This window comes from Eschrichtius robustus, chromosome 1 (genome assembly GCF_028021215.1).
Source record: "Eschrichtius robustus isolate mEscRob2 chromosome 1, mEscRob2.pri, whole genome shotgun sequence".
In the NCBI taxonomy this organism is placed as follows: domain Eukaryota; kingdom Metazoa; phylum Chordata; class Mammalia; order Artiodactyla; family Eschrichtiidae; genus Eschrichtius; species Eschrichtius robustus.
The window spans coordinates 27,703,900-27,807,146 of record NC_090824.1 but is presented as its reverse complement, the minus strand read 5'-3'; the positions used below and the strand labels follow the sequence as shown (position 1 = coordinate 27,807,146).

Below are 103,247 nucleotides of genomic sequence, written 5' to 3'. Positions count from 1 at the left end.
GGGAAGGAAGAAATAAAGCTGTTCGCAGAAGATGTGTTTGTCTGTGTAGAAAATCTGAAAGAATCAACAGACTCCTGGAACTAAGGAGCAATTATAGCAAGGTTGCAGGATACACAAGATTAATTGATAAAAGTCAGTTGCTTTCCTATGTGCCAGCAATAAACAAGTGGAATTTGAAATTTAAAACTACCATTCACGTTATCAGCCCCCAAAATCAAGTACTTAGGTATAAATCTAACAAGACATGTACAAGATCTAGGTGAGGAAAAAGTACAAAACTCTGATGCAAGAAATTAAATACAGATATTCCATGTTCATGGATAGGAAGACTCAATATTGTCAAGATGTCAATTCTTCCCAAATTGATCTATAGATTCACTGTAATCCCAGTCAAAATTCAGCAAAATTTTTTGTGGGTGTCAACAAACTGATTCTAAAGTTTATATGGAGAGGCGAAAGACCTGGAATAGCTAACACAATATTGAAGAACAGAATTGAAGGACTGGTACTACTTACTTGAAGTTGGACTTCAAGACTTACTATACAAGTATAGTAATCAAGACAGTGTGGTATTTGTGAAAGAACAGACAAAAATAATTAAATGGAATAGAATTGAGAGCCCGAAACAGACGCACATGAATATAATCAACTGATCTTTGACAAAGGAGCAAAGGCGATATAATGGAGCAAAGATAGTATTTTCAACAGATGGTGCTGGAACAACTGGACACTGACATGCAAATAAGTGAATCTAGATGCAGACTTACACCCTTCACAAAAATTAACTCAAAGTGGATCACAGACCTAAATGTAAAACACAAGACTATAAAACTCCTAGAAGAGGACATAGGAGAAAATCTAGATGATCTTGGCATAACCCAGGAAAGCAAGAATTGATAAGTTGGACTTAATTCAAATTAAAATTTATGCTCTGCTAAAGACACATTCAAGAGAATAAAAATACAGGCCACAGGCTGGGAGAAAATATTTGCAAACCACATATCTGATAAAGGACTATTATCCAAAATCAAAAAGAAGTCTTAAAACTCAACAATAAGAAAACAACCCAATTTAAAAATGGGCCAGGGCTTCCCTGGTGGCGCAGTGGTTGAGAATCTGCCTGCTAATACAGGGGACACGGCTTCGAGCCCTGGTCTGGGAAGATCCCACATGCCATGGAGCAACTGGGCCCGAGAGCCACAACTACTGAGCCTGCGTGTCTGGAGCCTGTGCTCCACAACAAGAGAGGCCGCGATAATGAGAGGCCCGCGCACCGCGATGAAGAGTGGCCCCCACTTGCCGCAACTAGAGAAAGCCCTCACACAGAAATGAAGACCCAACACAGCCATAAATAAATAAATAAATAAACAAACAAACAAACCCAAAGTTTAAAAAAAAGGCCAAAGACCTTGACACCTCACCAAAGAAGGTATACAGATGATAAGCATATGAAAAGATGCTTCACATCATATGTCTTTAGGGAAATGCAAATTAAAACTGAGGTACAACTACACACCTGTTATAATGGCCAAAATCGAGAACACGGACAGTGTCAAATGTTGGTGAGGATGTGGAGCAACAGGAACTCTCATTCATTGCTGGTAGGAATGCAAAATGGTACAGCCACTTTGGAAGACAGTTTGGCAGTTTCTTACAAAAGTAGACATGTTCTTATCATACAATCTAGCAATCACACTCCTTGGTGTATACCCAAAGGAGCTGAAAACTGTGGGCACACAATAACCTGCACATGGATGTTTACAGCAGCTCTATTCTATAATTGTCAAAATTTGGAAGCAACCAAGATATCCTTCAGTAGGTGAGGGGATAAACTGTGGTACATCCAGACAATGGAATATTATTCAGCGCTAAAAAGAATTGAACTATCAAGCCATCAAAAGACATGGAGGGGCTTCCCTCGTGGCGCAGTGGTTGAGAATCTGCCTGCTAATGCAGGGGACACGGGTTCGAGCCCTGGTCTGGCAAGATCCCACATGCCGTAGAACAGCTGGGCCCGTGAGCTACAATTACTGAGCCTGCACGTCTGGAGCCTGTGCTCCGCAACAAGAGAGGCTGCGATAATGAGAGGCCCGTGCACCACGATGAAGAGTGGCCCCCACTTGCCACAACTAGAGAAAGCCCTCGCACAGAAACGAAGACCCAACACAGCCATAAGTAAATAAATAAATAAATAAAAATTTTTAAAAAAAGACATGGAGGAAACTTAAATGCATATTACTAAATGAAAGAAGCCAGTCTAAAATGCTACATGAGTCCAACTATATGACATTCTGGAAAAGGCAGAACTATGGAGACAGTAAAGATTAGTGTGATTGCTAGGGGTTAATGGAAAAGGAGGGATTTTTAGGGCAGTGAAACTATTTTGTATGATACAGTAATGGTGGATACATGTCATTATACACTTGTTCAAACCCATAGGATGTACAACACCGAGAGAGCTCTAATGAAGACTGTGGACTTTGCGTGATGCCGATATATCAATGTAGATTCATCATTTGTAATGTACCACTCTGGTGAGGATGTTGATAATGGAGAAGCCTGTGCTTAAATGGAGGCAGGGAGTATATATGGGAAATCTCTGTACCTTCTGCTCCATTTTGCTGTGAACCCAAAATGGCTCTAAAAAATAAAGTCTGTTTTTAAAAAATATGTATAGAAAGAGAGAGGGAGGGAGAGAGAGAGAGAGGAAAAGAGAGGATTTCCTGTTTTTCATACGAGCCTTCCGCTTTCATTAGATATGAACCTGAGCGTGTCAGTAGGGCCTCTACAAGGCATTCCCAAAGTTTTATGGTCAGGGAAGGGTATTGACAGTGGAGGCCCTAATCCAAGAATTGATATGTTTCAAGTTGAATAATTGCTTATATTTCATGAGCACTCAAGCATATGATTACTCTTTTCTTTATGCATGTTTGGAAGAGTGATGAAATATGAAAAGTGTTCCATGTGAAGAGTTGTATGCTAAAGCAGTAGTTATCAAACTTTGCATATAAGAATTATCTAGGGATCTGTTAAAACTCCCAAAGTTCAGGCTACACCTCATAGCAATTAAATCAGAATCTAGAGGTGGGACTCAGACACTGGTAATTTTTAAAGTCCACTGGGTAGTTCCAGTGTGTAGCCAAGTTTGAGAACTGGTAGGCTAAAGGAGATTTTAAATTTTATTTTATCTCCGTCTGAAGGTAGGTTCATTGATCACAATTTCCAAAGGCCCTGGTCTGTCAGTAACTTTGCAAGTGTGGAAGAAATTGGAGGTGTAGGAAGGCTATTTGTTAATAGGAAACTCCTAAAGTGAAAAATAAAATCCACCTAGCCTGAAAGAGTTAGTGTAGTTTCCAAAGGTACTTGATAGCCAAGGAACAGCTTAGGCACAGGAAGAATCTGGCTTATTGGGAGCAAATAAAGCCAAGATTTAAAATGTCTTTTAATCTAAAACACATATGTGCCCCTGGTCCTGAAAACAAGCCAAGACGTTCACAGTTGTGGTGAAGATTCCTAACAATACAAAGAAATGAATTGCTGTACAATGTTACTTAAACTTGGAAGTTTAGAGGGGAAATGTGATTTGTGGGGAGGTTGTAGATAGATGAGGAGTGTGGTGAGCACGCAGGACAGGTTGTTTTTCCACGACTTCTTTCTGATCCCAAAGAGAGCAGAACTAGCTGATAGTTCGATTATCTGTGTACTCAGAACAGAACAAAACCAAACAGACCCTAACAAAATGAAAATTGTGTCCTTATAGAAGCACTCCAGTCTATGCTGGTGTGGGCTTTTATATGCTTCCTTAGAGTACATCGCTCCTTCAACAGAACCCTTTCTTAAAGATTCTGATTCTATGTGGGTTATGTTTTTTCTTTAACTTTTTATTTTGAAATAATTATAGATTCATGGTAAGTTTAAAAAAAATGTACAGGGAAGTCCTCATGCATCCTTCTCCCAGCCTCCCCTATGTTAGCATCTTACATAAGTAGAGTTTCTGTATCAGAACCAAGAAATTAGCATTGGTATACTCCACAGAGCTTGTTGAGATTTTACCAGTTTTACAAGCACTCAAGTGTGTATGTGTGTGTAATTCTATGCTGTTTTATCATGTGGCTTTGTGTAACCACTACCATAATCATGATACAGTACTTCACATGGGATTTTGAAGAACTGTTAAAAGATAAGGAATGAGTCACTTTGCTCGTAGTCCCATCCCCAACTTGAGTTCAGGACTTTGTATTGCTGGGAGGTGCCACATAGCTTTTGCAGCCTCAAGTGGCTTTTGGTCTTTTTTTTCATGGGATCATCAATACAAGTGTGTTTCTCAGTAACTATGCTTTGAAGAGGTAAATTGTGGTCACTTTATTTAAAGAAAGTGAACTGATAATATATACCCCAAAGCCGAAAAATCTGTTATTGATCTTCATTTGGGGGGCAAATTCACCAATTCTGGCACAACAGCAATGGACTGAATGCTTGGGAGTTCTTTTTCTGCCAAGTTTTAGAACATTTGAGATTTGCTCAATAAATAGTGCATCTGTCTAGTTCCTGAAACAGTGAGAAGACTGTCCATCTGCCAGAGAAATGCCCTGATACGTTTGAAGTTGAATAGGCATGATTCTATAGTAAAGAAGTGAAAACTGTCACTTAATAGCATATTCTCAGCATTGTCAACATATTAAACTCTGCCTCACTCAAGAGCCAAAGGATACATTATCATAACTACCATTCACATGGTATGAGGATTTTAATTATCTTTGCATCTAGTATAGCAAAACTAAGGTGTTTAGGAATTTAAGTCCAGTGTTTTTAAGCTTCCTGTTCCCAGGATTTGCTGACAAATCTACAGTCTAGCAAAAACTGTTTATATGTGTGTTCCGTTCTAATACCTGCACCCCATTCTCTTTTCTAGAAACTCTTATTTCTGACACTATTTTTGGCAAGAGTTCCATAGGAGAGGAGTTCTGGAGTTTGTTCTGGTTGGTCCAGAGTCAGTAAGTTGAGCCCTGATGAAGTAAGGGGGTATATGATGAGGAATGAAGTACCTAAACACCAAGATAGTAATCTTGAATAAAAGCAGCTTTGGGGTATTTATAAAGAATATATTCTACCAAATGTAATTGTGGTTTTTTTGTTAGGGATTCAATAGAGTGAGAATTCAGCAAAGCATCAAATTGATAATCCTGTTGTCTCATAAAGCTTGATTTGAAAAAGTCAGTTTATTTAGAAACAGTAGCCAAAAAAACATTTAGAGTCTTAAAGATTCTGAAAAAGGTAATCACCTACCCATATTCATGAAGGAGCAGAGGAAGAAAATAATCAACTTTAATGACTATCAAATGAAAAAGAACCAGAAAAGAGGTCAGGTTATTTTCAATAAGAAAGCAAGCTTATCTTTGTGGAAATGTAAATAGATTTTAAATGTTAAGAGAGGAAAATCAGGGTTGTGTCAGTACATGCTCCCCCTACCCACCCACCCACCCAATCAAGAAAACAATGAAACAGCCTCTTTAACAAGTGGAACAACTACAAAGATGTTTTGAATAAATGTGCAGAAGTTAATTCAGAAAATACTCAAGCCGAAAACAATCTATTCAATGGATACTGATACAGCCTCAAAAAGCAGTTGCTGAAGACAGCAAGTTGAATAATTTTAGAAATACTACATCAGTCACAAAGCTTATAATTAAAAGGGTGTCAAATATGCAATGTATTGGCCTACAGAAAAGAAAAGCAGGTTGATGTCTTAGCAACCAACTAGCAAATAGCAATAATAGCTATGTCATGTGTCAAGTAAACAGCACATCAACGTAGGATTGTTATAAAGACTAAATGAGGGAAGCATATAGAGTTTATGGCACATGGCTTTTTTTTTAGGTTGTGTTTTGTTTACCTCTCAGAAAAAGTTAACATACCACTTTAAAGCTAAGTTTTTTGCTATCTTTACAGATATCAGTGCATGTTACTACATGGTTATAGTAAAAATGAAATTCAGAATATGTTTTATATCAGTAATGTCACACATCAGTGCTGTTCTTAAGAAATAATTCTTCTTCACTGTTAGGAGTACAAGTTCATGATTTTGCTAACAGTTTATGACTGCTGAGTAATAATGTAGCTAATATTTACTGAGCACCTACTGTACGCTAGGAGTGTGCTGAGGATTTCATGTATGACTTTACCTAAAACTTAGATCAGTACTATGAGGTAGGTACTATTTTATTATCTCTGTTTTACAAATGGAAAAGCTGAGGCCAAGGGAATAAGTAACTTGGCAGAGATCAGAGCTGGTAGGTACTTGAGCCAGAATGACAAGACACTCCAGAACTCATGCACCTAACCACAGAACTCTACTTAGGAAAGGTATTGGTTGAGGGGGAAGGTGAAGGTGGGGGTGGGCAGCAGATCAGATAGCTGAGGATAAAGTGGGGGAAAGGGAAGGGGAGAGACGACATTCTTGCCTGAGGTACTCAGTGCTTGCTTACTTTTCAGACTTAGTTAAGGAGAAGCAGTTGTCAAGGAGATAGGAGTCTGAGCCACAGAAATCAGTAAATATGGGGAGAAAAGGGGTTTTCTAAGGGAAGACTCTAGGACCTGACGTTTGTTTGAGGGGTGATGCTGGAGAATTCGGAAATGGCAAAACAAGAGTTTGTCAGTGTGAAGGGTAAGATTGTAAGAAACAAATAACCCCGAAAGACTCTTGGTGAAAGAAGGCAGACTGCTCAGTGTGAGTAGATGGACGTGTGAAACTGGTGGGGTTTGGAGTGGGTGTTCCTATACTGTTTTCGTTGTCTGTACCTGCCCTCAACGTTTCATCAGACATTCCCTTCTTCCTCTGGGGCCTAGCATCTGGTTTTCTAAAAGAATATGATTGAGCATTCAACTCCTGGACACTTGGTTATACTCTTTAGGTTTATATAGTCTGAAAGAACTTCTTCTGGTCTATAGGAATTGTCTACCCCTGAAAAATACCCTTTTCATGAATTATCTTTTTCCGTGGGTGAGCACTTAGTACACATTTTTAAGTGTAGGTACCATGATCTACCTCAGAGATAGAGCATGCATTATTAATGCTCTCAAATATGTAACCAGAGCTCAGTCTTTACAGTGTGTGTTGTATATACTTAAATCTGACCAAGAATATGTTTAGACTTTCATGAGAAGTATTGTATTTGCCATATTGTCACAAGCATCAGCCTGACAGAACTATAACTTTAGCTCTCTCCCTCATCACTTTATCTCATTATCTTTTCTGATTTTCTCATTCCTGAGAAAATGATCTTACATTGTGTGAAATACAAATACACATGTATTATGTGAAATACAAATTACCTAATAGAGTTTGTGTAAAAAAATCAATGGATTTTTAAAATTTCTGTTTTGTTTTGAATGCATGCATCATCAAACTATGTTTGATCTGCTTTACAGAGCAAAGATTCAAAACTATAAAAGAAAAAAGATAGAATCAAAGATTATGAACATTTACACTTTGCTGTACACCAGAAACTAACAACAACATCAACTATACTTCACTTAAAAAAAAAAAAAAGATTATGAACATTTAGAATATATACTTCATCCAGGAAACTGGTTACCAAAATTTCAGCAAATTTTATAAAGATTTTAAAAGAAATATTTTCTTAAAGGCACATGTAAAATTATGTTATGGAAGCCTTATTTAAAATTATTTTTTCTGAGGATTCTATATTACATCATTGAAAACAAAGACAATTTTTTAAAGTGGACCTGTGTACCTCCCTGAGTCTGGGTTGCAGAACTTTATTAAAGAGTGCTGTGCTATCGCTGCCAGGTATGCCCTTTCTCTGATGGAAAGAAAAGGGCTCAGGTACCCCTTATATACCTAGGAGATGCCTTTTGCCTCTTCACCGTATGAATCCAGTCTGGAGCTGTGTATACTATATACAACCATGTTTGAAATAAAGGGTCCTAATGAACATTTTTTCTGCATGGAATGCCAATTAACTGCCTGCTGTCAACTGATCATTGGACATTAAGTCCTCAGTAGTGCCATCATCTTAAACCACAGTCCAGCCCCTACTGTCCAACAAAGAAGGATTGGACAATTATGCAGTATTTGACCAGACACTGAGCATGTCTAATTTGGGAGAGAATAGTATCCACATACACCTTGATGGAAAGAATAAGCAGGCCTTTGGCAATATTATGACTGCTAAAAGAACACAATAACCATCTCAGCTTCTGCTCGAATGTGTTCCCACCATACTTGGTAGAAACAGAAAAATATAATAAACTAGAATTCTTCTGTTGGCAGAGCATATATATTTATGCATTCTTGTGTGTTTAGCTCAGTGGTTAGAGAACACTTCCTGGAAAGACTGCAGTACCCAAATGTTTTCAATTTGAGCTTGTATATTTCATCTAATTGGTCCCTGGGACAAGGTTCACTGCCCTGGAGGTGGCTTGGCTCAGTGTTTAAAACACTAATGAATTTCAGGTTTGGGACAGAAAGTGGCTGTTCATATTGGACAATCATGTGAACTTGGAATTGTTTCCCATGAATGTCTTAAATAACTATGTAATGTCACTCTGTACAGCTGGTTCTTCTGTCCCCAAACACAGATGCCCGATTGCCCTTGCTGAGGATACTCAGTGCTTGCTTGCTTTTAAAACTGAGGTTTGGCAGAGTCCTTCATTTTTGTAAAGAGAACATTGTGGGAGAAAATAGGGCAAAGATCATCTGAGTGCAGTTGGATGTGATGAAGGACATTTACAAATAACCTTAAAGCAACCCAAAAAGACTGGTTTGGGCTGAGTATGTTTGTTTTGTTTTTCCTCTTAGCTGTTTGGAGTAAGAGAAAATTCAAAAGAAAGTCGTCTTTCCTACCTTTTTATGTTGATACATCTAGCAATAATTTAGGGATTTCATCTTATCTGATCCAGCTGACCTGAAAAGTCAAGGAAGTGGAGTAGTTAAATGTGGAAACTTGTTTTGCACAGAGGGAAAAGAAGTAAACTAATGAATTCACAGACACCCCTTAATCAGAACACAGAGCTCAAGCTCTGTGTGACGCCTATCCTGGCCTGCGCACCTTTGGCATGCTTTCAAAGACTTGATTCTGACTAGCTGGGAAGCTAGATACAGTTACTCAGCTTTGCAGATGTCTTGCCTATATGCTCAGAGCAAGTCACAATTTGTGTTGGAGCAGTAGGTGAAAGAAATGTTGATTTCATGAATTCCTTTATCTGTGAAAGGTTGACCATGGGCTGTAATGTCCTTATGGAGCAGGAGAATTTCCATTTCTGTGTGATGCTGTATTTGTCCCGTTTAAGCCATCCATAGTCTGTGCAAAGCCTCCCATCTGGGCTTCAGTTTCCTCCTTCCTCTTTTAAGTAGGGTAGGCCAGATGAGCCCCTAAGGCCCTTCTAGCTTTCATGGTCTGAAGTTCAGTTTCTTCTGCACATAGGAAGTTGGGGCATTAATTGCATTGGTCACCTAGAGACTGTTTGGGTTATTGAGCCGATAAACTCTTCCAGCAGATAAATGTGAATGTACAGCAACACTCAGGTCCTGCAGGAAGTTTGTGTCGGCTTTGCTGGAACAATCAGTGGACATCCGGCTGATGAAGCACTCCTAAGTGCCAGGCAGGGGTTGTCAGAAGATAGTGCCGCATCAGTGCTGGATGCTCACCGGGGATGGTGGCCTGTGTGAGAGCATGGGCGGCAGCATGAGGTGGTCCACATGCAGCCTGGCATCAGAAGGCCATGGGTTCCTCCACACTCCTGACTGCCCCTACCAACCCAAATGCCCTAGCCTCATAGCCTTTGGCGACTTATCTTACAGTTCTAAAACTTCTGTTTGGTTGTTTTAAAAATGTTTCAGGGTAAAAAGCTTAAAGGTAATGTATTTGAAAGTGTCTTGCAAATAAGTGGAGCTTGATAAATAGGTAACTCAAAACAGCAATGTATAAAAACCCCAAATAAGATAGCCTTATCTGAAAGATGAAGGAGAAAAAAAAATAACATTTGTGTAGTGAGAAACATTTCACAGAGCACTTTAGGACATGTCTTTTTATCCTTACAACCTCATTTTACAGATTCAGAGACACCTGCAAGTTCCCAGGGTCATGATACCTGGAAACAGTGGAGTGGAGATTCTTCTGGTTCCAAACTGTTGTGTTCCTTTTACAATATTTTATAGTTAATGTTAAACCTCTGGTAATTCTGGAAAAGGAAATAAATGATCAAAAATGGTAATGGTACCTATTTGAGGGGTTTCTCCTTATGCTCTTTTTATATGACTACAGCTGTACTGACTGCCATTTAAGATAAACCCAGGAAACCCAGGCCAGTCGCTCCTCACTTTGTGGGACCTTAATTCCGAAACAGCTCCTGGGGATAGCTGGAAGATTTGAATATCTCTGGGATGTCACTGTCCAGTTTCGAAATAATTTTGTAAATGGGTTTCTTCCAGGAAGGATCTGAGTCTTTGCCTGCGGAGACAGCCCTGAAGAACTCCTGTAATGTCAAGCTGGCGATTTCCAAGAAGCAATCTGGGACCTGCACTCCCAAAGAGACCCACAAGGAAGAAAAGACGTGAGGCTGTGAAGCACTGGCACCATACAGACCTCACTGCCTGATGCTGCCTGTTCCTAGGGTTGTGGGCTGATCAGAGCATCCCTGCTCTACCGGCCCCTGACTTTTGTGGAATCTCTTCCTCCCTCATCAAATACATACCTTAAAATGATGGTACTGATGAGACAGCCCTGGGAGAAAGCGTATTAGGGACACTCCCTTTGTAGGAGTAGCTGATTCCACTAATGAGTGACGTTTTTAGTAAGTGGGAAACTCTGACTCTGATTGACATTAAATCTGTGGTTCGGAAGAGGTTTTTAGTATTCTTTTCCTTAGTGCCTCGTGTGGAAAGAACTGCCCCCAAGCTTACGACTGTCGTACCTCATTCTGCCATCTTTTGGGACTGGGTTCGAAGGACTTGGAGTCATTCCTGCTCCCAAAGCCAACCAGGAGGCTTGTGGGGGTGGGGGTGGGGGGGGCTCAAGAATATGTTCCAGGACCTCACCCAGACTGGCACCATTAATGATGGGACATCCTACAGGGCCTCCAGATCCAGCCTGGCCTGGGGCTTGCCGCCACTGCATGCCAGATGACACCCGCACGTGGAAAGACGTGGCAGCACTGCCTCCCATCCACATGCCTTGACCCCCACGAGCCTCACAAAGGAGGCATGGTCCATTTTCCCCGCAGGTAGGCTTAGGTTTCCAAACATATTCTGATGGAGCATCTAACCCGTGGATGCCAGCAGTTCTTCCCTTTTTTGGAGGTGTCAATACACTGCTCTTTGTGATCACAGTCAAGTGAGAAATGCGAGAAGAGGGAGGTGTAGTCAGTGACCAGACACACCCAGCACCTGCAGAACAAGATGCCAGCCTAACAGAGCTGTCAGCCACACACAAGGAAGATAACGAGTTCTCACCAGCGACACTTAGGCCACTTGCTCACCCTTTACTGATGCTTTACCTCTAAGGTGCCACCAGCGTGCCTTCACAGAGATCCCCAAGGGACTGAGAAGCTTGAGTATTGTTTATTATTTCCAGAAAGGATTTGAGGTGACTTGCCATGGATGACCCACAGATAAAACTGTTCAAGGGGGAATAAAGATAAGAACCAAATGATGGAAAGAACAGAGACTGTTGTAAAGAAAACCTAGGCCAAGACTAGGTGCTGCAACTAAGCCCTGCATTCAGTCCTGGGCCTCCTGGCGCTAAGGTGAGAAGGTCGACAGGCTGTGTAACTCGGTCATTGCAGAGTATTGTCTAAACAGCTGACCTCTGGCCAAGTTGATGAATAAAGACTGGCTGTACATTCAGTTTGCAGCATCTGTCAGTTGCCTAAGAGAAGATGTGCAGGCTGTAATCTTTGTGGATGGTACAGAGATTGGCCCCAGGCTGCCCTGCTCTCAGTGATGTAAGGATAGACACGGAAGGGGATCTTTTATAAAACTCCATTCACAAAGGGAAGGCACTCATCAGACCTCCTGGGACCCAAACACATGATCTTACCTCAAAGTCGTTTCCCTTATTATAGTGCATATTGAGAGCTCGAAAAAGCTCCGAGTTGCGGAGAACCACCAGCATTTTGGGATTTGTGACACCATCTGAAATTGCTTGCCGGGCAAATTTCTCCATTTGGATATAATAAAACTCACGAAAGTTGCTGAACCACTTGATCATCTGGGAGGTAATGCAGCGGTTGAACTGTACAAACAACAGGGTCCATGAAGTCAGACGTTTGCCATGAGGTGCTCGGAGTCAGAACTGTCAGCTTCCAGTTCAACACAGGGGTTAACAAGAATGGCTTCGACCAACACTAAAAAGGGCTTTCTTTAAAAAAGAAGCCACAGCTATTTTCTAAACCTATACAGTTATACACAGAAAAATCTGAATTAGCCATAATGCCCATTAGAAAATAATTGTATTTTATAGCCTAGATTTATAAAGGTTTTTCACTCTTGAAGTGTGACTTTGGGAGGGTCCAGGGTCAAGACTAGTGTGGTCCCAGCTTCTGCTGCACCCAGGTAGATTGCATGGCAGCTCCAGAGCCCTCTGCCAGGTAAAGAGCCAAGGAAAGGGGTAAAGGTGTAGATCAGAGAGCCATTTACTGGCAACTCAGAGTTGCAGAATGAATCGAAATGAGAGCTTGGTGCAGGGATCAACCAAGCAATTGGATATGAGGGAAAGAGCTCAAGAAAAGCAAAGGATACAAAGATACAAAAGATACATAGATACAAAGTATTAACAGCCCTTAACCCAACACCCAGGGTAAAGGAGGCCCTCAGAAACTTTATAGAAACAGGCAAGGCCTGGTTCCAACCATCAGACCTTGATTTTTCTTATTGTCACATTGATTTGTATGCACCTTCAGTCGGTTTTGAAACACAGCAGTTTGAATGTAAAGTTGACAGGGACAGTGTCCAACTCTTGATACACTCTTTCTTTATCATAGTGTCCCCAACAAAGACAGAACACTAGGCCAAAGATGCCATTTCCTAGTGGTTCTTTCTAACCCTGCCTCTCTCCCCATGTGTTTCTGGGTATACCTACAGTTCAAAAGCTTAAATTCAGACACCCAACTTTCCTACCCCCAAAGTTACCCCTGATTATTCAGACAGTTTCTCAGCCCAGACCAAAAATGCCACCAATTCCATCCACAACATGAAGGGGAGCTAAAGTGCACATATGATGACCTAGGACTTGCCTCACATGGGAAAAACCTGCTGCTACTTGGGAGTTTTGCAGAGGCTGAAACTCAGTTGAAGGACTTTACCTGAACATCAGGAAAATAAGCCTTCAGGAGGTTGGAACTGGGATAGCGTGTGAAGAAAAACATTAGTTTGGCCTTCTTCAAGTGACCAGGGTTGAGGCCCTCCTGGATTTATCCCAGGGTCAAGGAAAACTAATACCAGTTTATCAAATAATTTTGTCAAATTATCCAAATAGTAAACTGCCCTGTTCCTTATGGTTTCTATTTTATTGTTTTCTGGTTGAATGATGTATTTGCTCTGTTTTTCTGCCTCTAGCAAGTATGATCAGATAAGCTTTTTCTTTCCAGATGCTGAATACCATATATGTACAGTAAAGTTGCAGAATTTAAAAAACATTTTGATGTGTAAAAGTTCTATGGCATATGTGATATCAAATACAGTTTGTTGTACTGTGTGTGTGCTTTCACAATACAATGGGAAGAGACGGCAACTCTCTCCCAGATAAACCATTTCAAAACCTCAAGTAGAGATTTACTTCTCTCTGCCTCAGTTTCCTCATCTGCAAAATGAGAGGGGTCGACTAGATGGTCCCCATTCTGGCTCTCATCATTGCCTTTGCAGTGTTGACGCCAACGAGCATCTAACCAGACTGAGTACCAGATCACAGTTAACTTTGGCTCAAGAAGCTTGAATTGCTGGGCTGCAACTGCTCTCCATTTGCCTGGCAGAATTTTCCCTCATCCTTCCCGTCTCAAATCAGATGCTCCCTCTGCTGTGAAACCTTTTCTTGCCAAATTAGGCCTTCCTTACCCTGGGCTACCAACACTCTTTGTATAAACCTTTTTTTGTAACAATGACATTACTGGAATTTTATTGCATGTTTGTCTCCCCATTTAGACTGTTAGCTCCTTGAGAGCAAAGACCTTATCCTTTCATCTTTGTATTCCACCTGCCTAGCCCGGTGCTAGGAACATAGTAGGTGCTGAATAAATGTTTGTTGGATGAAGGAATGAGTGAGTGATTAAATGGTCAACTTTAATCCATACACAAATATGGCAATTCTATTCCAACTCATTCCTCACTCTGGGAACAGATTCCTTCCCCTTTAATAAGAGTAGGGGGCTGTGGTGTGAAACCTAGCACCAGGGTGGGAGGGAAATAAAAGATTCTTACACAAGAACACTTAGCATTCCCAGGAAAAATCCTAGGGCTGAGTGACAAACATACAGAGTTACCCTGGAGCTCAGGCCTGAGAGCTGTAGCTTTAGGACAATAAAGACTTCTCAGTAGGATATGTCAGTTTACCCGAAGGAAACCAAGCAACTGATTATAATTATAGCTGGCCAGGCACCAAGGCTGCTGTCCAGGAGGCCCCTGCCCCCTGCCTCATTGGCCCTACTTCTTATCCTTCATAAATGCTATGGACAGAATCCTGGATTGAGTCCAAAGACCCAGTTTCAGATACAGATTTTGCCACCAAGACCCTGTGTGACCTTGGGCAAGCCACTTAACGTTCTCTGGACCTCATTTCTAAACTGTGGAGTGTAGTGGTTGGAGCTTGTGCTAGGCAGTCAGATGCTGGGTTTGAATCCTGTCTCTGCATGTGTCTGTCTTTGACTTTGGGCAAGTTATTTTGCTTCTCTGTCCCTGCCTCCCTGATACTGATCTAGAGTGGATGCTTGAGGAAGGTAAGATAACACAGGCCCACAATCCGTTATCTGAAACGCTGGGCCAAATGGAGGCCAGACTTCAGAATCCCTGTTATTTTATAAAGGTAATATGGTGTATGTGTTAGTTAACATCTGTGTGTGTTAGTTAACTAACGATGTGTTAGTTAACACCCGCAGCAGGGTCTGTGGCAGGAGTCTAATCCGCTTAATATTCCCACAGCAAAATCAATGACTAATTATGCTAAGTGAGATAGTCTATAAATAGCCTCCTATCAGTGCAGGTCAGGTTTTGCAACCAAGTGAGTTCCCATCAACCTTAGGGGAAAGAAATCAGAGAGATTTTCAGAGCATTTCGTGTCTCAGAGCTGTGGCTAAGTGGTGGTGAGCAGGGCAACTGCCAGTCGCAGTGCCCGCCGCAGAGAAGGTGTGCAGTAAATCATCATTGTCTCATCATCATACCTGCTCTGCCTGTGTCACAGGGGTGTCATGTGAATGTGAAGGTCCTTGAGAGCAAGAACCTTGTCCTTTCATCTTTGTATTCCACGTGCCACATGAAGAACTTGCTCATAGGTGGCTTTCATGGCCCAGAGGAATAAATCTCTAATGCTGGAATGAGGGAATAATTGGGGCCAGGATGCTGCCTGGGGGCCCCCAATCATTCCAAAGGTAGCCAAGTACCTGACCCGGGCAGCCGGGCTCCGTGGGTGGCCCCCGAAACCTCCTGAAGCTCTTGGAGCCCAATCCTCGTTTCACGAGGCAGGGCCAGGCACACCCCTGTGTGTGTATTTCTCAGGGCCAGGTGCCTGAGAGATAGCGGCACACCCCTCACAGGGGAAGGACAGCAGAGAATCTTTGGGGACTGAGTTCTTGAGGTTCTTCCACCACCTGACTTTGACAGAGAGTCTTAAGCAGTAGCCTCTTATCAAAGGCCCGACAGATAGCTTTCCTCACAGAGGGCTAGCACCTGATGAGAAATTCTGTCTGTGTTGATATCTCTGTGCCTACTGGTGGCTGGTGTGGTGCCCTCAGCGTTGGCTTTGTAGCTGCTCACTGCCTGCCAGGAAAGCAACCCGCGGTGCCAGAGCTTCAGGAGTGTTTCCAACACCTGTGACCAGCAGGGGGTGCTCATAGCATTTAGGACACAAGAGCGGGCCTGGTGTGGTAGTGAGCTGGTTCCACCCCATCCTGCGCCCTCACCACAGCTTGCCAGGTAGAGGGCACGACTGTTCACACCTGCTTGTGCGACTCCACAGACACAAGGAGATTCGATTTAAGGCTGTCCCTGAGAAGCAGCAGCGTGAGCTTGGCTCCCTAAAAAAGCAACATCCAAAATATGTTCTCAGGAACTTGAGTCCTACAGATGCCTGTTGGAAAAGGGTCCTTTGGTCATATGAGTTTGGGGCTGCATACATTCTCCTCATAGAGCTTTTCATTGGACTTAAGCATGGCTCTGAGAAGTCTCGCAGTGATGGAACTAACCCAGTGTTTACCCAAGCTGCTTTTTCTCCTACTTCAACACTGTTAACATCCTGAGGGAGGGTTACTCTGAAGAAAAAACTGTTTAAGAGCGGGGTCTGCCTAAGGGTTGCAAAGATGATGCAATAAGATTCAGACCATTGGGACTTCCCTGGTGGTGCAGTGGTTGAGAATCCGCCTGCCAATGCAGGGGACACGGGTTCGATCCCTGGTCTGGGAAGATCCCACATGCCGTGGAGCAACTAAGCCCGTGCACCACAACTACTTAGCCTGCGCTCTAGAGCCTGCAAGCCACAACTACCGAAACCCACGCGCCTAGAGCCCGTGCACCGCAACGAGAGAAGCCACCGCACTGAGAAGCCTGTGCACTGCAACAAAGAGTAGCTCCCGATCGCTGCAACTAGAGAAAGCCCGCGGGCAGCAACAAAGACCCAACACAGCCAAAAATACATAAATAAATAAAAATTTAAAAAAAAAATTATTCGGACCCTCTCAGACCAGCCTGGGCCCTGCAGCCTTCCCCATGGGGGCCTCCTCTTCCTCCACATGTGTGCAGCCCTAGGCTCTCTCTTCAGCTGCAGCTTAGAAGTTAGTCCTTAAACTGAAATCTTCTTACCCCTTTCAGCTTACCCCTCAGATCTAGTCCCTGCAGAAAACTTCCCCTTCCCCATCTGCTCCAGAAGTTTCTGGTCCCTCATCTCTTCCCCGTGGATTATCTGCTCAGAGCAAGCCTTTCGCCTGTAGAACCAAGAGGTTCCAGGAGCCATGCCTCAGGTGAGGCCATTCCTTTGACCCGCTCTGCCAAGGTATATGGGCAGCTGACAACCAAATGATGGGGTTCTTCCTTCCACAGGGTATTTTGGGAGCCAATTTGGGTTTAAAAACAGACAAAACCCTTTCAGACCCAAAGGACTAAGTCAGTAGTGGTAGAATCTGATGTGTCACAGAAGACGGTGATGGACCCCTCCAAGCATCCTTAAATCCCAGGATGTGGTCACCACTTTCTCAGCAACCTAACAAATACAAGCCACAGGGTAGGGAGGCCCAGAAGCAACGTTAAGAAGACCACTGGGAAAGAAGAGAGCTGTTCCCTATGCTGGGTAGTTATTTGTCCCCCCCTCCCCTCATCGTCCAGACTTCCTGTCTCTCTGGGCTGTGACAACGAGAACTTCGATTACTAGTAAAGGATATGTAAAGGGCTGAAGAGAAAGGAAGTGCATCCGTGACAGCCTGCAGGCCACCTTGCTCCATTTTCACTGAGGGAACGCGGGGCAGTCTTTCCAAGCAGGTGGACGTGAAGAGCCAGGGGCACTGTTGCTGGCTCAAAGCCAGTGGTCGCAGTTTGGCAGCTCCCCAAGGTCGCAGGGCCACCTCTGAGGAGGGGTGACTCTGGCGAGATGAGTCCTGCGGAAGATTGCCCCTCCAGTGGCCACTGGGTCCATGGCCCAGTAGCTGGCTGAGAATCTGATCTTCCTGGATGTGGGCAGGCACAGTCAGGGGACAGTTTGCTGGGGGACCCTGATAGGGTTTAGGGATCATTCTCGGAGAGACAGGGTACCTGGGAGAATCTAGAGGCTTGGCCAGAGGTAAGTTTCCCAGTGGAGCCCCTGTCTGCGGCTGGGCCCTCCCGGGCAAGGCAGCCAGAGGAAGTGGATCTTTACAGGCACCTCCCTCAGGAGGCGAGGGCTCGCTTCTACCGTCTGGCACCAGCCCCGGGAAGCTTCTGCCCAGGTGAGTCAGGTGGCCTGATGGATCCAATAGCACCTTCTGTAATACTGAGTCCACAGCCTGGGATATGGCCCCTGTCAGTTCTTTCTTCAGAATCTCCAGCAAAGCCCATGCTCCAGAAGGAAGGAACCTGGGTTCCTCAGACTGGTGTTTGACCTCAGACACTCTGTGTTTCTCCACCCTGGAGAGGTCCCCGCTGGAACCGTGGTGGGCACTGTCCACAGCCCAGGCCCTAGACCCAGAGCCATTCCTCTGCTTCACACTCAGAGGGCCCTTCCCTGTCTCTGAGCCTCCCGGGCCCTGAGCTGCGGCCTTGGGCTCGGCAGCCTGCAGGATGTGCTCCTGCAGGTGTTTTAGCTGTTGCTTCAGCAGGTGAAGCTGTTCTCTCACCCGAGGGCCCCCCTTCCTGCTTCCCCGGTCCCCGGCAGGGCCTGGCTTCGGGGGGCCTTGCTGCACGGGAACATTCTGCTTCCTCTTCCGCTCTGGGCAGCACGGGCTGTCCCTGGCTGGGGCATTGCCTGGCACCGGAGGGTTAGGGGAGAGGCACGTGCCTCGGACGATGGTCTCTACTCTGGCCCTCTTTGCCTGGATGTGCTCATCCCAAAACCAGTCAGGGTCAGCGAGGCTGGAGCTGGGGACCTGGCTCCAGGGAAATGGGGAGTCTCTGCCCTGTTCTCTGGGGGACGGGCTTCTTCCATCTTTGGTACAAGGTTCTGCCAGGTATGAGCAGGCCCGGGATGGTTGAGAAAGCAAGGTGAAGTTTGGATCCATCCCTTGGCTCCACAGAGGCTGTTAGTCAGGGTTCCGTGAGAGAATTCCTCCTCCTCGGGTCCTCAGCTGGAGGTGCACCTACAGTGAGCTGGGGGCTTCTCTTCACTAAGAGGAAGGATTCAGACTCTGTGATGCCGGGGCTTACCCACCTCCTGGTCAGACTCTGAAATTAGAGACAGGAGAAAACAGTACATGTGACTTTGAGCGGTGCTTTTCAAACTTGTACGTGCAAACAGATCAACTTGGAATCTCGTTAAAATGCAGATTCTGAGTCTGCAGGTCTGGAGTGGGGCAGAGATTCCGCATCCCTAACCAGCTCCCAGGTGATGCCATTGGTCCAGACCACACTTTGAGGAGATTCTGAAGAGCAATCCTCCAAGGAGATGGTTCTTCTCCTGCCAGGGCATAACAATAAAATGATCTGTAATACTAATGATAATGGCAGCTAACTGCATAAATGGCATTGGGCCAAGAACTTTACATCCATTACCTAATTTATTTCTCATAACAGCTCCGTGGGAATGTTGTCAGTCCTATTTTACAGATAAGGAAACAGGCTCAGAGGAGTTAAGAAGTTACCTCCCCAAGGTCATACAGCTAGTAAGTGTCAGGCTGGAGTCAGAACAATATTTGTCTTGATTCAGAGTGACTATCTGCAACAGAATCACCCTGGGCGCTTGTTAAAACAAGCAAATTCAGTAGGCCCACCAGTCCTAATTAATCAGAATCTCTCGATGCTGGGGCAGGGCACCTGCCTTTGAAACAAGCAAACTAAATTTTGAGAACCCGCTGTTTGACCACTATGCTATCTTGCTCCTGGAAGTGTCAGATTAGGCATTTACCTTTCAACGTTTCACAGCTACTTTTTAAGCATCTACTATGCATCAGGCCTTCTGGGCACTTGGAGAGTCGGTGGTGAACAAGACAGCAGAGTCTTGCTCTCACAGAGCTGGGCGTGTATCAGGGGAAGAGAGAATAAATAAGTACACTTTCAGGTCGTGCTAACTGCTATGAAGAAAAAGCACAATAAGGGACTGGAAATTGGGATGAAGGTATGGGGAGAAGGAGGGAGCTATGTTAGAAAAGACTGAGTAAAGCTGTTTTATTCCCATGAATGTCAAAGTACACTGCACTTGAACCAGGAGGCTTCCGGTAGCAGGTATAAGGCACTTTGAGTTTATGAAACATTCGTTCGTGTAAAGTCATTGCATCTCACACCAACCTTGAGAGTCAGTGTAATTCTCCCATTTTATAGATGAGGAAACTGAGGCTCAGTGAGGCTGAGTGGCTGTCAGTTACAAGATTCCAAGTCTTCTGATGCAGCCACACTTCAGCTCCCTCCCTGAAGATGAAAAGACCTGCATAAGAGACTGACTTCTCTGCCTGTTAAAAAGTTTCATCCTTTCCTAGAAAAGGTAAGTGAATTTCTTTTTTCTCTACAAATTTTCATTCTCGATTGCTGCTCTAGTCCAAATGATGGCGGGAGAGAGCTTGCTTTCTTCTTCCCACTTTCATCCTGAAGCTTACCTGGAATTCTCTGCTCCAGGAAATCTCAGCTCTTCTGCATCCAGTGGGTTCTAGTCAGTAGACTTGACCACAGCCTCCACCTGGAGGCGGCAGGTGACTGGCAGCCGCACAACACAAGCTCTCTACGAGCAACGTCATGCCAAGTGCCAGGGCGGAGGGTGGGAGCTGGTGGCATCTGCCGTGCCGTCATGGGCGAAATGCCACTGAAAGAAGGCTAGGTTCTCAGGTCAGAGTAATTAGAAGATTCTGGCTTTGAGTAAGTAATACATTTGTAAATTACTAAAAAAAAAAATAAGTGACTTGCCAAATTAATATAAATTAAAGAATTTGTTATCGCCAAGTTTTACCAACAGTTTGGATGGTTTACCACCTCTTGGAGAGAGAAACATTTAACTTCCTGGGGTCATTTGGCAATGAATATATATTATTTGTATCATACGAAAAAATTATTTTAAAATCATATCATCTAATAAGCATAACTGGATCATTGAGCATGCCTTAGCTGCTTTCTAACTAATAATGATTACTACACTGGAAGAATTGATATTTTAACCAAGAGGAACTATACAACAATAGTATAAACCATGTATATTTTCAGTTAAGTAGCTTCCAAAAAGAAGAGGGGTTTGGTTATAGTTATTCTAACTACTTAGTGAATATTTCCTAAACTCAACATTTTCAAACCCAAACTCTATAGCTGCCCCTCTGCCTTACCTCTCTGCTACCTATCTTATTGTTCAAGCCAGAAGGTGGAGAGTCTCTTTGACCCCTGCCCACCTCCTTATCCTCAACATTGATTTGGTCACCATGGCTGGTAAATTTTTGGGCAAAAATGGCTCTGAACTATATTCTGCCATGCTTTTCCCATTATGTTTTCCTGATTCCACGTCTCATAACTTTTCACCTGGACAATTCCAATACCTCATGACTAGTCCCCATCCTCTAGCCTCTCCTTACTCTCCTTACTCTGGTCCTTCTACATTCATTCATTTATTCATTCAACAAGCATGGATTGAGTGCTGACAACAGACGAAATCCTCTGCCCATGTGAAGCTAACATCCATGCAAAGGGAGACAGATGTAAAAACATAGTAAGTAATGGAAGGCCGTTATATAGGGCCTTGTTGGTCATTTGTGAAAATGTTGGCCTTTACTCTGAGACAAACGAAGACCCATTGGAAGGTTATGAGCAATGTGACCTGACTTAGTTTTTAAAGGCTCATTCTTTACTGGGTGGGGAATAAACTAGGGGGCGGGGAGCAAGGGTTGAAACAGGGAGACTACTTAGGAGGCTCTTGCGATAATCTAGATGATAATAATCCAGATGAGATGGCTTGGACCACGGTGGCAGTAATGGAAGTGGGAACTTGTGTCAGATCTTGGATATATGTTGAAGTTGGAGCCAACGGGATTTACTAGCAGATTAGATGTGAGGCCCAAGAGAAAAAGAAGTATTACTGATGATGACTCTGAAGTGTCTGGCCTGGAAGGATGGAGTTGCATGAACAGAGCTGGGGAGGGCTGCAGAAGGAGTGGGCTTGGGGAGGAATATCAGGAGCCCAGCTTTGGACATGATAAATTTGGGGTAATTATTAGACATCTAAATGAGGGTGTTGAGAAAGCAGTCGGATAACTAAGCCTCAGGTTCAGTGGGGAGATCTGGGCTAGAAATATAAAATTGAGAGTTGCTGGTGTGTAGATGGGTGAACTCATCAAGGAGTCAATGTAGATATAGAGGGGGCTGAGGTCTGAGTCCTAGGACTTAACAGCATGAAGAGGCTGGGGCAAGAGGGGACCCAAACAGGAAACACAAGGACCAATCCGTCCTAGGAAGAAAGCTAGTCTAGTCTAGGAGTGTGTGAGGTCCTGGGAGCCAAGTGAAGAAAGTGTTTCTAGGAGTGGGGAGAGGTCAAGTCACATAAGGATTGTGAATTGACCGTTCAAGTTAGTAATTCCAGATGTTAATCAGAGTCATTTGGGATCTTGATCAGAGCAGTTTTGGTGGAGTGGAGGGGGGGAAAGCCTGGTTGGATTGAATTTTAGGGAGAGGACAAGAAGAGGAATTGGTGACATTAACTATGACAACTTTTTCAAGGTGTTTTGTAAAGAAGAGAGAAATGGGACAGTAGCTGGAAGGAGAAGTGGGGTCAAGAGAGGGTTTCTCAAAGGAACCCTCCCACACTGTGGTGGGAATGCAAACCAGTGCAGCCAATGTGGAGAACAGTATGGAGGTTCCTAAAAAACTAAAAATAGAGCTACCGTATGATCCAGGAATCCCACTCCTGCACATATGTCAGCAGAAAACTCTAATTCAAAAAGATACATGTTGGGAATTCCCTGGCAGTCCAGTGGTTAGGGCTCCGTGTTTCCACTGCAGGGGGCATGGGTTCGATCCCTGGTCAGGGAACTAAGATCCCGCATGCCAGGTGGAAAAAAGTTAAAAAATAGATACATGCACCCCAGTGTTCATAGCAGTACTATTTACAATAGCCAAGACGTGGAAGCAACCTGAATGTCCATCAACAGATGAATGGATAAAGAAGATGTGGTATATATAGACAGTGGAATACTAATCAGCCATAAAAAAGAACGAGATGATGCCATTTTCAGCAACATGGATGGACCTAGAGATTATCATACTAAGTGAAGTAAGTCAGACAAAGACGAATATCTTACGATGTCACTTATATGTGGAATCTAAAAAAAGTGATACAAATGAACTTATTTACAAAACAGAAATAGACCCACAGACATAGAAAACAAATTTATGATTACCAAAGGGGAGATGGGGGGAGAGGGATAAATTAGGAGTTTGGGATTAACATATACACACTACTATATATGAAACAGATAAACAACAAGGACCTACTGTATAGCACAGGGAACTATATTCAATATCTTATAATGGAAAAGAACCTGAAAAAGAGTATATATGTATAACTGTACACCCGAAACTAATACAATGTTGTAAATCAACTATACTTCAATAAAAAATAAATTTAAAAAAAAGAGAGAGAGGATTTCTCAAGACAGGAGGAATATCAGGATATTTGCAGGCTGTTAGCAATGATGTTGTAGAAAGATAGTATTTGTTAATATAGGCAAGAGGGGGAGAATTTCTGGAGCCTTGTCCTTGGGTAGGAAGGAGGGGGTGCGATGTGGTGCACACGAGGAGGGCTGACTTTAGAGAGGAGAACCCTCAGTTCATCGGTGGTGGCAGTAGAAAGGCAGGTACGTGGGCAGGTGCTGGCATGGGGGTAGATGCGGTGATGGGAGCTGGGGGAAGTCCCTTTTGATTGTTTCAGTTTTCTCAGCAACATTGTCATTGGCATGAATTTTCTGAACTGTAGGTCTGCTTATGCCCATCCATGGAATCAAAGCCTTTGCTAACTTCCTATCGACCATATGGTTCAGATGTCTCAGCTCCTCATAACATGGTCTTATTCTAACTCCTCTGGAGCCACTACCCTCAACAGTTACCTGCATTGAGTGGTTAAGAATCTGCCTGCCAATGCAGGGGACGCGGGTTTGATCTCTGGTCCAGGAAGAACCCACATGCCGCGGAGCAACTAAGCCCGTGTGCCACAACTACTGAGCCTGCGCTCTAGAGCCCGCGAGCCACAACTACGGAGCCCGCATGCCACAACTACTGAAGCCCAAGTGCCTAGAGCCCGTGCTCCTCAACAAGAGAAGCCACCTCAATGAGAAGCCCACGTGCCGCAACGAAGAGTAGCCCCCGCTCGCCACAACTAGAGAAAGCCGGCGCGCAGCAACAAAGACCCAATGCAGCCATAAATAAATAAATAAATAAACAATAATAATTTGTAAAAAAGAAAACAAAAAACAGTTACCTGCATTGCACTGTCCTGGGCTGTGTTTCCTGAGCTCACCAAACCCCTTCATGCCTCTGGGTCTTTGCACCTACTGTTCCCTCCGCCTGGAAGGCCCTTCTCCTGCTTTTCCACCTGAGAAACCTCTACTCCTCTTTCAAAATCCAACTGAAATGTCAGCTCCTTTCTGAAGCTATCAGTGCATCTCCCCTTCAGACTCTGAGCTCCCGCCTTGTGTCCCCAAGTAGTGCCTGACCGCGAATTGTCACCAAACAGATTTGTGGTGACTCAGTTAAATAAATTATTCTCTCAGCACTTTAGACTGACTTTTGTCTCCTCATTAGAGGTACATTATTTCACATCTCTCTAGCACCTAGCACAGAGCCTTGTGCATGAAACAAAATCAACACAGACAGACCGAGAGACAGACAGACAGACAGATAGAAGAGCATAGAACCACCAACTGCCACATCTCCCTTGTGGGTTATTGAAGGTACTGTTTCTAGTGTTCCGTGTAGTCTTTGTGCCCTGGAAGGCACAACTGCTAGAGTAAAAGACAGGACTCAGTGTGTTCAATGAAGCAAAAATCAGCAAGAATGCCTTGAGGTCAGAAACTGGAAGTCCAGCCAGACTCTGCTGTGGTTGGGTGCCCAGAGACGTTTACGCCTGTCTCTGTAGGACAATCATGGAAACTCTGCATCTGGGCAGCTGAGAAACAGGAAACCTCTGTGCTGGGGCCAGCCTGCTGCCCAGAGCCCTTGATCTGGGTGTGGCCTGAAGCAACAATGCTTTCTGTCTGAAAATTAACTAACAGCACTCTCACATTCACTGATCGAAGTAGCCATTGTCACAACCCTTTAAAAATAGGTTTACTGCCTTTCTTAGATTATGAAAGTAATACAGAATCATTTTACTCCCCAAATATAGAAATGTATTAATAGGAGAAGAAAGACACTTATAATGATTCCTCCTAGAAAAAAAAATCACAGCTAACATTTTGGTGTTCATCATTTTTTCCAATGTTTTTCTCTGTGTACAGATAAATTTCCATAATTACTTTCATTAAAAAGTCAACAATGGAATCATAAATGCATAGTTCTATAGCTTCCAATTTTTTTCCCTCTTTCGTGTCAATGAATATTCATCTACAGCAAAACTGTGAAAGCCAATTAGTCCACTGTATGGATGTACCATAACTTATTTAATAAATTCCCTTTCTAGGGACAGTTAGATTCATTCTTATGTTTTCACTATTATAGCCGTAGCATGGACCTTGGAGTCTGACTGCCTAGATTTTTTTTTTAATTAATTAACTTTTGGCTGCATTGGGTCTTCGTTGCTGCCCGCGAGCTTTTCTCTAGTTTGTTGAGCAGGGGCTACTCTTCGTTGTGGTGTGCGAGCTTCTCATTGCAGTGTCTTCTCTTGTCACGGAGCACGGGCTCTAGGCACGTGGGCTCAGTAGTTGTGGCTTGCGGGCTCTAGAGCACAGGCTCAGTAGCTGTGGCGCATGGGCTTAGTTGCTCCGCGGCATGTGGGATCTTCCTGGACTAGGGCTTGAACCCAGGTCCCCTGCATTGGCAGGTGTATTCTTAACCACTGTGCCACGAGGGAAGCCCCTGACTGCCTAGATTTGAATCCCTAGAGCCACTTACTAGCTTTGTGACCTCTCTGTACTGAGCCTTCCTGTCAATAAAATGGGAATAACCATAGTACCTACTGTTATCATAGGGGTGTTGTGAGGATCCAACGAGTTAACATATGTCACATTTTTAGAGCAGCTCCTGGCACATAGTAAATTGCTGATGTGTTAGCTATTGTTATTATGAGTAGTATTGGGTTGAACACGCCTATCTATATCCTTGGCAACTTATCCTATTATTTTCTTATGTTACATTTCTAGAAGTGGAAATTCTGGGTCAAAAACTAGGCGTATGTTAAACTTTCATACTTGTCACCCAGCTGCCCTCCAGTTTATACCCAACTGATTGGGAGTAAAGATGAGGGTCTGAAGGAGAATTTTCAATTTTGACTGTATATTTCTGTATTAATTGAATTTTCATAAGAAAGTACTCATGCATTACTTGTATATACACTTTTATATAGCCAGTTTGCTCTCTTACCAACATATCTTTAAAAGAACACATCCTCTCATCCTCACCAACACTGAGCATGTCAGTCTTTTGTCAGAGTCAGTCTTTTAAATCTTTGCCAATATGATGGGTGAAAATGTTATCTCATCATTTGTATTTCTTGCTCATTTTTCATATATTTTGGGAGAAATAGTTATGTTGTATATACTGCAAAACTTAAACATGTTTATATCATTTGAGTCAATGACTCTACATCTACGAAGTAAAATCAAGATGCTATTAAAAAATAAAATACATTTTTAAAAATTAAAAAAAGAAAATGAGGGCTTCCCTGGTGGCGCAGTGGTTAAGAATCCGCCTGCCAATGCAGGGGACACGGGTTCGAGCCCTTGTCCGGGAAGATCCCATATGCCACGGAGCAACTAAACCCATGCGCCACAACTGCTGAGCCTGTGCTCTAGAGCCCGCGAGACACAGCTACTGAAGCCCGCGAGCCTGGAGCCCATGCTCTGCAACGGGAGAAGCCACCGCAATGATAAGCCTGTGCACCACAGCGAAGAGTAGACCCCGCTAGCTGCAACTAGAAAAAGCCCACGCACAGCAACGAAGACCCAATGCAGCCAAAAATAAATTATAAAAAATTTTTTAATAAAAATAAAAAAGAAAATGATCTGATACCCACAGATTTATATCAAGAATGATTATCTTAATATAATTTATAAGACTAGAGAGTGGTTAAATAAATTATAAAGTATGATATCATCTATGTGATGCTATATTATGCAGCCATTTAAAAAAATCATGTTTGAGAAGAGTTTGTCAAACATTATTTCATAGTAAGTAGAGGGGAGAGAAAAATCACGTATTAAAAATACAAAGAAGAAAAGGATGAGAAAGAAATACATTAAAATGTTAGCAGTAGTTCTTCATGGGTGATAGAACCATAGGTAATTTTTTTCTCTATTTCTTCTTTTTACTTTTCTGTATTTTCCATATTTTCAGTGGGTATGTTCTCACTCTTGTAATTAAAAAAAAAAAGGCATCCCTTGCCTTGGATAATTTAATAAAACTTGCATTTATAGGGTAGCCTATGCATGTTTGGGGTCAGAAAATATATGGGAAATCTCTGTACTTTCTGCTTAATTTTGCCATGAACCTAAAACTGCTCTAAAAAATAAAGTCTATTAAAACAAACAAACAAAACTGGCATTTTTCTCTTATTGACTCTTTCCCAGACATACATTTCTGGGCACCAGACAGGAAGAACCTCACTGGAGAAGAAAATTCAGCTACAAACACAAGCACAGAACACAGGGCTTGTAAGTTAACTCCAAAGGTATGTAGGATTTTATAGCTAGAAAGTGTAAAATGAGGGCGAGGTTGAATTTCAAGTAAATAATAGACATAAGAAAGAAGCTGTGTGTCATCTCTTTTCAGCTGAAGTATTTGAAACCATGGGTACGAGCTGAAAAGACAGCTCAACTGCACAGATCACCTCCTGACATGAGAGCCTTTCTCCCTGTGAGTCTGTGCCCTTCCATGGGATCTCCCTTGAGATCTCCCAAAAGCTCTGCCCAAGAGGGCAGAGGGGAAGAGCTGCCCACAGGGCCAGCTGGGGTGAGACTAGCAGCTCACAGGCTGTGTTTCCCCTTCTGTGGTGTGTCCACATTTAGGGAACAGCGAACACTTCTGACAAACTCCAGCAGGGCCACTAAGAACTAATCAATAAAACAAGGTGGGCTTATGAGGAGTCCTTAGATAAGAGGCACCATGTGAAGTCCAAGAGATGCTACGTCATTCTCATCCCTATGACTGACGCTCAGACCAGATTTATATGAGGTTTATTGTTATTTCCTTGATAATGTTCCTGCAAGGTTTTTGTTGGGAAAATTTAGTGTTTGTCTTTGCAGGATTTTGTTCATTCATTTCCTAGACTCAGTTGGATTCCGATTGGACCAGCCTAGTAGATCACCACTCCAATATAGTTGGAGAAATACGGAGGAAAATGCCTTATCCTGAAACAGCCTCTTCCGTGCAGATGTCATGGGATCTAAGGGCCCACCACGGGTGATTCATAATAGCGATCACTTAATCACACATTTATATACGAATACATTTTTGCCTGATCCATAGTATTTCTGAACAGCCTCCCATCCTCGTACTCAGCAGGCTCAGCAAACTTTAGCTGCCACCTAAGACTTGTTCAAGGTGGCACATCTCAAGGACATACAGCATTTCCATGCTTTACTAAGGTGTTTTCATATACGACCTCACCTCTGCTTCATTTTCTGAGGGTCCCCTGCATCATCCATCCCCACATGGCTATGGGCGGGAGCGGGGGCACCCATTCATCTCTGGTCCAGCCCTGAGTAGCTCTCCCCGCTGCACTGGCTGATGATGGAAATGGTGAGAGGAGGTCAGACTGACAGCCCAACATGCACAGCCCTGACCGTCGACAGACATAGATACAACCAAGTTGGAAGCCCTGGTGGTCTGCGTGACTAGTGCCCATGAATTATAGAATCATCCACTGGTGTTGGATCTGGGTCAGACTCACCAGCTCTTAGGTGATCTCATACAAGTTAACTTTGCCTCTTCCCTCCCTCTGTTTCTTTGTCTGTAAAATGGGGTTGATAACAATGCCATTTACTAGGGGTTCGGTGAGGATCACAGGTGTTAACACATGTCCAGTGCTTGCACTCTCCAGCACTGATAATAGGTGCTCCTTAAATTGCAGCTTCCTTTCCCTGTAGGGCAGGTCTGGAAGGCCCCATAGCCCTGGAACTTTAGCACTGGAATGTGCTTGGGGATCACCTGGTACAGTGGGTGGTTTCCAGACTTTCAGATTTCAATCATTAATAAAATGAAAAAAAAAATAGGATCAGCTTGAGAGTTGCTGACACTTTATTTGCAGTTAAGGGCACAAAAATAAGTATAAAAGACTGCAACCTACTAACATTTTTATTTCATAAAAAAAGAATCTTAACCACCCTGTTTAAAAAAAAAAACAGGAAGGGCATAATATCCAAATAAATTTAGCTTTGTAAAAAAACTCTTTACATTGTCTTTTCTGAAAATCAGTGAAAACATCACAGACCAGTGTTAAGGAATCTCTGATTGTCAAACCATGCTTTCGCTTTATGGATGAGGCAGCTCAGAGAGGTAGAGTGACATGCCCAAGGTCACACAGTGGCTGCCATGTCTCACTGTTATCTAGGACAACACCCCTGGACATAAGAGTTCCTTTCATGTGGCTGAGACAGGTGCTCTGAGCTGAGAGTTAGTAGGTCTGGGCTCTACTCCCAGCCATTTGCCCTCAAGCCACACTTTATGCCTTATCTGTTTTCTAAAATGGGGATGATAATCACCCCCTCACTAAGACTGTCTGAGAACCTAATGAAAGATGAGCTTCAAAACTGCTCGGAGATGCATACCAGGGTATTAGAGAGTGAGGTATGAGGAGTGAAAAGTCTCACTGTCTGTGATTTACTTGAAAGTATTTCTGCCAACAAAAATAGATGAAGCAAATATGGCAACATATGAACAATGGTTAAATCTAGGTGATGGGTTTATAGATGGGTGTTGTTACTCTAGCCTCTCCACTTTTCTGCATACTTGAAATTTTTAAAAATAAACATTCCATCATCATAAAAAGTGCTCTGGCAAGGTGAATGGAAGGGATGGTGTTACTCACAGAGAAGACGCCCTCAGGGAGGTCCGGTCCTGGGCTCTTCAGCCAGGTGGGGCTCGCCACCCCAGGAGCTGGAGCAGCAAAAGAGCCAAAGTCATGAAGAGATTTTGGTTTCCCTGCTTCCTCCCCAGGCAGGCCTGGTGCCTGTGGCTGGGTAAGGGAAGCCTCCCACCTCTTCTCAGTGCAAGGCACCATATGACAGACCCAGCCCTGCTGCAGCCGCTGGCACTGGAGACAGTGAGGGCTGCCTAGCGCAGCCAACCGGTGTGGGGGGGTTATGAATATGCAGATAGAGGCCAGAGCTGGTTGGCTGCCCCCCCCCCCCGCCATCTCCCACTCCCACCCCATCTCAGATGTCCAGAAAAGCCAGCTCAGAGAGGACCTTCTTGAAATGCCATCTCTTCTGTCCTTGCCTAAGGATCCACGGAGCCCCTTGATATTTTGAGGCTGAGTTACCCAGCTTCGCCCATTACACTGGCCTCCAGCAGGGAGCTCCTGACCTCTGCTTCCAGATTCTCCAGAGAGTCAGCTCCAAAGTGAACATCTTTCTCCCTACCCCTCACGCATCCTGAGGATATGGAAACCAGCCCAGCACCAAAAGTATGGCATCTCGGCTCTGCAGGAAGGCTATGCGGCTTCTCCCTCCAGCAGAGGTCTGAACACTTTTGGGGAGGCTGTTTGCTGGGCCAAAAGCCCCCTTCTTTGGCAGAGCTGGGGAGAACTCACTGGCCAAATCATTTCCCCCCAACATCACTAGAATTTTAGCAACTTCTCCTCCTTCATTTTGGGAAGTGGAGTGAATGTTGTGAAATACAGCAATGAAAATCGATGCACTGAAGCTCAATTCAACATGGATAAAGCCTCAAAATGTAATGTTGAGTGAAAGATGTAAATCACAGAATGACACAGGTACTGTGATTCCATTTATATTACGTTTAAAAATAGGCCAAAATGTTTAGATTTTCGCTGAGTACTCATCTATCCATTATTTTTAATTACAACTGAATGAAGAGATAGACAGATGGAATCTAGGTATCATGAGTAATTCAAAGTGAATATAGGGTAGAGTCTCTATTTTATGGACCCCAGGCTCTAGCTCCATCTATCGTCTGGTCAATAATATTAGAAAAAATATAAGTAAGGATGTGAGTGTATAGTTCAGACCACACTTATGAATACTGGGGAATTTCAGTTAAAGAAAAAGAATGCTGAGTATATTATTTAAGCTGAGCTGCCCTCTCTGTGGTGTTTTTTTTTTAAATTAACTGAGCCATTTATTCTTCCTAGAAACACATTTTTTTTCTTATATAATTTGAAAGTAAATACATCTTTTGCTCAATTTAAAGAATAAACAAAAACATGTGTACAGTTTAGGACACATGCATATTGAAGCTGCAATGAAAGCTTGGGGATGGTTAATACGTAATTCAGTATAGCACTGGTTAACTCTGGGATGACCAGCAAGGAGGGTCACATAGGGCTTTGCCATTTCTTAAGCTGCATGGCGAGTGTGGCTATTCTTTTTGTTACTTTTCTTTAAATCATACACATATATTTATACACCCTTTTGAATATATATTTTGCCATAAAAATTTTCTTTTGAACCCTGCCATAAACACAAGTTTACGAACTTGTATTCATCAACTCCTGTCCCAATAGATGATGCTGTGTCCTGAAAGGCTTTAAATGCAGAAGAAGGTGTGAGCTTATTGACTTGGACCCTGAGCTCCACGGAAGCTCATATGTGACTCTCAAGGAAATCAGTTTTAACCTTTATCCTGTGAGAGAAATTTTGCACGCAACTGTGTGTGTGTGTGCACTCCTACGTGTGTGGTGTCTAAGACTGTAACATCTAATTAACTTGGGCAATCACTGAAACTCCAAGAGAAATGCTTTGCCACATTATCCAGGCCTGAGCTTCTAAACTCTCAATCAGAATCTCAAAAATTAATTATTTAAAACTGAAAAAATTAAGTAGTTATCTAAGAAATATTAACAGCAACCCCTGCAAAGGATTGCCACAAGTCCTGTTTACTGTTTTTGGACTCTTTAGCTGCATCCAGCAGTGCTGTCAGCACGGCAGTATTTAGTCATTCCACTTGTATTTATTGAGTACCTATGGAGTACCAGCCACTGTGTCCTGTGCAGGGGATTTAGGAAAATAGAGTCATCTCTTTCCTTCTGCTGTTGTGCCCAATAGAGGAGACAGACAGGTAAAAATGACATTACAATCAAGGTAGAGATACAGACACAATGCTTTGGAAAAACAGAAAAGATATCTGTTAACTCTGCTAGAGGGGATTAGGAAGGGATTCAAAAGACTTTTAGAGGATGATTAGGAGTCCCTAGGCAAATAGGAGTTGGGAGCAGCCCGGGCAAAGATGCGAAGGAGTGAAATAGCACTAAAGCTCAGCACCTGGGAGAATGGGGGTGGGGAAGGTAGGGAGAGGATCACAATATAGCCAGAGGCTAGGTTATCAGGTGCCTGGTCAAGTTGAAGAGTTTGGACTTTATCCTACTGACGGAGAAGCAACCGAAGGACTTTAAGCAGGGGAGTGACAGGATTAGATTTGCATTTCAAAGACATCTTTGACACAGGTGTGGAGGATGAGTTAGAGAAAGTGAGCGTGGAGGCCCAGGTCCTTTCAGGAAGCTTTTTAAATTTTTTACTTTTTTATAAATTTATTTATTTTATTTATTTATTTTTGGCTGCGCGTGGGCTTTCTCTAGTTGCAGTGAGCGAGGGCTACTCTTCATTGCGGTGCGCGGGCTTCTCATTGTGGTGGCTTCTCTTGTTGTGGAGCACGGGCTCTAGGCGCCCGGGCTTCAGTGGTTGCAGCGTGTGGGCTTAGTAGTTGTGGCTCGCGGGCTCTAGAGCGCAGGCTCAGTAGATGTGGCGCATGGGCTTAGTCTCTCCGTGGCATGTGGGATCTTCCTGGACCAGGGCTCGAACCTATGTCCCCTGTATTGGCAGGGGGATTCTTAACCACTGCGCCACCAGGGAAGTCCCCTGGAAGTTTTTTAAATAACCCAGGTGAAGGATGCTGAAGACTTGATCAGGAGCAGCTGCAGGGCAAGGATGTTTTCTCTATTTAAAGTTAGGGCTTCTGCTCATCCCTCCAGAATTGCAGTGGAAGTGCTTTCAGGGTTTGGGTGAGTGAAGGCATCATAAAGCTCCTAAGGATCAGGCAAGAAGACTCAGCTAAAGAAACCAACATGAGTAGGCACCAAGTGGCTCATTCATTCATTCATTCTTAATTCAAACCGAAGCTTATAGAACACCTTTTCTATTAGGAAGGCGAACTATAAAAGTGGATACTCAGGGGCCTGGGGCTTTAAGGGGAGAATAAACTAAAGAGTAGAGGGAGTGCTACCTGCTTTCACTCTGAAGCATGGTCTGCCCAAAGCTGGGAGGCCCAAATTCAGCCCACAAATATTTATTGCACACCTAAACTGTGACAATCTATGTTCTAAGTGCTGGGGATACATTATACTTCAAAAACAAGCAAACAAACTCATAGAGAAAGAAATCTTATTTGTGGTTACCAGAGGTGAGGGAGGTGGGGGTATTGGATGAAGGTATAAACTTCCAGTTATAAGATAAATAAGTACTAGGGATGTAACGCACAACATGATAGATTAACACTGCTGTATGTTATATATGAAAGTTTTTAAGAGCATAAATCATGAGTTCTCATCACAAGAAAAAATTTTATTTTAATTTCTCTAATTTTGTACCTATATGAGACAACGGATGTTCACTAAACTTTTTGTGATGATCACTTCATGATACACATAAGTCATTATGCTGTATATCTTAAACTTACACAGTGCTACATGTCAATTATATTGCAACAAAACTGTAATTTAAAAAAATTGCTGGGGATACATCAGTGAACAAGACAGACAAGGTCCCTAATCTCATGGATTTTATATTCTAGGGGTAGAGTGACAAATGAACAGCCTCCAAAATGCACAGGATGTATGGGGAACAATTAGCTCGGCTGGAGACAGTTTGAGTTGGCACTATGGAAGATCAGGAGATGTGGATGCAGAAGGAAGGCTAGTTGGTGAAGATCTTCAGCTCGGTTAAAGGGCAATGGGAGCCCCTTAGAGGTTCCGTTTCTTTGTTCCGGGGTTAGGGAGCGAGGAAAGTGATTATTTCTTTTTTCAATATTTGAGGAACCTGAGGCTTAGGAAGGCAATGTCACCTGCCCAAGGCCACACAAGTGTAAGATCAGGCAGGCATGTCTGCCAAGGTCCGAGTCCGAAGCCCATGCCGCCTTCGGCTCTTTTCCTGTAGTGCAGAGGAGGAACGGCGCGGTGTCCCTGGGTGCCAGGACAGATGGGCACCTTCGGGAGGACCGGCCCCGGCCGGCTGGCAGCACGGCAGCCTCACCAGCGCGGACAGCTGGCTTGAGGCGGTGGCAGCTCCTCGCTGCCCGTCGGTTCCCCCCGCCAGCCAGTGGTTCGCTCCGAACACCCCTCCCCGTGCGGCGGGTGCTGCGGCCCGCCCCGCTTCCGGTTGTTGCCGGGCCCTATTTCCGGTGTCCGCCTGCCCTCCGCTCCGCCGCCTCCGCCACCGCCGAAGCCGCTGCGGCCGCGATGCTGTGCCGGTCCCGCTTCCTGTCCCGGGCGTTCAGCCGCTCGCTCTCCGCCTTCCAGAAGGTATGGTACGGCCGGGCCGGGGCCCCGGCGGGTGAGAAACTCGCCGGCAGGCGGACGGGCGGCTTGGGGACAGGGGCGTGGTGCCCCGGCCAGGCCGGGGATCAAGGGCACTGGGACTCGGAGGCCGCGGTCTGGGCGGCCCAGAGCCGCTGCCGCCCTCGGGGCCGTCTTGCGGAGCCCAGCGGCCCATCGCCTTCCCGAGACAGCCGGCGCCGGGTCCCCTGCTGGACCCCACCCTCCGCGCCGGCGGAGGAGCCGCCTTAGAGCCGCGCCCGCCCCCGCCTGAGACTCAGAGTTCGGGAGGAGGCGCCGCGGAAGCCCCGACGGGATCTGGGGGCCCGTTTCCTCTCTGTTAAACTCTGTAGATATCAATCCGGTTGGGAAGTTGAGATAGTTTGGCAGGCCCCGTGTGCTGACGGACTGAGAGCCCACCCAGGCTGTTGCCTTTACCTTTTGGAGTCATGAGAGTCGCCTGTCACCGGCACCTGGGCAGCTTTGAGTCTGTGCTTGAAAGAGAAAGCTGTTTCTTCTCTCCTTTCGTTTTGGGTGACGTCGATAATGTCTTCTTTCTCAACAGGGGAACTGCCCTCTAGGGAGACGTTCCCTGCCTGGTAAGTTCTGCCCTTGCCGTCACCTAAAATGCTCTCCTCCTGGGCAGAGCAGTATGCGAGGAAATCGGGGTGTCTGTGTTTCTCCACATCGTGTTCAGATAGATAGGAGTGAAACAGGTGCTGTTTAATAACAGCTATCATTTATTCATTTGGCACATAGCTACACAGTATCTGCTGAGTGTCAGACACCATGCTAGGCCCTCACAAGGGATACAGCAGTGACGGGTTCTCGCCCTCCCGGAGCTTGCAGTCTGGTGGGAAAGACAAAATGTAAATTGCTAAACAAGTGAACTATCATGAATCTTGGTTAAATGCTGAGAAGGAAACATACGAAGCTGGACAGTAAAGCTGTGACCCAGAGGATGTGACAGGCCAGCCGGATGAAGAGCAGGAGAAAGAAAGGGAATAGCATGTATAAAGTCCCTGAGGAAGGAAAAGCTTGGCAGTATTTTGGAACTGGAAAAAGGGTGATTTGGCCAGAGCATTTTAGTTGAGGGAGAGAGTGGCATGAGATAGAAGATGGCATAGAGACTAGCGAGAATTTAGGTTTTATCTCAACAGTTTTTTATATGCGTGGCATAAGTGTTTGTTGAATGAGTTGATCTCATTGTGGGCATTCTGTGTGCCAGGCGTTGTTCTGAGTGCTTTCTGTGCATTTTTTCAGTTAATCATCAAGAAACAGTAAAAGAGGTGTTTTCTCTATTTTACAAATGTGTAACTCAAGACTATGAGAGGTTAAGTGCCTTGACCAAGGTCACTCAGCCAACTATTGGTCAAGCCATGTCTGCCTACTCCTCAGCCCGAACTCCTAACCCACCATGTTATCATTTACTCATATCATCAACAGATTATTGAATTCTTACTACATGCCAGGCAGTGTGCTATGTGACAGGGATAGAGGTGGTCTCTACCCTCCAGGATCTTAGGGGCTACCTGGAGAGAAAACAAATATATATTTATGCATACCTAAGGACATAATTACATTGTGATTACTATAAAGGAGAAGTGGAGTGTAATGAGAGGATGGGATGATGTAGCCAGGCTTGGGAGGGTGGAGAGTGTGGTGGCAACGTCAGTAAAGGCTTCCCCAAAGAAGTGACATTTAAGCCAAGTCTTGAAGAATACATAGGAGTTGGCCAGGAGAACGATATTCTAAACAAAGGGGATTGCTTGTGCAAAGGTTTTCAGGCAGGAAGAGACTTGACCGGTCATAGTAATGGAAAGGAAGCCTGGCTGGGAGGGCTGGACAGGAATATGGAAAGTTTTTGGACTTTATCCTAAGAGTCATGAGATCATAGGCACCTAGCACAGTGTTCGCTCATAGTGGACTCTCAGTAATAAACTTTTTAACTTGGAATTTTGAAAATGTCAGTAAACATTTTCTCCATTTTATAGATTGGCAGGACAATGGAAAGAGCCTTGTACTTGGGGTTTGCGTTGTGGTTCAGGGCTTCTCCTTGGGCTAGTCACTTAACCTCCAGAAGCCCTGCTTATATATGAAACGAGAGGAATGGCAGATGGTCGTTCCACTTCAGGGAGTTGTGAGACACAAAAATCAAAATGAGGTCATTATGTGAAAGCTTTTTATAAACTCTTAAACGCTGTACAAATGAAACTTGCTATAGGATGAACTCTAAATTGGAGTTAGGGTTCCAAAAATCAGTAAGGGCTGCTGACCGTTCTAGCTCAAATACATGCTGTGTTTGGGATTTGTACTGCAACGTCACTGGTTACTGGATATAGAGGTGACTTAACTTGCCTCTGAAACCCTGGGGGTGTTTGTAAGGAGGTGGGCACAAGAGAGAATTGTCTCCCATTTGGTGTTTACCGTGCCCGTGGTTCAGAAAGAGTTGTTAATAGATCTGAAAAAATAAGACACATGAAAGAATATAATCAGGTGAAGCAGATATAGTAATTAGTTGTCAGTTGAGGAAGTGCAGTTATCTGTGATAAGGACAGTTGGTGGGGCAGAAAGGAGCTCCCACCTTGTTGAGTATGACCAGAGTGGCAGGTCTCAGGAAGAGTGTAGGAAGACAGTAAACTGAAAGGAGGGACAATGATTTGCTTGGTCCTAGAGCAAGCTGGAGACCTTAGGCCTGAAGTAGCCTAGTCTTTGCTACTGGGGTTCAAGAAACAAGACTTCCAGCTCAGTGCATTTTAAGTAACCAGGGAAACAAACTCAGATCACACAGTCCCATTGCTTCTCTGATTAGGCTATATGTAGTCACAGGATAAGCCATCATGTGTCTTTTTGAAGCTTCAGTTGTATTTGAAGTCTTGGGGAGTAGAGCATTTTATTATGAAAACATAAAGGGATAATGAAAGTTTATGAGTTTTAAGATAAATAAGATTATAGAATTCTCCCCTTTCTTCCTCAAAGCCATTCCCACCGGAAGTCCCACATACCTGTTGTTCTCTGCCATTACTATTGCTATGGTGGAAAAGTTTAAGAAGCAGGACTCTGTGTGATAAAGATTATGTTGTTGCCTGCTGTTGATCCTGTTCTATCTCAGAGTTAGGGGGTGAACAGACTTCTTTTCCATTCCCAGCAGGTATCCTGTATAAGATAAAGAGTTGTTGGTTAAGAGTTGTTTTGTTTCTTGCAGGGATCTCCTTATGTCAGGGACCAGGTTACCCTGACAGCAGGAAGATTGTGTAAGTATCACTGGGGAGCACAGATATGTGGACATGGGGTATTTAAGACACCAGTTGAACCATCTGCTTTCTTCACTGTCTTTCAAGCCTAGTAATCAAGCTGGTTATGTTGAGTCCCTCTACCTAACCTTGATGTTAATTTATGACATGTGCTTGAGCTTCAGCCCCATGTTAAGTGCTGGACCAGGAGTGTGTGTGTCCTGAGGTGTTTAGATTATAATGAAAGTGAAGCTGGAATCCTCTTTTTATGGGAGAATAGATATAGAAAGGTGCTCCTAAATATTCTGGTTGGATACAAGTGAAGCTGAAGGACTGGAGGTTACATTTATTGTGGAGATTAAGAGCATCCTTTTGGTTGCATAGTTACTCATTTTAGAAACAGTAAAAGCAAAAGACTAGTCAGTTGAGTCATGGGACTTTGACTAGTTCAGAGGGAATGCTATTATTACATAATGCAAAGTTTGGAGAAAGGCCACCCATGTGTGTTTCAGATTAACTTCTGCTTATGAATGTTGCTTAATGCTACTTTGCATTCCAAGTATTTTCAGGGTGGTGGTAAGAGGATGCTCTTTAGTTACCTGTTGAGCAGCTGTCAAGCTATTTTCTCTACAGGTAGGATCTTCAAAATGAGGGATGAGCAGATTGGCTCCTTCTTCACTGTGCATTACAAGCATAATCCCATTGTAAATGTTCTTTTTGCTGTTTCTAAGTATTCTACTGTTAACATCTAATACATTTGTAATTTAAAAGTTATTTAGGGAGATTCAAAATGTGTTACTCATCTGCAGTTTAAATGAAAAGTGGAGCAGCCACAAATCCTATGCAATAAATACAATAAATAACTATTCAAAAGTAAATTATTTTAAAATACCCTAAACTTTGAGGGATAAGGATCACACGTTAGGGTATTAATCTAATAACTGTTTTTGTGTTGTATATTGTCTTTTTTCATGAATAAGGTACCCATTTTACTTTAAAATCTTTTATTGAAAAACTATTTTTGGCTTTATGTTTTTATTTAATAGCTTATACATTTACATGGTTCAGAAGTAAAAAGAGTGTCCATGAGAAGATTTTTTCCTGTTCTCCGGTGCCACCAAGTTTCTCTTCCCAGAGACAGCCAGTGCTCCAGGTTCTCGGGTGTCCTCAAAGAGCAGTCTCTGCATTTGTACATTACCTGTTAGTTCTTGCCTACGAACATGTACCTATACATGGTTGTAAACTTTGCGCAGAACACTTTGTGTTCTGTATTTTTTTAATAACATAAATTTTCCCCTTGATTTTACATAGACCTTATAGTTATTTTGAAATTATAAAAATAAAAATATCAAAGGGCAACTTAAATCTGTTTTACTTTTCTATTATAAAGATGCTTATGGTAGAATATTCAAACAGTCCTGAAGTGTAGAAAGTGAAAGTCCCCATCAGTCCAAATCACTCTTCCAAAATGTGTGTGTATGTAAGATAACCGTAGATACCATATATATCTACGTTTCCCACTCTCCAGTGGTAACCACTATTAATGGTTTTGTGCATACAAGGTAATATCATCCTCCAGTTTACATTATTTAAAGTCAGTGTCATATCAAAGAATACCTTGCTCTTTTGAAGTTCCTCTTGAATGAGTCCAGAATGGACTGATGTGCTGCCTCCTGGCAAGAGAACAGATTAGGAGATACTATATGAGTTTTTTGGTGTTTTGTGTGTTTGTTTTGCATATAACACCTTGTTTTACTTGTTAACTGTCTCATCTTGCTGTCCTATATAAATCTATAATCATGTGGACAGAAATTCTGTTGTATGTGGCACAGTGGCATGTACCCTGAGGGCACACAATTTATCTTACTTGCATTTAGTTAAGAAAAACCGTCATCAGGAAGCTGAGTCCTTTTGATGGGTATGCAAAGGGCCAGGATGCTATCTTTTTCTTCAAAGACCCAAACGTAGGTCTGTTCTGGGAGAGCTGGCATTTCACTGCAGCACATTTCATTCACCCAAGGGACTCGCTGTTTAAGGCACCCAAGTCATCCAGGCTTTGCTGTAGACCTGCTGAGTCAGAATCTCTGGGAATGGGGCCTAGACATGTATGCTTTGAAAAAGTTCCCCCAGGTAACACTGATGGGCACTCCTAGTCAAGAATCACTGATTTAAAGGGAAGGTGAAAGAATCTAAAAAAAGTGGATATATGTATATGTGTAACTGATTCACTTTGCTTACAGCAGAAACTAACACAACATTGTAAATCAACTATACTCCAATAAAAATTTAAAAAATGAAAATAAAAAAGGGAAGGTGATCCGTGGTGCCTTATCTAGACTAAAATGTGAGTGAATCACCTGTTAAAGGAGTTTACTTTTATGTTTGTTTTGTAGCATTAACAGCAATAGTGACTTCAGTGTTCGCTTTTTCAGAACTACAGCTGTGTGCAGTAAGTACCTTCAGCTCCCTACCTTATTGGGAATAGAGTTTTAATGGGAAGAACAACAATTGACTGAATTTAATTAAATAAAAAAATTAAAAAGGAGAAATGTGGACTATGTGATTTTTTTCCCCCCATCTTTTCCTAGAGGATGATGTGATTACAGTCAAAACCCCAGCATTTGCAGAATCTGTCACAGAAGGGGATGTCAGGTGGGAGAAAGGTAAGATTTAGTGCCTTCTCACTTCTTAAGTTTAAATACTTTTGAAAAGTCCCCTTTACCCCCACGATAATCAGTGGAACCTATGGCTCCACCCTTTTCTTTACATGCAGTGTACTTTCCCCTGGCTTTAGGAAAGGGGTCTTGTAACACACCTGCCAGTGGGGATTTTGTGGCTACTGGAGGGTTCCCCACCCCCACACCCTAAGAGGTAGCCTTTGACTATCTTTTCAGCCGTTGGAGACACAGTTGCAGAAGATGAAGTGGTTTGTGAGATTGAAACTGACAAGGTAGGCTTGTCCTATTAGTGCCAACTTTTCATGGTCTCCCCTTGGTTTCTTAACCTAATGAAAGGAACAGGGACTTAACTGTTGGTTACAGATAATTTTTAACTGCCTCAGTTGTAAAATTGTTGGAATAGCTCATTAAAAAGAAAACATTAAAAGTTTAATTTTAGATTGTTCTAGGTGTATGTACTATGTACTCTAATAGCTTTAGTTTTATAGCTTGTGTGTGTGTGTGTGCGTGAGCTGTTTCCAGTTGTTTTTATGTATCACTTGGAAACACATTAACTGAATCTTGCTTTAGTGTTCTGAGAAAGGACAGAAGGGGTGAATCTTCACAGTAACATTGATTACTCTTACTCTGAAAGTGTGGCCTTGGTGCTTCTATATACAGGGGTCTTGTGTATCTGTGTTGCAACTCTTGTGACTCATTTGAGATTCTATACAATTAATTTTCTAATGCTGAGTAAAAATTTGGACTCTTTCTCCATCTGTCTTCTTTTCAAGACGTCTGTGCAGGTTCCATCACCAGCAAATGGCATGATTGAAGCTCTTTTGGTACCTGATGGGGGAAAAGTAGAAGGAGGCACTCCTCTTTTCACACTCAGGAAAACTGGCGGTAAAGAAGTTCTCCTGGTTGTCAAGGTCTCCAGTGTTCCCCCTTGGAACTGGGGCTGAGCATAATATACTAATTCCTTGATACCTCAAAGACCATTTGGCATTCCCTCTGCCCTTTATGAGGCAGTAAGAGGGGAGCTATTTATATTGTGAACTTTAAATGTCAAGTTTTAGAAGAAAAGGGTATTAAAAAAATAAAGCTCATAATACTCTGTTCTTTATTGTGCTGGACCTTTTCTTAAATAGGAATGAAGAAGATTCTAAAGACAGTGATTTCCCCCCACCCCAGCCCTGGCGTCAGAGTCACATGAGGGCTTTAAAAATAATACAAATGCCTAGATTCTGAGTCCCAGGGATTCTGATATATTAAATCTGGGGTTTTCAGATCCTGGTTATCTTATCATAGTTTTCATTGTTGTTGTTGTTTTTAACACTCTCCGAGTGATTCTGATACATAGCCAGGGCTGGGAGCCACTCTTCTAAAACGAGAAGTAGTATTTCATCCTGTCTATTATAGAGAATTTGGTGTAGTTTTTTCACATCTATTCTCTCATAACATTTTTTAGGGAGGGTTAGAGTTCTCTTGGGAAGAAATGAGAAATCAGGAAATGAATTCATACTGGATCTTACAGTCAGTATTAGAGATTAGAGAAGAACTTTCTGATTCTTAATTAAATGCTGTAACTACTAAAGTATTTTTTTCATTGTTAAGATAGTTAACCAGAAAGATGGTAGATTGCATCGTTATGATTGATCAGGGCAAGACCAGAAGCCCAGAATGGAAAGAACATACAGTAGAAGGCTAGGGGATAAGATTGATTCTTCTAGTTGGAGAATTTCATCTTCTGATCATTCCTTAAGAGAATGTTCTTCTAATTTAAATATAAACCCAGATGTGGTGTCCAAATTGGTAAAATCAAAAACATTTAAAGTGAATTTATATTGCTTGACCACCTCATTAGTTTATAAGAGTTATCCTAGATAAAATGCTTTGAAGTCTTAAGTCTAAATGTGCCCTTGATTATTTAAACTTTTAATTTTTAATAGTTAAGAGTATTCTCCCACATGTGATGTTAAAATAGAGGAGGAGACGATCAGTATTACCATAACTAGAAAGGTGTTGCTCTTATGTGTGTATTTTAACATCTTTAATTACCTGGGTTTCTTTTGCTTTGAAGTTTACATTACCATGGACTTTAGTAGGTGCTTTGAAAGTACTGGCTGAATTTGATGATCAGTAGATATTTGTGAAATCAGGAAGGCAGCTGAATTAAGTCAGTTATCTAATGTAGGACATCTAGGAGCCCTGGAGAATAGAAGCATAGTGCCTTAAATCATTCTGTGTATCTCAAAGCCTTACATGTATAGCACATACTCAGGAAGCATTTGTTAATTGATTGGAGATAGAGCTTTTGCTGCTAAATTCTACTTAGTATCTGCAATTTGGTTGCTTTCCATTCCAGATAGTGCCAATGGCATCTATTTTTCTTGTTTTCCAGCTGCTCCTGCTAAGGCCAAGCCAGCCGAAGCTCCTGCTGCCACAGCCCCAAAAGCAGAACCTGCAGCATCGGCAGTTCCTCCTCCCCCTGCAGCATCTATACCCACTCAGATGCCACCAGTGCCCTCGCCCTCACAGCCTCTCACTAGCAAACCAGGTAAGCCTCTGGCTCCCACGTGTGTTTATGTGGGAGAACAACATCTCATCTTATGTCATGTTCCCTCACAGTCTAAGACTAATTATGGCTCTGAACAGGCTCCATTGGCTGCTTTGTAGAAAGAATTCTAGACTTTGTATCAGAAGACCTGATACAGAGGGTTTGCATCTCAGCTTTATAGCTGAGTGTGTAGCTCTGTGACTTTAGGCTAGTTATTTAACTTCTCTGAGCAGATTGTTTGTTCGTGAAGTAGGAATGATACTAATACACCTCAGCATATCTTGAAGGTTAAGTGACAGTACAGTATGAAAACACTGGCATGTACTCAAGTAAATGTTTCTCATTTTCTGATGCAGTGTACCCTTTCTTCATTTTCAGTGTCTGCCATAAAACCCACTGCTGCCCCGCCAGTAGCTGAGCCAGGAGCTGGCACAGGTCTGCGTTCAGAGCATCGGGTAAGTCTCTGAGGACCACTTCCAAGAAAGAAGCCGAGGGGCAGTGCTGAGATTAATGGAGTGGGTATGCTCTGCCTACCTTTGAATGGCTGGCAGCTGATTCCCTTGGCCTTGACAAGGAAATTGAGTTTAGGGCGCGACTTGTTCAGTGACATGACTGTCAAATGACAGGACTAGAACCAGAGGTCTTCTGAACACTTGTCCATTGGTTTTTCCCACTGTGTTATGCTACCAGCGAAATGCTGTGGGTGAGTAAGATATACGCAGGGGGTGGTAGCCTAGTGACGCATCCCCTCCCTCCCACGATAACACCTACTTCAGAGAGGTGGTTTAGTGAGCTCCATTCCTGTACTTCCAGGACACTTAGCTGAGGGCTACCCAGTGGCAGTCAGGAGCAGACATAAAACCTCAAGGAAGTATGGTCAAGAGAGTGGGTTCCTCTGCCTGAGAATACCTCCTAAAAATACTATAGCCTCAGAAGTTTGTTGCTTCTGAGTTGCCATTCCACAAGTAGCTATTCTCATGCAAGTCTTTATTACCAGAAACTTCCCTTTCTGCAGTGACTCTTGGGCTGGCTAGCCCTACCCCACACTCTTCCATAAATTGGTTTTGATTTTTAAATCAAACCATATCCTAGGCCTCTATTCTTTTTTTTTTTTTTTAAACATCTTTATTGGAGTATAACTGCTTTACAATGTTGTGTTAGTTTCTGCTGTATAACAAAGTGAATCAGCCATATGCATACGTATATCCCCATATCCCCTCCCTCTTGCGTCTCCCTCCCACCCTCATCCCACCCCTCTAGGTGGTCACAAAGCACCGAGCTGATCTCCCTGTGCTATGCAGCTGCTTCCCACTAGCTATCTGTTTTACATTTGGTAGTGTATATATGACCATGCCACTCTCTCACTTCTTCTCAGCTTACCCTTCCCCCTCCTCGTGTCCTCAAGTCCATTCTCTACATCTGCGTCTTTACTCCTGTCCTGCCCCCAGGGTCATCAGAACCATTTTTTTTTTAGATTCCATATATATGTGTTAGCATACGGTATTTGTTTTTCTCTTTCTGACTTCACTCTGTACGACAGACTCTAGGTCCATCCACCTCACTACAAATAACTCAATTTCATTTCTTTTTATGGCTGAGTAATATTCCATTGTATATACGTGCCACATCTTCTTTATCCATTCATCTGTCGGTGGACACTCAGGTTGCTTCCATGTCCTGGCTATTGTAAATAGTGCTGCAGTGAACATGTGGTACATGACTCTTTTTGAATTATGGTTTTCTCAGGGTATATGCCCAGTAGTGAGATTGCTGGGTCGTATGGTAGTTCTATTGTTAGTTTTTTAAGGAACTTCCATACTGTTCTCCATAGTGGTTGTATCAATTTACATTCCCACCAACAGTGCAAGAGGGCTCCCTTTTCTCCACACCCTCTCCAGCATTTATTGTTTGTAGATTTTTTGATGATGGCCATTCTGACTAGTGTGAGGTGATACCTCATTGTAGTTTTGATTTGCATTTCTCTAATGATTAGTGATGTTGAGCATCTTTTCATGTGTTTGTTGTAGGCCTCTATTCTTGGTCAAACTGCAGGCACATCTGAGTGGGTAGTTTGTGTCTGTGTTTCCTTGTTCTTGCTCAGAGGAGCAAGGCCACCACAGGAAAGAGGAAGCCTGGATCTCTCCCTGTATTTAGATACTACAGTCTGTCTTTATCCACTCCTAGCAAGCCCAGTGCTCCCTCAGACTAAGTGCGAAGGGTTAGGTCCAGAGAGACCAGGTGGTCAATGCTTGTCCCACTTTCCCTTTCAGGAGAAAATGAATAGGATGCGGCAGCGCATTGCCCAGCGTCTGAAGGAGGCTCAGAATACCTGCGCAATGCTTACCACTTTTAATGAGATTGACATGAGGTGAGCGCTCTAGTCCTCTTCCTCCCTGTGCCCATTTTCTTGGAGAACACTTGAACTTGCCCAAGTCCCTACCTAGTGCTGATTCCAAAACTGACTTAACAGGAAAGAAGTACTTCTTTGCAGTGCTTGTTGACTTATACATAGTGACCCACTGGTTTCACTCTCTAATCAACTTTCCTAATACTGTGCCTGCCTCCTCTGTGACCTAAAAAACTTAGCCTTTTACTTTTATACCTGAATCTTGTGATTTCTGATAAACGAGGCTGGTAATAGTCTTAAACTCTAATGACTACTGTCGAGCTGACAAGTAGAGATAGGGCATCCAGGCTGACAAGGCTCCCCTAGGGATACAGAATCACTTGACAGCATGCCCAGAGTCAGGCACCATACCCTGCTTCCTTCTCACTGTGACTGCTCCTTATGTATGTTCCTAAGCGACTCAGAATTGAGTGGGTGGAAAGGCATGGGCTTTTCGTATCTTTCACCTTTCCCAGCTTTGATAATGAAATGGGAAGCAAGTTGTGCTGTTAAAGAAAAACCTCAGAATTAACCAAAGGGGCTAATTCAGTATACCCATTTCTGTAGTGAGCTAATCGTTGACTCACTTATCTTCTTCAAGACTTTGATGTTTATAGGTGTCAGGACTGTAGGGAAGAGAATGTAGTTAAAGTCAACAAACAGTTTTTGAGTGCTTACTGTGCATAAGATATTACACTATGTTTGAGGGGGATGCAAAGATGAGTGAAAAAGAGCCCTTACCCTCATAGATCTACCATCTTGCTTGGATAAATAGGAAGTAAAATCTCTAGTACCAGTATCAGGAGGATACAAAACGTATGAAGTGGAGAAGAGGATGAGATCATTTGTTTTTGAGGTGGCAGGGTGGAGGTAGGGATCAGGAAAGGCTTCCTGGAGGAAAGAGATTTTTAATAGACCTTAAAGAACGACTAGCATTTTGACATAGTGGAGGAAGGTCATTCCAGAAGATGTTAACAATATGGACCTGGCACAGACAGGAAAGTACATGGCACATTTGAGAAACAATCGCTGTGAGAAATATGTGTAGGAAAGAATGGTAAAGAAAGTTGGATCCATACTTCAGATTGTTTTAAGTGCCAGGGTAAGAGTTCATAGTTAATACAGTAGGTAAAATCATCAAGTCTTCAGGTCATCTCTTTGTTTTTTATTGTTGTCCAAAGTGTTTAGTCTGTGAATCTACGTTTCGTTAAGGAAATTGGTCTCCTTTGGAAGGGGTCTGAGAAGTGTAGAGAGGGGAGTGTGCTGTGGCACTCACAGAGTAGGGCCCTGTGGCCCATTTCACTAGACGTCATACACTGTATTGTGAAGCTTCCCAAAAGACTGGATGTCATTCAAGCCAAAGATTCCTCTCCATAGGATGTAGGGAAGGACCTTGACTAATGAATCACAAGGGCTGCAGCTTATGTTTCAGTGCATTAGGGCCAAATTGTACACAAATCGAATTGGGCTTTGAAATTCTACCCAATTCCTTAAGACACAACATGTAAATATTTGTGGCCTTGAAAGATGCAGTTGGCCCAACAGCTTTGATTGAAGGTAAGTACAATAGCTGGATCTCCTTTCAGCAGCTAATCGAAGTGTCACTTAATGATGGCCTGGGGTCTTACTGCAGTCAGTAATCTGGTTTAGATTGAGTGCCCTTTGGGTCTTGGCGCTGATCAGCTAACCCATAAGGGGCCTTTCTGAGACCTTCTCCTCTCCCCTGTTGTCCCAGCCTCTGCCTACAAGGGCAGAGCTCTGAAATAGAAACTACTTAATGACCAGACAATAGCATTTGGGCAGTTTTGAGAGCAGAGATGTTTATCACTTCTCTTTCCGTCTTCTGCAGCTCTTGTGTCTTGGGAACCAGTAATGTCTTTAGGGTGGTAATCCTAGCACTAAATGAGGTTAGACTCAGGAAAACAAACATTTTAAAACCAATCAGTCCCCCTAGGAAAACTTCCCTTTTAAAAAACAAAAGGTCTAAAGGGGGGAGTTAAAGTTATATCATCTTATCTTTCGTGCTAATGTCAAATTAGGCCATTATAGAGAGAAAGGGAGAACTGAGCATTTGGGCCTAAGATAAAGTTAAATTCGATTTCCATCACGGAACTGTATTCCCATAAATACAGAGGTTTCTGCAGCAAAATGATGGGAAAGCCATTTCCCACTAACTCTGTTGCACATGTGTTGTATGTATGTGAAAAACCAGCCCTGAAGGAACGAAGACTGGTCACCTTGCAAAGGCTTCTCAGGGGCCTTGCTGCTTGTGCTTTAAAAAGCTTAGGTCCGCACATGGTCACTTTTCTAAATACCGGGGAAACCACGTCCATCAAACTAATCTTAAGAGCAGGAATTGTGTCTTTATTATCTTTATATCTTGGTGCCCTGCATTGACCCCCACGTGTGGTGGGTGTTAGTACCTGTTTGAAGGAACAAGCGGATGGAACTGCTAACTCTGGGGAGGTGAATGTATCTACTGACTTTCTCATGAGCCTAGAACAACACTGGATTATACCCGTCCACAGATAGTCATGACTGCTGTTGGCGCACATGAAGCCCATGCACCTGTGGGGCTTTGGGGGTTTTTTTTGTCTTCAGTAGTTAGGAGACAGGAGGAATGTCACAAGGAAGTCATAATCAGGTTTGGTGGTATTTTGAAAATAAATCAAACAGAGATAAAAAGAATGGTCCTTATTTTGTGGACTTTGTTTATGCTTAAAAAAAAACTTTTTTCGGGGTAGATGGCTCATGATTTTAGTGTAGCTGGAAGTCACTTTCTTGTCCAGGGTGAGGGTGTTGGTGTGCTGTACGAGCTCTCGTTCATATTGTCTGTAACTGAAATCTTTGACTTCTGGAACATGAAGGAGCCCTGTAAAGGGCTCAATCTACCTTAAAGACAGATTGGATCCGATTCCTTTGGGTCCAGGTTTTGTAAAGGAATAAAGTTATTGTGTTGACCTCTAGTGGACTATTTCAAAACTTGAACTTAGGTAGATGGTCCACAGTAAGGGAAAAAAGCTTACCCAACTGTGTACACGGAGTTAGAACCCAGTATGAAAGTCAGAATGAGGCTTCTTTTGTGGTCAGTTTGTTTTGTAATGTGTTTTTGCAGTAACATCCAGGAGATGAGGGCTCGGCACAAAGATGCTTTTCTGAAGAAACATAACCTCAAACTAGGCTTCATGTCGGCATTCGTGAAGGCCTCAGCCTTTGCCTTGCAGGAGCAGCCTGTTGTAAATGCAGGTGAGTTTGTGGTGGCTGGAATCACAGAGGTCCTGGGAGGTGTGTATGTAAACACAGACCTGCTCCCACACACAGACACAAAGACGGCGATCGACAGACTAAGGCTTCTTATTTCATACGTGTGAAAAATTGAGTACCTTCCCTGGGGATTTCTTGACTCACCTTCCCAAATGGGCATCATGATTACTTCCTCCGCACTAGCTGGACAGAACAGGTTCTCTTCACAGTGCATAGCTTGGCAGCTGCTGTGGCAACAGGCAGTTCTGAGCCAGCCCAGCAATCCAGGCTTCGCATGTCAGTGTGGAGACTTGTGTTCTGGCTGATGCCCACCCTCCCACAAGCCCTGTTATCTTGGGACCTGACTCTTACACCTGGCATAGCTCCAGGGTGACCTTTGATTTCTGGTCAGTGGACCTCATTGGGAGGCCTTGGGCTTGGCCCCTCTTTCCTGGACTTGGTGCCCATTTTCCTTACTTTTTGCTCACCTACGTCATTGGAATGTTGACCTAACAAGCAGTTCTCTTTCTCATTGAGACAATTCTCTGTTCCCTGGAAGATTAGAGAGGACAGTGGCACTTCTGCAACCCTCAGCAGTGCAAGGTCCCTAAAGATCTAGAAATAGAAGTCCTAGTCCCTTCCGCCAAGTGGTGTGCCCTAAGGTAGGTGGAAGGGCTTTGTTTCACCCCAATGTGTATCTCTTTATTTCTTCCGTTCTTCTTATGCTTCCTGATGACTCTCTCCATCTCTTCTGCCTACACATACATGTAGGCATTTCTCAGAGTTCCCCTGACCTCTTTCTCACTTTACATGCTTTTCCGGGGTGTCTTATCTGTAATACAATGCAGACTTTCTATGGAAAAGATTCCCAAGCCTGTATTTTCTCATGAGCACCAGACCTAAATTGTTAGCTGCTGGTTTGCTCTCTCAGGCTAGCATATTGAAGCCAGACCACCCTGCTTCCTACCGAGTCTTCTAGAAAGAGGCTTGCCTCCTTGTTGAGAGTGGGCAGCAGAACGGGCAGCATCCCCATCCCCCCACTTCCACTTCCTTTACTAATTTGCCCTTTTGGGGAGCACTTTTTAAACCTGCCGTTAGCTCAGGGAGGGCTGGAGTAGAGCTGGCTAACAAGAACTTTGGCACATACTTATCCTGTGTTAGCCTGTGTATTGATCCCTCTGAGGGCTGCCAAGGAAACGAATGCTCCTGTGCTCATGCTTAGGGCACTTGGGAGAAGTTACAGTTGGCTGGCATGGGAGTAAGAGGAGTGTCAGCTGCCACTTGTAATGCGGTAGTTTTTGTGCTAGTTGGTCAGCCCACACTGTACCAAGCACCGTGGATTTTTCCTCTGTTAATGCAAATTTTTCCTCACTAGCCTAGGCCTGGGGAGTTGTATGTAATGTGTGTTTTCTCTCTCATAGTGATTGACGATACAACCAAAGAGGTGGTGTATAGGGATTATATTGACATCAGCGTTGCAGTGGCCACGCCTCGGGTATGTTGGGGCAAGAAGTGGAGCTCTGATCTTTGACTCTCTCCTTACCTGTGTGAAGAAGCAGACCCCTGGGAGAGATCTTTCCTGTAATTCTGTCTTTTTAGAAGGGAGTTACTAGAAGAGTAACCTGTTTTTTTTTTTTTTTTTTTTAAATTTATTTATTTATTATTTTTATGGGTGTGTTGTGTTTTCGTTTCTGTGCAAGGGCTTTCTCTAGTTGCGGCAAGTGGGGGCCACTCTTCATCGCGGTGCGCAGGCCTCTCATTATCGAGGCCTCTCTTGTTGCGGAGCACAGGCTCCAGACGCACAGGCTCAGTAATTGTGGCTCACGGGCCTAGTTGCTCCGCGGCATATGGGATCTTCCCAGACCGGGGCTCGAACCCGTGTCCCCTGCATTGGCAGGCAGATTCTCAACCACTGCGCCACCAGGGAAGCCCCGAGTAACCTGTTTTTGACCATACCACGTTCTTCTATCTCTGGCAAGCCTAAATATTTTAGACTCTGTTAATCACGTTGAGTAACTAAGATATTCTGCGGGAGGGGAGACCATAGGCTTGAATCAAGAGAGTAATAACTATAAAGGGTGCTATTAATTTGCAACTGAAAAGAACTTCTCACTCTCATCAGGGTCTGGTGGTTCCCGTCATCAGGAATGTGGAAACTATGAATTATGCTGATATTGAGCGAACCATCGGTGAACTGGGAGAGAAGGTAAAATAGAAAGGATGGCGTGAGCTGCTGGGCAGGTCAGGGAAGAGAGCCTGGGGAAGGCTGGGCCAGTGAGCGGTGCTCAGGGAGCTGGAGCCTCACTTTGTTCTGAAAGGAGTGCGTGGCCCCTGCGAATGGCAGTCACAAGCGAGAGCTGAAGTACAGCTACCTGGTGGAGCTTATCCTGCTCTTACGACTGAAGAGCTCATCAGATGAAACCTGCTCGGAAAAGAAAAGATTCTGAAGTCCTTTCCCCTGGTGGAGCATTAGTCATAGGCACCTCAGCTGAATGCTTTCGTGTTAAAGCTAGACCTTGGATCGTTGATCTCAGATATGGGCCTTCTGGACTTCCTTTAGGTGAAGAAAGCTGGGTTGACCTCACTTTTCAATTATAAAATCTGTCTTTAGGCCCGGAAGAATGAACTTGCCATTGAAGATATGGATGGTGGTACTTTCACCATCAGCAACGGAGGCGTTTTTGGCTCGCTCTTTGGAACGCCCATCATCAACCCCCCTCAGTCTGCCATCCTGGGCATGCATGCCGTCTTTGATAGGCCAGTGGTCGTGGGAGGCAAGGTAGGAACCATCACCATTAATGTCCTAGCAGCTAGGCGATAAGGAGAGGGAAGTCTAACTAGATGCTCATTATAAAGGATTTGCTGCAATTTCAGGCGTAAGTTGCATCTCCTAGTTCCTAATTACTAGCTGAGGCACTGGTTCTTAAATTGTGTGTGGAGTAGCAGCACCTGGGAGCTTGTTGGAAATGCAAATCCTTGGACCCCTTCCGAGACCTAGTGAAGCAGAAAGTACAGATGATCCTGATGCACGTTAAAGTTTGAGAACCTTTGAGCTGAGAAGGCTTGCTCCTTCATCTGGGACTAGTCAACAGGCTTCATTCTCTAGGTGCTGTAGAGAGTGTGGGGATGCAGTTGAAGACATGGTCCTTGCTCCTGGGGAACAGAGGACAGCAGGGCAGAGCCATCTACAAGCTGCCGAGTTGTAATGATGAGGCTTAGAGGTTTCCTGGGAGTTCACGGAATGAGGGCAAAGGGTCTTGAGCTGGCCCTGGAAGATACGTTGGTAGGAAAACGTTTTCTGGGGCTCCTGTGTTTAGAACCTTTTTGGGTCACTAACTCCTTTTTCAATCTAAAAATCATAGATCTTCCCTGAAAATGCTCATACACCCAACTTTGCATAGAGTTTCAGAGAATTTGTGGACCCCAGGTTAAAAAAAAATTTTTGTTGTTATTATAACCCCAAAGAAGAAACTGCAGGCAGCCAGAACTGAAGAGGAACTTCCCTGTAGATAGCAGACAAGTGAGAGGGCAGAGCATGGTGTTTTGTTTTGTTTTGTTTTGTTTTTTTAAAGGCAGTTGTAAGGAGACTCCTATTTTCTTGGGTTAAGCTTTGTTTTTGAGTGTGGGAGCTTTGCACTCAGGGCAGGGCTTGGTCTTTGAATATACTGTAAGTATCCAGAAGCAACAAAGCAAAGTAGGAAAGGCTCTGCAACTGGGAACTTAACTATGGGCTGTGCTTTGTCATCTCCCCTTTCATCTGGGCTTTCTCTGCCCCGCTGCAGACAAACCTGTCGACCTCTCTTTGTAGGTGGAGGTGCGGCCCATGATGTACGTGGCCCTGACGTATGATCACCGGCTGATCGATGGCAGAGAGGCCGTGACTTTCCTCCGCAAAATCAAGGCAGCGGTAGAGGATCCCAGAGTCCTCCTATTGGACCTGTAGGAGGAAGCCATGCGCCCTCCACATCAACCATGCAGGAACTGAAAACCAGTCTTCTCCCTGTCCCCTCACGGGCCCCAGCTTAGCCTGGTGACAGACAGGCATATGCTGTTGTTCTCAAGCAAGGAAACCAGGGCACTATGTAACCAGCAGTCACAGGTCTCTTCTTGGTGTTCCTGCCAGGCTCTCTCCCTCTCTGCACCGTTCTCTTACACTCGAATATCTGATTTCCTTAGGCTTGAGGGAGAGAGAGCCTTAATGGATGCTCATTAATATTCCTGCATTTCTCCATTAGCCCTCCGCAGAGATGATTTTACTTCTCCCCCATCCAGTATACCATAGGGAGACTGCCGGGGACTGTGTGATTAAGTTTCTGTCTCTTGAAAGTCTGTTCTCCAGAGACGCCTAGGAGGGTGCTGTGCCTCCCAAGCTCGGAGCAGCCTCTGTCCTGGCTGTGCACGTCCGTACTCAGTTCCACCCGTGTGGAGGTATTGACCACAGGCCAGGAGGAGCTGCTTTGCTTCTTAAATGGCATCTTCATTCTCAGCTGTCACTGACTTCAAGCTGCCTCTTCTACCTCTTCCAGGAAGCACAGGCTGGGGGATCTGGAGGGGCAGGGGATGGGTAGGCAGTGTTGAGGGGGAGGACAGATTCTGAGGTCAGAGGTTATAAATGAGACTGGAGCAGAGCCCAGGCCTGCCCTCACACTCTCCGTCATAGCTTTGTACCAGGAAGACCCATTTTGGCACAAGCACTCCCAGCTGTGGTCGTGCCGACCTTTCCAGACCACTGGGACCATTCTACCACATTATTCTCATCTAGAGCGGATTCTAGCACATCTTGGCAGTGAGACACAGCGTGTCACAACCAAGGGCTGGATGGCGCCTGGTAGAGATTGGAGTGAAGGAGGCATCCTGTGGACTGGCTCACATTGTCTTGAGCTTTTAAATTCCATTGGTTTAAGCCTGTGGGCTGAAGAGGCAGTTCTGTTCCTTCCTGTATCATGGCCCTTAGGGAGCAGAGAGCCTTAGCTCTTCCTCCACAGAACACAGGTCTGGGAGAGGATGGATTGTGGTGGAAACCAGCCCAAGATGCTAGTACACAGTGGGGAAATGGCCGATGTCACCTTTGAGGTACTGCCTTGGGTCTGGGCACAATCATTGGAATTCTTCGGAGCATGGTTAAATGCACACATCTTGTCATGAAAGCTACTGGGCTTCATCGCTTCGTATCCAACTGCATCCAGGCCTGAGGCTGCTGACACTTGACACTTGACACAGGGAGCTGTTTATTTAGTGCAGGGTGCCCATTTGTATTTTGAGCGAAGAAGCAAGCCCTGGGGGTTGGGGGAGGGGGAAGGGGTGGGAGCCAGTACTGAGTGCCTGCAGCATCTCCTATGTCTTCACTATTCAGAACTTGTAACTAAAATATTTAAAGAAACTTGATTTTAACTGCAAATTAAAGGGCAGATGTTCGCAAACAGGGTTCCTGCTTCTGTGCTTCTTTTGGTTACTGAGGTTGTACAAGTCTCCAGCACTGTAACTGTCATAGCACTGAAAGCCACGTGACGTCCCTGCCATCCAGAAAAGTGCCCTGGCTTCCTTCCTCGAGCCTGGTGAGCCTGGCAAGCCACACTGTTGAAGAGAAACTGGTTCTCACCTGCGTGAAGCCCCTTCAAACACCAACAGACATTTACATTTTGGAGGCGCCTTGCGTTATTTCTGGGATGGATGGAGTGGTGGAGCAACATGGTTTCGCGTTTTGCACTTGATTGCCACGTGGGTAGCCAGATGCTCAAGGTTGATTTGAACAAATGAGGGTAGATCACCTCCTAGGAGCAAGTGGTCTGTGAGGGCGAGTGGACGGGGTTGAGAGCTAATCTGCGCTGACTACGTGTGATAGGCTTGATGGTGTCCAGGCTTAAACTCAGCCTGGCTTTTCCACACGCAGCCCCTGCCTGCTGATGTTGCTTGCGGTGATACCATCTTTATGTGAAGGTCTGTCACGGGAACAGAGTGGCTCCTAGAGGGTAGAACTAGAGCTAGTAGAAAAAAACGGGGGTTCAGTGAAAGGAAGAATTTTAGGTCAGGTTTGGGGCATGGAGCCGGAAGCTTTAATTTCTTTAGTAAACCTACAAAGGAGGTATATTTAGCCCCATTTTTACCAAATGGAAATAGACTGTACGCCCCTTAAGGGCTGGGACCACAGTATTCTAAACTCAGGGCCTAGCAAAGTGCCAGAGGTGCAGTGTTCATTGCATGAGTGAGGCCCAGAAGTTCCAGAAGCAACTTGCACCTTGTACAGTAGTTGGAGGTGCTCTGACCTGACTGAGGGAGTGTAGCGGAAGGAACACAGACTTGGGAGCGGGCTCCACCAGGCTCTGGCCAGGTCCTGTCATTTCCCTTTTTGAATTCGAGTTTTCTCAGGAGCCACCATCTGTTGAAGAGGTCATGGTGAGGGTTAGGTCCACTCTACTGCACCACCCCCAGGCACCATGACCCTCTTCGAAGACGTCTTTTCCTGTTTTACTTCCCACGGAGCCCAGTGCCGCCACTTTCCGGGGGGCTCACAGCTGCTCTGCTGGGTACAGGCTGGCGTGCTGTTCACTACCAGCCCTGCTTCCTCCTTCCTAGCAGGATCCAAGCACACTCTTGGTTATCATGGAGCTTGCTCTGGAGGAACCCTCCCATCTCCCCATCCCCTCTCATTGCGTTAATGAGGCAAGGACACCAGAGGCAACAGCAGGCTTTATTGGAGTCGGAGTGGAGGGACGTGGGCAAGCCCCGGGGAGAGCCAGGACCTTCCAAAGGCTGCACCTCCCACGTCCCCCAGACGCGTCCAGAGGGCCTGAGGAGCGTCGTGCCATCCCCACAACAGGTCCCCAGCCCCAGAGTTAGAGCTGGGCCTTCACAGCCAGACTGGAGGGTGGTGTCGGAGACGCGGGCGGGAAGGAGTTGGCGGAGATCTGTGGAAGTTTGTCTTAGATGCCACACCCCAGTGACAGGGTGAGTCCTGAGAGGAAGAAGGCCCCCAAATCTGGGCAGGGAATTGTCTTTGGGGATAACTACTTACCCCAGTTCTGCCGAGACCAGAAACATTTTGCTTCCGGCTAAAAGCTTGGGCAATCATTCCATGTGTTTTGTGGTTTCATTTCAAAAGGAGATGAAGTCACAGTGGGCAGTGGATTGAGTGGACCCTCAAGACTAAAATGCAAAATGGTAAACACGACGAACGTCCGAGAAGGGAGTCCTCGTGGGTACAACTTTTCTTCAAGTGGCTTCAGCCTGGAGACTGAATGGCGGTCTCCCCTCAGACCCATGGGGCAGGTGTTCCTTTCTCTCCACATGGGTGGGCTAGCCAGGGAAGGGAGCTCTGTTTCCAAAATTTCTCTAAGTGGCAGAGCTGTGCCTTCCTCTCTCCCCTCATTCCTCTTTATCCTTATTTTCCTCCCCTCCTTTCCTTTTGCTCTCCAAAGTCTGTAATCACAAGATAAGGGGCATGGTCAGGAGGGGGGAATGGGTTGTCCTGTCCCATTCCCTCACCCCACCCCATGCCCACTACAGACTTCTTCCCTGCTTCCCCAGCCTCCCGACCCCCTGCAAAAGTAGCCTCTGGTGGAAGAGGCCCACTAGTTGCATGGTTAAGATGACCAGCCAGGGCAGTCCTGGTTTGGGACTAGTATCCTGAGATGAGTCTCCAGAGACATTCCGAGTGGGGCACATGGCAGATAACGAGTCACAAAATTTCACGGCTCAGCAGGTGGTCAGTAGCGCAGAGCTAATGCAAAGGAAGGCACCTTTTAACATGGTAGGTCCAAGTTCAAGTACAGGGTGTGCACTCAGCCGGTGACTGTTGACTGATGGGTGGAGGGGTTCAAGCTGCCTAACAGGCTGAGATCTCTCTTTCCCTCCCGCTCAGCACCGTCTAGGAAGGGTTTCTCCAGGACGTGGCTGGGGCACTCCGTAGGCCCTTCCTGGTCAGTGAAGAGACTTCTGAGGCCCAAGGGAGGGGCCTGACCAGGAAAGGCAAGCTGCCTTTCATTCTTTGCCCGAGAGCCGCTGATTAGAAGGGCCAGCTCTGGGTGGCAGGCAAAGAGAAGAGAGGAGATCCAGACCAGTCCAGCTGTTTCCATCGCCAACTCCACCCCCTCCGTTTACCCCACCAGTTTGCTCCACTGGATGGTACTGAAAAAGGGGTGGGACTTGAGTTTGTTGACACCGCCTCCTCCAGCGCCCAGTCGCCCAGCGGGATCAAACTGCAGCAGCTGTGGAGAAAGGCCCAGTCAGCACTGGGCAGGCCTTCCCAGCCCCTCTGCTCCCTGCCAGCCCGGCCCACAGAACCCCCAGGGTTACCCTGGGGGGGACATTGGTGTTTGGCCACCAACATATAGAAATTTGTTGTCCCCATTAACCTCCTGCACCCACATCAGACACCTAATACACTGGGCGGCTTGTTCACACACAGGGCTCTGTCCTCCCTTCTGTCCACCCTCAGGCCAAAGAAGCCGCCTCCTCCGGGCCGGCCGCACCTCACCTCAGTCAGCAGGGAGGCTGCGGGGCGACTGAGCCACTCGGGCAGCTGGAGCTGGGTGTGGGGTTGGATTCCTGAGGGGTGGCTCTGGGACAGCGCCTGGGAAGACACACGGGGGCGACCCCAGGAGAGTCTGTACGCTCCAGTGGCGGCCAGGATTTTATTTTTTCCCCCCTGTGTCACATCTCACGGGGATGATGATGATGCAGATCGTTGCCTTTTGCTTTGCATCTACCGCGTGTCAGGCTGTGGAAGATGCCTGAGACCCATTATCCGTAATTTCCACGACAACCTTCAGAGTAAGTATTAGTACCCCCATTTTAAAGACAAGAAGCAGGCTCAGAGAGGTCAAGGGATTTGTGCTGAGTTCAGGGTTTGAACCCAGGTCCCTCTGGCTCCAAGCTTGCTAGAAACATCGGTCCTGGGTTGCAATCAGGGCAGGCACTCTATCAGGAATAGCACCGAAACTTGTCTCCTTACAGAAAAAAAATTTCCACGGGCGACTCATTTGACATGGCGTGCTACTGTCAGGGCCAAGGCAGGGCTGTGGCGAGGGAAGAAGGCAGGACCTCTCTGTGCTCCAGAAGGGTGCAGCGGGGGGGAGCAGAGAGGTCTGTCTGGAGGTCAGGAAGAGAGGCAAGAAGCGACCAGGAGGAAGGCCAGGAGCCCTGATCTGGAGAGGTGGTGGGAGGCCAAGAGGAGAGAACCCCTCTGTGGGGCTGTGTGCAGCCAGGGCTCTCAAAGGCCCTGGCTACAGGACCAAACCAGGAGGGAGCCAGGAGGGACTGGTCAGATCCGGACTTCCGGTCACACTGCATCCACTCGGGCATTTCCTGCTCAAATGCAGTTTGGCCTCTCCCTGCTGCCTGACCTAACCAGCCCCAGGTGTGGCGTTGAGCTCACGAGGGAGGATGGGGGGCGGAGGCCACCATCCTGAGCAAGGGTGCTTGCCAGGGGAACTTTAAGCTCTGGGTTGACCCAGGCTGGACAGGGCAGCTGCCAGCCTGGGATGAAGGAGGTCCTCTCTCTGGTCTTCCAGCCAAAGTCTGGGGGTTACGGCTCTGAAGGGTGTGGATGTGGGGAGTGAGCAGCGGGGAGAGGAGTCTTGGGGGATGGTCCAGTGGCCTTCTAAGTAAAAGGGCTGTGTCAAACTCCACCGTCCCTCCAGATCCAGGCCCGGGCGCTCTCCTCCAGAAACCTTCCCTGATCATCCTGACTCAGCTCTCACTGAGTTGACAGTCTCCCTAGCTATAGCCACTCATCTGGCAGTGGTGCAAAGTGTGGCCATGGCCTGGGTGGGAGTGGCTTCCTTGGTCTCTCGTGGCCTCGGCGGTGGAAGCGGGAGCTGTGCTGGCAGAACACTGGGCCCGACGGCCAGGTCTCGGGGACCCCGGCAGGCTCTGCCCCAACACCGACTGGCTGGACTAACTGCAGCCCGTCCTACATTCAGTGACAGCCACCGGGCCCCACAGGCTGCCCACACACCACTCACCGTTCCCGTCAGCAGTTCATACAGCAGAGACCCAAAGCTCCACCAATCGCAGGCTTCGGTCAGCTCAGAAATCCCACCCACCTCTGAGGGAACAAGAACATACGTGTCTCAGTCTCGCCCGCCCAAGGAGGCGGGTCTCCCCTCCACTCACCCTACCCAGATGCCCCAGTTCCCTCCGTCATCCTCAGTCCCCTGGCTCAACCCACACCCAAGGGCTACCACCTACCCCTTCCCTTCTTGCCTGGGGCGCTGTAGAGTTTGTCCAAAGCCTCCCTGCAGCACTGGGGCTCCACCTCTGACCACTGGCCGAAATACGTGAGCCGGATGTGGCCTTGTCATGCAGTGCATGCACGGAGGAATAAAAGGGGACAAAAATTGCTATTAGTCATCTTGGAGCTGCAGGTGTGAGGCGGGGGACTCCAGCGCTTCTCCCAACAGCCACAAGGCAGGGGCCAGTGGCTGCGCTGGGCAGAAGCTCCCTAGGGGCCCGGCCCCCCCACCCCGAGGCCCCGAAACAACCTGGTCTTCACGGGAGCCTTGCCCTGAGCTCATCGAGGGAAAGGGTTTGTTTCCCAAGCTCAACCCTGGCCAACCAGGCTCAGCAGAGTCCTTCCTGAAAAGGCCGGGGAGGGGAGGCAAGGGAAGAAGCAGATAACCTCTGCATCCTCCTGACTTTGGGGAAATTTCCTTCTCTGTCTTGAGGTTTCGGGGGCCTCCCGCCGGAGGGGTGGGGTAGGGTGAGGGCCCACTCTTCTCCCCCTGGGCCCAGGGCTCCTACCTGCCTGGTCCAGGAGCAGGTTCCGGGGATTGAGGTCCCGGCACAGCACCCCCTGCTCGTGCAGCGCCTCCAGGGCCACCAGCATCTCGGCCGCCCACTGCCTCACCTGCTCCTCCCTCACACTCCAGGCGGCCCCACCGGTTGAGGGGCGGCTCTGACCTCTGCCTCGGCCACAGCCCCCCAGCACCCGGCCGGCCCCTGCGCGAACCCGAGGGAGCCCCCGAGGGGGCCCCGGATCAGAGCTCTGGCCGGGCCCCCGCCTGGCTTGGTGGTGCAGGTGGCCAGCTGGGGCCTTTGGAAGGTCCCAGGAGCAGGAAGGGCTGGTCCTGGCTGAGGGTTCACCTTCAGCCTCTCTCTGGGGTCTGATGGCTGCGGCCCCCCTGGCCGGGGTAAGGCTCTGAGAAGTCCTGGGAGGCTCCAGGGGGATTCCGTCCTGCAGGCAGGTGTGGCCAGGCGGGAGGTGAGCTGGGGTCCCGAGGCTGAGGCGGGAGTTGAGCTGAGCCTTCATCCTCTTCAGGCTGGAGCCAGACCTAGTCCCAGACTGTTGGAGGCACGGCTGGGAGAGCAGGTGGGACCACAGAGTGCCTCCTGGGCGTGCAGAGGGTGCAGCAAGCATGGGGACGGGGAGTAAAAGAGCGTGGAGCCCAGGTCCCTGTCCCACTCCTGCCACCCCCCGCCCCCCATCTTGGGCACGGACCCTTTGCCTTCCAGGTCCTCACCTCTGCTCCCTCCCCTCCCTCAGCCTAGGATGCCCTCTCCCCTCCTCTCCACCCACCTAAAGCGGCCCCAGCCTCACAACCTGGCACAAAATAGGTGCTTAACCCCTAAGGAGATGTAAATTATTCTTAATGTCCTTGGTCTAGGTGGTGGGTTCGCCAGTGTTCAATGTATTATAATTTTTTTTTAAGGGAGAAAAGTGTAATGAAGTTTAAGTAAGTAAAATAAAAACAAGGCCAGGCATGGACCTGCGATGACTGTATGTCATGACCCAGAGATGTGTACCTCATTTAAAAAAAATCATAGCTGATCAATAAATATCTGCTACGTGACCCAGTTCCTGTCCTTACAGCTTCAGCACCATCACCCCATGGGGCTACTCCGAGGGGTGGGCACAGACTAGAAAAGTGAAAAGAGCCAAGACTGGAGGAGAGGGTGACAAAGGGGACATCTGCATAAATGCCCTCTCACCCGCCCAAGATGTGAACATCCTCCCAGCACGTCCCCTGCCCCCCTGGCACCACACAGAAGCCCCCAGCAGCCATCATCCTCCAGGAAGGCTGGGTCCCCTGGTCTGTGCTGGGCATCTGGGTTCGGCAGTTTAACAGGATGAGACAGGACGACATCCCAAAGGCCTGAGGAGCTGACAGGGCCCCCTCACCTTGCACATGCTCCAGGTGCAGGAAGATGGAGTCCTCGCTCACAAAATACCGCAGCAGCTTGGTCATGTAGGGGACGCCGTGTGGGATGATGGTCAGCCGCTCCCGGCTTACCGCGTGGCACCTGGACAGGCTCTGGGGAGGGAGCAGAGCAGGCAGATCAGCTGGGGACCAGCCAGAGGCTGCTCTGCTCTTCAAGGGCAACCAGATGAAGGGTGGGAGCCACCCTGGAGAGCAGCTGCCTCCCCCCAGTTCCTAACCTGACCCTCAACCCTCTTTCCACCTTGGAAAGGCAGGCCCTCCCGTCTCTGGTCCAAGGATGAGGTGGTGTGTGTGTGTGCGTGCGCACGTGCGCATTTCTGGGAGGCAGGGTGCATGCTGGGGGCAGAACAAACAGCTGTTGGATTTGGAGGGAGTGTGGGTTTCCGATACAGCTTCTGGGTAGAGGTTCCCCAGGGGGTAGGGGTTTCCAAGAGCTCTGAGAAAGTCCAAAGGGGAATACAGAATGGCAGGGGGTTGGGCGGCACCTGCCTTCACCACGAAGGTCCCTCCAGTCGCTGGGTCCTGGACCAGCTGCACCTGCCGAGGTCCAGGAGGCACTAGTCAAGGCACATGCTAGTTTCCGGGGCTCCACGGCCCCAGCCCCAGCCTCCCAGGGTCCTCCAACAAGGCTGGGCTGGGAGGCCAGGCTTTGGTGGTGCAGAGTGTACCCCCCACCGCCAAACTGACATTGAACCTGTCCTGCTCATCCACCCTTGTTAGATCTGCAGGTCGTAGCTCAGGTACCACCTCCTCCAGGAAGCCTTCCCAACCCTCGTGTTAGGCTGGTGCTCCTAATCTGTCTCCAGTGCTCTCTGGGCTCACCCTATCACACTGTGTCTAATTTCCCGTCTCCCCGCTGGGCTGTGAGCTCCGAGAGGGCAGGGGCCACATGTCCAGCTCTGTACTCCCAGAGGCCTGCATAGGACAGGGAGGTAGTCAGTGCTTCCCACATGCATGCTGAGTGGTCCATCCTGTAGGGTCTGAGGGTGTCATGGCTGGAAGGGACCTCAGAGCCAGTCACCTTCTCTGATCTCTTATTTTACAGGTGAAGAAGCCAAGGCTCTGAGAATGTGACCCCAGTGGTGCCTGAGACCATGTGGTCTTGGCATGCTCCTTCAGGTCTCATCCCCTGCCCCCCAGCCCCTTCTTTTAAATGGTCTTTCTTTCTGGAGGCTATCTTTGGAGGGCAGCCCACTCCTTCTCCTGTTGGTGTTGCTTGGAGGCAGTGGTCTGCCAATTGCTGGGCAGAGCCTTGTTTGGAGTTGGGCCCTAGACTCATCTCCATGGTGGGCAGGGGTGGACCCCAGCCATAGGAGAGGACACGTCAGGGGAGGAAGGCGGAAGATTCGGCCCAGATGAGGGGCATGTGGGGGGCAAGACCAGCACCCTGGTGTTGTGACTTCTTAGCCGTCAGCCTGCCCTGCACACGATCCCCGTAGTGGCACGTGGGAACCAGGCCCTGAGGCCAGGCCACTGGGCAGTGACGAAGGCTGCAGCCTAGGATTGGGGTTCAGATCTTGGGTGAGCGAATTGATCTTCTCATCTACCAAACAGGAATTACAAATGCCCATCCTCCCTTATCACTGGTTTGTTGAGGCCACCAATGGGAAGGCCCTTGGAGAATGTAAAGGCGGTGGGAATGTCAGTTACCACATTTGCCAAGTCACATGGCCTCTGTGAACCTTGGTCTTCTTCACTGCAAAATGGGTCATAGCAGTACCTCCTTCAGAAGGCCATTAGGGGGATTCTATTAAAGCAAGCAACTCAAGTATAGCAGCAGCCTGTGCCTGCCACATAACATGCTCTCAATAGTCTATAGTGACGATTATTAATATCATCACAGGGAAACCCCACACTGGCTATACAGCATTTACTCTGTACTAAGGGCTTTATCTAGGTCATTTAGTTTTATTCTCCAGCGCTACCAGGTGAGCATTACTAGTGACTCATTTTACTGATGAAGAAATTGAGGTTCAGAGAGGTTATGTTGCCTACGGCCCCCCTGCTAAAAAGTGGTAGAGCCAAGATGTGAATCCAGACAGGCTGATCCCGGAGCCCTGGAGACATAACTGCAAACAGGGGCACAGCCAGGTGACCTGGCGCATGCCTTCCCCTCTGGGCCTCAGTTTCCCCATCGTCAGTGAGATGAAGGTGTTGGCCTCTGAGCACAGGGGCAGCAGGAGTGAGGCATCCCTTCTGACCACTAGAGGTCTCTCCTCCAACAGCCAGAGACGGAGTCCAGCCTAGTCCCGGCTCCTTGGCCAAATTTACGCAAAGCTTGAAAAAGAAAGAAAGAGAACTCTGGGGTCATTTAGGATAATACAGTTTCCCACAAGTGCTGACACCCCGGATAATTCCCCACTGCCACTTGCCAAGTGGGATTCCCCTCCACCTTGTCTTGTCTTGGGCAAGTCTTCTCGTTTACATTACAGGGTACAAAAAAACAGCAGTGAAGGTCGGGGAGGCCAGAAATAAAACTTGGTCAGTACATTGAAACAAGTGTGTTAAAAAAGAGAAGAAAAAAATATATATATACACACACATCTATCAAGAAAGAATTAGACCAAACCATGAACAGTGATTATCTTGGAATTAGATAGGATGGTGGGGATTTTTTTTTTTCTTTTCTGTTCTAAACTCCTTTCTCTTTCATGATATTTCAAAAGGGTAGAAAAGGGAGCATTTTCCCATTAAACCAAGCAAATAAAAAAATCCCCTTCCTCTTTTGCTCTGTGCTATAGAGCACTAGTTTGTCCCTTGACCTCTATGAACCTCAGTTACATTCTCTGTAAGACAATGATTAAAATGCAGCACTGTCCAGGGACTTCCCTGGTGGTCCAGTGGGTAAGAAAGACTCGGTGCTCCCAAGGCAGGGGGCCTGGGTTCGATCCCTGGTCGGGGAACTAGATCCCACAACTAAGAGTCCACATGCCACAACTAAAAGGTCGCACATGCCACAACTAAGAAGTCCACATGCCGCAACTAAGACCTGGCACAGCCAAAATAAATAAATACATAAATACCTTTAAAAAAATGCAGCACTGTCCAGTAGGACTTTCTGCCATGATGGAAATATTATACATCTGCACTGTCCATTAGAAGCCATTAGCCACATGTGGCTATCAAGCCCTTGAAAGGTGGCTGGTGCCACTGAGAAATAGAATACTTAATTTTAGTTAATTTTTATTAAAATAGTCTTATGTGGCTGGTGACTACTGTATCGGACTGCACAGTATAACCCTTTTTCTCCCCAGGGTGACCGAGCGGGTTTAATGCAACAGCTTGGCAAACTAGAATGGGCCTTAACGAATGTCAGGTGAGTATTGCTATCAGGAAGGTGGAAGGCAGTTCTGGTGAAGGGTGCCTGCCCTCATCTTTTTAAAAAGGGAAATCTCGGGCTTCCCTGGTGGCGCAGTGGTTAAGAATCCACCTGCCAATGCAAGGGACACGGGTTCGAGCCCTGGTCCGGGAAGATCCCACATGCCGCGGAGCAACTAAGCTTGTGCGCCACAACTACTGAGCCTGAGCCCTAGAGCCTTCGAGCCACATCTACTGAAGCCTGCGTGCCTAGAGCCCGTGCTCCGCAACACGAGAAGCCACCGCAATGAGAAGCCTGCGCACAGCAACGAAGACCCAATGCAGCCATAAGTAAATAAATAAATAAATAAATAAATAAATTTTAAAAAATAAAAAGGGAAATCTCTTTTTTAAAAATAAAACCCACTGAGTTCTCGGGATTCGGGGACAACGAAAGCTTTGGTGAAACACATTAACCCTTTCTTTTAAAATGTCCACAGTATCAATTATTAGAGAAACGCAAATCAAAACTACAATGAGGTATCACCTCACACCACTTAGAATGGGCATCATCAGAAAATCTACAGACAACAAATGCTGGAGAGGATGCGGAGAAAAGGGAACCCTCTTGCACTGTTGGTGGGAATGTAAATTGATACAGCCACTATGGAGAACAATATGGAGGTTCCTTAAAAAACTAAAAATAGAATTACCGTATGACCCAGCAATCCCACTACTGGGCATATACCCAGAGAAAACCGTAATTCAAAAATACACATGTACCCCAATGTTCATTGCAGCACTATTTACAATAGCCACGTCATGGAAGCAACCTAAATGCCCATCGACAGACGAATGGATAAAGAAGGTGTGGTACATATATACAATGGAATATTACTCAGCCATAAAAAGGAACGAAATTGAGTCATTTGTTGAGACGTGGATGGATCTAGAGACTGTCATACAGAGTGAAGTAAGTCAGAAAGAGAAAAACAAATATCGTATATTAACGCATGTATGTGGAACCTAGAAAAATGGTACAGATGAACCAGTTTGCAGGGCAGAAGTTGAGACACAGATGTAGAGAACAAACGTATGGACACCAAGGGGGGAAAACTGCGGTGGGGTGGGGATGGTGGTGTGCTGAATTGGGCAATTGGGATTGACATGTATACAGTGATGTGTATAAAATTGATGACTGATAAAAATAAATAAATAAAAAAAATAAAATAAAATGTCCACAGTATCAAGGCCAGGAGGACTCCTCCTGGAGCAAACAAATCCAGAAGTTTCAAGCAGGTTCTCAAGCACTAAGGTCCACAGGGGCTGGGCATGTGAGCCAATGGGCAGGATGAGAAAGGGGCAGACGGAGGGCAGGGGCCCCATTAAATCGGGCAGCCCGTCCTCTGCTCCGGCTGACATGAATGTGAGCCAGCATTTCCAGATCTTCTGATTTCTCAGGATAAGTAGGAAATCTGGACTTCTCTATGAAACCTGCCAATTTTTAAATGCTGATAACTAACAATAATTCAAAAAACACCCCTGTGTTTGAGCCAAAAACACAGAAGTGACTTGGCTGGTCTTCTCTTTCTTCCCCATCCCTGACTCAGGGCCTGGCTCCTGGACAAAGCTCAGCAAACAGGCAGCACTGTCTCCCAAGCCCCCCAGGCTTCCCAAAAGCAGACCCTGGCTCTCCTGGCCAGCTGCCTGCCTAGTCCTTGATCCACCCTCCTTGCTGTTCCCTGCCACCCCCTACCCCTGCCAGTATCTCTTCGGCCCCGAGGGACCCCCCGCTCCCCAGCCCCTTTAACCCTCACAATGGGGTGTTTCTGGGGGCACTCAAGGCTTCCTGAGCGGGGCCCTCTGCTCCCCCCGAGTCTGCGAGCTGCTGCAGGCTGGAACTGCCCTCCCACCTGCCTGCCCAGATCTGCCTGGGCAGAGCTGTGGTATGGAATGTGGTGATACTCATCCAGGCCTGGCTGCAGGGACCTGGGCCCAGTGGCCCCAACAACTCTCCTAATTTGGGGAGATTGGTGTTCCTGGCTTGGGAATGACTCAGAAAAAGGAAGCAGGATTTTAGGAGGGAGGTGGAGTAGGTAAATTGAGTGCCCAAGAAAGTATATAAAAAGAAAGAAAAGAGGGCACTCTCAAGACAGAATGGCTGGGCTTGGCCTGAATTTCTAATTCTCATATGCACAGGCCTCAGAATATGGGATTCCAAAAATGCTTTGCACATGTGTGTCCGGGGTTAAATTCAAATTCGGGGAATTCTGTCACAGACCTCCCTCTTGGAGATTCACTGTGTACATCTGCATCCTAAAAGCTTGAAACTTCCTATACTTAAAAAACTGAAGTAATGTAACTTTAACTCACTGTTTCCAAAACTTATTTGACCCAGAAGCCCTCTCTCCAAAACACCACTGGTTCAGTGGGATCCCACACGGGGAAACAGTGGTGGCTGTCACCTCCTCGGCCTGCCCGTGGGAGTGGCCGAGCCACGTGGACCCGCGCAGTGGGAGGGAAGGGCTGGGCAGATGGAAGCTGGCTGGGCCTTGGCTGACAGACTGGGGCCTGTTCCAGGGACCTGGGAGCAGCAGCTGGAGCAAGGCTGGGATGGGAAGCCTGCTCGCCGACACGCTCTCGTCATTCGCCTTCACGGCCATCAAACTTGTATCAGATGCTTTAGTGTGTGCCAGGCCTTTCCCCCGAATCCTTTCACTTTAGTTCCCACATCACGCTGGGTGGGGTGGGGTGGGTGGGAGGATCCTTACCCCACTTCCAGATGAGGAAACCAGCGCCCAGACAGGGAAAGGAGCTTGCCTGTGGCCACGCGGTGCCAGCCCAGCCGGCACTTCACCCTCGGCATGTCGGGGAGCACACACCGCTCCCCTTTTCTCTGCGGGCTCCCAGACCCGTCCAAATCCCCCGTGAGTGTTTTAAATTACAGGTGCCTGGGCTCAACCCTAGAAATTCTGACTCAGTGGGTTTGGGATGGGGCCCGGGCATCTGGATTTTTAGGAAGCTCCCCCAGGGGATTCTGATAAACAGCCAGTTTGAGGGAAAAAAACGCTTTAGCAAATATTCAGGTATCCCTGGGCTGGGGCAGAGAGCGATCAAATATTGGGTCAGATCTCATTTGACCCAACTTGTCTGTCCTTCTGATGAGTGTCCCAGGTTCAGGTTTGGCTGTCAGCTCCTATCTTCCTGGCTGCCCTGAATTAAGGGAAAAGATCCTAGATGGGGTCAGGATGGGGGGTGGCCGGAGGAGCCAGGAGAGAAACAGCAGAGCTGCCAAGGCCCTGGACAAGGCACCAGCCCGCTTCGACCGTCGGCAGAACGGGTTTCTGGAGATAAGCGCACTCCCGCCGCTGGAACCTCGGGGCTGTGCTAGGTGGGGAGACTCCTGGCTGCAGCCCTGGGGAAGTGGAAGTGGGGCAGGCAGGGCAGCGCGGGCGCGCGGGCTGGCTGGGCGCCCCTGTGGCTTCTGTCTTGAATCGCTGAGGGAGTGGCTTTCTGCGTCTGAGCTGGCGGGCTGTGGAGAGGAGCTGCGCGCCTCTGCTTTTTCCTCACGTTTTCCTTTCCAGGGCTGACTGGTGCGGGCTGGGGTGGAGGAAGGGTGGGGGACCGCCGCAGCCGCTCTCCTCCCCTTGGACCCTCTGACCCCTTTCCAACACCTGCCCCTCCCAGTTATACACAACACCTCCCCCCACACCCCGGGCGGTGCTCACTCACCTTCTCGATGACCGCGACCACCTTGCAGCCCCTCAGCTGCTCTAGGGCAGAGCTCAGTGTGCGGATGGGCCGCAGCCTCAGGCTGCTAAAACCCTGCAGAGGCAGGAGAGAGCCACGTAGCGGCCTCTGGGTGAGTCCTCCTCAGCCACGGCCTTCTCACCAGGCAGTGGGCAGGGCCCCGGCTGCCAGGAGAGCAGTGGCCACAGAGGGCAGGACCGGGGTACAGGCAGGGCCCACCTCACAGGGACAGACTGAGCAGAGAAGCTGGCCTTGGTCCAGGGTGGCCAGGCCACCCTCTCAGCTCGGTCCCCACCTAGCCCTCCTCCCAGGCCCAGGGAGTTCTCAGGGCTTCAGAAACCCCCTCTCAAAAGCCCCGTCCACAGGAGGCAGATGCTCCCGGGGAGGGGGGAAATAACCTGGGAACATGTGCATCTTGGGGAACACGCCTCGAAGACCAAGGCATGTGGCCCAGGCACCTGCTTTGGGGGAAGCAGCTTACAAGGTGCAGCAAGCCTGGAAGGGGTGTGTATGTGCACACCTGTGGGCTTGAGAAGTGTGCGTGCATTTTCAACCCTTTCTGAGTGCCCACTGGGTCAAGAAAAGCCATATGGGGAGAGGACTTTTGCACACTTATATATGCACATATTCATGTGTGTGTATATGCACGTGGGTATTTGTGTCTGCTCCGAATACTCACTGCAGCCCAGCCAAACACAGAGAGATCTGGGAGCCTGAGTGTGCACATAGGTGAGCACGTGTACGGGCCATGCGTGAGGGTGGGGAGGTGTGTGTGTGTGTGTGTGTGTGTGTGTGTGTACTTCGTGAGGGCGTAAGACTGGACTGGAGATGATTCACTAAGCGTCTGAAAATGAATGAATTATGGAGAGTATGGGATAGAGAGGAAGCCAGGAGGAGGAGGGCAGGAAGGCAGCCCTGGCACACACACCAGCCGACCTGTGCTCTCCACCGTCTGCCTGCCGCCTGGGATGGCAGGCGACAGCTTCCTGGCCTGTGGGGTGAGGGCCTCAGCTCTCTCCCCTCAGAGCCCTCAGGCCTTTGGGGTCTCCTTACCGTGCCAGGGCTGGCTCCATTGCCCAGCGTCCTCTGCAGGTGGCAATTAAAGATTTCCTCTGCCCGCCGCAGGTACTTGGTAATTTTCAGCTTTACAGCCTCACATCTCTCCTTGTTGGGGTCGACTGTGGGGAGAAGGGGTCCTCTCCTTGGGAGGACGCTGGGGATTGGGCTCCCATTGCCCGCCCTCTGCCCTCCATAGGAGGTAGTGCCTATTTCTGATTCTGGTCAGTGGATTCTGACCCCACATCTGTTCTTGGGTCCTCCTCTGGATGGGAGACCAGCAGGGGAGGAGGAGGAGGGATGGTGGCAGGAGAGGTTGGGAACAACAGTCGCCACTCAGCCTACAGCACTTTACATTTGGCACCTACTACCTCGCTGGCCACCATCACACCCTGGGAAGGGACGGAGTGTGCATTTCCATGTCCGTTTTTCAGAGTAGGAGACAGAAGCCCCCAGAGAACACACGTTCCTCTATCTCTGATGCCCAGTGTGAAAGAGGCCAGAATGGGGATCAGGACTGGAGGGTAAAGGAAGTCACTGGACAGGCATGAAGCCCAGGTGTTGAGAGGTCTCTTCGGCGGGAGGGTAGGAAGCGTGAATTGGGGCCTGACTCCTACCCCCGGCCTGGCCACCAAGGCCCTCAGGGGTCTCCAAGTGGCCTCAGGGCCAGCCTCTCTCCCTACCTGGAAATGCCTCCCTTTTCCCTGAACAGGCCTCCCCTCTCACCTCCAGGCCTGTGTGGTTCTCTCTCTGGAGCCTCACCCAGCCCTTCAACTGGACAACATGCCCACCATTCTTCAGTACTCAGATTAGGGTTCTGACTTCTAGAAAATGCCCTATGCCAGCCTAGTCTGGCCTCAGTTTCCCTCTTCCCTCCCTTCACTTCCTCCTCATTGTTCTTGCCACCTGGGACTACAATAGTCCATCATCAGCTCATCAATCTCTGCCCGTTAGAATGCAAGCCCACAGAGGGCAGGACCCCAGCCCAGCTCCAGGGGCAGGCAAGCTTAGTGAGCCAAGCGCACAGCCTCTGGAGCCCACAGTGTTCAAACCCCAGCTTTGCCACTTGAGAGCTGTGGAGTCTTAAGCAAGCTATTTAACTGCCCTGTGTCTCAGTTTCCTCATCTGGAAAACAGGAATAAAAATCATTCTTATATATTTGGAAGTACAGGCAAGAACATATACAGTGGTTTGTATTACTGTGAATGGGAAATGAGTTGATACAGGTAAAGCCCTTAGACCAGCGCCTGGTGTATAGGAACAGTTCGATAAATGAGAGCTGTTATTATTGTCCTTTGCAGAGGCCCTGCAGGGCCCACACAGAGAGCCCTGCTCACCCAGCTCAGGTGGACAGATGGCGGGATGAGCCCTTCACCACGGGCCTCCGTCCCTGCCCAGCCCCAGCCTCACCATTTACGCCTCGGAGCAGAACGTCCACGCCATTCTGGTAGTGGTTGAAGGCTGCCTCGTAGTCCTCACTGACATCACGCTCCAGGGCCAGCCGGATCTGCGTGGCTGCATCCACCAGGTAGTCGCGCTTGGTCATGTCAGGTGCCCCCGGAGTGACCCGGTTGCGAATCTGCTCCAGGTACACTAGGGTCTGGGACCGCACTCATGAGCAGGGCTCGGGGTCCAGGCCAGGGCCAGGGGGACACTCACAGGCCACCAGGCTCACGGCTGCCCTGGAGCAGGGACCTGGAATGAGCAGAGGCATTAGGGAGAATCCAGCTGGGAGTAACACCCCATCTGCACCCTGGTTTCCTCCACTGAGTATTGGGAAGACTAATACTCACGTCCAAGGGCTGGAGGGGTCAGAGCTAATGTGGGTAATATCCCTCACTGAGCCAGATCTTTCCTAAGTGGTGGTAATAACAGAATAATAACATGCTTTGGGCTCTGGGTTTTTGGTTTTCAATTCAAATGCAGTTCAACAAGTATTTCTTGAGTACTTACTATGTGTTGAGCACTGGAGAGCGCTGAGGATATGCCTGCAAAGGGCCTCTATACACATTAAACATGGAGGTCACACACTCTGAGGCTGAAGCCAGGGCCCGGGTCCCAAAGGCCATTCCTTATACTGTTCCCTCCATCCTGCCTGTTCTCCCCTCCCTGCTCCTCCCATGGGAATCGCATTCATCCTTCATGGTTCGGCTCCATGGCACCTCCTTGAACAGGATGGATTGCCCCTGCTTTATTTCATTTCTCTAGGTCCTGAGGTCAGTGTGGCCAGGGAGTGAGGACCCCCAAGGAGCCAGGCAGAGAGCCGGGCACAGGGCTTGGCCTTAAAGCCTGCGGGCAAATGAAACGACTGAGTGGCAGATTCAGTGCCACTCTGGGTGGAGTTAGAGGAATGAGGTCAGAGCCCAACCAGCCCTAGGAGGGGATGCCTCTGGCCTCCTGGCTCTGTCTCGGAGAAGGCCAGGAGGCCACGTGGCCGCCAAGGACCGTACAGCAGCCCCTCCCTGAGCAGTGCGTGATACAAGTGGCCACAGGGGTAAGAGCAGTGTCTTCAGGAAAGGAAAGGGCTCAGAGAGAGGCCAGCAGAGCTGCCTTTGCCCCTCACTGCAGCCTCTGCACCTTCGCTCTCTCAGGCCCCATTGGGAAGGGGCAGGGCCCAAATTGCCAACTCCAGGTCATTTCTGCCTCTGTGGAGAGAGGGAGGAGAGAACAGGATGGGGAGTGGGGCGGGGAGGAAAACCCACATCGTGAAGCCAGCGGGGAGCTGAACCCTGGCCAGGATGCGGCCAGGAGGTGGAGGGAGGGGGGAAGGGAAGCCGCACCCTCCCTACTCGGCCCAGTCACCAGGGACGTGCCGCTCTGAGTCCTGTGCTCAGAGTCACCAAGGCAGACAGGGCGGGCTGCTCTGTGTCAGGGCCCGGCTTCCGGGGCCACACGCCAGGCCGGGTCCTTCCGGGCAGAACCGCATAGGCGCGCCTGGACCCAGAAAGCGGCGCGTCCAACCCGCGAGTCCCCGGCACGCAAGGTGCACCGCCCCTCGGGGGTCGCCGAGGAAGGCGGGCTGGAGGAGTGAGAAGAGGGGGCATCCTCTCCTGGGGGAGGGGGGATGGAGGAGGAGCCGAGCAAACACCGTACCTGCCCGAGCCAGGAGCTCGGTCCTCGCGGCCAGACCCAGCCCTGCCGCCACTGCCCCTTCGCCCCCGCGGGGGACCTTGCACCGTGGGCGGCTGCTTTCAGCCCTCCACCCAGGTGCAGGGGTCTGGCCGGATGCAGCTCGGTCATTGGTTGCAGATGAGCTCATCCTCTATCCGTTAGAATAAACCACCAATCAGCGCCTGGCTCGACTTCTGCGGGGCCCTTAAAGCAGAAGCGCCCGCAAAGCGGAGAGCTGGGGGAGGGGGGAGGGGGCGGGTAAGGGAGTTGGGGTGGGGGTAAAAGCTGCGGAGAGAGGAGGTCCAGAATCTCTCAGGGATGCGGAAGAAGTTGCTTCAGAAATCTAGGCCGACTAAAGGCACACATGCAGCTTCCAGGACTTTTCTCATCCATTACTTCATTCATTTATTCAACTATTTAAATATTATGTATTGAGAGACTACTGTGTGGGAGGAGCTAGATGCCAAGACACCGCGACGGAGGGGACAGTCTCTGCTCACGTCTTCATGGGGTTTACAGTCTAGGGAGGGATACACGGATTAAAGAACTAAAGAATACAGTTGATACTTCATTCCAGTTGTGATCAGAGTTGTGAGAGAGAAGCACCACAGGGGCCATGAGACAGCAAGGGGAGTGACCTAGTCTGGGGGTGAGAAGACTTTCGGGAGGGGGTGATATCTGAACTGGGCACACAGACCTCACCTGCACCCGAATGCTGCCTGGACTCACGCTATTCTTCCCTAGTGCACTTGCTCTCTTCTAGATACCTTATCATTCCATTCCCTTCTAATTCCCAACACCTCCTCCCCCTCACTCAGCCAAAGACCGTGCTTCTTCCATCCCCTGAAAATTTAGGAACATAGACTCCTACCCTGCCTGCTATCTGCCTGCTGGCCAGGTCTGCACCCACATACCGTCTCCCCATCTCTTTCAATAGATGACCTGTCTGAGCCCCATCAAAGGCCAACCTTCCCCTTGGGATCAATCTTGTCCCGTCACCTACTCAAGGAACCCCTTCCGGCAATTCTCCCCTTTCTCTCCTGCATCATTAATTTTTGGCTCCTACTGCATCGTTCATTCCTGTCTGAAACAAACATCATGCTGATTCTCCCATCTTGAAAACAAAACAAAAAACACTCTTGGCCTCACTTCTCCCCTATCTACCACCCCAGGTTTGCAGCAAAACTCCTCAAAAGAGATGTCTCTACTGTCTCCAGTTTCTCTTCTCCCACTCTTTCTTGAACCCGCTCTGATGAGGCTTTCTTCCCTGACATCGCTCTGAAATAGCTCTTGGTCAACCAGGAGCTCCATGACCTCCTGGTTGCTAAACCCAATGGTCATTTCTTAGTCCTCATCTTACTTGACCTCTTAGGAGCATCTGACCCAGGTGATCACAGCCTTCTGTCCATGTACTTTCTCCCCAGGCTTCCAGGACCCATACTCTCTGTTGCCTCCCTCTCACCAGCAGCCCCTTCTCTGTCCCCTGTGATGGCTTCTTCTCTTCCAGATGTTCGAGTGTCCCAGTTTTGGGCATCTTCCTTCTCTCTGTCCTTACTCACTTGATGAGGGATTGCACCTAGTCTCATGATTTTAAGTAGTATTCTTCCATATATTGATGATTCTGTATATCTATTTACAGATATCTCATATTTTCTGTATCCCTTAGCTCTCACCTCTCTACCAGACTTAAATATTTAATAGTCTAATAAAACACCTCAAATTCAAAGAGTCCAGAACCTTGGAAAAATTATGTTGAATGAAAGAAGTCAGACACAAAAGGCTACATACTGTATGATTCCATCTGTACATAATTTCCAAAATAGGCAAATTCGTAGAGACAGAAAGTAGATGTCTGGGGGGGGCGGGTGGAGAGTGGATAATGGGTATGTGTTTCTTTTGAGGGGTTAACAAATGTTCTGGAATTAGATAGTGTGATGGTTGCACAGCTCATGAATATCCTAAGAACCATCGAAGTCACATTTTAAAGAGGTGAATTTTATGATGTGTGAATTTTATCTCAATCAAAAAATTATCATAATGAAAAAGAAACAAAAAAAAAAAAACTGAACTCTTGGTCCTCCCCCAGCTGAAACCTTCTCCACCTAAAGCCTCTTCCACTCTTCCAGCTCCATCCTTCCCATTGCTCAGGCCAAAATTTTGGAGCCATCCTGGCTTCTCTTATTTTCTCACGCTCCACATCTAATCCATTAGAATATCATCATGGTTTGTGCTTCAGAATGTATCCAGAACCTCAGCACTTCTCACCACCTCCACTGCTGTGACTCTTGTAGGAGCATCTTCATCTCATACCTGATTTATTGTCGGTGATTCCTCCTGTCTTCCTGTTTCTACCCTTGCCACCCTAAAGGTGGTTCTCACCACTGCATCAGGGGGATCCTTTCAAAGCGCAGTCAGATTCTGTCCTTCTTCTGTTCAAAAGTCTGCAAGGGCTCCCATCTTAGTCCAAGAAAAACTCAAAGGCCCTGCTATGACCTCTAAGGCCCTCACAGTCACCCTCCTCCACTATTTCTCCGGCTTCATCCCTTACCAGGTTCACTCACTCAGCTTCAGTCCTGGAACATTCTCACTGCTTCTAGAACCCACATGGCAATTCCCACCCCAGGGCCTTTGCCCCACTGCTGCCCTCTGTCTGGAACAGTCTGCTTTTGGATACCTACCTAGTAAACTCTGCCCCTGCTTTGAGTCGTTGCCCTGATGTCATGAAAGACCTACTCTGACGACACCCTCCCAACATCTCCATTTCTCCCTTGCCCTGCTCTGCTCCTTTTCTGTTGTACTCAAGACTATTGGCATGCTATCTAGTTTACTTATTTATTTTATATGTTTCTTTTCTTTCCTCCCCCCGGTGTAAGATCCACATGGGCAAGGCCTTTATCTGCCTTGTATCCCAGATGTATCCCAAGTGCCTAGAACAACATCTGGCACATAGCATTGCTCAATCAGTATTGGCTGGATGAGTGAATGAGCTCTAAAGAATGAGAATTAACCAGGAAAACTGTTTGAAGAGGACAGTGGAGGAGAATGTTCTGGGTAAAGAAACAGCATATATAAATGCCTTAACAAATTAAGGGAGAAAAACAACATTTACACATCAAACAGATGACATAAAAACAGTTGATAAAATTTAACACTCATTCATGATAAGGACAAACTCTTTACTTAACAAGTTCTAAACAAACTCACGCACTTACTTCTAAACTTGATAAAGGGTTATCTACCAGAAACTTAGAGCAAACACCATGTGTAACGGTGGAGCATGAGAAGCATTCCCACGGTCCAGCTGTTCTTCTGGCATATGGAAGGATCACACTTCCCTTCCCCTTTGGAAGTTAGGCTTGGCCATGGGACTTGCTTTGAAATGTCAGTGGACAGAACAGCAGTTACTTCAGGGTGGAAGCTTCAAAAGCCGGTACATAATTCCTCCTGCCGTAGTGATTGTGGAAGCACACGTCCATGTGCTTAGCCTCCCTCAGCCTGAGTCTCTGAGAAACAACAATAAGGAACCCCTCCCAGACCCATGACTTGTGTTGAATATGAGGTATAAGTGAGAAATAAATTTTGATTGTGTTGAGCCACTAGATTTTGGGACTGTTTGTTACTGCAGCAAACCTTGACCTATCTTGAATGATACCCCAGTGCAGTCAGAAATAAGCCAAGACCTCTACTCGTCAACAATATACCGGAAGTTACAACTAACACGATAAGAAATTAAAAACAAAGAAGAGAATAAAGACGCAGATGAATAGAACTGACCTGGGGACACGGGGTGGGGGGAAGGGGAAGCTGGGAGGTAGTGAGAGAGTAGCAATGACATATATTCACTACCAAGTGTAAAATAGATAGCTAGCGGGAAGCTGCTGCATGGCACGGGGAGGTCAGCTCGGTGCTTTGCGACCACCTAGAGGGGTGGGATAGGGAGGCTCAAGAGAGAGGGGATATGGGGATATATGTACGCATATAGCTGATTCACTTTGTTGTACAGCAGAAACTAACACGACATTGAAAAGCAATTATACGCCAATAAAGATGTAAACAAACAAACAAACAAGACAAAACAAAACAACGAAGAGGTTTAAAGATTGGAAAGGAAGAGACCAAATTGCCATTATTTGTGATAATGTGATTACCCACCTAAAAAACCCAGAGCGACAATTGGTGAGTTAGAACAGTTCAATATTTACAAACCAAGAGGGCTTTTCTATATATCAACAATAACAATCTGAAAATGTAATAATAATTTTAAAATCCCATTCATCACAGCAACAAAAACTACGAAATACTTATGAATAAACTCATCAGAAGTATATAAGACCTTCATGGAGGAAATAATGAAATTGAAAGTCACAAAAAATGGAGAGACATGCTGTGTTCAATAATGGAATGACTGTCGTTGTAAAGATGTCAATTCTCTCCAAAATAATTTAAAACTTCAATGCAATCTCAATCAAAATACTAAAAGGACTCTGTAGTACTTGACAGGATGCTTCTAAAATCCATATGTTTATTCATTCCCTTAACAAAAACTTATGGAGGGTCTACTATGGGCCTAACCCTGTTCTAGATAGTAAGGAGATGGTGGTAAATAAAACAAAACAAAAACGCCTTCCTGGAGCTCTTTTTCTAATGGAGAAAAACAGTAGTAAACACACAGACATACAGATACATAATATCTCATGATGATTTTACACAGTATATGAAAATGTGCAACAATAGCCCCTTGGAAAAAAACAAATGGTGGGGGTTAGGATCTCGCCTTACCAGATCTAAAGAGGCTCTATTTTAAAAGAGGTGACGTTGGTACACATAAATAGGTAAGAATAGACTAGAGTCCCCCCCAAAAAAAAAAAAATTCACGCATCTAGGGGATTTGACTTAAGATAAAGAAGGCATTTCGAACCAGTGGGGTAAGGATGAATTCTTCATGAGAGGTGTTGGGACAATTGACTTAATGAAAAAAAACTGATCTCTTCCTCATACCTTATACAAAAATAAATTCAAGTTTAAAATTCTAAATTTAAAAAAAGAGAACAACCTCAAAATTTTAGAAGAAAGTATCAAAGAATATCAGCATGTTCTTCAGGTAGAAATCACCTTTTAAATATTCCTGGTGGGGAGGGATATGTGAATTAGTATATTTTGGAGGGTGATTTATCAGAACTATTTAAAATGGAAACACACATAATCTATGACCTATCAATTCCACTTCTAGACATTTAATCTAAAAAAAAAAAAAAACACTTGCAAGATACGTAAGGATATATATGGATATTCACTGCAACATTGCCTGCAATATTAAAAAATTGGAAAAAATTCCAAATTTAATATCTTGTGAAATATCAATGTAGAACTGAATTAATAAAATGTGGTATATTCATATATTGAATTATTATTATTATTCAGCATTTTAAAGGAATGAAACAGAACTAAATCTATGTGTACGAACATGCAAGACCTGAAAAACATATTGTTGAGTAAAGACAGTCAGTTCCTAAGAGCTACCTGCCATATGATGCCATTTATATTTATATATTTTTTTATTTATGTATTTATTTTTTATAAATTTATTTATTTATTTTTGGCTGCATTGGGTCTTCGTTGCTGCGTGTGGGCTTTCTCTAGTTGCGGCGAGCGGGGGCTACTCTTCGTTGTAGTGCGCGGGTTTCTCATTGCGGTGGCTTCTCTTGTTGTGGAGCACGGGCTCTAGGTGGGCGGGCTTCAGTAGCTGTGGTGAATGGGCTGAGTAGTTGTGGTTCACGGGCTCTAGAGCGCAGGCTCGGTAGTTGTGGCGCACGGGCTTAGTTGCTCCGCGGCATGTGGGATCCTCCCGAAACAGGGATTGAACCCACGTCCCCTGCATTGGCGGGCGGGTTCTTAACCACTGCGCCACCAGGAAAGTCCTATATTTTTAGTATTTATTTTTTATTTATTTATTTTATTTTTTTGGTTACGTGGGGTCTTAGTTGCGGCATGCAGGCTCTTCTTTGTGGCGCACGGGCTTCTCTCTAGTTGTGGCACGCAGGCTCCAGAGCTTGAGGGCTCTTCGTTGCAGCACGTGGGCTCCAGAGTGTGTGGGCTCAGTAGCTGTGGCACGCGGGCTTAGTTGCCCCACAGCATGTGGGATCTTAGTTCCCCGACCAGGGATCAAACCTGGGTCCCCTGCATTGGAAGGTGGACTCTTAACCACTGGACCACCAGGGAAGTCCCTATATTTATATTTTTAAACTACACACACACAAAAATACTATATACGATCTATATATTATAGAGTATTAGGATTCTCCAGAAAAACAGAATCAATAGGTTGGATAAACAATAGATGATAGATAGATAGATAGATAGATAGATAGATAGATAGATAGATAAATAGGTGATAGATTTCTTACTGTAAGAAACTGACTCGTGTAATTATGGAGGCTGAGACGTCCCATGATCTGCTGATCTGATGTCTGCAAGCTGTAGACCTAGAAAAGGCTGGCATAGTTCCAGTCTGAGTCTGAAGGCCTGAGAACCAGGAACACTGGGCATAGGTCTCAGATCAGAGTCCCAGCTCAGTCAGGCAGAGAGAGTGAATTTTCCCCTCTTTCACTTTTTTGTTCTATTCAGGCCCTCAGTGGATTGAGTGATGCTCATCCACATTGGGGAGGCCAATCTGCTTTACTGAATCTACCAATACAAATGTTAATCTCATCTGGAAACACTCTCACAGACACATCCAGAAATAATGTTTAACCAAATATCTGGGCACCCCATGACCCAGTCAAGCTGACACATAAAATTAACTATCACATACCGTAATAGCTAACATCTATTCAGCACTTACTATGAGCCTGGCACTATCCCGATCACTTAACATGGAACATCTCATATAAATCTTAATCCTACACTATTAATTACTCTTATTAATCCATAGCTTACAGATGATAGAACTGAAGCAGAGAAAGGTTAAGTAACTTGCTTAAGGTTACATAGGAAGTAGGAGCAAGCACTGGGACTCAAATCTTAGCAGTTCGGCTCCAGAACCCAACCTCTGAGCCACTATGCTGATCACAGTAAGCTCATAACAGTGGCGTTACCCAGGAGGTGGGGGAAGGCAGGGAGCGAGATTTGGGGGAGGAGCTGGGTAGTGGTCAAATAAAGCTCTACAGTACCTGTAATGGTCTATGTTTTTAAAGGGCAAAGTAAACTCGTATATTATTTGTGATAATAAATTAATTTTTAAAAATTACATATGAAATATATATATATATACATGAAATTATATAATTATTTTTCAGGATATAGTGATTAATGTTACAAGGAAGTAGACAGTGCTCCAAAGCCTTTAATGGTGGGCTAGACCTAGTTGGATGGGGAGGGATGTTTGGGAAACTTTCCTGAGGAAGTGTCTTTGAGCTGAGTTGTGGATGATGCATGTGTATTAGTCAGCAAGGGTAAGGAGTTGGGCGTGGGAGGGTGGAAAGATTTCCTGGCAGAAGAAACAGCATGAGCAAAGGCCCTGAGGGGGGCACCACAAATTCCCAGAACTAAGAAAAGGTAAGTGTGTTAGGCTTTAGAGAAAGAGGGGACATGGCTTGAGATGAGGTTGGGGAGGTGGACAGGGGTCTGACCTCATGGAGGCTTGTAGGCTGAGGAAAGGACTGAGAGTTTAATTCTCAGAATATTGTGTGCTGTTGGGTCAGATGAAAACTGGACTCTCTGGTTGGCACCACGGAAATCGCTGGAGTCACTTTCGCAGGGCTGTGTTATGATAGTGAGTAGACATGCCAAGAAAGAGACTGAAAATATAGACAGATCTCAAAACACATGGATCTGAAGCACAACTCTGGGATAGGGAGGCCCCTGGAGGGTGAATGTGCCATTGAAGTCTGGGTTTAATTCCAGCTGCTGTTGTTATTTTTATGATGGGAAAGACTTTTACACACAAAGACATATCCACAAGGACGTTCATCATAGCATTGTTTATTACAACAACAACAAAGAGAAACTAAATATCCAGCAACAGATCAAGTAATCAAATTACGGGATATCCAAGTGACGCAAAGCAATTCAGTGCTTAAAAAAGTATATCGTAGAAGAATATCTATTGTTGTGGGGAATGTCTACAACATATTAAGTTTAAGAAGCAAGTTATAACATAATGAGTATATTACGACCTCATTTTGGTATCAGAATGTCTCCTCCACCTCCTCCTTTCTCCCTGTCTTCATGCCTGGTGGTGGGAGGAGGAGGGGGTCTTTTGACATAATGCAACATGCCAAAAATTATGCCAAGGGATGTGATCCACTTTATCAAAAGAGAGGTTCATTTGTCTTGTGGATGTTCCGTGTGGGTCCAGGATGGAGCTGGCATGTTGGGGGAGGGCAGAGGGATAAGAAGGAAGGCACTTCTGGTCCCAGCTTCGGCCAAATTTATACCAAAGCTGAAGAAAATGTATTGCTCGTTCTCTGGATTTTGGAGGAATTTGTGATAGGTTATAGGAAATATCTGGGCGGGGGGCAAAGTTTTAAAGGAAGATGTGACCGCTCACTAACAGAAACAAGAGTCTTGAGTGTACTGCTTGCTTAAGAGAGCTGTACCTGCAAAGCCTTCTCTGAGCAAGTCGGAGAGGTAATCTCATATAGGCTTTGGGGAAGCGTGGAGTTCAGCAATGGGTCAACTCTCAAGAGTGTTTAGGAATGGTCGACCTTTGGCTCTAGAAGCACCGCCAATGGACTGAGGCCGCTGCTGACTGGTTATTCTCTGAAGGGCGGGCTATGACTGATGGAGCGCACGGTTCCAGGAGCATGGTTACTGAAACAAGTGGTCATAGAAGCCGGGTGGATAACTGGTGCTCAGAGTTACTTGTTACTCTAGCCACATAACAATCCATCTTTTCCTAAGAGGATGGGAAGAGAAAGAAAGAGAAGGGAAGAGATGGCAGGGCATTCTACACATACATGAAGATGAAGGGTCTCAGTGAAACAGCCCAGGTGGAGCCTTTGTGCTGGAGCTAATCCTGATTGGCCAGGACTGGTTTCTAAAGAAGGATCCCAAAGGCACCCAGAGTTTCCTGGATTTGGACTCAGGACTTGGTTGTGAGAGAAGAGTCCTATCCCCTCCTTACCTCCGCAGGTCTGGTGAGAAGTTGTATTCCCAGTTGATCCGGGGCGGGGGAGGCATAGCTCCCGGGCTCCCCCTTACCCTCAGGTTCCCCCCTACTCTCTGGTTCCGACTGGGCCCTCCCTCTTGAGTGATGACCTCCATGACCCCAAAGGGCTGGCCCGGGGTCCACGAGCCGATCAGAGCCTGCGAGGCCTCAGCTTCTGCCTCGCTGTGTGGCAGCCGCGGCCAGCTGTCAGCCCCCTGGACCCTCCAGAGACTCTGGGGCTGGAATTCCTCGGGCAGATTTCTCACCCTCTCAGTACTTCCTTCCAGCTTGTCTGGCAAATGAAAAGACTTCACAGGCTTCCAGAGAGGACTGTGGCAGGGACAGCTTTGGGAGGGATAAAGAGCTCAAGGAGGGGCGGATATTACCATCATTACAGTCTAAACCTCAGACCCCCGCTGGGGGCGTCAGGCGATTACATGTCTGTAAACAACCGGGGCTGCTGGCCTGGCTGTGTGAGCACAGAGGCTCCCGTTGCTGAGTGGCCCACACGATGACTCATGGGGGGCCCGGGCTGACTGCTGGGGGGCAGGGGGAGCCGGGGCCTTAGATGGGAGAGAAGAAGGGGAAGACCTAGAGATGGGGGCTTGGCGGTGGGGGACTCTCCTCTTCCGAGTCCAGTGAGGACAGGGGCTGATTCTCCAAAGTGCCTCGACGGAAGGTCAGTATGGCCGCAGGGCCCTCTGCCCGTCACCCAGGTAACGCCCTCTCCGTGGGAGGAATGTGGGCGGGAGGGTGCCCAGCTCCGTGGGGAAGCTGTCACCCTCCTCGCCGCCGGACTGTCCTGCCTGGTGGTTGCCATGGTAAAAAGCTACCTCAGGGGCTAGAAACACACTATCTTTTTGGCCTGGAGCCCCACGGCCTGTGAGGTGGGATCCACAGATGGCTGGCAGGGACCAGGCCCTCATCTGCCTCAGTCACAGCCAGCGTCGGGGGAGGGAGAGCACTCCAGGCTTCCCTCAGGAAAGGGTCAGCCTTCTCTAGGAAAACAGCTGCTGGGCTCCGGTGCTGACAGAGCCGTCTTTCCACACCAAGGCTCTGTCCTGTCACCGCCCTGTCTGGAGCCTTCGTTTCCTCCAGAGTGTGCGGAGGGGCCGTTCTGTGGACCCACCACGCAGATGTCTGGCCTGTTTCTTAGGTTTGGAGCAGACACAGTTCTCCTCCCCTCCTCTCCTCTGCGCTCCAGCCTGAGAAGAGATGATGCAGTGAGGGGTAGAGAGCACGGGTTTTGGATTCAGATCTGGATTCAATTCCATTCCTGTCACTTACTGGTCACTTGTGAAATTCTGACTCACTTAACTTCCATGGCTTTGGACGCACCTGGCCCTCAGCTTCTTCATTTGCAAAATGAGGATGTGGAAATGGATTATTTGTAAATTTTCTTTCAGCCTGGAATTCCAAGATCATGTCACCCTCCTGCCTAAAACATCTCCGTGCCTCCCACTGCTTTGCAAAGTCCTGACTCCCGAGGATGGCGTCCGGGGCCCAGCCCGCCTTCTGGCCTTATCCGTCACTCCTCTGCTGCACCTGCCTTAAGCATCAGCCACACTGAACCATTGGAAACCCCCCGGCTTTTACACCTCTGGGTCTTTGTTAGTGGGTTGCCTCCACCTAGAACACCTTCCCCAGCCATCTCCCCACACTCAGGCTTGCCTATTCCTCAATGTCACTGACTTTGCAAAGCTGGCCCTGATTTTCTCCATGGGTAAATCAGCTCAGCTCAGATTTCTTTAGTAGCACTCCATCTGCCTTTGCTGAAGCTACGTGGCCTTCTTTCCTTCTGTTGTGATCACCTGTGCGTATCTGATTCCTTTGACGAGTTTTTCTAAGAGCAGAGACAATGTCTTAGTTATCTCTGTGTAATCCTAGCTAATCCAGGTGTTTCACTGGGTTCGGTTTCTGCCTAAGAACATTAGGGCCTTCAACATTAGGGAAGTGTAGCAACAACATTCCCCAAACCCTTCCTTCGCTCTCCATGCTGTCTTAAATCATCAGAAGCTCCAAACAGAGCACCAAGCTCTTTCTCTAGCTCTGGCCCTGACATCTTTTATTTCTCTCTCAGAATCGTGCCTTCTCTCTCTTAGTTCTCAGGTAGACAACTTAGTCTTTCCAGCTAAGACCTCTCTGTTTATCCTTATTTCTTCCAGAATGGGATTTTCTTTAGTAAGTGGGGACACTGGAAAGACCTTCATGTGCTAACATATTTTGCCCCTTCACACATGTATCTGTCACAAAATGCCTGGCCCTAGTAGACTCAAGAAATGTTCATGAATGAATGAATGATCGGGGTAACGAGCCCACATGCATAATTAAGACCAAACTCTACTTCTCTCCATCCCATGTGTTTCTTCCTAGACAAAGCCACCATAATTGGTTGTCTGGATTTGCTATAGCCTTCTAGGTGGTATTTGTACCTCTGGTCTTGTGCCCTTAGAGTCCATTCTCCGCATGGAAGGCAGAGTGATCTTTCAAAAAGGTATGTAATATCACTTCATTCCCCTGCTTGAAACCCTCCAATGGTTTCCCTCCACATTACAACAAAATTCAAACTCCTTACCCTGCAAAGCCCTTCATGATCTGCCTACCTCTAACATCACATCTCCTGGCGCTTCCTTCCTTACTCATCACTCTCTAGCCACACTGGGATTCCTTCTAGGCTTTTGCATCAGCTGTGTTTTCGGTTCAAAGGGCTCTTGTCCTGTTTTGGATTGATCTTCACATGACCATAACTTCACCATAAATGTCACCTCCACAGAGAGGCCTTCCGTGACCTCCTGGTCTAGAGAACCTTCCCCAGACACTATCTCATCACATTTCCTTATTTTCCATTCAGCCCCTATTGCTGCATAGCGAACTGCCCCCAGACACTTTGTTTTTATTACATCTCATAATTCTATGGATTAGGAAATCAAACAGGGCACAGTGGGTACAGCTTATCTCTCTCTTCTCTATGGGGTCTGGGGCTTCAGCTGAGATGACTGTAACGCCTGGGAGCTGGAGCAACTGGAGGCTGGCTGATACCCCTGCCTACATATTTATACATATCTATACATATCTATATTGCTAGCTTGGGCTTCCTTCCAACATGGTGACCTCACAATAGTTGGACTGCTTACATGGCAGCCCAGGGTTCCAAGAGACCAAGGCAGAAGCTGCCAGTGCTCTTTAAAGGACTTGGAACGATTATAAAGTCCCTTCTGCTATACTCTATTGATCAAAGCAGACCCAGGTCAACTCAGATTCAGAGGAAGGGCCATCTCTATGCCAGAACCGTATTCTGGCAATAAGACATTTTCTCATTAATTTCTCTGTTTACATGTATAAATTGCTTATTGAGAAAACCGTGGGAGTACAAACAAACCAGTTTCTTTCTCTCAACATTGCTTCTAGATTAACTATGTTGATTCTCCTTTTCCTGTTTCTTAATAGCATATTGGGCAGATCTTCTAATGTTCCTGTCACTTTAATTTATTAAAGGTCCAGCCCCATCTAGGCTGGTCCATCCAATTTAAGACTAACCTCTTTCTCTCCCCTGGGCAGGGCCTGGACTTGGCTCAGGAGAGCAGGAAGAGGCATAGTCTTCCCCTGTACTCCTCTCTATTTTCCTCGCCAAAGTCCCTTTCTCTTTTTTCACAGGGTCGGGAAGGAGAAATCAGGGGGAAGTTTCTCTTAGCTGTGGCCATTTCTTGTCCAGCTATGAATGTGCCTCGTATGACAGGCATCTAGATGCCAGCTCTCATGTGGGTGCGCTGCAGGGTTACCCCACGCACTGCTCCATAATGTGTTCCCTTTCCAGATCTATACCCGACACCCCCACTCAGCTATTGTCCCAACCCTACGTCCACAGCCTTGAGCCTCTGGGGTTTCCTCATCTGCACGTATCCCTCTGGGGAGAACACGGGAAAGGCGGCTCATGGCCATTCACCTACCCCCATGTCCCCCTGGAAACTCCTGCTGGAGGTCCTGAGGTGTCCCCTCTCCCCATCCTCTGTCACTCACTATTCAGTTCTCCATTCCTCCAACTCCCAGCCAGCTAGCACATGGGCTAATCTGAATGACAAATCCAGCTCCAGGGAGAGGAGGAGAAGGGGCCAGCAACCCAGGTCTCTGGTGACCTCCCCTCCCTCTCTCTCCTTTCCCCCTCCCTGGTCCTCCGCTTATGGAGACTGAGGAAGGGGATGCTGGGTGATGTTTGAGCCTAGCAGGATTACTTCAGCCATCTCTTAATAAATCCTGTAGGCGGATGTGTCCAGCCCCAAATTGCTTCTTCTTTGTTTTAGAGTGTGGGATACTCAAGACCCCTTTTTCCTAAGTTATGGTCCAGTCTCCAATCTGAAAAAGAACAAAGTCCGCCCAACATCCTTAACCCACGATTATGGTCTGTCTCTCCACTAAATGCAAGATCCATGAGAGCAGGTCCTGGGAGTTTTATTTCCCACTGAGTCCTTGGTGCCTAGGACAGCGTCAGGTACACAGGTGGGGCTCCACAAATATATAAAGAGCAAAAGAAAAGGGCCTTCTAGGTCCTAAATGATCTGAAAGGACGGCCAGTGTAGTCAGCTGGACCAGTCAGCTCCTTTCCTACTGACTCCTGCTGTGAGGCTCTGCCCACGGATGCAGATTTTTGCTTCTGGCCTCTGGATGCTCCCCGGGTCTCCGTCTAGTTCTCTACAGAGGTGGCTGGTCTGGGTGGGGAGGCAGACCTCCATGCGGGTGACTTGTGAATCTGAGAGCCTTGGAGATGCTGCAAGGGCTGCGGTGGGGTCCCTGGGGCCACATCAGAACCTAAGGGGGAAGGGTGCTCTTCTCAGTTCTCAGTCCCTCAGAGGCAACGGCTCGGAATGCGTACAGCCCAAGAGTGCAGAAGCTGGAGAGAAAGCGTGTTTCTTCTGCGAAGCGTGTCCCCCGGGGCTGGCCCACCCCTACTCTGTGATCACCAGCCAGAAGCACATTCTGACCAGACTGTCCTAAAGGGGGGCCCAGGCCTCGGTGAACAGACCACCAAGGGCCTCAGCAGGGCCTCCCCACCCCACCTACCTCACTGGACCGTCCATGGCTTCCTTCCAAAGCCTGGGGCGGGCCCCTGCCCCCGGGCCTTGTGGCTTTGTCTGAGCAGCCTGCAATTAGAGAGAACAGGGAGCTCCCTTTCCCAAAACACAGCGGGAAAACGAACACATCTTGTGGGTCAAAGGCAGAAGGGAATCAGAGAGTAAGTGTATGGGATTGAAAAAAGAAAAAAAAGCATTTTTTTCTCATTTCATGCCAAGGTGTTCAGGAGGAAGACAGAGAAAGACAGGAGGTCAAAGGAGGAAGAGATCAGGCAGCATCTGCCAATCCCTGCATTCAGCAGCCAGAGTGGGTTGGAGGTGGTGCAGTTCAGTCTCCCGGGGCCACAATCTGTGGCACCTGGGAGCCCCCATTCACTCAAGGTCCTGAGGGCCGGGCACTGGGCTGGGTATAGGGTGGCCCTGGGGGGAGAGGAAGGGGACTGGGCTCTAGAATTTGAGGGTGATCGGGGGGGCTGGGGTCAGGGCCCCCCAAGTTTGGGGCCAAGCCTCCATCCTGGGAACCCCTCATTATGGGAGGAGCGGGCCTCAGGGTTGTGCCTAAAGCACCTGGGAGAAGATGCCCAGGGAGCTGCAGGAGCAGGCTGGAGCTACCCCCGGGCAGCCTTGGAGCCCACGGTCCCTTTTACTTCTGTCCTGCTTCCATTTCCTGCTATTGCCCGCTGCTCTGGCAGACACACTCCCCTGGAAAGCTGTTTCCAGACTAGAATACTTTATTCAAGAGAATCTGGCTTGGCGGTCAAACAGCCACGCGGGGGCAGCTTGCTCCATGTCCAGCCTGGGGCCACTCTTGGCCTGTGTCCCTGGGAGGGGCAGGATGGTGACGCCTTAGTCGTAAAGAACAATGTCCCAGCACAAGCAGTGGCAAGATGTGAGGCCAGACCTAGGGGACAAGGAGTGGCCAAGGCCCCCAGGCAACCACTGTTCTCCAGAGCTGAACGTTCTGATCTCCAGGGGTAGAGCTGCTGCCTGCTCACCCTCCCAGCAGGGCCACTGGGAGCAAGCTCCCCCACTCCCACCCCGGCCGGGAGCGCCCCCAGCAAGGGCTGCCGGTCCGTGCAGAGCCCAAGGCCGGGGGGCAGGCGGTGGGTCTCTAGTCCTTCCCTCTCCAGCCCCCTGGAGACCCCCAGAGCCTCTGGGGCCTGGCCTGTCCCTCACAAAGCCACACATCTTGCTTATTCCCAAGCTGAAGCCACATGGGTCTGTCTTCTGTCTTTCTCTCACGTTCTGTTTAAGGCACTGAATTCCTGAGGGTCCTGTCCCTCCCTGCCCCTCCTCTTGGAGGGAGTGAGTCATTCAGCAGGGATACAATTGGCTAATAAATAGAGGGCAGGTGCCAGCAGGGAGGTAACTGAGAGTGTGACGGTAATAAATACACGAGCCGGGTGTGGGGTCTCTCTCCTCCGAGGGGCTGGTTACCTCCGGGGAACAGTATCGCCGCACCTGCCAGAGACCAAACACAGAAAGGGGGTATCAGCCCAGTGTGGAGGGTGGGGTCCCTCCTATGGGAGGGGGGACAAACCCAGAGGGGAAGCTTGGACAGGGAGCACGGGAAGCTTGGACAGGGAGCACGGGAAGCCTGGATCTCTGCTTGCACAAGGCCAAGAAGCAGCTAGGAGCTACCCTTCACCAAGCACGCACCCAGGTGCCCAGCCCCGCGCTAAGCACTCTCTCATTTACCCTTAACAATAGCCCATGAGTAAGGCACTATCATCCTTTTGCAGATGAGGAAACTGAGGCTCAGAGAGGTTAAGAAACTTGCCCAAGGTCACACAGCTAGTCAGAGACGAAGTCTACTTTGAACGCAATTTGGCTCCATGCACCAATGCCTTTGCATACTCTGGGACAGCAGTCTTCAAACGAGGATATGGGAACCCCTAGGTGTACATGAAGATTGTCCAAGGTGTATGTACTGATGGTTTTAAAGGAATTCGTTTTCAGCCTTCCCATGTACTCTGCCTGAAAACTGTCTGCATGAGAGGTCCGCTTCCCCCATCTTCCCCACCTGAGGTCTGCTTCCCACCATCTTGTTCCCAGTTGCCCTTCTCCCTTAGGAAGGAAGGAAGCATCTTGTCCATTCTAAATCCTGTTACAGTAGTTTTCCCCAAGGTAAAAAGGATTCGAGGGGACACTGAATAAAATAACCATCTGAGACATTGCTGTAGGCGTTGAGAAAGGAAATATGGTGACTGGCTGGGTAACCAAGCGTGTTGCAAGTGGGGTGGTTTCCAAGTCTGCTTTCAACAAAATTGAAGAACAGCTTAACCGAATTGTCAGTTAATCTGTCATGAGGAGTAATTTTCGTAGCAGATCACCTTGAGGTTTTTGGCAAACAACTTGGAAGGAGTTCAGGTGATTGAGTGACATCCAGTCCCATTTACGTGTTTATGTGAACATGGTTTTTCAGTCTTTTCATCTATAAAAAACGATGCACAGGAATGGAATTACTATTGAATCCTGCCTCAGTCTGGCAGGAGGTAACATTCGTTACTGAGTTCATTAACTAATTGAAAAGAAATAGCTGCATCCATCTCACTGAGATGCATTCCCAGTAAGATTGATTGTACTTTTGCGTTTAGCATCTAGTAAAATGTGATGTATTTGTGCTGTTTTGATCAATTGTTACTACTAATAATTGTTGTGATAATTCATTCCAAGAGAAAATTTAATTTCGAGTTTTCTGCTCACAGGAAATTTAAAATAATTCAAACTTAGATACCATTGTTGTGGCAGATAAATATGACAAGGTGATACACAAAAGACATTTGAATATTTAAAAAATACTACATTAGGCTGAAATTCTGTGGGGAAAGAAAAATGGAAAGACAAGTTCAAGGAAAAAAGAAGCAATGGAAATATTCAACTATTAAAGGAGAGTGTTCATATTTTTTTGTTGTTGTTGCCATTGTTCATGTTTTTAAGAGTGGATGATGGTGAGTATTAAATTAGGATGGCTTATTCCAGGGGATACATTTAGAGAGTGATCTAATGGCTTTATATTAAAATATTAATATTCATGATAGGCCAGAAGTTACATCATTTGCAACTATTTACAATTTTGATGAAAAAGTTCAATGTCAACTTAAAAGTGAACAAGGGAGCACATGAGTTTTTGAATTTCTTTCAAGAGATTCCCGAATGAAACGTTTGAAGACTGCTGCCCTAGCAGATAGAGGACAGGACCCTTTCCATCTGGGGCTGCCCAGCTGGGGAGCCCCTCACTGACTTCACTGTCAGCTCCTCCCCCAGTCGCTGCTTGGGCCCAGGGGAGAAATTAGGGCCACGTGCCTGCAGGGGACCCACCCAGAATCCTCCCCAGCATTCCTATCTTCACAGAGTGGGGTGGAGGTCTCCGCTCGTGCAGGGGTGGGCTCATGGGGTAGGACTTGGTCAGCCCCAGTCCCATGGCATGAAATGATTTCCTGAGTCCTGTTGCTGGAAGGAGACAGGCCCTGAAGGAGAACCGTGGTGTGACTGAGTTACTGTGCATGTGGAATACTTTATTTTCACTCTTTACTCTCACAGATTTGGGTTTTCCCTTCTCTAATCCTGCTCTCCCAGCACTCAGGCTTGGACTCCAGCCTAGTCCTCCAGATGTGAAGCCAAATGGGCAGGTAACACGGAGAGGGAAAGGGAAGCGAGTGGACCCCAAGGCTCCCTGGGAGGGTGGAAGAAATATTGGTCTGGGAGTCGGTGAGGGGCTACACCTTCCCCCGGGCCACCAGGAGGTAGCCCTGGCTGAGTTTTTGGACGTTTTAGCACTAGAATGTAAGCCCTGTAAGAGCAGGAATCTTGTTGGTTTGCCCACTGACGTACCTGGCACACAGTAAGTGCTTAGTAAATGTAGACCGACTGAATGCTTGGTGGACCCCCTGACCCCTCATTCTACACAGAGAAAAACTTGGCTCAGAGAGGTGACGTGACCTGCTCAAGGCCACACAGAGACTTAGAGCTAAGCCAGGATGAGAAGCAAGGCTTCCTGGTTCTTGCCCTGGTTCACCTGAGGCTTCCTAGGCCCTAGAATCTCTAGGTTGTGGCCCCCGACCACTGGCTTTGTCCCTCCCCGACCACTGACCCTGCTGGCAGGGCTGGGCTCCCCTCTGGCCCAGCCTCCTTGCCATCCCTGGGCCCCCCGCGCACTCACAGGTGGCAGTCTGTGTGTCTCTGCTTCTCTCTCTTCCTCTTCCCCCTGCCCTTGGGTCTCCTCCTGTAATAAGCCAAAAGCGTCAGGACAGAGTGGCTGGGGGCCCCCATGCTAGGACAGGGGCTGGCAGGCCTGAGAACAGCCCGGTGCCCCAGCCAGGCTGCTTACCTTTCTGGCTTCATCTTCTCCCGCAGAGGCCTGAGAAAACAGAGAGGAGCAGGGGAGAATCAGGAAAGCAGTAAGCGGGGGCTCCCTGCCCGCCTAAGCCCCCTCGGACATCACTGGCGCTGGTCCTGTAGCTGGCGCTGAAGCCACTAGAGGGTAGCATGGAGCTAGTTAGGGAGAGATGCCCAGAGGCCTGGGGGCTTCCGCTCCCACGCTAGCCTCTGGTGACCCCACCAAGAGAGGTGTGAATGCCCTCTTGGGGGTCCTCTCCACACCCTCTGCTCTCCTCTGCCTCTTGGCATCAAATCTGGGGAATGAGTCTGCTCTCTGCTGCCTTTCTCTGTTCACTTCCTTCCCTCGCACCTCCTGCCCTTCCTCCCAGGGTGCCCTCTGGGAGTTTCCTTGCTGACAGTGAATGAGGGGCAAGGCCACCTGTCAGATGGACATCATGCCACCCCCCCCACCCTGGGGATGTGTGACGGTGCAGGCAACAGTAGGGGGCCAGGGTGAAGGGTGGGGTGAGGGGAGCTGATTGAAAGCCCCCCAGTCACCAGGCTTGTCCTGGCTCTGCCTCCGGGGGCTGTGGCTGTTGACCCAGAAGAGAGAAGAAAGGTGGCCTTGTTGCCCAGCCCTCTGGAAGGGGACAGGGCCTCAGTCTCCCCTGGGAGCCAGAGTGGGGGCGTGGGGCAGCGCGGTGACAGCAAGCTTTGAGGTCCGGGAAGGCTCCCTAGGCTGGCCATCTCCCTTGGGAGCCAGGGCAGGGCACCAGCGCCTCCTGGGACTGCCTGCTCGTGTCTCTGCCATCTGGGACCAGTCAGAGACACTCTTGGACCCTCAGTCTTCTCATCTGCCTGCCCCAACAGAGAGGCTGTGAGGGCAAAGGTGATGTGGAAGGTGAAAGGTCACTCTCAAGCACTGTGCCTGTGAGGGTTTGTTACTGAACTGTTGTTATATGGCCAAGCCCTGGCAAGGGGGGACAGGAGGAAACAGATTGGGGCAGGGCCTCTAACAGTGGTACAAGTCCAAGAGGGGTGGCCAGAGCCCAGGACACTAGGCAGGACCAAGCCCAGGGCAGTACTGGGACTCCTGGAGAGTGTGGTAACGGCCACGAGAGGTAGCAAGAAAAAGGGCAAGCTTAGGGGTTAGACAGGCTGGGGTCCACTCACTAGCTGTGGCAAATCATGTAACCATAGTAAGCCTCAGTTTCCTCATCCGTAAAACGGGATGACAATGGTACCTATCTCCTAGGGTTGTTAGGCGAGCTGGGACTTGGTCTGTCTTGCTCACCACTGTATCCCAAGTATCTGGGACAGTGCCTAGCATACAGTTGGTGCTCAACGGATGTTTATTGAATAAATGAGAAAACACAGTCAGGTGCCTAGTGCGCGGCGAGGCACAGAGGAGATGCACCAGAAATTGTGGTCCTCCCCCTCTTCCTGCCCCAGGATAGGGCTCAGGACCTCTTGTCTGGTGCCTCCGTCCATGGCCCAGGGGTACCAGGAGAGCACCTGAGCCCATTTCTCTCTTCCCTGAGCCTGGTTGGCAGTGCCAGGCCTGCTGCTCCTGGTAACTAATGCTCAGAGTGCCCTGGGCACCAGCAGCAAGATGTGCTGGTGACAGGCTCTGCCAGGTGGGGGAGCGACTTTCAAGAAAGCTCCTTCCCTCTGCCCCTTCCCTCCCACCAGGGCTTGTCCGTCTCTGCGCGCCTCAGCCAGCTGACCCCTCCCGTGGGCACCAGCCTGGCCTAGAACTAAGTCCAGTCACTTCTTCCACGGCCGTGGCAGCTGCCTCCCAGCTTGAGGAGGGATATGGCGTGCCCTGAGCCTGGCAAGTTTGGGAGAGACCCTGGCTCCCTCCATCCCTGTGGTTTCTCAGCAGCTGTGCTCCAGCTGCTGGGGCCAGCTCCCTGGGCAAAACCGGCTGGTGGGGAGACACAAGCAGCCGCCACTGGTCGCCGATTTCCCTGGTCTCCCCCAACTAGGAAGCAGGGACGGGCAGCCCCTGGCTGAAGCTGCCAGGCTCGTGGGGGCTGTCCCTGCCACACCCGAGGACCCACCTGCACTCGCAGCGCACATGCTGAGAGAACGTCAGCTCCACGTAGGAGGGCCGGTCCCCGGAGCGGATCTTCAGGAGCTGCGGGGAGAGGAAGGTTGGGTGACTGGATTGGGGGTGGCCTGTGGGTTTCCAATAATCCCTCCAGCCTCCCCTTGGATGAGGACCAGGCTCCCTATTTCCCACCAGCCTTTGGACTACACACCCTAATTCCGCTTTGAGTGTGGGGCAAATAGCCCTCCCGACTGCATGTGGAGCTGAGGGAGGCCCCTGTCCCTCCCGTCCCAGGGCCACCAGCATAGCAATAGTGTAGGAAGGGGGCCCCTGCTCTGGAGGCAGCGAGACCTATGTTCAAAGCTTGGCTCTTCCACCTGCTGAGCAAGTGAAATAACATCTCTGAACCTCAAGTTCCTCATCTGTGAAATGGGAATATCACTTGGCTCCAAGGATTGAATGTTGAGGTAACATTTCTGAAGCACCTAGCATAGTGCTTGGCATTATTCAACTAGTGCTCAAAAAACCATGTGGGTGCAAGTGTGTAAGAAAGCTCAGGGCTTTCTTATACCAAATGCTCCTGGTATAAACAGGAACATGTTGAATCCGAACAGATTTCTTTTCCAACCTCAACCAGATATCCTGGGTCCTGGGGCAGGGCTAAGCCAGAGGCTGAGAAAGCTGGTAAGGGAGAAGGTGAGGGGGCTCAAAGCTGGGGCACGGGTTCAGGAAGGAGGGGCACTGTGGCAAGAGGATGGGCCTGGGCATAAGTTCCGGTCCTGTGACCCTGGCCTGCCCTCCTTCCCTCTCCAGGTCCCCGCTCGGGGGCAGGGTCTGCGGCCCTCTGAGCAGCGCGTGGACAGAGGGGCAGGCCCGGACGCGCGGAGGAGAGCCTCCTTACCTGCATGGTGACGTTGACCGTCTCCACTGGCACACAGTGCAGGTTCTCATCGCCACAGCAGCCCGTGCAGCGCAGCAGGGAGACGCAGGACGGGCTGAACATGTGCTCCACCTCGCTGGGGTACTCGGACACGATGTCCACCAGCCTCTCCAGGGCCCGGCAGTAGCTTCGGCCCCACACTTCCTGGAAGGGCACCACTGCGAGGGGGCACAGACAGCTGCGTCAGGCCAGGAGGGGCCTGCTCCCTGAAGCCCAGGCCCTGCAGGTCCTCCCAGGTTCAGCCCACACCGCCTCCTCCAGGAAGCCCCCAGCCTATGTGAGTTCCCCCTGCTCTGAGCTCCTGATGTGATCCCTCTGGGATGACAGCTGGACCTCCAACTCGTCTGCCGGATGGAAATCCCAGTGGAACGGAATTTCTCAGTGTCTTGAGCTCTCAGCTCTATTCTCAACTCGGGGACCCGCATCTGCCTCGGTGCCTTGAAGCTTCACGGAGTGTGCTCTGGCAGCTCCCCAGGCCCTCTGGATCTTTCTTAGCCCTGACCTGGTGCTTCCTCAGTCTTGGGGAATCGGCAGAAAACAGTCAGTTCTGCAAGTTCTGCGAGATTGGCTTGCAGAGTCCCACAGGGAGGGTTAGCCTTCCCCTTAGTCCTTGTTTCCTGCCCCACTCTGGGCCAGCTCCTCTGCCTGGTGGCCAAGACTGCAGCCAGCAACGTGCCCCATCCCCGTGCTCCATTTCGGTCAGGCCACCCTCGTGAGAGCTCGGGGCCGCATCACCCTAATTCCCACTTAAGGTCCGTGCTCCTTGCCGCCTTCTCGTTTCTAACCAAATAAAGCCCACTACCCACTTCCCCAGGCCCGCCTCCCTTCCTCCTCTCCGAAGCCTTCTCCTACTTGTCCAGCATGAACAGATGTTACTTTTTTGAGCATAACTCAGCCCCAAGGGCTTGCCTTATCTCCGTCACTGGTGGCTCTTATCTTTTTTACAAGCAAGTTGAGACCCCTTGAAGACACGGACCCGAGCACCCAGTAAACACAGGCTAAGTAATTACTGATTGATTAGATGATAGTTCGCTGAAGATTATCAGGGACATCCCTGACCCCCACGATGTCCTGGTGGTCTTGACCAGGATCTTCTGGGGGCTGATCTGGAGTCTCTCAAAAGACGTTGCTCCTTCAGGGGAGGGCCTGGGGCCTGGCCCCAAACAGAGGCTCACAGGAAGTGAGTAGCCAGAGCCAGGAGACCTGGCTCCTAGTCCTGGCCCTACACTGGCTGTGTGACCTTGGGGAGGTCACTTCACCTTTCTGGGTATATCAGTTTCCTCAGCTGGGGAAAAAGAAGAAGGTTGGGAATAGATGGTTGCTAAGGACTCTCCCAGCTCTGACAGGCAGTCTGTGATTCTGTGCACACAACCCAGCCCAGCTGTGAGACCGTGAGCAGAGACACATCTCCAGTCCTGGGTCGTCCTGCCCTGTACCTGATGGTCGTCCTCAGCTGGTGGGGGAGGACAGGGAAGCTGGGCCACCTGGGGACCCTGCAGCCTCGGCCCTAGAGCAACGGCCTCTCCTAGCAGCCTCTCACTACCTTCCATGTCCCTTCCTAGGAGGCAGAAGGGGCTGAAGTCCATTCTACTGAGCCTACGAGGACGTGAGTCTCAGGGTAATCTCAGAGGAAAAATAAACTTCAGCCCTAGCAGAGGCCCTCGGGAAAGGCTGCAAGCTGGTGGAAAATACCCAAGAGGCAGTGTGTCCACGTGGAGCTGGCTGAGGCGGCAACAGAGCAATAAACTGTGCTTATCTGGGCGTCTGCTGCTCCATTCTGCCCTGTCTGCTTAGGAGGCACTAGGGCTGGGCCCAGGGATGGGAGGGAGACCAGGGACCTCCCTGATCCTACCTCTCCAGGCCACTGGGTCACTCTCCCTGGACCCAAGTGGGAAACAAGGCCATCTCCTCCAGGCAGCCCAAAGCCCCAGGGAAGCCAGCCTTTGCAGGGAGAGGTCAGAGGAGCACCTCCCTATTGTAACTCTGTGAGTGCGTGTTTAGTCTAAAATCTTCATAAGCACTACACAACTCTGAACATTTAATCTCTGCCTTGGAAAACATAAATAACAGCAGAGGGATAGCCAGCTGCCAAAGTGCCACAGAAGGTTCAGGGTCCTGCCCCGGGACCAGCCATCAGGGAGGGGGAGAGCAGCAGAGAAGGGGCACCCCGTCCCCCTACCATCCCGCAAGCAAACTCCACCCAGCTGGGCCATGGGGCCACCGCCAGGTTAAGCAGAGCCGCAGGGCCTAGGAGGCAGAAGGGATTTCCTTTCCCCTCACCCACCATGCAGACTGCGGCAACAGGACCCAGGCTCCAGGGCCCTGAAGCCCACCGCTTTCTGGGCCTCATGGCGGACGGTGTGGGAGAGGGCTGAGAAGGAGGTGGGCTGGGCCTGGCTTACCTGGCAGCCACCAGGAAAGGGGGCAGCTCATTCCTGGGGCTGCTGTCGGGGTGTGTGGGAGAAACAAAGGGGGCTGGGCGAGGGGCTGGCTGAGGGAGTGCTGTGACCGCTCCCAGCTGTGGGCTGAGCCCCTCAGCAAAGAGCTCTGCTCAGCGGCTCCTGAGAGCACTTCCTTTGGCCCCAGACCTGCTCAGAGGCCGGGGTGGGGGGAGAGGAACGGGAGGCTGTGGCCGAGGCAGGCGCCTGGCTGCTCCCGGGGCCAAAAGTGGGCTCTCGGCTCTCTTGCCAGCCCTCGGGCGAGCCTCCCGTCCGGCTCCAGCTGCCTACCACCCAGGACAGAGGAGACCCCAGATGGGAAGTGTTTCATCCTGAGAGCAAGCTCCTGGGGGGGCCACTGGGAGGGTGGGGGGACCGGGCTGGGCAGAGCCACTGGCCACCAGCCCGAGCCCAGCAGGTATCCTCTTGGTGGTCACCGGCGGGGCACACACCCAGCCTGCGGCAGGGGACACCCTGCTCAACGCCTGCTCAGCTGTGAGCCGTGGGGAGGCACGGTGCCACGCGCCCCAGCTCTGCCACATGTACTGAAGCGTGTCCAAGGCTTTAGGTGATCCCAAGGGCCTCTCTGAGCCTCAGAGCCTTCATCTATAAAACGTGGAGAATACGAGTGCCTTCCTAGTTCACAGCTTGTGGTCAGCACAGAGTTATAGTAAATGCCTGATAATATTACCATGAATAGTAATAGTAAAAAATCAACGTCTGTGGCTGCAAAGCACAGACCATTCTGTCTCTTGTCTGGTGTTAGGAGGGGATGGCATTTGCAGGATTTTGATAACTGGGGTCCAAAGCTCTTTCCCTGGTCATGATACAGGCTCCCTAGTTGATCAGGATGACAGGTGAGCTGCCCTAATGGATCGACACTTCCCGGGTCCCTCCTCACCCGGGTCCCTGGGAGATATATACTCCTGTGTCTCCTCCATGGAGTCAGAGAATCCTACAATCTGAGAAAAAGAACCTTAGATATCATGTAGTTTAATGCTCCCATTTTATAGATGATGAAACTGAGGCTCAGACTTCTTTGATAGCTGTTATCTGAAATATACTAAAAGCATCAAAAAGGCCATGGGGTGGAGATAGGTGATGGGTCTCTCTCCAAATCCCAGAGAGCATAATATTGTGCCAATCCCAGAGGGCAAGCAGGGGGAGGGAGAGGATATCAATGAAATCAATGTCTGCTACCACCCCCACCTTCTCAGTGCCCAAGGGGCCTGGGACTCAGCCGTCAGAGCATGGCCAGGCCCAGGAGAGGCTGGCTACCAGGCAGTAGAGGGAGGGTGTTCCCAGCTCACAGAGGTCACCACGCGTGTGCGTGTGCACGTCCCTACATGCTCCCTTTCTTCCGTGGGAAGTGGTGTGTGGCCTGGCTGCACGTCTCGGAGAGGCAGGGAGGGAGGAGCAAGGCAGGGGGCCTGGCATGGGCCTCCTGCCTTCTGCACGTATGTCTCTTTGGCAAATTGTCTCTCCCTTTGAAGATTCCCTCTTGATGCAGCCCTGGGTGGGGAGTGGAGGGGCCAGGGAAGGCACAACTCATTCTGTCTGTTTGTAATCAATGGAAAGGCCTCGTCAGATCCCTGAAGCTCCTCCAGGGCTGGCTGCTGGGAAGGTCCTCTTGCCCCTCCCTCCCTGGTCCTCCTGACTGCTGGCCCACTGCATCCAGCTCATAGACCCCCAGTCTGGCCCTTGGCACTCATTGCCTGCACTGCCCTCCAAGACCCCATCTGCCCCCTTACATCATGCTGGGAAGGGGCTCTGATGAACACCAACCTGACGAATCCTGGGTAGACGGGCCCCAGCCCTGCTCTCTGTGTGCCGGGTGACCCTGGCCCAGGAAGACACCTCTCTAGGCCTCTGGGTCACAATGAGGGGATCTCTCAGGCCCTGTCAACTCTGTCGGCCAGGGCATCAGCCAGCTTGCAGACTCTCCCCAACTTAGTATCAGCCTGCACCCACCTTTCATGCCAACCCTTCCCATCCTCTGCAGAGGCCCAGGAGGTGAGGACTGGGCGAGCCACGCACCCGCCCCTCCAGCCCCGCCCCTCCAGCCCCGCCCCCGCCCCCTGGGCCCAGGCAGCTTACCTTCCACCTCTGAGGAGCCGTTCGCAGCAGACAAGGCCCACTGCTGTGGACAGAAAGGTGCAGAGATGAGGGGACCACCTTGGGCCTCTGTGCTCTGGGGCCCAGTGTGTCGGTAAGATCACAGAGGCCCCTCTGACTCTGAGCTCCTTCCCACCCGCTGCACACACTCTGCCCTGTCTCAGAGCTGGCTCCTTCCAGGTGCAACGAAAAACTCAGGGGACCCTGGGTGGGCCCCACGTGGGCCCCACCCCCTCTCTGGCCTCAGTTTCCTCATTTGGAAAGGGTGGGAGGCTGGAAGCTTTTGGAGACCCTTTGTCTGCTCTGTCCCAAAGATCTGGCGATCCTTTGGGGTCTCCCTTCTACCCAGCCCCCGGGCAGCCCTGCTGGGCCCTGTGCAGCTCGCCTTGGCTGGGTGCCAGAGCCCAGGGGCAGGCGATCAGCTGGTGAGAGCCGAGGCGCTGGAGCGGGCGGCGCCAGGAGCCGGTGCTGCCGGTAAAGTGACACCTCTGACCAGCCCTGCAGCAGGCAAGCGGGCGGCGGGTGGTATGGCCCTTCCGCCCCGTGGAACTGCCCAGCCCACCCACTTCTGGGCTGGGGCTCGGGACTCCCAGGGCAGTGGGACAGCGCAGTGGGAAGGGAGCTCATTGGCTTTGTCAGGATTTCACTGCCCAAGCTGGCTCACAGCCAGACTCACCCAGCTCCTGGGAAAAGGGCCCTGCTCACTTCCCCAGGCCCTGCACTCAGGACCTCCGGCTGCCCATCCGGGAAAGAGGGCACAGTGGGACCCTTGTCTTGCCCCCAGCCCACCCAGGAGCCCTGGGCTCAGCCTGGAGCCTCGGTGGGGGCAGGGCCCAGCCTCCCCACCAATAGTCTTTTCAGCCGGCTTTCCCTCCACCAGGCCAGGTCAGAGGTCCTGGGGGCGCCTGCCTGGTCACAGGGCCTCGACCCTGACCACACGGCCAGGGACCCGCCTGGGATTAGTGGAGAGATGCTTTTAGCAAAGCCACCAGGGCTCCAGGGGCCAGACAGGAAACCTCCCTCCCTTCCCTGTGGCTTCCCTGCCCCCGCCAAGACAGACCCCGGAGCTGAGGTCTGGGACAGCCCAGGCTGCGGACTCCTCCCAGACGACGTGGTCCAGCCTGGCTCCTGGGAAGTGTGTGGACATCCTTGGAGGTGCTGCTCCCGGGAGTGGGTCTGTGATTTCAGAGCCCCCTGTTCCCAGTGCTGGGGGTGGGAAGATCAGGGAAGCCAGGCTGGGGGGTGGGAGTCTTACCTGGGGGGGCACAGCAGGCAGCGCCAGCCCAGCCAGGAGCTGCAGGAAGCAAGTGAACAGCCTCATGGCAGGCATCTTCTCAGACGTACCAAGCCAGGGGGCTCCAAGGGAAAACCACCATGCTCGTACCCGGGGGGAGCCCCTGGCACAGGAGGACAGGAGCTGAATGGGGGGCTGCGTGCCCCCCTCACTGCTGCCCCGAGGTCCCTGTCGGTGGCCCGAGCATCCTCTGGAAGCCCTGGGGATTCTGGAGCCCGCAGGTAAGGCTGCGGCTGGGGAACCTGGTGCGGAGGGCCCGGCAGGGCCGGGCGGCGTGGGGCAGGCGGGTCCCTGAGGAGGGTCCGTCGGGCGCCCAGCGCGACCCCAGGTCCTCTCGTGGCTGGCGAGTGAAGATGCAGTTTCCTCCTCAGACAGCAGCTCCCTTCTGGGACTGAAGCTTGTCGGCCGCTGGGTTTCAGGGGCCGCGAGTGGGGGCGGGGCTGCAGGCCCGCCCCGCCCACCGCCGACGAGGCTCCAGACCCGAGTCCCAGGGAGCGGCCGGGCGCCGAGCGGGGCCAGAGGCCGGCCGGGCGGCGCGGACCTGAGCGAGCTCGGCCGGCAGTGCGTGGAAGGGGCCCTCCCGACGCGGGCTTCACCGCCCGGCGGAGCCCAGCCCGCAGCTTCTCCCGGGACGCTCGGAGCCTGCTGCCCGGGGCGCCGGCTGAGCCAGGCAGCACCCAGTGCTGGCCCAGGAGAGGGGCCCCCGGCTTGGCTCCCGCTTTTCCAGGCCGGCCACCTTGCGCGGGGGCAGCCAGGTGTGGAGCCCAACGCCTGCGAACAAGGCTCCTGACGTTAGGCCTCTGCAGAGATGCAGCTCCAGACCCCCAGGAAGGCAGCGATTTGGTCTGGTACTTCACAGTGCCACCTTATGCCATCCCCATAATCCTCAAGGGTGAAAGAATTATCAGCCCTATTCTATAGATGAAGAAACTGAGGTTCCAAGAGTGCCCCTCCCTGTATATGTTGTACATACATATGTACTCCTGAAAAGTGTGTGTGTGTGTGTGTGTGTGTAACTTACAGAGACAAAACCCATGCCATGTGGCTGTGTCTTCAGCCCATGCACCATCCTCCTGGCCAGGCACTCGGACAGCAGGCACCTGGCTGGGGCTTCAGCACTATTTCCTCTTGTGGCAAGCAGTTTTCCAGGCCCTGCCTGCAAGCCGGCCGCATGTGGCTTGGAGAGTGGCCTACTAGTGCAGCATTTCCTCCTGGTCCCGGGAGGAGGAGGAAGTGCTCCAACATGGCAGGGGTCTGCCGGAAGGGGTCTGTGTGTGCGTGTCTCTGTGCCTGTGTGTGGGCATTTGTGTGCGGTTGTGAAGATCCACGTGTGCTATCAGTCTCTGTGTGGTCTGAATGTCTGTGTGCATCTGCTGTACGTGCAAATGTCGCTTTGTGAGCGTCGGGTCTCTCGGTATCTCTGTACGCCTGTGTGATTATGTGTGTGTGTGTGTGTGTCTGATTTTTCTTCTGTGTTTGGAAGTGTGTCTGAATGTGCATTTCAGTGGGATTGTGAACTTGTATGCCTGCCTGTGTCTTTGTGTGTGTGTCTTCGTGGGGGAATATCTGGGCCAGCCTCTGTGTGTGACTGTGCATCTCTGTGTTATTTGTGTATGCCTCCCACGGTCCTCGAGTGTTCATCACCACCACCACCCTCCGTGCACACTTCCTGGCTACAAGAACCTGGCAGGATTTGGGGTCATGGGTTTGCCTGGGCCTGGGGCTGGTGGGCGGCTGTGGGAGAGGAGGGGGGCCTGAGAGGCGGCCCCTACATCTCACATTCCAGCCAGGAAAAGAGAGGCCAGGGCAGCCCCAGCTCTCACCCCAGTGACCTCTGCGTCCGTTGCCTGCCCGCCCACCCACGAGGGGCTGCCGGAGATGCTGCCTCCTGCCTGGCCGGCCCCAAACCCGGAGGTCCAGGAGCCAGGGGCCAGTCACCAGCCAGCTAAGGGGTGGGCTGCAAAGAACTTTCCGACGAGCTCCAGCATGCTAATGCTCATGGAGCAGACAGATGCCTTCCTGGGGCCAGGGTCTTGGTGGAGGATGTCTGGGCATCGCTGGGGTGAGTAGATGTGTGTTTGTGCATATCTGGATCATATATGCTTGCCCATGATATCTGTGTATACATATGCATGTGTTTATGTGTGTCTTTGTTTTGGATTTGGATTTGTGAATGTGGACACGGGTGTGTTTTGTGTATGAGTGTGTGTGTTTAAGTATCTGTTTTGTATATGCTTGTCTATAACTGAGTGTTTTGAGCACTTATGCATTGGGCACCTTTGCCTATAACTGTGTATGTATAAGGGTGCATAGACTGTGCATGTTGTGTGTGTTTGTTTTCATTTATCTGTCCTTTCATGCAACATGTATTGCTTCAGCCCTACTATGTTCTAGGCACTGGGCATGTGGTGTGGTGGTTCCCTTGAAGTTTACGTTCACAGCCAGGGCCGAGGAGGGGGGTGGTGGGTAGGTACAGATGGGTGGGAATGCTGCAGCTCCCTTTCTACTCTCTGGAGTGAGCTTGATGCCTGGGCAGTGTCTGCGATTCCTACCAGTGCACCTCAGTCTTTTTGTCACTAAACTGGAGACCATATCCTTCTAAACTTGGCTTCTTGGGTTGTGAGATGAATTAGCTAGGGTAGGCTAGGGGAAACCAATTAGACTTTCAAAATGTCCATGAGTCAGATAGAGGTTTACTGTTGCTCACATCCAGTCCAGGGCAGGTGTGCTGGGGCTCTGCTGTCCTGGATTGTGACTCCAGTCCTTACCAGCTGTATAACTTCAAGTAACTTCCTTTACTTCTCAGAGCCCAGACTTCCTCCATCTAAAGTGGGAATAATAACAGTGCTTACCTCATAGGTGAGGACTGCTAAAGCACCTGGGGTACAGGAAATGGTAGCTGTTAGGCATGATTTCTAATTCAACTTTAGATTCTTATTAGAGATATAAAGACATTGCAGAGTAGAGTCCTCACCATCCTGGACATGAGACAGAAAACGAAGAATCTTATGCTTCTGCCAAATGCAGAGGAGAAAAAGGATGCAGGGATTTGAGTGCGCACGGATGTGCATGTGTGCATGCACGTACACGCGTGCGCACACACAGACACACAGACACACACATGCAACTTCTCACCATCACCATCCAGGCAATCAGTCCCCAGCTGTCCCTGACACCTTCTGAGTAGATCCAGGTGCTGAGCAGATCCACTGGTAGCGTCAGTGTTCACAACTCAACATTTAGCTGTAGCATGGTGATCATTTGTTGTTGTTTCAGGGAGAGAACAAGTATTTTTTGAGCACTTATTATGGGTCAAGCAGTGTGCCTGGCGCTTTTAGCACTTCAACTCATTGAATTCTCCTAACAACCCTATGAGGTAGGTTTTAATTATTCCCATTTTGAAGATGGGAAAATGGAGGTGCAGGGAGTTTGAGTAATTGGCCCATAGACATTTTTTAAAAATTAATTAATTTATTTTTGGCTGTGTTGGGTCTTCGTTTCTGTGCAAGAGCTTTCTCCAGTTGCGGCCAGCGGGGGCCACTCTTCATCGCGGTGTGCGGGCCTCTCACTGTCGTGGCCTCTCCCGTTGCGGAGCACAGGCTCCAGACGCGCAGGCTCAGTAGTTGTGGCTCACGGGCCTAGCCGCTCCGCGGCATGTGGGATCTTCCCGGACCGGGGCACGAACCCATGTCCCCTGC

At 48.4% G+C, this 103,247-nt stretch overlaps 4 protein-coding genes across 8 annotated transcripts; 1 reads left to right on the top strand and 3 right to left on the bottom strand.

The window, feature by feature from the left end:
- Positions 1–10,326: 10,326 nt before the first annotated feature.
- Positions 10,327–18,906, bottom strand: PROX2 (prospero homeobox 2). 2 transcript variants are annotated; one of them, XM_068542481.1, is made up of 4 exons: positions 17,604–18,906; positions 13,324–13,433; positions 12,060–12,254; positions 10,327–10,539 (listed from the first exon to the last, which is right to left on the bottom strand). In XM_068542481.1, the coding sequence occupies exons 1-4, from the start codon at positions 18,904–18,906 to the stop codon at positions 10,354–10,356; spliced, it is 1,794 nt and encodes a 597-aa protein (XP_068398582.1). In that variant the 3' UTR covers positions 10,327–10,353. The 2 variants fall into 2 exon arrangements, with proteins under 2 accessions (XP_068398582.1, XP_068398590.1); XM_068542489.1 differs by lacking the exon at positions 13,324–13,433 and having other exon boundaries at positions 18,172–18,906.
- Positions 18,907–34,588: 15,682 nt separating this feature from the next.
- On the top strand, positions 34,589–54,227 carry DLST (dihydrolipoamide S-succinyltransferase). The gene is made up of 15 exons (XM_068542449.1): positions 34,589–34,712; positions 35,290–35,323; positions 37,930–37,978; positions 40,351–40,406; positions 40,546–40,620; positions 40,852–40,907; positions 41,409–41,520; positions 43,019–43,174; positions 43,553–43,629; positions 45,445–45,542; positions 48,676–48,806; positions 50,225–50,298; positions 50,926–51,009; positions 51,415–51,582; positions 52,612–54,227. Exons 1-15 carry the CDS (start codon positions 34,650–34,652, stop codon positions 52,744–52,746), a joined length of 1,368 nt encoding a protein of 455 aa, XP_068398550.1. The 5' UTR covers positions 34,589–34,649; the 3' UTR covers positions 52,747–54,227.
- Positions 54,228–55,472: 1,245 nt separating this feature from the next.
- RPS6KL1 (ribosomal protein S6 kinase like 1) lies at positions 55,473–72,280 on the bottom strand. Of its 3 annotated transcripts, XM_068542437.1 has the most exons (14): positions 72,158–72,280; positions 71,018–71,709; positions 70,858–70,919; positions 70,475–70,759; positions 69,062–69,186; positions 67,991–68,083; positions 63,032–63,238; positions 61,451–61,498; positions 60,922–61,054; positions 59,544–60,131; positions 59,007–59,096; positions 58,766–58,848; positions 57,277–57,372; positions 55,473–57,007 (listed from the first exon to the last, which is right to left on the bottom strand). In XM_068542437.1, exons 4-14 carry the CDS (start codon positions 70,608–70,610, stop codon positions 56,897–56,899), a joined length of 1,710 nt encoding a protein of 569 aa, XP_068398538.1. In that variant the 5' UTR covers positions 70,611–70,759; positions 70,858–70,919; positions 71,018–71,709; positions 72,158–72,280; the 3' UTR covers positions 55,473–56,896. The 3 variants fall into 3 exon arrangements, with proteins under 3 accessions (XP_068398538.1, XP_068398520.1, XP_068398528.1); XM_068542419.1 differs by lacking the exons at positions 63,032–63,238; positions 70,858–70,919; XM_068542427.1 differs by lacking the exons at positions 70,858–70,919; positions 71,018–71,709.
- A 14,926-nt stretch (positions 72,281–87,206) lies between these two features.
- Positions 87,207–99,903, bottom strand: PGF (placental growth factor). 2 transcript variants are annotated; one of them, XM_068561041.1, is made up of 7 exons: positions 99,511–99,903; positions 98,238–98,280; positions 93,664–93,860; positions 92,773–92,849; positions 90,720–90,749; positions 90,552–90,614; positions 87,207–87,850 (listed from the first exon to the last, which is right to left on the bottom strand). In XM_068561041.1, the coding sequence occupies exons 1-7, from the start codon at positions 99,583–99,585 to the stop codon at positions 87,823–87,825; spliced, it is 513 nt and encodes a 170-aa protein (XP_068417142.1). In that variant the 5' UTR covers positions 99,586–99,903; the 3' UTR covers positions 87,207–87,822. The 2 variants fall into 2 exon arrangements, with proteins under 2 accessions (XP_068417142.1, XP_068417213.1); XM_068561112.1 differs by lacking the exon at positions 90,552–90,614.
- Between the last annotated feature and the right edge of the window lie 3,344 nt (positions 99,904–103,247).

What these genes read in the sequence shown, in the direction of transcription:
- PGF (XM_068561041.1), bottom strand. Translation starts at nt 99,585, where the DNA reads ATGCCTGCCATGAGGCTGTTCACTTGCTTCCTGCAGCTCCTGGCTGGG. An exon ending in CGGCTCCTCAGAGGTGGAAG is followed by an intron (nt 93,861 to 98,237) that starts GTAAGCTGCCTG and finishes GCCCCCTCGCAG; the next exon opens with TGGTGCCCTTCCAGGAAGTG. An exon ending in CATGTGCGCTGCGAGTGCAG is followed by an intron (nt 90,750 to 92,772) that starts GTGGGTCCTCGG and finishes CTGTTTTCTCAG; the next exon opens with GCCTCTGCGGGAGAAGATGA.
- DLST (XM_068542449.1), top strand. Translation starts at nt 34,650, where the DNA reads ATGCTGTGCCGGTCCCGCTTCCTGTCCCGGGCGTTCAGCCGCTCGCTC. An exon ending in CGCTCTCCGCCTTCCAGAAG is followed by an intron (nt 34,713 to 35,289) that starts GTATGGTACGGC and finishes CTTTCTCAACAG; the next exon opens with GGGAACTGCCCTCTAGGGAG. An exon ending in TTGCAGTGGCCACGCCTCGG is followed by an intron (nt 50,299 to 50,925) that starts GTATGTTGGGGC and finishes CACTCTCATCAG; the next exon opens with GGTCTGGTGGTTCCCGTCAT.
- RPS6KL1 (XM_068542437.1), bottom strand. Translation starts at nt 70,610, where the DNA reads ATGACCAAGCGCGACTACCTGGTGGATGCAGCCACGCAGATCCGGCTG. An exon ending in ATGGAGCCAGCCCTGGCACG is followed by an intron (nt 68,084 to 69,061) that starts GTAAGGAGACCC and finishes CTGCCTCTGCAG; the next exon opens with GGTTTTAGCAGCCTGAGGCT. An exon ending in GCACCTGGAGCATGTGCAAG is followed by an intron (nt 60,132 to 60,921) that starts GTGAGGGGGCCC and finishes CTGCACGCCCAG; the next exon opens with GAGGCACTCTGTGGTCCCAC.
- PROX2 (XM_068542481.1), bottom strand. Translation starts at nt 18,906, where the DNA reads ATGGATCCAAACTTCACCTTGCTTTCTCAACCATCCCGGGCCTGCTCA. An exon ending in ACTTCCTTTCTCTTCAGCCC is followed by an intron (nt 13,434 to 17,603) that starts TTTACATATCCT and finishes TGACCCTGGGAT; the next exon opens with AAATCCAGGAGGGCCTCAAC. An exon ending in ATAAGGGAAACGACTTTGAG is followed by an intron (nt 10,540 to 12,059) that starts GTAAGATCATGT and finishes TTGGGAGTGCAG; the next exon opens with GTCCCAGATTGCTTCTTGGA.